Genomic DNA, 133,666 nt, shown 5'->3' with positions numbered 1-133,666 from the left:
ATGGAAAACTGGCTTGTTTGTTAAATAGGAAAAAGCTGAAATACTCAGCATACTCCGATCAGAGATCCCATCCTGTCGGCAATGTAATATGGCGGAAGAACACCAAATTCAATGTGTATGTCTTTGACTAGTTTTGCCTAGTAGCACTATTAAACTCGTTATCCAAAGTAACTGCAGTCATAAAAACACACACCCACACAGCAGATCATTGCTTTATGAATGATTTTTGGCAGCCGTTTAATTAGCAGATTAGTAGACAACTAGTTTTAATTGATTAGTTATTTGAACATCTTTTGGTTAGAAATGGTCCAAACCCACAGAATTATGTTTCCCAAAAGTAAACTTTTTCTTCCACCATCATAGATCAGAGGTCTCGTACTTGTGGTCCCCCTGTCATGATACCTTGTGTATCAATTAATTTCAACGCAGCCCACATGAATTGTGGATTCAATTGTTACTAATTGATTGATTTTTATATTAATTTCTGATACTTTTAGATTTTGTGTGAAAAATGTTAAACATATATTGGAAAACAATGTTTTTATCTGAGCTTTTTTTTTATTTGACCTAACCTCACCCAGAGCCTAGCTCAGACAGCCCGAGTAAAATGAGTTTGAGACCCTTCTAGAAATCACTTTTGTGTGTTGTATCAAAATAAACTAATGAAATAATGTCAACACAAAATCTAAGTAGTCACAATTCAACACTTTTCTTAAAACACTAAGGCGGTATTGTAACAGAGCTAACATTATAAAGGACTCTTCTGACTCTGGCCACCACCTTTTTGACTTGTTGCCCTCTGATAGGCGCTTGAGATTCTTTAAAACAAGGCCACCATCACCCTAAACAAGAACGCAAATCTGTGAAAAAATATATATATTTTCCATTTGCATTGAAAAAAGGGAACTCATAACTTATTTATCAACTTATTTGGGAATTTTCGGTTGCTGCTTAATTGTATTGCTCTACATTTCAATGCACTGTTAAACTATCAAATATGGGCTGGTCTCCAAACACGACTTTATAAATATTTTTGCCTATTTATTCAGATGTATTTATTCGTTTATCTAGAAGCTGAGAACCAATAAAGGGATTTTCTATCATTATCAGAAATCAACATTTGAAGTGCTATTGACGCATATAGTCCAGTGAACCTAATTGAACCCACTCATAGCATAACAAATGAGTTACAATATGATTATATGATTCAGATTCAGATTCAGATTCAGATCTACTTTATTGTCATTCTAGTACACGTGTATACAGAACGAAATGTCGATACATCTGACCCGCCCAGTTTCCTTGAATGTTCAGATATAAGTAAAAGTTGTATTGTATTATGGCCACGTATAGTATTTTACCATAGTGCCGATAGTGCAAGAGGAGTAGCTAACCAGATGTGCAAAATGGGCAGTCAGGTTAACAAGTCAGGTAAACAGTAACATTAACACTGTAACAATAACGCTGTAAGTACAATAGTGCAGAGAGCAAATGTGCAAGGAGTGGCAAGCTATAAAGAACTGCCAGTAGTGCAAAAAGTCAAATTAGCAGCCGTTTAGATTTAGGTTAACTATATGTTAGATTGACCATTTAACAGTCTAATGGCCAGGGGGACTAGACTACTGCGGAACCTGGTGGTCCTGCACCGCACACTGCAGTACCTCTTCCCAGAGGCTAGCAGATTGAACAGACCATGATGGGGGTGAGAGGGGTCCCCGATAATGTTCTTAGCATGGGATAGGCAGCGCTTCTGGCCAATGTCCTGAATGGAGGGAAGTGTAGTCCCGATTATTTTCTCTGCTGTCCTCGTTACCCTCCTCACACTACCCCAGTCGGTAGCGCTGCAGCCTCCACACCACACAGAGATACAGCTGGTCAGGATACTCTCTATGGTGCCCCTGTAGAATGCGATGAGGGAAGGTCGGGGCAGGTGGGCTCTCCTCATCCTCCGCAGGAAGTACAGGCGCTGCTGTGCCCTCTTAACCAGTGATGCAGTGTTCACGGACCAGGTGAGTTTGTTTGTAATGTGCACCCCTAGGAACTTGATACTGCTGACAACCTCCACAGCCTTGTTGTTGATGCAAAGTGGGGCATGGTTGGGCTGGTTTTTCCTAAAGTCGACAATGATCTCTTTAGTTTTGTCAACATTCAGGACCAGGCTGTTGTCCCTGCACCAGCCCACCAACTGCTCCACCTCCTCTCTGTAGGCCAGGTCGTTGTCGTCCCTGATGAGGCCCACCACTGTTGTGTCGTCAGCATACTTCACGATGTGGTTTGTGGCGGACCTAGGGACGCAGTCGTGTGTCATCAAGGTGAACAGCAAGGGGCTCAGGACACAGCCTTGGGGGGAGCCCGTGCTGAGGTAGATGACATCTGAGATGTTCTGACCTATCCGCACTGATTGGGGTCTGTCACTGAGGAAGTCCAGCAGCCAGTTCCGCAGGGGGGTGTTGAAACCCAGGAGTCTCATTTTGTCTACCAGATGTTGTGGGATGATGGTGTTAAATGCTGAACTGAAGTCCAGGAACAGCCTCCGCACATGGGTGTTCTTCTCCTCTAGGTGTGTCAGGCTCAGGTGAAGCGCAGAGGAGATGGCATCCCTGGTGGAGCGGTTTGTCCGGTAGGCAAACTGAAAGGGGTTGAATGAGGAGGGGAGACTGGAGGTGATGTGCTCTTTAACCAGTCTTTCAAAGCACTTCATTATGATAGGAGTCAGTGCAACGGGCCGGTAATCGTTGAATGATAAGATCTGGGGTTTCTTTGGCACTGGGATGATGTTGGCAATTTTGAAGCATGATGGTACTTTGGCTTGGTCTAGCGAGGTGTTGAAAATGTCTGTTAGTACCCAAGCCAGCTGATCGGCGCACTCCCTAAGTATCTGCCCCGAAATGTTGTCCGGGCCTGGAGCCTTCCTTGTGTTGACCCCTCTCAGGGTCTTTCTCACGTCAGTTGAGTCCAGGTGGAGTGCTCTTTCGTCCTGATTTGGAACCGCTTTCGCTGCAGGGGTGCTGTTTTGTGCCTCGAACCTTCCAAAGAATAAAGCAATATTTGTATGGCATTGTCACGAATATTGATTTTTCAACTGGTACTAAAGACAAGTTCCCCTGATATAGAAATCACCATTAAGACAAAAAAAAAATATTATTCAGGAGAGATTTCAGACACATACTCACGATTTCTTTTTATTCTAAACATTCTCGCAGGCAACTTTTGGCTCACGGGCCTTTACTTAGACATAAAGTAAAACTTGGTTAATCCGGATTCAAATGAACTGAGAAAATTATCCAGATTATCCGAGTACCCCAATTAACCCATGTCCGTTTTTCTAAGACCCCCTGACCTCAAAATTATTTTCAGTAGAAAATACATAACTCAACTGGTTTCGATTGAACATGATTTCACCCATTTATTCACACAGATAACATGAGAACTGTTGCTTGTGACAACAGGATTCTGAGGCAAAGAAATTAATGTCTGAGGAAACGGGATCTTTTAGACATATTTTCTCAAAATAGCATGTTGCTGAAAGGACAGCACAACTTCCTAACCTGTCCCACTGAAACTCTCCACTGTGTGGTCTGTAGGTGAATTGTGTAAACCCACTACAGAATATTAATGAAACATACATACTGCGTTTTTCAGAATATCTGACAACGTTTGAGGTTTTGTGTGAAAATACGCCGCAATGTGTTTCTTCGTCATGCCAGTGTGATCGTTACGGATTTGTATGATCTTTAATTTTTCTTCTGATGTCCGGTTCTCTCGACTCCTCTTTTTCACTGACGCAATGATGTGACACTCATCGTAGTCTCCTTAGGTGTCGTTTTGCACGGATAGATCACAACTTGAATCGAAACACAATGAGATAGAGTCAGTCAGTGATAACCGGGCAGACGTCCGTTGAAGACAAAGGCATAGAGAAATGCGATTGATACAAAATGATAGCATCCACTTTCCCGGAAAGTCGGGTCAACCAGCCTCTTCTGGAAAGAAGACGTCAAAGACGGCATGTCAACTTGGAATACGACTCCGGAAAAGACATGGGAAAATGAATAGGAATGGATCGAAATGATTAGGATTTTGATCCGGAGTAGCCAAAAGATTTGCATGTATTTTTTCTAAGAAGTACATTAGAAATCAAACTTTTAATCCAGATTTACCAAAGATCCGGATAAACCGAATCCGGATTAACCGAGTATAACTGTATGTGATTTAGAAAATCAGAGTACCTGAACAGAAATTGTAGTTGTGCCTAGCCCTTTCTCTAATTAATTTTAACAAATCGGCAATGCCATATTACAACACAGATCCTTGTTTTATTTCCATATCGATAAATATCAGACACAAAGTCACTGATTAATCCCCATCTTTGTGACACATTAGAATAAATAAACTCCGAAGAGCCATTATGAGCAGCCGGCATAAACCCATCGAGCAAAGAAGTTCAATAGCCGCAGCTTGTTCCTGGAGCGTCGTCATCCATCCAGGTATCAATATGGAAATAGCACCACTACGGCCCAGACATGAATCAATGGCGCTCCCGCGGGTGCGGTAGGAGGGCGGAGAGGAGGAAGGCAGGGGGGGGCATCCGAAATCATCAATGAGATGGATCGGCCGGCGGTCAAGCTCGGACAGGCCGTATTGATAAGAGCATTTCCACCTGTAGAGGCCGAACAGCATCACAATTCTAAGAGAAGGCACGGCTGAGAACGGCGAGCCGCACAAAGACACGCTTGAGCGCCGCTACGTGCCTCAAATGGTCATGGCGGATCATGCCATTGCACTCCTTCCTCCTCAACGCTTCATTGTGGATTGGAAGAGGGCAGGGGGATTATCCGCGACAGGGAGTGGGCCTTAACAAATAATTGAATTCAAATTGACAGCTAAACATCTTAAAAATATTGAATTGCATCATTCTCTTGGTCGATTGGAGGACGGGGAGGTACTTAAAAGCCTTTTGGGGGATTGAGCATAGTGGATTACATTTTCTCAGACAAAAAACAGATTTAATACGAAAAAAATGCCACAAAATGTTTTAATGCAGTGAACACTTGTTTAGAACAGGAGTTGATGTTACAAAATTAACCCATGATAGGCGCAATTCATGAATTACAACCCTTTTTTTTACAATTATCATACAATCAACCCCTTGACGTTCCTGTAAAAGTCGCCTACAATCCAAGACGTACCCAAAGTAAATTGAATGCTGCTCTTGAACGTTTGGAGAATATGACAGTGTTGGTCTCTTTTGAAAGGTAAAACTTTTAAGTATTGTCCCAAACTGAAATAATCCCTGCAAGTGCCATTAACATTGACAAATCTGAGTTGGAACTAACATAAAAATAAGTTTTTTATTCTCGTCTAAAATGTTTTTGCAATCAAATGCCTCCAGGATCAGGACCCAAATGCGTGACATTACTCACACAAGCCTTTTATTTTACAGTGAATGAGATGTCATGCACATTAGGCAGCAGTCTGGCGTGGAATGATAGGAAGCCAGAGGCAATACCAATTGCCCGGGCAGATATCGGACAGATGGGGACGATACTGGACAGGATTAATATCAAAACAAGATATTGAAAATAAACAGGACAAACTAGACGGGAACAAAACTGGAAACTGATATTGAACAACAGGACAAACAGGATTGATATCAAAACAGGATATTGAAATTAAACAGGACAAACTAGACGGAAACGAAACTGGAAACCGATATTACACAGGACAAAATAAACGGGAATCATACCGGACAGGAAATAACCAACAGTAAACAGGACCGAGTCAAAACCCGCGTCTTGCGGGGCAGAGGTTCGTTGACGGACTGACAAAGGAAGAGTGAGAGCACTGAGCTTAAATAGACCGAAAGCCAATCTGTCAACGAGCCGCCGGTGGCACCAAACGGCCAGGACCAATTGAGCGGCATGGCAACCGTGAAACAGATGAACGTACCATGGGCATTTTAGTTTAAAAACAGGTGAAACCTTACCTGGTACCTTGTTGAATTTGATCACAATTTGAAAACTAAACATTGTATTTTACACATGTTTCTAAGGGTAGGTTTAGGTATTTCCAAAAGTGGCCATTTGTTGGTTTACAACAGTGTATTTTACTTTGGCCAATTTTGTAGACATTATGAACGAGTAGTAAATGTTTGACTTCTCTTTCCAGACGTCAATCAATGATTGAGCACACTTGCGCGGAATGATCACAGGTAAAAATGGATCCCAGGTTCCATTCAGGCATGTTCATTTTCGGTTCTGATTTGACTACACGCTCGGGAAATGGCATACAATTATGTTGGGAATATCATTGGCTAACCAATGTGTAAATAATCATTCAAATCAGTTACTACTGGCTGAAGATATTGTTAACTACAGGAAGCAATCTCCCTTTTATCAAACATCAAACAGATCCGTATAGGCTAATGCGGGCTGTGGACCGTGGACAGAAGCCTGCTATTGGCCGAGAGCGGTGTCAATCAAAAGGTCAGAGCCTAAGGACCATAATGGGAAAAATTCGACGAGTTTGTTTATTTTCAAAAAGGAGATTTGGAGCAAAACTAACAGTTTACTACTGGGAAGGAAGCAGAAATGCTTTTAGGCGGATTTATTTAATCTGTCGGAATTATTGTGTGTTTTGGAGTAAATATTTTACACAGTTGGATTTACTGGGAAGTACTGGATGTGACAAAGCCATTTTTGGTGTACATTCAACTGATTTGATGACTCCCAAGGGACGTAAATGGAGAGTTACGCCAGCTTAAAAGTATTCAAGTATCTTTTTTCATGCTGATCGGGATGCTACTGTGATGAGTACATTTTGAAATGGTATGAAATAGCATATCTTGAATCCCAAGAGTTGGCGTTACGTATTTCAGTAACCGGTGACATCGTACAAACACAGAATTTGTTTATAACAGTTCAGCGACATTTATTTGAACAAATACCTTTTATTTTTGTAGCACAAATATGGCGGCACGCGTTGGTGCAGCAGCTAACAGCTAGATTTATATAACCTATTTACTTTCCCTTTCCCTTTTGCTTGGCCAATAATGCTAACAATCGCCAGGAACTCATTGACCTGGGAGTGATGCTGGATTTCAATTATTTTGATAGTTACTATGACACCCCAGAAGGCCCCGGGATTTCCGTGGGAGGCCTGCCCACTAAATAATTTATTTTTTTAGCTATAATTATAATTTAGGTCAGTCTCTAAGCACTATGTAGTAAATATTTTTGTTCTACCTTCTATCTTGTTTTTTTTTCATCTTTTGTTTATTCTGCACAGCGGATGGGTAATTAGCGCAAAGCCCCATGGTGCGGAGGTTTAGGGTTCATGTCCAGCTACCGCAGCCTCCACCTGTGGAGTTTGCATGTTCTCACTGTGCCTGTGTGGGTTTCTTCCCACATTCCAAAAACATGCATGTCAGGTGAATTGGCTGGTCCAAATTGTCCCTAGGTGTGAATGAGCAAGTAAGTTGTCTGTCTGTGTGCCTGTGACTGACTGGCAACCAGTTCAGGGTGTCCCCTGCCTACTGCCCAAAGATGGCTGGGATGGGCTTCAGCACCCCCTGCGACCCTACTGAGGATAAGCGGTGCAGATAATGGATGGATGGATAATCTATAAAGTCTTTATCACATGTTTACCCTGAAGTCTAATGTTTTCACAACGTTGATATCAATCACAATGAAGACAATTCAATTCAATGTAATAACTACTCACTTCGTGACTGTTTAGCCAATCGCAATGCATAATGAAAATCTGTGAAGCAGCAAGATCGTGAAAGGTGAACCGTGCTATAGCAAGTGGTTAGCATATACGAGTAGAAGTAGTAGAATTGAAAACATTCATCCTCATGTCCAATAATGTGCAGTCATGCTGCAAAAGTGTGACGGAGATACAAATGAAGGTATAAAAAAATCTGTCTTTCGAACCAAATTGACTTTTACATTAGACATGGTTAGATTCAATTTGTGGCCCGAGATTATTAGGGTAAATAAAAGAACCAAAGAAGAATGTACATTGTTTTACTAAAGCTTGAATAGAAATCAACATGTTTTTTGCCCTCAACTTATTTCTCGAGCAAGACTTTTTATTATTTTTAAGGAAGCGTGAGTTGATTTAAATCAAGCTTTTTGTTTCCAGCTATTTGTATTTTTCCATTTCATGAGGTCATTTTATATTTTTTTTCCTAAGTCAGCTCACAAGATAGAAACAAATCACACACTAAACAATGGTAATAGTTATATTATTTGTGAGTACTAATCAATTAAGTCTTGTAAAAATAATATGAAAATCTCTGTATTAGATTTTTTTTCCAACGCTGGCACTTAGTACTTTATTTGGTGTTCCAGATCATGTGACGTTTTCACTTACTGTCATTTTGAGTTACTAGTGAAAAAATAAAATAAAATATGATCAGTGTACTTCAAGTTTAGACAGGGTTTCAAAGACTAGATACGAGAAAAGGTCGAGGGTATTTAGCAACATATACCTGTATATTATTAAAAACAAGGGATCCCGGCATTTTACCTGCAATTAATAGATGCGACAGAAAGTGCTAAGCCACGCCCACCCCAGTAACGGTATGCATGTATCACACGGGGAGCAAATAGAGCGGCTGAAACCACTAGATAGTCGCTATTTCTGATAGCATAGCCATATAATGTTATGGCCAGCATGGTCGCCGTGGCGACCGGTCTGCCCCGCCCCCTGGGCACTAGCTGTAGCAGATCAGCTAATTGCGTGTGTGCTACTTAAGGTTGGGTTGTGGGTATTGGGGGTGTTGGCTCATTACACATTTTCCATTCTGTTATGCCCTGTCCTGTTTAGTTTGAGTCGGAGGAAACCTGTACCTGCCCATTCTGAGTGTAAGAATGTTTTTGTTCTGTTTTGTCCCAGAGGTTTGGACGACTTTTATTTTGTTAAATAAAAGTTATGATTGTCAACGCAATTGAGTTCTCCCTTCCTGCCTCCTGCCTCCGTTCTGGTCCGGTCTCCCTTGTGACATATAATTTCTTCCTCATTATGCAACTTGTCACAACCAGCACAAAGGGTAGACCCAATCGCGTAACGTTTCTCACAAGTTTATTGAGATAACTGGGAAGAGTAGCACCCGCGATCTAGTGCTCGCTAGACGCGGAAAGCAAGCCGCTCACTGAATCGGAACGTGTTCCAAATGCGGAAGTGGATCTTCCAAAGCGGGAGATCGTGGTGTCGAAGACGGGGAAAAAGAGGTCGATAGCCGGGACAAGAGAGCAAAACGTGGCCGGGATCAAAAACAGGTTGTACCGGGACGGGAGGGCAAAATGTGGTTGGGGACAAACGGGGTAATCAGGAACGGACGGATGGAAAACAGGTGCAAAAAGCGCGAACTATGGGAGTCAGAGTCAAAGTGCTTGCCTTGTAGAAATAGAGGTTCGCTGATGGACTGACAACCGGAGAGTGACAGGACTGGGCTTAGAAAGGGACAGTGAACCAATCAGGTAGCCCGCAGCGGCTGGCGCCAAATGAGCAGGCACAGGCATCATGACACAACTTATCTCAAAAGACAGTAGAAAAGGGTCTCAATCATTATATACAGAGTTATAGTCATGGCATCAAGGTGTCCAAAGACGCTAATAACCTTGTACATATAGATGCAAAAGATTGGCCATCTATGAGAAAGTCAAAAGCCCCTTACCAATTACACATAAAAATAGATTCCGATTTTTTGAGCGATAACGGTATATGGAGGATATACCTTAATTACGAAATCCCATTTTCGTTTGTATTTGTTTTTCTCAAATGCTAACAAGGGCGCAGTGACAATACTCAAAGAAAGTCTGAGTAAAGCGGCTGCAGTAACTTACAAACATCCCTTACTGACAAATAACCGACCCTATCGCAGCATGATAAAAACACTTAGTGAAGAACAAATAAATTTGTTTCGGTTACCATCGATCCTATACATGTTGAAATGATCGTGAAGCTACAAGCATGCCATGCTTCTCTGCGATACAAAAGGGGGCCGGGTTGTCGTCTGCCTCGCGTTCTGATTGGCTGAAAACAAGCGCTGTCGGATCTATTAATTTCATACCCAGACCTTGGATACTTATTGATGAACTGACCAAGGATGTACAAGCTTCAATCCTCTAAAAGCTTTGAAGCATATGGCCAGTCTGTTACTAGCTAGGAGAGAAATGTAGTTTTTCTACGAGTAGGTAGTCTGCAATGTCCAGGTATGAAGTTGCAGAAAAAACTTGCAAACTTGTCGTTTTCCATAATATAAAGGTCTATGTTATTTACTTCTGACACCTTGTCATCCAATGTAGTCTTCCAAACCCTCTTTGAACTTGTAAAGTGTACAAATCGATTAGTATTAGTATCTCCTTAAATGTATCACTTGTAATCCAATATGGCGGCCGCTTAAAGAGTCACATGACCCTTGAAAGCCTCTAGTTTGTTTCTAACGTAAAACTTTACTTTTATATCAAAGCCCCAGTGTGTAATATTTGACCACTAGATGGCACTGTATTGTCTAATAGGACCGAAAACTAGTGGTACCGAGCAAAGTGTAGCAGCAAGTTGCAAGACAAAAATGGCTGCAATCTTAGGTAGTTTTTGGACTATGAAAAAGAAACATAAATTTCTCGAACTCTGATTCTTTTTTGGGGGATAAAGAATTAACATTGATATGCTACTTTAGGTATTTTGCCTAATATTTGAAACACTTTTTTTTCTACTGAGCTGCTAGGAGGCACTAAATGTTACACACTGCATCTTTAAATGTGTATGGAATTAATACGACAAAACTTTGGACTATCTTATATTCAAATGTACTTGAACAAAAAAAAAGGAAATAAATGGACTTGGGAGCAAGAGCCAAGGCTAGCTAGCTACTTTTATCAAAATAACAAACGTAATGCGTACGAGTGAATCCCCACATGCTCTTCGCGTCTTCAGTCAAAGTTAAAGGGTAAATTAATATTTTATTATTTCCCTTTATTCTTTGTTTTTCTTTTTCAATTATGTGCCTCTCGTTTTGATTGTTGTGCGGTATTTTAATCTTAACATGTATTTGTTTCATGTTCTATTGCTCTTTTATGATTGACTTAAAAAATAGATCGTACTTTTGCAGGGCTTGGAACGGATTAGCCCATTTACATTCAAAAGGCGTCTTTCAAATGTTTCAGGTTACAAAGCTACTCCCAGACCGAATTTGATTCGTAAGTAGAGGTACCACTGTACTTTATCCCTGAACAAATATCTGTACTCGTAAATAAGCATTAAATGTAGGTATTTTTGTGACATTTTAATTTTAAAGTATTTCTCGCACCACCTTTTGAAGTCAACCGAGATGTTAGTTGAAGGAGCGAGCTTAGAGGCCTGGTTGTCCTCTCATCAGGACGTCTCACTTTTGACAGACTCACTTCCGCATCTTTGAGCCAATCAATGAGCTTCTTTTGCCACCATACCCAAAAAGACAAAGAGGGTCAAGCAGGCAGGTATAAAATAATAGATGGAGCCTCCAACGTCTTAAGGCGGGCGAGAGAGACCCCTAGTGGACAAACTATACAATAACGGGACACTTTATTAGATACACACAATACAGTACTACAAATGAAAGTAATACATCTGAGGGATAAAATACGGAACTTAAAAAGTATGAAATGTTTGATTTAAAGGTTTTGTAAAGTTGTTTACCGAATTTATTTTGAAAACACGTAACATGTAGTTATTTATCACTCTCTTTTCTGATGCATTTACGACAGACCTGACTTCAAGTGCTACCTTGTTAATATTGTTTTGTTTTTTTTAGATATTATTTTTCTTCTTTCTAGTACATGTTTATAATGGAGTGCCATGTATAATCTTTTTGTTAAGAACGTTTATTTTGTTGTTATCACAATTTTAATTACTAATTTAGTGCATATTCAAACGTTTGGCGTTTTTTTTAGTGACTGAAATCATAAATATAGTTATTATAATTTGAGGATAGTTAAATAAATTTGTGGTTAATTTTATACTTCTTGAGCAATCATTTCAAGCTTAGACATTTCTAAATATGTTTAAAAGTTTAAATTTGTTATTAATATCTTTGTTAATGTGTTCTTGCTTTTTTCTTTGAAATATTTTAAGCAAGTTGTTAGATTAATCTTATTCTATGTATGAGTTTATATTTTCTTTCTTATTTTTGCACAGTTGCTTTGGATGACATTGCACTATTTTCTGATGTGCATATGGTTCAGGCGAATCTACAACCACTACCTATTCGATCTTATTATTTTCAGTCTTATTTTTACAATCTAATTATTTTAACATTTTTTTCTGGAGTATTTAATCTTTTTATTAATTATGTACACTATTTTCCTGCCCACTACACACCACAGGAAATAGTGCCCCTACAATCCTAATCGTTAAGGGATCCAACCACCCAACACACTCAAATCAATGACAATAAAGACAATTCTATTCAATTTGACAGACACATTTCTGTTTTACATCTATTTTAGGGCAGAGATCTGAGGTCATGAAATCGAACCTCCTGTGTGGAGTTTGCATGTTCTCCCCGTGCTTGCGTGGGTTTCCTCCAGGCACTCCAGTTTTCTCCCACATTCCAAAAACATGCGTGTGAGGTTAATTGATAAGTCCAAATTGTCCCTAGGTGTGAATGAGCGAGTGAGTTGTCTGACTACGTGTGCCCTGTGACTGGCTGGCAACCAGTTCAGAGTGTCCCCTTCCCACTGCCCGAAGTCGGCTCGGATGTGCTCCAGCACCCACGCGACCCTACTGAGGATAAGTGGTAGAGATAATGGATAGATGGATATCTATTTTAATCACAACCTTAAAAAGTTTAAAATTAAATATTTTCTCAATTATGAGTTAACAACGACCAACTGATTTCAAATAACTTTTATATTATTTTATTCTTACTTTCTTATTTTTACTCTTTATTCTCACATTTTTCATCTGTGTTCTGGCTACTGAACGCATTAGGCTTGAGGGGAGGAGGCGAAGGGGTTAGGGGAGTAGAGTGCATTCTCGCGTGTGCTCGAGGTTTGTTTAGTTCCAGGATGAAAATGGTGAAAGAAACATTGGTTATCCAATGAAATTGCCAACATAATTGTATGCAGTTTTATGGGGTGCATTCAAATCAGAGCCAAAAATAATACATAACGGTACTCGGGAAGCACTTGTACGCGCAATTACCACGCGTTGTCAGGAAGGACCAGAACAGAGCAGGGGACCCCAGAGCGTTCGTTACAAGTCTTTTATTTGGGAAACGTAAGGGTTAGCGGGAGACGCGATGACCGTCGAACGTCAGCAGCAACGCCGTGAAGACAGCTTCGGAACACGTAGCCAATCGTAGCGTGGGACGGAAGCAGGTCGAGTTTATCGGGACTGAAGAGAAGATCGTAGCGTGGAACGGAAGCAGGTCGGATCGGAGGCAGGCAGAATCAGGTAAACAAGTCAAAAATACACAGGAAAATCAAGCGAGTCAAACGGGGTAAAAAGTAATCCTCCGAGAAAGAGTTCTCCGCGTAACGCGTTTAAAAAGGGAGCATTAACCAATCAGGAAGCACATTCCAGCGCGCCACATGATTACCCCAGGTGGCTCCACTTGGGTAATCATGACAACGCGTAAGTGTGCACAATCAGTGATAGAGACTTGGAAAGAGAAAACAAACATTTACAACTCTTTCACAATGTCTAAAACAATGAAAAAAGTTAAATAAATTCCTGCCAAGATTTGAGGGGGGTAAAATGGTCGTTTCCAAATGGCCACTTTTGGAAACGCTTTGACATATCTTTATAAAATTGTTTAAGATTAATGTTTAGTTTTTCACATTGTGATCAAATTTGACCTAGGACCAGGTAAGGTTTCAAGCTATGGTCCCAGCTGTTTTCCAGCTAAGATACCCATGCTAAACCCTTTTGCGAATATGTAATTAAAAGAAATAAAAAAAATAGGCGATATTGCCGCGAGAATAAAAACCTTCTATTTCTGTTTGTTCCAACTCTGATTAGTCAATTTTAGTAGCACCTGCAGTGATTTTTTTCTGTTTGGGACAAAACTTCTGAGTGTTACCTTTTTAGATGCACCAAAACTTTTCATTATCTTTTAACTGTTCAAGAACAGCTTTCAATTTATTTTGGGTCTTGGATTGGGATTTTAGGCGAATTTTACAGGAACATTAAGGGGTTTTAACGACCTGGGTCGTCTGGGCACCACTTTATGTGGTGTGTCTTGGGCATGTACAACCTGGCAGTGCCCAACCCTCTCCAGGCATTTTTTGGGGGGTAGGGGTTTCTTTTGCTCCCCCCACATGAAATTTATTGTACTGGTTTCCATACTTACCCGTGGCAAGAGAAGCCACCTCATCTGACTCAGATACAGCACCTGCATAATTTGGTAGCCATTGTTTTTCCAGCATAAAACGTAATCCCACTCTTAAAGGGATGAGCCAAACCTTGATACGAGATCCTAAATTACTGGTGTAAAACTGTAATGTTCTGAAATTTTGAGTATAACATTGCACAGTTCGCATTGCATTACTTGTTTGAACACAAAGTTTGTGGCTTTGATGTTACAACAGAGCGTAAAATTAGGTTTTAACTATGTACCAAAAGCAATTGAAGACCACACACACACGCCAAAATGTGCATCACAACACGTTAAAGGTTAAAGTTGAAGGTGTGTGTGTGTATGCACGGCGTGGTGCCCTTTTCACGTGCTAGGACGGAGGCCGAGGCGAGAGACGCGGCAAAGGTCACGCACATGGATTTCCTTTGCAGCTACTCCATGAAAAGGGCAGACGGGAGGTGGGAGCGCAGTGTGTTGGGGGGCCGACAAAATGGCAGCCAGGGCTTCACGAGGTCCGCACCGGGGGACCCCCAGGCCTCTGATCCCCCTGAGGGTGAAAAGGGGGGAGGGGTTTTGGCCCTCAACATGAGGCTTTTGAGTGATTTAGGATGCGTTGACGCTGCAATGAATACAACAAAAGTTGAAACAAAGTAAACCGCTGCCATCTTGTGGCAGCTGTTAGTAGTTACATAATGCAGCCGGGCAAGGCAAGCAAAAAAGTGGTAATGTTTTTAGTATTTGATCACTAGATGTCGCAGTATTATGTATCGCAACCAAAAGCAAGTGCTACAAAGCACAAGTAAGTTTACAAACAATGGAGACCATTCTCACATCCCCCCCCCCCGCGCTAATCAGTAACAAAAAACAAAAAAATGTTAGTGAATATTTTATCTCTAGTTCTAAAACTGATTGAAATTTATTCACGTCTTTAAGTTAAAATTGCTTCTTCAAATACAATTTTTACAAGTTCTTGTTTTGTCTATCATATTAAGCACACCCTCTACCGAATCCTTTTTTTAAACCGAACATTTTGTCCCTCCTTTAAAATACTGTTAAACTTTTGCAAGAATTTCCTTTTTAAACATACTAACATTATCAGGGGCTGGGCTTCTGGTTTGTATGCTTCTTATAGTTGTTACTGTAAAATTGATAATTTCCTGAAAGTATATTCAATTTCTGTAAATTGACGTACATTTTTCCACGTTTCGCTTAGGTGTAACACATAAATGTGATCTGATTGAAATATATAAGAATAAATTTAATTCCATATATTCACAATGGGGCAGCACAGCGGCGCAGTGGTTAGTGCGTGTGCGGCACAGTTCTGAGGTCATGAGATCAAACCTCCTTTATACCACATTCCAAAAACATGCATGTCAGGTTAGTTGGCTGGTCCAAATTGTCCCTAGGTGTGAATGAGCGAGCGAATTGTCTGTCTCTGTCTTTTTGAGGAATAAACACTCAGAAAATGAGAGCGCCGTTGCCCCCTATTGTCGTGGTTAGGTAAACACACTTTAATTTTAGTATTGTGAGCCAGTTCTCAAATAAAATAATCTTCCTATTTTCAGAACAATCGATATAGCTTGCTGAAACAAGGTTAACGTTCTACTTAGGTACTTGCACAGGCCCCCAGTCTGCTTAGGATGTGACTTTAACGTTCTCTTACAAATCTACAAACGTTTGGATGGACTTGCGCCCTCTTTGTTTCCAATATGATTTCCCCCTATGTTCTTCCGGTGGGAAAATGGCGGTCTACTTGTGACTCCAAGAGCCAAGAAGTCTGCAGGCTCGAGAGTGTTCTCCATTCGGGCCTCGGTGCTGTGGAATGCCCTGCCTCTGGAGATGAGATCTGCAACCTCAGTGGAAATTTTTAAATATAGACTTAAGACCAACTTCTATCCAATAGCCTATGATTAATGCCCACCTCATACTTTTCTCTTCCTGTCTTTTTCTGATTGCCTTGCTGGTGGTGATACGAGGGAGAAGGACGATTTGAGATGAGTCAGCGGACCAGCGTCTGGACCTGAAGCATGTCAACGCCTGCATCTACCAGCCGGCAGAGATGGGAAGCTGTGGCTTTGCTGTCATTGACTTTCTGGACAAATTTCAAAATATTACCTATGTTTATTGTTGATGTTGACTATTTTTTGTGTATTGTTATCCAATGGAAACTGTATTGCACCCAGGTCATCCTGGAAGGGGGATTACTTGTGAGGCCAATTCTCAATGTTTCTTATTTTCCTCCTGCGGAGGTTTTGAGTTTTTCCTTGCCAGCCTGTTGGACTAAGATCAGGGGATGGTGTCATTGTAATCCTGTGCAGTACTTTCAGACATCCTGTGATTAAGGGCTATACAAGTACATGTGACTTGACTTAACTATTTTGTGTTTTTCCACATTTAAACACCAGACACAAAAGCACCTTTGTACAAGATTTCATTTATTATATGATACAGATCACATAAGGCCTTTTTGTATACACTGTCTCCAACCACACATACAACCAGACTCAGCAAATATGACATGTCATCTTTTTAGTTTACAGTGCGTACTTCATTGTAAGCCCCCCCCTTCCTTGTGACCTCACTCCTGAAAAAAGTCCATATGTATTTCACTGTCTCTTAAATAGAGTGATTAGCCCTCATCTTTCCTAGCTGAAGAATTCATGCATTACAATGGGCGACAAAAGGGGAAAAAAAGCATTTTTATTTACTATTAACACTTTTGTTGTGTGTGTGTGAATTATCATGAAAGGCAACATAGTACCCGGGTAAACTACAGGCAAATAAAGAAACCATTATGTTGATGTTTTTTTTAACCTAAACAGTCATCTGTCAACATTAAATAGTTACTTTTGGGTGCTAGTTTAATATTCCAACTGCTTTGCACCATCACCTTTTCTTAAGTTCATTACTCGCCTCACAATATCACACACACACACTTGCAGATTTTTCTCCTAGACCCTTAATTGAGTTGACCCTCTAGATTGATGTGACTGTCCATGCTTCTTGCCTTCCTATCAACAAGCACTTTAATACACATCCAGTTTGAATTGAGGAAGACCATTGGGTCACATATTAGTGAGGCTGAGTCCCTCTCCCTGCGTGGAAGGGCAGCCAAGACAGTATAAGTTTCGGGACAGTTGAAAAAAGCAGGCTTTTCCCACATCATGCTGTATATTCAAGCTCTCTGGTAATGAATATTCACTTTTGTGATCGATTTCATTTTTTTGTCATATAAAAAGGGGGGTGATGATAAGTTTATTGTTTTTTTTTTTTTAATATGGAGGTTTAAGACGATGCTAGTACGTTATTTTGACGATTGCATCATTGTCGCAAACGGCCAATCATGTTACTGTTCTTTGATCCCACACTCTTTAGTGCGGATGTGCTTTTGAAACCTGGGGTATGATCTATTGTATTTTCCTGACTATAAAGTGCACCTAAAATCCCTGAATCGGCCAGTAATTTAAAAAGGGACCTTAAAACCTATGTAGATGAAATGGAAATGCATACAATATTTGTGTACGATACGACAAAAGGTTGTATGTATACTGTTGTATTTGTGCAACGATTCATCAATCAAAAAGCATCGCTAACCAAAATTGGCACGGGAATCGAACCCAGGCCATGGCAGTAAGTGCGCTGGAATACAAACACAGTCCGATTCATCATCTGAAACACTTAACAGTTCTTCCCCTCGTCGAGCTTTTTTTGAGTTAATGTATATCTTTCAGGACGACTTTCTGATTTCTCCTTTCTCCAACATTTGTTTCAGGTACCCTGAGTAAAGATAGTACAATCACATGTCATTTTTATCCCTGTGGTCTAAGTGTTAGATTTTGGCATTTTTACTGCCGCCACCCAGGTTTGATTCCCATTGCATGCAATGTTTTGCAATTTTGGTCAGCGACATTACTCAACCGATCAATCATTGCGCTAATACATATCGTAAGTGTAAAGTGTGCAAAGGTTATACACGAATAGATATGGTAGCGCTTACTGTAGTTTTAATTCCATTCGCTTATAGTCCGGTTTTCCTTGTATATGAAAAACAGATGTCAAGACTATTTTTCGGGGTTGCCTTATAGTGAGGAAAATATGGTAATAAAAAGAGGGCTCGAAGGCAGGTCTCAAGAAAATACTGTTCTATCTAAAGGCTTCTCTCCCTGTTCTCCTAGCAAATTCAAAATCAATTGATGTCTTCTCTCCTTACTTTGAGTGTCTAGTAAATTGAAACTTATCACACCCCCTCCTTCCTAATATCGTGGATGAGCAAACAGGCTTACCCGACAGGGGCAGTGAGCACGAGGGGAACAGCCTTCCTCACCATCACTTTTGTTTGGATCATGATGCCGTCTGCCAAGAGCAAAGCACTCCTAACGCCAACACACACGCTTACACACATACATCACAAACAGGAGTAAATAGGTAGTGTTGTGTGATAAAAGCTTCCGGGTATTTAAAACGCTAAGAGAATCGAGGTGACTTTGGTGAGCATCTGCCTAACACTAGACAAAGAACGTGGGTGGGATTATGGATCCGACCGGGACAGAGTCTAGCATGTGGTTTCTACAGTAACAGCAGGCCATGGAAGGGAATTTGGGATGCTCTGTTCCGGTCATGCTGAAGGATGAATGGGCTTTCTGTTCCTGTCTCAATTGGTTAGAAAAAAACAAAAACAAAAAACTAGCAAAAACACTGGGTTGGGATAGGACACAGGCTGTAGTGGTAGGGGGCGCCAGTGGGGGCAGCAAAACACAATTTGGAGTGGAAAGTGATGATATAAGCAAGAAAGTTATGATCACAGTTAAATCAAGACTTAGAGGCCAAAATACATTTTTGCAATTGGGAAATCTTGTAATAATAGATTAACAAATTCATAATTGGGGAAAAAAAAGTTTACGTTTTTCTCTTAATTAGAACAGCCACTTGAGGACAGAAATGTGACAGGCAATTCAAAAATTCACATCATTTCTCTTTACTGATGTAGTACAGAAAAACGGTGTGATCATATAAATTTCACTTGAGTTCATTTATGTAATTTTTCAAAACAAATCCACTTTTATGTAAGTTAATGGAACAGCTTTTTTCCTAAAAGGTTGACTTTAATCTTTAGATGTAAAAATATATATTTGGAACAATGTACATTTTTTAGCGCCTCCTACAGGTATTTTTTTTTCTAATTAAAATTTAAAGATTAAATGATATGCTCAAAGTATTTGAACTGTCATATAAACACGCTTTTTTAAAAACACTCAAAAGTCAAAAAATGAACATCTATTTGACATACTATGACCCTAATATTGAGGGAGCTGACATATGTGTCTGCCATCTTGCCTCTGCGGGTACCCCAAAACCTCAAAAGGGCTGGGCAAGAAAACAATAAGTAAAATGGTTCATTTTGGTTAGTTAGAGTCTCTGCAGTTGGTATTCTTCATTTTGCTTTTTAGCACTCGTTATGGTTGTACGACACAATACAGCAACATCTAGTGGTAAAATAATACACACTGTCCCTTTAATGTCGTAAAATTACGTACAAAAAAATGGTCATTAATCTGTATATTATAATTTTTTAATATTACGTATTTTTAGGCGATAACCCTTAACTTATCATTTTAAACTGTTGTATTGTGCAGTCTTTCTTGCGGTGAGTAAATAGATGCCACGTTGTTTGGATGGTGTTTCATCGCTTACTAATAGGAATTGCAATCAATATAGGGAGCAATTGGCTGAAGTTGACAGGTATGAATGTATTTATCTTTCTCAAAATGTGAAAAGTTCCCAATGTGAAATTTGTGTTGGCTGAGAAAACAGAATGAGGTTAAGCAGACTGCCCCAAAAAGGGGGGAGGGGGCGGCAGTGGCGCAACGCCCATGTAGTGGTTGCAATACCCCAATTTCTCCTCCAGATGTCAGTCATCTGCACATTAAAAAAAGAGTGCGAGCGATGTCAGAGCTCCAACATGAAAAATGTGCCTTGAAAGTGCTCCAGAAAGTGCTTTTTGCAAAAGGTCCTTTACTCTGAAAACTGCAACGATGACATACTCACATCCCACAAACACACAGCAGACAAAATAATTGACTGGCAACGGAAAGGGGCGTTAATTTGAGGTGTGGGGAAACTAAAAACCCTTTATTGGAAACTTCATTTTTCAGCTCCCATCCAGTTAAAGCGAATATACAGTAGAATGAATGCCGAAGGCGTGAGAGCAGCTGGGATCTTTTGCCCTAATCTGCCAATCCGGTTGGTTGACTTTTTCTGGTTTGTTTTTTTCTCCCTCCACAGTGCTTGGCAAAGAGCCTAGAGTGAAACAGTCATCGTGTACATATAGGCAAGAATTTTAGATAGCACATGTGCGGTGGGGGGTAATACACGTGTTGCCGCTCCTCCTGTGAGGCATTTTCTGTTAGTAGCTTGTCACTCAGAGGGGGGAAATACAAATTGAAGATAGGTGCAAGATGCATCCATGTTCTACTTTCTGTCCCCGTTTCATCCGAATCTCTTTCCTAGGTTTTCCTTTTAGAGGTTCCCTTGTTCCCTTGGCGGTTCACAGCGTGTGTTGTTCCGTGGGTGGGTGATGGGGATGCAGGGCAGGCGGGAGCAGGGCAGGGAGGGGAAGTTGTGGGGTTGGCGGTGGGGATCGGGGCGGGGATTGGTGGTGATGATGGTGGTGGTGGTGGACGGGCGGACCGTAGTGCGGGATAACGGGCGGGGTGGCCGGAAGCACATAAGGTGTCGGCGGGGACGGTGCCGGTGAGGAGGCGTAACCGGCAGCCATGCAAGAGTAGGCCGAGGTGGCCCCACCGTAGGGGAGCGAGGAGCTGGGCGAGCCCGGCAGCCCGTCGGCCAGCGCTTGGTTGTGGAAAAAGAAGGCGCACTGGTGGATGAAACTCTCGATGATTGTCTGATAAGTGCGGGTGGCTGTTAGAGCGTCCATGGTGGTGAAGTCGGGCCGCATCAGCGTGGGCCAGAAGCAGATGGACAGATTCTCACTGGTCATCAGGTTCAGCTTGCTGTGCTGGCTTACCCTGTGGAGTGCAGGGCACAAGTTAAATCTGTGCTTCCACAACACTTCATCATCAAAAACACAATTGTATGGGGATATTCAATACTGAGGTTGGCTCTTTGTCCTAAGCCCATGTCTGACCTGGGCCAGGTCGTAAATGCCAATGATTACGTTTGGCTTCTCCCTCGAGATTTTTTTTCAACTGTAGGTTTATAAAATTGTATACTAAAATGATGTGTAGATAAAGTACTTAACTCTTGCAATGTAAATTCAAATGACTGCTTACTGTCTATTATCCATCAGTCATTGTTATTCTACAGTATGTCACATAAGTGAGTATACCCCTCACATTTATGCAGAGATTTCATTATGATGTTTAATAAAACATCACTGAAGAAACATCGCTTTGACAGAATGAAAATAAACATGTAGAAAAAAAGTAAAAAATATCCTCTGGTCTGATGAGGCAAAGTATTTGGCTTAGATTGGTGTGAAGAATGTGTGGCCGCAAACAAGTGAGGAGTGCAAACATGTTTGTATCGTGCCAAAAGTCAGGCATGGTGTTGAGAATGTCATGGTTTGGGGCTGCATGAGTGCAACTGGAATTGGGGGATTGCATTTCATTGAGGAAAACATGAACTCAAGCATGTACTGTGAGATACTGGGGCAAGGAATGATCCATTCCCTCCAAAAACTGGGTCACAGGGCAATGTTCCAGCCTGGTAATGACCACAAATAGCTAATCTTAGGACCAAGAGGTTGCAAGTTCGATTTCGAAATTAATTTCAAAGTGTCTATGAGCAAAACACCTTACCCCAAATGCTCCCAATAAGCAGGTAGGTGCCATGTTTGGCTGACTCCACATTTGGGGTGTGAGTGAGTGTGAATGGGCAAGTGTAAAGTACAGTGTAAAGAGCTTTTCGAGGTCTTTGGTGACTTGAAAAACATCATATAAAATTAAATTCATAAATGCAGTACATAAACATTTTGGGGGGATATTGCACAAAACACGTCCTTTTGTTCAACTGTGCCATGAGAATTTTCTTTGCCCCAAATGCGAACACTGTGTTTGTTAACTTTGCCATTATTTAAATATTGTGCTCCGTCACTAAAACCTAGACAATCATCGAAATCATCTTTTTGAAGTTTATCTAGCATTCTAACATAAAATTCTTCTTCTTCATCACTTATCACCTTCTTTCATGGCCTGGAAATGCTGCTGTTCTTAGGCCTGGTATTGATACTTACTTACGGAATCAAAAGTTTCACCCCCCAAAAAGCTTTTTTTTCCTCTTAATTTTGTTCCCAAACATACGATTTAACTAATAACAACCCATCTTTTAAGGCAGATTACTTGTGTTGGCAGGCATGTCATTCTGGCCGACCTAAAATAAAATGCAAGTTTGTGGCTGTGATTTGTTATCCCCAGTTGACGATTGCTGAGAGCATTGTTTCCGATTGTTTCTGTTTTTTGAGCCTAAAATGATCACACGATCCATGGGCGCCATCCGTTAGCCAACGTCGTCTATTGTTATCGCAAATGTATCCCATTAAAGACTTTTCACGATTTAGAAATCGTATGTGGTCCGTGTTTTTCTACATTTGATTGAGACCCAACACATGCAGAATGTTCTTTTTTTAATGATCACATTTAATACTAAAGAAAAAAAATCTAAAATGAAAATCTAAAATATTCACAAATTTGCACATGCGGTGATAGCAACCGTCGAAAAAAATAGAGAACATTAAAGACGCGCCCTTCCTCACCATGGAACAACCCCAGAACAGCTCATTGCAAAACATCTGCCAGTGATTAAAGTGTGATGCGCTAATGCTAATAGCATGGACCATCAAAACATCACAGGCCTGTTCTGGTAAAAACTGCAAATGATGACGCCAGGCGAATTTCCATTCATTCTTCAGTGGGCGGCCAAAGTAACGATGGGGCTTATGGTGAGTCAGCCTTGTTGTCCAACTACACTTCCAGCCAATGAGTATGCATGTGAACCACAAAAAATGTCCATTGACAGTTCAGTCCAGTGATATTAACTCTTTAAGTGCCACTGTTACCATCAGGGGGCACCCTAGGGTTGCATGCCATGTTAGTTACGTATTTATGATAAAAATAGACGGAGCAATGCATTGTCAATCTCTGCTGTAAAAATCAAACCAGTTGCATACTGCATTGACTAACTCCAGCCCCTTAGTTGGCAGTGACACCTCTTTCAGAAAAAAAGGATTTAATCCAAAAGTAGGGGACAAAAGGAGAAGTAGACAAATCGATCAGTAGCTTTGACATTTGGAGATCAAGGTCAACTTCTTTAAATCGTTAGCTTTTTTATATCAGTGAAAATAAGCGCTAACTTGTAAGACTGACATCTTTTCACTCCAAACAACTTTCTTATTCTGAATTCTTCTCTAAAACATCTAAGACAGATGACTGCAAATCCAAATACTATAATCCATCGTATATCTTAACTAAATAAAAATCAAAGCCCTCCACAAAGTATTCATTTTTAACCCTTGGATGCATGAGTCGGATCAAAAATGACCCCGTAGGTTGTTATTCTTTAAAATCTTTGAAAGTAAAAGTTATAATATTGTCATATTAGAAAAAACAGAAGGGATCCTCTTACACAACCAGACCACAGGAGGAATAGATACTGTGGACAAGATGGTTGGGAACTATGTGATACCACTGTGTATGAGTAGAACTTTATTTTACTTTGAAAAGTATTGAACACATTTTATTTTATTATGCATTTTATTTACATGGTGGAAAACCAAAAACAATTTACAGCATTGCTGCAGTGTGTTGCCATGGGGGTAGGAACCTTAGAGCGGTATCTGTTCACTCGAGTGCTTTCCTCTTTATTTTGTTAATGGTTACCTTGTTTAGGTATTTGACTTGTTTTTGGAGCATGTTAGTCATTGATTATTATAAATAAAACCACATAAGTGGATGGATTCAAGAAAATCTGTCCAAACAGCCTCATTCTAACACACATTTTTTTATTTTACAGAAACCTTGTGGGTGAGGCCTAAGCTACTTTAAGTCAATATTATTGTGTGATACCTGGAGTACCGTATTTTCCGCACTATATGGCGCACCATGTTATAAGGCGCACCTTCAATGAATGATATATTTTAAAACTTATGCCATACATAAGACGCACCCCATTATAAGGCGCTATAAGTGCATGCTGGTTTAAGATCAGGTAATTGTGCAATTTTGTAATTGTAATCCTGTGCAGTCCTTCGAGACATTTTTGGGATTAAGGGCTATTTACGGTAAATAAATGTGACGACTTGACTACAGTAGAGAATGTAGTTACTTTATGCAACCTCTAGATGTTGCCACGCTCAAGGGAATGTCAACAAAATATTCAAAAAGGTCAAACTTTATTAACAAACAAGCTTTCCACAACTCCATTCACTCCCAAAATAAATAAACAGCCGTTTTATTATTTTCTCTGAGGTAAAGCATTTTCGTGACACATCTTTGAACAACATCGACATATCATTTTATTTTTTGTCCATTTAGTCAACACGCAAAGAAAAAAACGTCTGATACTGTTATTTTAAATGAAACGTTAGTGCAATCGCAATAAAGTGACACTCGTAATGTGCAAAAACAACGAGTGCAAAGCAATAACATAATAACTGTAAAATGTAAAACGTAAACACACAAAAGAAAAACAAAGATCACTCTATAAGCTCCTCATCGACGAATCCCTCGAATTCTTCTTCTGCTGTGTTCGAATTGACCATATCTCAGTGAATGGGCCATCCAACACGTCCGGTGTTTTTGTGCCAGCGCTGTTGCCTTCATACGTATAGTTATCGTACTGACACTTCTGCTTGCCGCTCTTTGTTGAACAACCCACTGTTCAAGTGTCTCCTCTAACTCTGGCCATCTTGCTTTATTGCCACGGAAACTTTGTTGAGTTTTCCTTACTTGGCGGAGCTTATCTTCATCCTTTCTCCACTTCCGTACCATCGATTCATTTAAGTTTAACTCTCTCGCTGCCGCTCTATTGCCGTGTTGTGCTGCGTGACTGATCGCTTTGAGTTTAAACTCGGCGTTGTACGCGTGTCTCTTAACAGGAGCCATTTTCTTATACAAATGCACGTATGAAAGAGAATCTCGCTCTCTCTCTCTCTCTCTCTCTCGCTCTCTCTCTCTCTCTCTCTCAAACGTGACATTCTGAATAATTCTGCGTTTGTTTAAGGTAAATTGTGCTTTACATCTTCACCAGTCATAACCCTGGATTCAGACAAATACTGTATTTGTTGAATATGAATTAAGCAGTTTAATGGGGTAGCCATTTTGCCACTTAGTAAACAAATACAACACGAGCCCCGGCAACTACCAATCGTTTAATATTTCCCAGTATGCACAGCGCGAAAAATGGAGTCGGCGGCTGTTTCTCGTAGTTGCGAGACCTTGCGAATTTAATATTGAGCCATATATAAGGCGCACTGTGTTATAAGGCGCATGGTCAGCTTTTGAAAAAAAACAAGACTTTTAGGTGCGCCTTATAGTGCGGAAAATACGGTACTTTGGTGCAATATGATTGATAATGCCACTCTTAATGCCTACTCATTATACTGGGGCCAGGCGTAGCATCCCAAATTCTTCACAGGTTTCACCAATGGATGACAACTTTTCCTCAGGGACCTCTCAAAGGAACGTTCGACATGAAAACTCGACTGGAAAAGAACCCAAAACTACCGATCCATGTAACTGAAGAAATAGCAATGTGTGGAGGGACAAAATTTGCTGCAATCTAAACACCAGAGACAAGCACACAGGGCCAGCAGAAGAGAAAAAGGTGCAAAAGGTCCAAAAAACAAAGATCGCAAAGCCACCGATCACTGTTGAAAATGCTGTGTACCTGCATGCAAAGGGATAATAAATCAAGCCAGCACGGGTGAGGTTCATTTCAGGTGAAAAGAACTGAAGCGCAGAATAGAAATTGGTTTTCTTGGCTCCAAAAAAGTCAACCACGGATAAAAGATCGTCGGCAAAACAGTACAGTTCATTTTAAGTGAGTCAGAAGGGCACGCCTCCTGACAAAAATGCAATCTGCCTGTCTCAATTAGGCAGCAATATGGGATTGTGGATATGGTATTGCAGCCGTACAATGGTGGAAACACAGTTACGGGAAAAAAAGCTGCCAGGACTGACCAAAGGGAGCACTGCCAGTTTCCTCTTGCAGCAATATAATAGATTGTACTGCACGAGTGCTGATCACCTTTTGGTTGACAGCATGGCAAAAAAAGACCGCCAGGCCCCGAGAAAAATGCGCTCTGCCAGTCCCCGCTTGCAGCACTATGTAATCAAGCATAATGTATCGTGGGATATTTTTCAAACAGTGATGCACTGAGGCCATGAAGTACAAAAAACGAAGTAGTGAGGTATTGGAATATTTATTTTTTTGTTTTAAGTCCAAACTTGAATTTGGTAATTTGGTAAAATGTTCAAAATTATCTGATACTGGTAGATCTTTTTGAGAAAAAAGGCTTGCACTCAAAAAGTTAAACTAAAAGAATGCATTCCAGCCCAACTCTCCACAGTTTGATTTTGAGCATAAAGCTTACAGTATGTAGCTTGACAGCTGACTGCAGAATATGTCCCAATAACAGCCAATTTTGGATAATAAGTGGCTTATAGTCCGAAAAACGCAAAAATAGGGATGTCTATAACTGTAAAATTGTTTTTAAGATGAATTTTCATATGACAAGTGCATGATTGACAAATCTGGCATGCCAAATTTGCCTCTTGTCCTCAATGCAGCAGAGGCCAATTCAAGCAGGAACTGTGCAATGGAAAGGAGCATAAAACAGTGTAGTCATCACCACTATCAGAAGATGTCTCCGACCTCGTCACTCACCTGTTCAAGTGGCTGATAACATATTTGAAGACCTCATAATTCTCCCGGGGGAAGCGGCGGAGAATGTCCTTCATCGTCTGGAAGCGCTGCTCTCTATCGTTGATCTCTGAAAGGTTGCAGGGAGATGGGAAAAGAAAAAAAAGAGAGACGAGATTAGTGGAGGAAAGTGTCAAAGAGAATAGACAATAAGATGTGACAAACTGAGGGAGCAAGGCAGAGATGATGGCACCACAATGGAGAACTGTGACAGAAGTAATTGGGCTCTGTGCAGGACAGTCATTTCATCCAATAACAGTACATGTTTCACAATGGTTAAAAAGGATTCCAAAGTGTGACACGATGACCACACACAGTGGAGAGAACAAGAATACCACACAGACGACCACCGAGTATGTCGTGAGCATGCACACACATAGGGTGTGTTGAGACTGATGGCATAGAAGAGTGAGTCAGAAAAAGCTGACGTCACCCGTACAGAAGTCCGTCCCGAGAGTGCCGTGTATGCGAGCAAGGTGGACAAAGCCGCAGATGTTCGATTCTGCGATTTACGCGCAGTGAATTGGACTTTTCTGATTCCCAACCTTGAGGTCATACTGGATCAAAACCGCAACACGGCAACACGTGAAAGCAGCTTCCCGCCGCATTGCATCCATCAATGCACAATTACAATTATATATTGAACATGCCAAGCGAGCTAACATGTGTTTCTATTTGATGTTTTGGCTGGTAGTTGATCGACTGCCACATGGGTGGGGAGTCTAAAAAAAAGTTTCACAGTTGATGGATCAAATATTTGGAAGACTAGCAATGAAATTCCGATTTTTCTCATCAGTTTTTAATAATGGCATTAGCGACTCGCATTAGCGACTCGCATCCTGGCCGCTAGCATCAGCGGCGTGAGTTGGGGACACAGGCATTAGCAGTGCTTAGTCAGTACAAATGGGGGCATAAATGCAAACTGACCAGGTTGACCCGAAAGTGCTAATTTGTTGGCAAAATATTGGTTATTATATTAATGGCACCATTCAGAGCATTAGCTGTATTACTGTGTGGTATGGCGCCTCCACCGTGTCCTGCCAAAATACCCTGCAGAGCATCGTGAGAACAGTGGAAAAGGTCATTGGTGTCCCCCTCCCGCCCCTCCTGGACATATACAACTCCCACCACGTCCACAAAGCCACCAAGACCGCAGGAGACCCGATCCAGCTATCTTACAGCCTCTCCAACCTGCTGCCGTCAGGTAAAAGACTGCAGTCTCTCAGAGCAAAAACCAGCTGGCTCAAGGACAACTTCTTCTAACTTGCTTATTTTCTGTAAAAAAATGTATGGATTATTTACAAATCAACTGAAACATTGCAAGCCTTTTATTGTTTTAATATTGCTGATTGTGGCTTATAATATTCAAATTTTCCCAGACATATATATTATACACATATATATTTTCATTGATTTCTTCAACTTTGCATAATGGGACGTTGATTTTTTTTAAGAAGGGCACTACAATTATTATTATTATATTGTAAATCAAAAAAAAAGGATTGTAAAAAACGTTCGCATCTTTGATCTTAAATTTTGTTGAGTAAATAAAAAATACTATTGACATTTCTTAATTGGTAGTTGATTTTTTTGTTCTATTCATATAACTTACCTCTATTTAGGAGGTGTAGGCAAAAAAACAGATGTATTTGCGAACGTATTAGATCATATTAATTAATTTTTGGGGGGTCAGCACAAGTTTTAAAGGAATGTGCTTTTATGTGTTGTGCTTGACATTTGTACTTTTTCAAAATAAAGTACTGAAAGACCAACAGTCACATGCTTTACCTTCATTGTTGGCTATAGCAAGAAAATACTCAAATACTTATTTATAGACTCAATATTAATCAGCATTTCGCAAGATATGTTTTCACAGTTCGGCATGCTCATTTAGGGTGGTTCTAGGGAAGAAGCTGTCTCTTAGACTGTTTGTCTTTGTTTTGATTGACCCGTAGCGCCTACCAGTGCCACCATTATTATAACCTAGGCCAATCTCGAAGCACTACGTTGTAAATATTGTTTGCCTATTTATCCTGAGAGTCTTTTATCTTTTTTCCTCTTTAAAGTCTTTATTACATGTTTACCCTAGAGTGCTGCATCTAATCTCGTTGCATACGATGTTTCACAATGTTAATATCAATGACAATGAAGGACATTTAATTTTTTTTTTTTCGTAAAAATTACTAGCATTAGTATTAACAACAACAGAAAATCTATATTGGTTTGGCCAAAAACAAAAAGAACATCTGGAGTAGTTTCAACTATTCACATTTGTGGGATGTAGACCAGCCACAGACGCCCTGATCTGTGCATTCACATTTTGAACCGAAAAAGCAACAGCTCAACCTACAGTGAATGCATCATAGTAATATACATGTTATTTTTTCATTCAGCAAGAGGGGAAATTCCGTCAAAGCATTGCATTAGTTGGCAATCTTCTCGCAAGGCAAGCTTTCTGCCTGCACTTATTTTCTTTTCCCAAGCGTTCAGTCCCGCTTTTATGCAAGTGCCTGCAGGAGCCTTATCAGGTCCCTGTCACAGCTGAGGGGTCTCGGCGGGGCTGTTAAAAAATGAAAAACACACACGCTCATATTTGAGCGTATGTGTGAGCGGCGCAGAGGCGACGGCGGGTCGCGGCCTTGGGCTAAATATCTGGCACCACGCGAGTCAAAAGCTCTGCCTTAAATCTTCATTCCTGAGTGGAAGCAGGGAAACAAAAAATGAAGAAGAGCAGAGCGACCTCGTTCATCTCAGCCACGACTTCATCAGGGAGAGACAACTCTCCGGCATCCTGTCGTCATCACCCCATTTGCTTCCCCCCACCGCCATGACCCCCAAGTCTAAAATATTCTCGTCTCTATCCTTTTCTGCACAGTTGGTGCTGAGGGGTAAATCCAATTCTCCCCATGAATGGACTTGCCGTGTGAGAGTTGTGCTTGTTAGCTTTAAGAAATGCAAAAGGGATTTCAAGGAAAATCCAATACACTATGGGTTTAAAGCAGCCCTCCTCCTCCTCCCGCTGACTTGAATTTCTCACCCACCGTTTTGTATTACTTCATAAGAGCACCCAAGGACTTACTGAAAGCTTCCACTAACTCGCCCTGCATACTGTAGGGTACCAGAGGTTCGGGAAGCTCGGAGAAGTAGGCCTTCATGGCTCCGGCTACTGTGTTGATGGTGAAGTCTTTCTCTACCAGGTCCAGGTTATGATCTGTTAAACAGAATGTCAGGACGAATGTTATCATCACATTAAGACCCTCCCTCAAAACGAAATAAACACACAGCACATGAAAAAACACTCTTATTGGGAGAAAATCTTGCTTGTTTTAAGTGTATTTTTCTCCTATGTTTAATAGAGGTGTATGGAATATTGAAATTTTTATATCCGCCATCTCCTAGCTTGTATCATAATTGCAGCCTCTGTCAGCTCAATCATGAAGCATCAAGTATGTGCATTTTTAGGCGAGGTGGAATTTTTTATCTTTCTTGGGCTTTGGACTGTACTTGCAAAAAGCCTCTTATTACTTTCAGCATTTCCATGCAACACTAACAGAAACATTAGAAAACCTGTGGGGGCGAGCATTACATAACACTACAGCACTTCCCCACCAAACCCATTTCCCCTATCTAATGTGTTACACCCCAAACAGCTTTGCCAAGAGTGATATAAAAGCAGATAAGCACGGTGGGAAATTAAAGCATAAGTGCTCTTTGAACTTAGTTAGACATTGTTAACACATACTTAAATATTTTTTTTTTTAACTTTCAATTATTTTAAGGGCACCTTGTGTTAAGGGAAAATTTGTTAAGATACTGGAGGTATCACAAATGCAAATTTGTTTTCTCAGAGGTTTTCAAGGAAACAAGTATTTCTATGAAATTTAGCAATGTTCAACTGTTTACTACACACTAGTAAAAGATAGAAACATACTTTTTTCTAATGAAATTGAGGTTTAGAGCTTTTTTTATATGTCCTATACCTATATAGCTAAAGAACTAAATGTTCTGTCGGCCTTCAAGAATAAGTCAAACTAGTAAAAGTTGACCGACACCCACACTTTCCATTTGAGGGAAACATTTGGCATTGGATGAGTTAAATATTATTTCATTTAAATTGTTTTTCTCATTTTAATTTTTTTTCAAAGTCTAAATGTTTTTGCAGGTGTTCTACATATTTAACCCTACGAATTTAGAAAAATGAGTGAATCAAAACATTAGCAACCACACTCAGTTTGATGCAATGCAGTTCAACAGTCCCTGCGAACACACACTGTGAAATGAATCAATTCCAGACAAACCATCAATAAAAATGACTGTCTTGAATTATTCAACAGTGCTTTAAGTTGGATCTTGGACCCCATCTCAATGACTTGTCCCGACACAAACATTCTGATGCTATCTTGCTCCACTATCCATCTTACCCATGATACGCTTCATTAAACAAACCAATCTAGAGATAATGAACTGCCTTAACCCTAAAAGACAAATGCATAGGAATGTATGATTTGCAGATACACACAAGTACATGATGGGTGCAAGTACAAAACTAATGGTAAAGCTATTATTTACACAATATATTCCATTGTTTTAATAATCATTTGGACCCCCCAAAAAAATATCAACATTTTTAGTGGATACTAGGGCTCCAAATCTTCTGGCTAAACAGATAAAATTTAAGAGACCTGAAACAAAACATGACGCAGTGCGTTCTTCTATTATTCTTGTGGGCAATATGAAAATGTTAGATTGAATTTGTTTTTGTTTTTTAAACGATGAATGATTGTTAAATCATTTATAACAGTGGTCAGCAACCACCTGTGGCTGGGGACCAGTACTGGGCCGGGGACCAGTACCAGGCCGCGGACCAGTACCAGGCCGTGAGTTGGTTGAGAAAAGAAAAATGTTGACTATTTTTTTGCGGCTGCAGGAAACATCTAGGAATCAGCTATTTAGCCTATGTGACAAACGACATCAGAGGGCACGTTGCACCCTACGAAGAACTAATGTCAACTGTGCACATACTGAAACTTTAGTCATTAAAGTTTAGTGGTATGGTCAAGTCACAAGATCATCAGGAATGGCCAAGATAGTTCTCCAGGGCACAGTTCAAGAGGGCAGGAGAAGAGGAAGACCAAAAAAGAACTCAGCCGATAACATTAAGGAATGGATTGGTGCCACCTTTGCCGCGACCAAAAACAGGCCAGGAACCGTCAACAGTGGGGAAAGCTGTCCAGAGTTGCATCCTCATTGGCGCCCTAACAAACCATGCTGTTAAGAGGATCCGTGAACCATATAACCATACAGTGGGACCTCAGTTATCGCGGTTAATGGGGACCAAAACCACCCGCGATAAGTGAAAATCCGCAAAGTAGCGGCGCACCTTAAAAAAAAAATAATAAAAAAAAATATATATATATATATATATATATATATATATGTATATATATATATATTTTTTTTTTAGACCCAGTTAATGGGGACCAAAACCACCCGCGAAAAGTGAAACTCTGCGAAGTAATAATAATAATAATAATTTCCTTGTATTGTCATTCTGTGTAACAATGTACACAGAACGAAATGTCGATTGCACCTGACCCGTTGTAGCGAGCCGATGCAGCCGCAGCCAACAGAGGGCGCCGCCGACCACTTTTAGCGACGCCCCTTCAAAAATGCTTAAAAAAAAATATATATTTTTTTTTTTAATTATTTTATTATTATTTTTTTTTTAGACCCGCGAAGCTCTGAACCCGCAAAAATGGAACCACGAAGTAGCGACCCTTCAAAAATGCTTGAAAAATATATATATATATTTTTTTTTTCTAAATTATTTTATTTTATTTATTTATTTATTTTTAGACCCGCGAAGCTCTGAACCCGCAAACATGGAACCACGAAGTAGCGACGCCCCTTCAAAAATGCTTAAAAAAAAAAAATATATATATATATATATATATATATATATATATTTTATTATTATTAGTTTTTAGGCCCGCTAAGCTCTGAATCTGCGAACGTCGAAGCGCGAAGTAGCGAGGTCCCACTGTATATGAAACATACAATTAGTTTTACCCGAAAAATAACTCAAATTTTGGGTGCACATAATACTCAAGGTTTTACAGTAGTCGAAAAATAGCGCTAATTTGATGAAACAGGAATCAAGAAGGGAAAGCAGCAGGGAAAGCGCAAAATCCCAAACATTTCAGTCTAGTGACTAGACAATTAAGGATGTAGATGACTTGGGAAGAGGCATTAGATTTTATATTATTATCACACTTTTTTGATTCATGATACCACATTGTTGAATATGTGGGGCCATGATTAAAATAATTTACTTACAGTGTAAACTATGAACACAATACTGAAACCATGTTTACAATACGTTTGTTTAATGCCCTTCAAAGAACATTTCATGATCAGATACACCAGAGAATTGGTTCCCCACTCGTGCTTTTTTGTGTTTACTTATATCGTTCAGGATAACTCTAACATTTATCTTTGGTACCATGTGTAAAACAGTGTGATGAGATAAAATCAAATCTATTTTTAGAAGTAGAGAAACAGTTGGGTACCACTGATTTATAGGGACAATTTAATTCCGTTTACAGATTTCATGAGTAGCCAGTATTGACTAAGAGCCTCTTTTTACAGACATGGCTGATAGGCGCTGAAATTAGCACTTTCATGTGCATCTTGTAAACTTGTAAAATAAAATTTTAGTTTTTTTCCCACAGAAAAAAAACATTTTGGGCTGGAAAAAAAAAAACCTGAAAACACAGCTAATGCCAACATTGCAGCCGTTAATAGCTAATGCTAGTATCATACCGTATATGTTAGAATCCAGGCCTGATAGTGCAGCTCAGTTGGTATAGGGGCGTGAACTCAAACACTCCAAGCTTACTCAACTTTGCCAATTTGATTATTTCAAAATGAAACACAAAATGAAATGGTTGGTGATTAACAAATGACTAGGTTTCTGCTTAAGACCAGTGGAAAGACCAAATATGAAACATATAAACAATAAGAGCGAAGCTCTCTTCCGCAGCTATATAGGAGCTGTTTGAAAAATGTCCCTGTTACAAAGCTCCTCTTCTATTTATGTTTTATTTACATTTGTAATTGAGAGCTTGATTGTAAAATTGTATCCAGTATTTTCAATCAAAAACACACACACACACCTATAAAAAATAGAACGTATCAGCAATCCCAGCACCCTATATATCTTGTGCTGTTGTTCCCGTGAATCCAATTCCGGAAGACTTTAAGGTTTATAGGATTTATGTCTTATTCCATGTCCAGTTTCCTTTCACAAAAATGCCACTATTCAAAATCAAAACCTGTTCAGAAAACATCATTGGCTTAAAACTTCTGTTTACGATGAAAGGAAAATTGGCAGAAATGTGCTACTGTGCCCTCCCCAAAAACTCCTTATGCTATATAACCGGCCCTGGAGCCCCATTTATAACCTTGAAGCTGCCTGTCATAAACAGAGGATCTCTCCACCTACATTGTTCCACAGATGTAGAACCTAATTAGAGGAAAACATACCTTGGTCAAACTGACGCTGCATGCTCTCCATCTCTGCCTTGTTCCCGCTGACTCTGTAGATGCCTTCTGTGCTCAAACCTGGTGAGAAGAGCAAAAGTCACATGCCGTTGTGGTTTGTATACAGAAGCACTCACGAGGCAAGAGTTTTCTATTGCCCTCATTGTTATGTGACTTGTTGAAAACACCATAAGAGCTTATTAAGCCCATAAAGAAAAGTTGAAGGGCCACTAAGCGGCCGCTGATGACAAGCTGCGGCTGAATGAGAGTAACACATTAACAAGACACAACGGTTTGAAACAGTGCACCACTTATCCACATCCTTAGTTTAATACTAGATATGTTGTAAAACATGAGATAGATGGATGAAAATAAATTACTATTGTGTGAAAACTTCAATCGCCCAGAATTCCCACCAAAAACCTTCCACCTATGCTTATATAGTTTGTTTTTAACCTTTTAACAACGCAAAAGGCACTCTGAAGTGTGACGTCTCAGGGTTAAAAATGTAACGCTTGTTTCGGTAGCCTCTGTTGGACTTTATTACTTAATCACATAAAAATAATCATGAAAGGCTCTAGACTTTAACCTGTTAAGATTTTTTTACTGTACTCTTTCTTTTTTGTGCTGCTTTTACTATTCCCAAGAAGCCAAAGAGTAGAGTGCCATCATTAAAAACCCCTCAATCTGTAAGTGTCAAGATGCTAGGGCCTCAGGGCCGAACAGTACTGCATCTTTTAGAAGTTTCCCTTCTCAAAAACAGCTGAATCAAAGAATCTGGCTCAGGTTTCTGCTAAGCTTGCTTGAAAGGTGTGTTTGAGGAGGGAAACTTTTAAAACATGCAAGACTCTGGTGATTGTGGACTAGAGTATACTATCTAGGGAACCGTGTCAGCTTTAAGTTTGTTAGCCAGTAATAAGTAGGAAAAAAAGCAAGCACCACCTTGAGCGCATTCCATATGGTCTTGAAAAAGCAGCAGTAACACTTTTAACTTCAATGCTACAACAGAAATGCCAACCAATAAAATTGGTCCCCTTTTAAATTGTCTCTATTTGCTGACTGCTTTGATAAATGACCGTGAAATCGGTAAAAGGAGGGATGAAAGCCCGTCTCCGACTGGATTTGCTCCGCTTTTCGGCCCACACTCACAAAGTGGAAGGAACATGGGGGAATTATTCCCTTGCACACAGAGTTCTGCGATTTTTTTGCAAGTAAGGCAGATTTTCGCCATGCACAACCTGCTGGGACCAAATGAGGAGCCAAATTTGTGCTGGTTACAGAAATGTTTTGGAAATGATACAATACAATCAGGGCAATTGGACAAGATCGTTTTATACATTAAAAAAGTATTCCATGTAAACAAATCCATGCCGCCTCAAAGTGAGATAAAAAACTAAATGCAGATCGATCGATTGAAAGAATAGCTTATAAAAACAAAATGCAAATAGCCTTTATATGAGAAAAAGCTATTTTAAAGAAAGATATATTAGTGTAAATGGCCACAAAACAAATCAATTCTATTAAGTTCGATAAACTTTCCTAACATATAAAAAAAAAAAAAATCGTTATCATGCACCAATATAAACAAAGCATTTTATAAAGTGATTTTTGTATCATTGAACCAAATCTGATATTTTCAGAAATAAACAAATATTACAAAACCTTCAATTGACTTGCTTTTATGTTACTGATAAAAATTCAGTGAGAACTTAAAAAATGTCTAAAAAATTCCCACCTTTTAAGGGTTAAGTAGTCTTGGATGGCAGACACATTGATTATATTAATTGTTCTAACTCCTAAGATAAAAAGTGTTCTAGAAGTCAAAATAAAATGGCCTATAAGTTAGCCAATAATCGTATTGACTAAAACTTATACAAGGTTATGAGACAACAAACCTATTGTTTACTGTTATCTTGTGGTTGCTAGCATACAATATTGCTTTGATTTAGATAATAGAACAAAAGAGAATGTATTGTCGTTGTAACAAGTAAAATACACAATGAAAACACAAAGTGTCATACTGATGGTGCAAAAACATTAAACAATGCAATAGCACAGTTAAGATAATAACTTAAGGGTAATAGTACAAAAAAGTGATTTAAAATGGGAAAAAAAAGAAAAAAAGAATCATGCCATGTCATTAATGCAGATTTCAGTCTAAGCATTTTTCAGTGTTGAGTGTGACTTTTGCCCTAGGGCAGGGGTGTCCAAACTTTTCAGAAAGTGGGCAGATTTAGTAAGCTTAAAATGTGTGAGGGCCGACAGACTATCCAGCCTGGCATCTTTTGAATTGTCTTTAATAGATTCACACTCCGAGAAAGGCTTTGCAATCAGCGTACCGACCTCGTAGCTCCCCTTTGTAGCATTTTTTGTTGGCTCGCAGGGTCTCGTGAAAAAAAAAAAAAAAAAACAGCCTCTAGATGCTTTACTTTTTCACAGCGTTCGTTTCCAGTTAGCTTTTTGTAGTCAGCATGTTTCTTTCGATAGTAGCTTTTGATATTATATGCTTTGAAAACAGTCAGTCTTTTGACCAATCAGGCGGACACAGCTGATTTTGGTGAAAAGATACTCCTATTTCCACTTGTCCTGAAAGCAGCATCCCTCACAGTCAACTTTGCTATTTATTTACCTACAGTTGCCATGTCGGAAATTAGGTGGACTAAAATGCAAGGTGGCCAATTAGTTACTGTAATCACCTCGCTAAATGTTGGTTATTTTCTTTTGAACAAATCTATTTTAGACTATGTTCGACATTACTGGCAGGCCGAAATTCATTAACTTTATGACAGAGGCAGATGGCCAGTAAAAAGTTGACAACAAGGCGTAACTGGCCCCCGGGCCAGACTTTGGAAATGCCTGCCTTAAGGTAAAAGTTGTTTTTCAGTCCATTAGTTCTCGACTTGATGGTCCTTAATAGTCTACATAGCTGCTAAATGAATTGCACTTCCGTCCAGTGCCTCAATCGTCTAAATTGTGCATGAATATGAATTGACCTTCAATTTTTCAACATAAATATTTGACAAATAGTTAAAAGTTAACATTTTACACAAAGTTTGAGGGAGTCTTGTCAAATAAGGGCAAATGTGCCTCCAATTCTAGCAGCTACGATAACTACAAGCAAAATTACAGTTGATTCATATCTTTAACAGCTTTTCGATGGAAAGAGATCCACCTGTCATCAGTGAAATTGTCCTTTCAAACTTTAGATAGAGACAAAGAAAGATCGAAAAGAAGCGATTTAGAGAGGAGAGGCACGGGGGGTTAGGCAGCAAGAAGTGCTTTTCAGTCAAAGCATACAGAATCGACCACCTCCATCTCCCAATCAATTATCTACAAAAGCTTTTCAAAGCAGACAAGAAAACAGGACGAGCGGTAGTAGAAGCGAGCCAAGGATGGTGGGTAACGAGGGAATTGGTATACGGGCAAGGACGGGCGCAAAAACAGGAGAGTGATGTATGTGTGGCGAAAGATGTACAATATGAAAAAGTATATCCAGACAGAATGAAGACGAGGTGGGCTGAGAGGTCTTACGAACGGTGAGCATCAAAACAACTAGACTTCAAGGTTTGCTGCATAGAGGACGGTGACCACTGCTTTTCTAGCTCGCACAATCACAAATAACAACTAGGGATACAGGATCAAACAGATTAAAAAAACAAAAACAAAAAAACTACATAACAATCACACACTAATATAATATACTGCTAAAAGATTATCTCATTCTAATTGCAAAACACTCTAACCAGTTTAGGTATGTTTTTAGTTTGAAAATATTTTTAAAATAATTTATTTAATAATAGTGGAAAATTATATTTAAAAGTGGATAAACAACATCATTTGGCAGGTTACACATTAATTTTCTCCCTTCCAAATGTAAGAACTGAAAATTAAAATGAGTAAAACTATCTAGCATATAAGGCAATCTTTCCCATCCTTGTTTTGGTCTTAATTAAAAAACAAAACACAATAAAAGAGTGAAACGGGAACAATTATACGTATTTGAAATATGCTAAGGGATAAGAGTAGATGCAGACTGTGAAAAGACACTCCTGAAACAGTCCAGCACATCGTGGCAAAGTGTAAGGTACTTGCTGGATCAGAATACATAGAGAGGCATTGCCAAGTAGCTGGGATATTATGAACATCTGCTACCAGTATGGCATAGAAATACCAAAATCCCACTGGGCCATACCATAGAAAGTCGCTGAGAACAACAAGTCCAAGATCCAGTGGAACTTCAGCTTCCAGACTGACAAGCAGGTCCTGGCCTACCGACTAGGTCAAGATGTTGTGGACAAAGAGCAGATAAGGGTGGTGATAACAGATGTGGTGATCCCGGCTGACGCCAGGATCAGGAAGAAGAACCTTGAGAAACTGGAGAGGTACCAAGGTTTGAAAGAGTTGCTTGAACATATGTGAAAAGTCAAGGCCAGTGTGGTCCTTATGGTAGTGAGGGCGCTCAGGGGAGTAACCCCTCCAGCTGGAAGAGTGGTTCCAACATATCCCAGAAAAACATCTGAAGCCTCAATCCAGAAGAACACAGTCCTAGGAACAGCTAAGATACTGCGCAGAATCCTATAAACACCCAGGACTCTGGTAGAGGACCTGAGTCTGAGGATAATAACCCTACCAAGGGTGAGAATACTTTTGGATATTGTAAACTATTTTGTATGTTATATTGTGTGTATAAATATACATATCTTAGAAGTCAAATGATTATCGTGCAGGCCGATTATCTGCACCGTTTTTGGGGAATTTGACAGACATCGGTATCTGCATTTTTATCTATTTGACGGGCCAATTTAATATATTTAAAACTTGGTTATTTAGGCTCAGATGCAGGAGAGTCTTGCTATCCTTCTCTCCTGCTTCTTTGTCTCCTCCAATGCTACCAACATCGCACCTTTAGATTAGATAAGCGACCAGGGGCAGAGCCACTGAAGCAGGTACAATAACGTAATAGTGGCAGCTCTGCTAACTCGTCTTGACATGCCTGTGTCTGTGGTAAAAAAGCGTGTTTGCAGTTAACAGATAAAAAGTGTAGGCAACTTGTTTAAGAGAGGCACACTTAGTTGGAGACTAATATATTAGCTCTTATCATAATATTAGTTTGTCATTCAAGCGTGTGTGTTTGTGATCGAACAGGAGTTCCCACACCTTTCAATTGACAAGCCACGTTGAAATTTTGATGCATTTTTTGTTTTAAGTCACATTAGTTTATATTGTAAAAAAATGAAAATAGGGAGCTATTTCAGTTTTTTTACGAGTTGCAGCTAAACCTAATTGTATTTACTGTACAGTTAGTTTTTTTGTTTAAGTAAAAGATTAGTCATGTAAGTAGTGTTCAAATTCTAGTTGTTTTTTTTTACTGTAAAATGTTTCAGGGAGCTACTAAAAGATGCTATTTAACTTTTTATGTAGCTTTATCTGAGTTGCCGCTCAGATCAATTGTATTTCCTGCACTGTTAGTTTTCTGTTTAAGTGAAGAATAAGTCATGTTATTTGTTTTGACATTCAAATGTATTTACTGTAAAAGGTTTCAGGGAGCTATTAAAATTGTACTTTCATTTTCAAACATTTTTTCTTTTTGCTTTATTAATATTTTTTCACTCCAAATTTTTAAGGTTTTTAAAGCAAGTACATGTTGGCTCCAAATATCTGTTATCATAATCCTTTTAATGCAAATAATCGTATCGGACCTGAAAAATCCGTATCGGTATCATAACATACAAGACATAAGTAGCTAGCCAGATTCTCCAGATTCTTCAAAGCATACTGGTACTTCAAATTTGTGACTTTTTTTCTTCTATTTGTGCACAGTTAATAAGCTGTCGACTACTGTGATTGACGTACTGAGCTATGATGGTATTGTTGACCAGTGCCCCTTAATGACAAAAGCAGTATGAAAATCGAATTTGTGGATCAAAAATAAAAGTTGTTTTCTGATATAAGAGCAATAATATTGTCTCAACAAAGCAGCATTCACATGAACAATCATACTAATACACAAACAGGATAACTGGTGTTGCCTCCCGCCACATTGGAATGAAACTTCAGCTGATCTTCCATCAGCTCGAATTCCAAACATTCTATCAATGGCCTCTGCCGCCCGGAGACTGATTTCATCGCTCACTGCGGCGACAGCTGTGTCGGCGGGTGCTCCCCTTTGCATCACAGCAGAGGCTGGCAGGTCCGGGAGATATGCTCGTACACGCTCGTCCATATAACATCAGCACCCATCGGCGAGATCAGAAGAAGTGAAAGCCAGAGTAGATGGTAGATAACAGCAGTGGTATATAAAAGCCACAAAATAACAAATAGAAAATAGCAGTAATATTATTTTGAAGGACAAAGAAACTTGTCTCCAGAGAAGAAAATCATAAACACAATAGGAAATTGTGCTCTGAGAAAAAATCTTCTATTAAGAAAATATGACCAATCTGTTATAATAATTGTCAAAAAAGAACACTTTCTTCTTCAGATTAGATCTGGCTAGGGGCTCAAGTGAGGATTGCCACCAGCCTTTACAAAAACATTTTCCTGAAGGTATTTTTGAAGATAAAGGATGAAAGAAACACAGCAGCCATTTGCTTTACGGAAGGTGTTTTTACACGAAAGACTAGGGATGCGGGTCAACACGGCTAGCTTAGGGTCAGCTTCACAATGCTTGCTGATTATCAGCCGCCGCGGAGGTGACAAACACTGTGTCAGCACGGTATCGTAATTTCCTGCAAGCGCCATTATAGCAGCAGATTGCAGACGCTGATAGCAGATAAGTAAGTCTGACTTACGGTAACCACCAAAAGATCATAATACACTGTTACTTATTTCCCCCTCTGGCACTTACTCATCTGTGCGCAAGTTCCACTATTGGGTAAAAAGCGAGTGCGCTGAATCAACCCTCTGTTAAAGTGTGTGTGAGAAATAAAAAGTTATTTAAAAAAAAAAAAAAAAAAGCATGTGCGCAGGTAAGTAAGTAAAAAGAAGCGACTATGAATTTACCTAAGGTACAAGATGACATTTCATGAACTCCAAAATAATATGTATGTAGGATGATATTGTTGCATTTTCTGAAGGAATAAAAAATGTATACACTATCAAAAATATCGATTTGAATTAAAAAAAGAAAGAAAAAAGAAACATCTACCTCACTGTCACCGTCCCTACTCAATTTCTCCTTTCCTGCTGTTGGGGGTGCTATGCTTACAAATGAGGAAGAGTTAAAAAAAAAAAAAAAGGGAAAAAGGAAAGTATTTCCTAGACCAGACCAGGGCACTCCGGTCCTCCTGGGGTCGATTTTGGAGGTTTCTCATCTTTAACTCTTCTGATACAAATTAACAGCTCCATGACAAGCTGGTAGAAGCTTAGGCTCACATGTATGGGAGCAGAGAAACCTCAAAAACCAGGCAGGACATGCAATCCTCGAGGACCAGAGTGCCCAGGTCTGTCCCTAGACTTTTGCGGTGAATCCTTTCCATTACCACCTGTCTTCTGTGTATTTCTGCTAAGAAGGAACCCTATGTAGGTATTGTACTATGGCGCAACACAAATAATCTGTGGGGCTTGTGGTACAGAGATGATACACGCAAGCTTACATGATAAAAAAAAACTTAATGCGTGTTAGTTGATTTCTCTGGGATATTTCTGTTTTATTTTCTGCCCCCACCGCAAAAATGCTACAGTCCATTCATACGGAATGAAAAATACTTCATTTGTTTTACGAACTTGAAATATAAGAACATCTCATTAAATCAGACATTTTGTCAACTATGTGCAAATTACTCATTAACCGACAATCATCCACTTTGGAAGTAATTTCATTACTGGAATTAGTTTTTTTCTTTTTTTTTTGCCTTGAACACAAAAGGGTACCAGTTATAATTTGTTTTCAAAATGAAAGTAATGTAAATGACTAAATAAATGATTGTTACATGTTTTGATTTATACATTCAATATTCGATTTATTGGCTGAACTAAAAATGTTTAATTCATATCGCTATATTCTAAACAACAAATTAATTTAAAATAATGTTGCAGAAAACTTACCCAAAAGTTTGATTGGGCACAATAAAATGTAAAAATAATTGCGAGGATAAACCTTGTACCTCCAAAAGTAGGGCCCAAGAATAGCATGTTAATTTCAAACGTTGAATTTTCACATTTAAGATTTGGCATGAATTTGGAAACATGACACCGACTCATATTTTAGGGAGACATGGAAATCTAGCAAACTGCTTCAAATCGTCAAAATGTTTTATTCTGATTTACAGTACTACAAAGCATTGTAAGAGGAGGGACAGCATAAATTAGTGAACATTAAATGTTGAGGATTTGGAGAACTTCTCTCAAAGGAAAGCTGTTACTGGACTGTAGAGATGTAGACTGTAGAGAATTTAGTTGTCAGTTATAAAAATGTAGTACACCTTTTTTAATGATAATGGTTATTTTTGTTATTTTGATTATCTTTTTTTATGAAAAATGTCACCTTTATAATTTCAAAATGACTATAGTACGAAACTGTGATTCATTTTGATGCTGCTAAATGTTATTGCACTACATTTTATTGAACTTTATTTTACGATGGACTATTTTTATTGCACTCTTACAATGTAGGCCAGTCTCCGAGCACTAGCATGTAAATATGTTTGCCTATCTATCTTGACATTCTTTAAGTCTTTATTAAGTCTTTACCCTTGAGTGTCTTGTCTAATCTTGTTGCAAACAATGTTCACCCCATTGTTATCAATGACAGTAAATGTAACTCAATTCATTTCAACTGAAAATAATTGGTTATCCCTATTAGATTGTGCGAGTACTCGGTGAGTACATTTTCATTCAAGTTCACTTTAGCAACCCGTAACGTGATTTTTGACTTCTGGGAGCTTGCTCAATAAAAAGAATGCAACAGGAGAAAGAAGAGATGTAAGGATACAAGATGGAGACAGGTGATAAGACTGCAGGGAAAAAGAAATGCGGGTGAAAAAATAGATGAAGGAAATCAAAGATGACAAGTAGAAAGTACTCAAACAGACCGCGGGGGGAGAAGAAGGAGTGAGACAACTACAGAAACAAGGTCAGTGAAGGACAAGGAAGGGAAAGTGAATAAATCAAACACTGGGGGTATCAAGTTGCAAATGAAATAGAAACACCTCAGCCCGGGCGCGTTGGTAAACAAACACTCGAGCTTTTTTCCTACCCGCTCAGACGTTATTGCAAGAGCTCAGTTTCACAAATGAACACGGAAAAGGTGAAGTCTAACATGACGCCTCATTATCCGGAGACCTGCCTTCCGCTTTTCTTCATGTAACAAGCAGGCTGCTGAGATTTTTTTGTAAAGCTCGAGTAATCCACGCGTGCGTGCCTTTTTACAGTAGAGATTAAAGGCGGAATGTGCAGGAATGTCAGTAAGCGACACTAATATTTTTGATGAACTAACGTGCTAAAACGCATGTTGCATTGTTTTGCCTTTTTGACGAAAAAATATCCCAATGAAGGCAGTATTCACCTAGACGTTTACAAACATTTAAACATTTGTGTTTATTTAAAGGAGCTGTATGGAATTTGTAACTTTTTTTTCTCCAAGTTGTCATCTCCTGGCTTGTGCCATCTTTGCAATGTTTAGCTTTGCTAAAAGAAAGATAAAAGATAGAGGCGCGGTGGAAAATAAAGCTAAGGGCTCTTTGAACTTAGGTGGCCATTCTTAACACATATTTAATAGAGAAAATATTTAACTTTTAACGTTTTAGGGACATGCACCCCACCTTTAATAAAGACAAACAATAGGAACGTATAGTGGAAGTCCATTATACATTGTCCTCTGGTCCAAAAACATTTAAATTATTATTTTATGGCATTGATAATGAATTGCGCTGCAAAATCAAGCTGTTTTATCCATCTGAGTGGGGCAGCTATTTTTTTTTTTGCAAATAAATTCTTGCAAATAAGTATAGCATGGGCTTCTTAGCTGGAAAACAGGTGATACAATAGCTTGAAGCCTTATCCCGTACCCAGCCAAATCTGATCACAATCTGAAAAACAAAAACTAAATATTGTATTTTACATATTTTCTAAGAGTAGATTGAGGCGTTTTCAAAAGTGTCAAGTTGGAGACGACCAACACTAAAACCTTTGAATATGTGTATTATAGTTAGGCCAATTTTGCACACATTGTGAAAAAGTTATAAATGTTTAACCTCTCCTTCCACAAGTCAAATCAATGATTGTGCTTACCTGCACTTAATAATGGTGCACAAAAATGAATTGTCTTGCACACGTCTAATTTTGGCTTTATCTTGAATACGCATAAAAATGTATACTTTTATGCTGAAAATTTCTTTGGCTAACCAATGTGTCAATCAACACTTCGGTTACAAGTGGCATAAGATATTCGGATCTACTAGAGGCGATCTCTCTTTTATCAAACAGGCCAGATAGGCTAATGCGGGCTGTGGACTATGAGAAAAAGCCTGCTTTTGGCCGAGGCTGGTGTCAATCAAAAGGTAAGAAGCTAACCACCGTATAGAGAATAATTTTACGAGTCTGTTTACTTTTAAAGGGGAGTTTCGGAGTGAAACGAACAAATGACAAGAAGGAAAGTAAAACGAAGCAGACATGCTTTTAGGCTGTTTTTTAAAAATCTGTAGGCATTATTGTGTGTTTTGTAGTAAATATTTTACACTGTTAAGATTATCTGGATTTTCCTGGATGCAATGAAGCAGTTTTTGCGCACATTCAAAGAACTCGATGACAACCAGCTGACGCAATTGGTGAGTTACGCCGGCTTTATATTTTTTGGGTATCTTGTTTCATACTGATCGTGATTTTTCTGTGATGAGTATATTTTGAATCCTAAGAGTTTAAGCCTTCCAATGATATGGGTTATGACATATTTCAATGACTGGTGACATTGTACAGACGTTTTGTTTATCAGCAGTACAGCGGCCCGTTACCTTAACCCTTACATAACAGTAAGGGGTTAAGTGACCAAAAACTATAAAGAGCACCTTCACATCTATTTGTTTTCCTTACCTGTTGTTTCAATAAAGCGGATACACTTTTCGATGAATACTGGGATGGGCCTCTCCGGAGTTACCGCGGCAACCAACGGCATTCCGAAGTAGTTATTCTCGATAGGTTTGGAGATGGAATGCCTTGGCTTGGCTCGCTGTTTCTGAAAGAAATTGGAGACAAAATCGTTGAAAGGAGTCAGACTTGGGTGGTTTGTCGAGATTGATTGACAAAGATAAAAATCTTCTTGGATTTTCTTTAAACACCTGTTGAAAAAGATAGTGATGTGAGTCCTGCGACAAGGGCCAAATAAAGTGATGAATGAAACAGAAACAGACAAAATTTAAAAAAAATGCTGTAAAACAATTGCGCACAGCGGCACAGTTCTGAGGTCATGAGATCGAACGTTCTTGTGTGGAGTTTGCATGTTCTCCCCGTACTTGCGCGAGTTTCCTCCGGGCACTCCGGTTTCCTCCCACATTCCAAAAACATGCATGTCAGGTTAATTGGCTGGTGAAAATCGTCCCTCGGTGTGAATGAGCGAGCGAGTTATCCGTCTCTGTGTGCCCTGGGTGGCAACCAGTCCAGGGTGTCCCCTGCCCACTGCCCGAAGATAGCTGGGATGGGCACCAGCACCCCCGCGACCCTACTGAGGATAAGCGGTGCAGATGATGGATGGATGAGTGCTTACGTATCATTATAAGTTGTGTGCCGTCTCCCTCCGCAGAAAGCACACCCCATCGGTACGACAACTTATAATAAACTTTAATTTAGTTTTTTTTTTTTTTTACTGAATTGTGTGATTTTTAATTACCACTTTTATTCGTTTTAGTGATCAGGGAGATGTGTGTTATAGCTATTTTGGTTTCAATTAGATCTTTTTTGGAGGTTGGGAACGGGTCAATTAGTTTTAAACTAAATCTAATCAGGAACATTTGCTTGTTACACAAGCAATTTGAGCTACAAGCACGATCCTGGAACAAATTAAGCTAAAGGTACAACTGTATTTTTTTAGTACGAACACGCACATTTTTCACATTCCTACAAAGATGATAAGCGACGATAAGTGATGATTTGCTCAACCGTGTTTTCAGCATGTTCTGCATATTACCAAGATAGGCATCACAACGACAATGCCACAATCTCTGTCTTATTATTCATTGGAAATACGCTCAAACAAAGTTTAATTTCCTTAACACCCAAACACTGCTGTACCGCCAGCAGATCATTGTAGCAAACGTTAATGGTTTCGAGTCGGCATGGTTTAAAGGCCCCCAAGGCCCGCATCTTCAGTAAGCCTGTCAGCCGCCCGAGGCAGTGTCCTGGCAGGCTGGTCGGTGAGCTTGGGGATGCACGGTTGGTTGGGCGCATAGACCGTAGCAGCCTGACAGTGCAGTGGATGTCGGCTCATTAGAGTGATGGAGCGTGAGTGGCCTCTGCTCCAGATACCGGACTGAGGCTTTTCCAACCTGCTTCTACGCACGTAACGGTGAAACAGCAGACACAAAAGCAAGGAACTTTTAATTAAAACTGAGAACCTGATCAGAAGCTGACTTGTGCATTTGAAGCATTGTCAGTTGAAGAGACAATCATAAGTTGTCCTTTGCATGGTCAAATTGTTAACAATTGCCTTGCATCAAGCCTCTATTCAAAGTGACTTAAGTGATGCCTCACTAGCTCTATAATATTTGCAGATGTTAAGCACCCTTGGGCAAATGTGGTGGACATAAAGAAACCACAATGGTTGACTTACTGGTAAGAATCAATTCTGAGAAAGCTTTGAAGCCATCAAGTCAAAGTCAATAAAGCTGCCGCTCTGACATTGGACCTTGAAAGTTTAAAGAGGGAATACATCCTTTGCAGGCTCAAACTATCATGATTATGATTCCCCACTTTAAATGCAGTAGAAATGGTTTAAGTAATGTACCATAATGTGTTTACCAGTGTAGTAATACAGTGTTGAATCTTAAGATGCTCGCTTGAACATTATTGAAAAGTAAATGTTGAGTTGCAAATACCATACAATCGCCAGAATGTTGTGCTCATTTTTTAATTGCAATATAGTATATATTTACTTTGTTTTTCCAGTAAAATAAAAACAGCAGTTCAAATAGTTTTTTTTTTTTTTTTATAATGACAGATGTTTTTATCTTGTATACTGTATCAGAACCTTTGGCCATTTTGTTTCTACTTCGTATTTTTAACACTTTATTTTCCGTAGTGCAGTAGTTAGCACATTTGCCGATCAAGCGAAAGGGCCCTGATTCGAGACCGGGTGGAGACATACTGAATATTGGCCTGGAGAGGGATGGGCACCACTAAGCTGTAATTGCCCAAATCACACCACAGAAATTGGTGCCCGTATAACCCTAGTGATTAAGGGATCCAACCAACCATATAATGGCAATCATTACACAAAAAAATCATTATTAAAATATATTAAAACAACAAAAATGATATTCACAATAGGTAATCTTTCTGCCAATGGGGCAGACATTTATTTTCTACAGTGCATAATCTCATAAACGGAAAAAGGCCACTATAATATACATTTTAAAATATTGATGATGACGTTTGAAAAATTGATTATTTTAGAATACAGAGCACATTCCGTATGAATGGACTGTTTTAAAAGACCATTAGAGGAGTAAAGTGATAATACTTATAATTCTGAAAAAATGGGTCCTCAGAAACTATTCTTTATTTTTGGGGATACGTTAAATAATTTCTCATTACATTCTGAATGGGGAGGCTATCAATAACAGCTGTTGAGTAAAATACTTTAAGCGACACTTAGTTTTACTTAGTATATTCCATTCACAATTACTATGACGGGGAACATGAAGAAGGCAACACTGATTTAAAACAACTTAAATAGGCACAGAAACACACATTATTTGGGGGAAATATTTCAGAATCTGTTGTTATCGTATATAGTATTGGATATTATAATCTGCAGAATGATATATTCTAAAAACAATTGCAGCAGGATTATAAACATGACAACACATTTATCAGCTTTGAAATAAATTACGTGGCTTTCTTGGAAAACAACGTTTGTGCTCTGTGGCACACTAAAAGCAGAACTCAGGCGCCTGCTTTCAAAACCATGTTGATGCTTTACTCCTCTAAAAAAGGGGGGAAAAACAAGCAATCCAAATAAAAAGGAGCTTTGTCAGCTCTATCAGCACTTATTTCTCCCCAGCAATGTTTAATATCCCAGTCGGATTGTATTGTCTATGTTGGACTAATCTCCCACTCTTCTACTTCTTGCATGAGGACACTCGAGTGCAGCGAGGTGACAGAGGAATTCAAAACATTCCACTTGGCGGATGAGGGCAAATGAAAAAAAGCTGCAGGATAGAGCGGGAGGGAAACATTTCCGGCCTCTTGCTGAGCGAGGGAGAGCAACGGGATAGTCACACAGGTTGTGACTGCCTCAGGTAAACGAAAGCGGGAATGTGAAAATGGGACTCGGAAAACTGTTTCAATTATTTGCTGCCGCCCGTCACTACTTGGAGTTGACGGTACCCTCGGGCTCTCTAAGTAGCTCAGATATGTTGACTGCTTAAAAAGTCAAAGCATTCTAGACTTCCCAAGATGAACGCACAACTCGGCTACCCTGAAGGGATCCCAAGCTTTAGCAGACTGTAAATGGAGTTTCTTTTTGGTAAGGGCAGCTGCGCTACACAATGATGGAAAATGATCAATTTGTTACAGCAACTATAGAGTTTAACACAAATATGTGAGGAGTTCTTGGAAAAGTCGCCAATTAGCAAAAGATTTATGATCCAAATCTAAACTCTGCCGGATGGGATTTTTATTTAACCCTCTTCTTATGTTAGCTTTTAACATGCCCGATCTTAGTGGGTCGGTTGAGACCATAACTTAAATATGCTAAAAACAATAATACATCACTATTTTTTCTCATGTCTTGATTACCTTGTTAGGTTTCATCATCCATGAAAAAATGTGTTTCTATTTTTGTGTGGGTCTATGGATTTTTGTTTTTTCTTGTGTGCACCTTAATTTCAATTTTTTTTAAAAAAAATGGTATATCTGACTTTAAGATTATCATACAAATAAATAGCAGGTTTTCTATTACCTGACTATACCGGTGGGTTATTACATCACATTTGCTAGATATTTTTTTTGTAGTTTTTATTTATTTATTACATTTTAATAATCTTAACTATACGCTAAACGTGCAGTCCAGAATTTGAAATTAGTTCATCTCTGCCACCATAATGATCGCATTTATCAAGTACGTGCATTTCATAGACTCGTTCGGAAAACTTATTTTATTCATCTTTTTGTGTATTGTGTTACCGTCTTCACCGTATTTGGAACAGCACTTTTTTTTACCATATTCATGCTACACTAAAAAAAATTGGAAGACAAGCATTATGTCACTTTACAACCCTCTCTTCCATCTCCCCCATTTCTTTCTAGCTCATATGTTGCACGACCCGAAACAGCATCGCTAGAATAGAACTCAGTTGGGCCATTGTTAACACATACTTTCAACTTTTTAAGGACATCTCAAATAACGGACCCCACCTTTAATAATGCGCATGTTCCGCGTTTTGTTTTTTAGAGATGACACTTACAGCTTTACCTGTGTAAATCTGTACATTCCAGATATAAAGTTGTTGGTTTTGGCATCAAAGGCTGCCCAGAATTTGATACATACTCCCCAGGCTTACTTTCATCATTGTTGCACGAAAAAATCATTACAAGCTCTATAATGAATTGAATTTACATATCTTGACAAGTCTTTGTTTATTTTTGAGGAAAATACATTGGAAAATGGCAAAATGAGAATCGCCTAAGCTTACACGAGTGGGAGAGAGGCTACTTATCAGTATGTTGACTGACAGAGTACTTATGGTATCAGTTTTGGTGGTAGTTAGTGTTTTATCATCTTATTTTATAGCTGGGTCAAAATCGACTAACAATTATAAAGTAACAATTTTGAATATAGTGTTTTATAATGTATGGACAACTAATTTTTACTTCATTTTGTTGAAACAGAAATTCCTAAAAGGTCAAGAAGCCTTGATGAAAGAAACAAATATATGTGGTTTTTGTTCGCAATTAAATCCAAAATGGGTCAATGGTGACCCTAACACAGGAGGAGGGTGAAAAAAAACCTGTAGATTTCGTTTAGTGATCACCACGCCCAACTATTTCAAGCCCGGGTCACAAAAGCTCAAAGTTCAAGGGGAACAAAAATCACTCATCTGGGGCCTGTCCTTGCCTATGTAGGTCACAGACTGTGAGCCACCATCATGATAATGTGGCCGGTAAACAATCTAGGAGTACACCCCTCTAGCTGTCCATACTCATAATGAGTTTAATGGGAAAAAAACATCAACAAAAAACACTTCTAAATTGTGGCCATTAGGTGATAAAAGGCAGACGCTAAACACTCCATGAACCTCGCAATGAATGTGTGAAAACCTGTTCCGTCCTGCTATCATGCATGGCAAGTATCACAGAAGCTCAAATAAGCACAAGGCCCTTCTGTACCATGCGGTGCAAGAGAATGAACAGCATACCATGACTGATAAACACTTTAAGGTCAAAAGTGTCACTGCGTGGCTAGGGGAGAGTAAAGAGAAAAGGAGATACCTTGGGAGAAAAAAACATTCCACTAGAAAATCAAGAGTCAAGTGAAAATTGTCAAGAGGAGTCTTGTCGCTCATCACAAAGGCAAAACCCTTCACGCCTCAAGTCAAGGGTGTTGTTGTGTGTAAAGAAAAAACAAAACTCAGACAAAATAAAAAAATTTGAATATCCCTTATTTTCAGCTACAAGGGTAATTTTGTGGCACCTTGAAAATCAAGACATCTAGAATCTTTTTTTAAAAGAAAAATCTCAAGTGTAATTTGGAATACCTTGAAGTACGTAATATGTGAGAATGGGTGCCATAATATCTATATTGATTTTAATTATGCTGATAAAAAGCCAAGTATTTACCAGTACTGACCTGCTTCTCTAGTACCATTCAACTTGCACCATTGTTTTTTTTTAGAACAGATTATCATTATCATTAGCTACTTTGCTTACCATTTTAATTCTTATTATTAGTGAAATTGCAAAGATACTAGTATCTGTGTACTTCTTGCCCTAAAAAATGTCATACGTAAAACGGAGAAGAGCAGGATGTAGCAAAAGCTGTTGAAAGTTATTGTTTTCCACTACCCAGTTTGTGGCCGCCTCTGCCTAAGCAGTTTACCATTCATTTTGAAAAGTGACAGTAATTGCAAACTATGGCTTGCAAAGAGGGCAATCGGTTTTGTTTGGGCGATAACGGAAGTAAAATTATTCCAAAAATATTAAATGTGTTTGAAAAATGAGTGGGTTAGACATAAATGTACTTGTGAATATGTCATTATTCACTGGGTATGTATCCCATCCAACATCAGTTTACTTAAGGGTAGGTTTGTATTTTGCTTTCAAAATTCAGTTTGTTTGGAGTGCTCCCACATAGCGATCAGGGACAATGAAACAATGGCACTTTTAGACTGATCTTCTACAGTTTGTCTTGTTTCCCCTGAGAAAGTCAAACCAAAAGCAGAGATTACACTAATTAGTCTCCAACTTCAGCGATAAGTTATCCACCATATAAGTATGTATTGGTTCTCAGCCAACAAGTAATTATACCCCACTCCAACAGTAAACAAATGCATGCACAAAACATCCTGTATCCATGCACAAAAACATAATATATAACAACGTTATCAAGGGAATAATTACATTGGGTTAGGTGTACTTTTGGATGAGGAAATGAGAAGACTTCGATGAAAACACTATTTACTCTTGAAGACTTACAAGAACAAAGTACTTGTTAAACATTAAATATGCAACACTGTGGACTAATGAACACTTTATGAATCACTCTGCTGACACAGTCCATCATTAAGCCATGAATTAGCATCGATCGAAAATGCATCTTATGGATACAATTTACTTTGATTTAAAATTAATATGAATGTAGTTGTTTTAATTTCGGCGCGCAATGTTGCGCTTCCCGAATCAGACATTCCATGAGATTAATGCACGACAATCCAATAATTTGACAGTCAAATTCAATCCCAAGAAAAGCTTACCTTTGTATTCCTGCGCAAGCTCTTCAGGATGTTCCTCTTCTTAGGATCCTCGCTCTCCTCAATAGAATTGTCCTTTTGGGGCCCTCCGTCCTCTTGGCCGGCCTTGACTGGACCCCCCATTTCATCGTCGCTGCCGATAGAGAAGCTTGTCCTGAAACTGCTGAACTTTCCAAGCCGTTTGGATCGATCACGGTAAAGCTTGGGCTTTATTCCGATGGCGGACAACTTTCTTCTGCGTTCCAATGAGCTGCTATCTGCCTCGCTGTCCGATCCATTTCCCCCTGCGCTCCCATTGGCGTGTCCTTTGCTGGCATTGCGGATGGTGATGATCTTACCTTGCGTGCTATCGTGAGGTACAGAGTAAATGCACTCCTCTTCTCCATGCCGAGGTTTACTCAGAGCATCTATAGGCTCAGCGTAATCTGAGGGATCGTAGCCACCATCACTACCAGGAGCCCAGGTGACAGCTTGAGGCAGCGTCCGTCGGTTGGTGCCAGTTTGCTGTTCCATATACGGACTAAGATTGACTTTGCGGGCTGGTTTTGGTTTAACTTGAGGTGGCAATTTGTTGTTTAGCTTGCTCTCAAAAGTGCTGAGTTCAGAGATGACAGAAAAGGTATCGCTTGAATCAAGGTCTGGTAGCTTAAAGCTTACAAGATGGGAGCCAAGGATTCCATCATCCCTAAGAGCAGAATATGATAGAGATGGGTCAATATCATCTTCTGAGTCCATAAGAATGTTAACTGGACTGGGAGAGCCACAACGGGGGCTAGTGCCTTCGTTGGTACATGCTTCAGCCACATTATCGTACATGTGTGTAGCCTCAATAATGGTGCGCTTCTCCACTATCTCCTTGAGAAATGATTGGAAAAGGTCAATTTTATGAAGTCCGCCTACAACTCCACCATGTCCGCATATTATCGTGTTAAACCTCGCCTCAATTTCATGAGCAAGTTCCTCTCCCTGACTGACTTGTTCCCTGGCAGATTCAGAGTCTGAAAGCTCCATCTGGCTTTCCCCGACTGCCAACAACTGAATTGGAATGATGTCTTGGACCTCACAAAGGAAAGCACATAACGTTTCCAAAGAGGCTTTCCTGCGAGCTGAGTAAACTGCAATGTAGCCGTGGACAAGCTTTGTCTTGCGCAGGGAGAAGGATGAATGAAACGACAGCAAAGAAAGCTCAATAGTCTGCCTCTGGCAACCTATATTTAGATCAAGCAAGATTGAGGTGCCACTGTTGAGGTTGCTGGTGGGGCGACAATGCTGGGGCGACAAGAAAGGGGCAAGGAGCTGATCGAGATCGTATGTATCGCCACACATGAGGCACATGACAATCTTGAGGTCTGATTCTGTAGTTGGCTGGGACTGAGAGTCTCGAAAGGCAGGAAACGAAGAGGATATGGGTGGTGAGGCGCTTCGTTGGCTTCTTCGTGACTCTAACAGGCCTCTCAACATCTGGTTAAGGTGCTTTTCATTGAAATTGCGTCCATAGCCCATGCCTGGAGAGGCTGGATCTAAGTAACGACACTGCTGTTTGGCGGCCACCTGCAGTCCTTGTTGGATGAGAGTCTGAGCCGTTTCCCCTCCAATATCTCCTATGGAACCCACTCCACGCTTGGTGACAAGCAGCAGAAAAAGAGGGAGTTGGGACAAAATGTTCTCTCTGTCCCTTCTACTTATAGTTGACTCTTGGAGTTTTTCTACACTCTCAACGACATATGACAGTGACTCCTTTGAGTTGTACAAACACAGGCAACCGTGAGGTGCAAAGGTTGGTGTGTGGAAGGAATTAACGGGTAGACGTACATTGCCCTCTATGGGACGAAGTGCTAATTCATATATCTTCCCGTCTAACACGTATCTATCGTCACTGGAACACAAAGCCCTGATTTCATTTGCCATCTCTCTGGCAAGCCCATCCTTCCCTAGTATGACCAAATTTATCCTTTCCGCCCTGCCCCCCTCCAGTCTTGAACTATCTGGTGATGCATAGCGGGTGGGGAATCTGGAAGCAAGTATCTGCTCGAGCTTAGAGTCCACACAATGAGGGCTGTTAGGGCAGGTGTCCTTTGTCGGGTGGTAGACAAAGTGTATATGTTTCAATACCAACGCATCCCTCTCGGCCTGCAGCTTCTGCAGTGCTTTGAACCTTTGTTCTTCACCCAGTACTTCCTGAATTGCCCCCATCTTTTCTTTACTTGGTTTTGCATCTACTTCAAGTTCATAAAAAAGCTCAGAGTATTCAAGAAGCAGTTCTTGGAAGTCCTCTTTGGCCCTGTCAATAATCTCCTTTTGGTGTTTGTTGTAGATGTCTAGATATTCCGCTTCATCAAGCCATTGGTAGAAGTCCTCATTCATGATGAAGCTTCGAGCCTCTTCCCAAGGTTTCCCTGGAGTAATAAATGGAGATACGCTCAGCTTTTCCTTGAACTCCCATCTAATTTCAGCCCGTTTGCGGTCGTTTCTTAGCTGCTCTAGATGGGTCTCATAAATAGCCTCAGCTGTGCGAGTCTCAAGGAGGTCCTGGGGGATGCGATCATCCTCCATGTTGTCGATGTGGGGCGTGGTCTCCCAGGGTGTGTCGTCTAATACAACAAACCAATGGGAAAAATCTCTTTTGGTCTCTAGTACTTTCTGAACTCCAGACCAGCTCAAGTGATCTATCTCATCCAACTGTGGTAATAATATAGACAAAGCTTGTGGCAACGTACTTAGGTATGCCCTTCTGCGTTTTTCTATATGATCTTGCTTAAGTCTATGCACATGTTGTTGGAAAAGTTTCTTTGCTTTAGCTGTACCCTCAAGAAAGACATAGTCCCTGTATTCTGGTGCTGTCTGCATCCGGCGGCTGACAGCAGGCCACAATTCATTGTGGCTCTTTACCATTCGGTTGACAAGCCACTCATAACGGTCCTTGGCTGAGGCAATCTGTTGACTTTGCTGTTTCAACGCTTCAAAGTAAGGGATTATTTTGGGCTTCCCTCTACCTTTGTCAATTAGTTGAACAAGTGTCAGAAAGGCTGAGTCAACATTAACATTTGAACGTGCAGATGTTTCGACTACCTGGAGGTTTTTCTTTGTAAGCGCAAAAGTGTGCGAGTCCTTAATATAGCGCTCAACTCCTTCATCGCATTTGGTGAGAACCAGTACTACGGGTTTCTTAGTTTTGGCAAGTTGGTTGTACAGATTTGTAACAAACTTCATCTGATCCTCGAAACTGCGGTTCATACCCCTGCTAACATCCACACAGAGTAAGAACCCATCCACCATGAGCTTGCCCTCGGGCATCTGTTTCTGCTCAAAGTCTTGCTCCAACCCCAACTGGTCCGTGCAAAAATACATCAGCTTCTCTGCGGAGGCCAACTTGGTGGAGGCGGCCCTTTTGATATATGGCTGCAGTGCTGTGCTTCGGTGCGGCTGGAATGTCTGGTCATCAATGAATTCGGTCTGTTCAACGACATTCATACGACACTCTGGCCCCTCTTCCATGGTCCTCCCGGCCTCCCCCCAGAACAGGAAGTGGTCATTATTGACCACGCGACCTCCAAAGTCACTGGTGCTGAGAACAGAGGTGTGGTCCAAGTAGAAGTCATCAGCGCTTGGCCGAACAAACCGGTTGCACAAGCAGGACTTTCCCGCTCCACATTGGCCCTTTTCTTTTTCTGTACCAGACAGCCCGACTACGACCAGGTTGTAGGTGGGTGCCCGGACATCTTGCTTTTTGGCCATCATTATCGCTGGTTGGAGCTCATCCTGTCATGTTTGCCTCAAGCTCTAACAAGAGACAGAGGCTGCCAAGGATACAAGGATCCCACACAAGAAGATTTCACTGTAAGATATCCTGCAAGACAAAGGGGGAGAAAAAGAAAATATACTTGAGTATTACTGATAAAAGTGCATGAAAATGATAAACTGTACTTCTGCAATTAAAAGCCTTTCATCCTAACAACTACAGACTATGTCGATAATCATGTTTAATTTGGCTTTCAATGACAGTTTCCTGGAAAGATTGAGGTCAATAACAAATCTGCTGTAATGCAGTGCATCACTTAACCTAGCTCCGGCTCAGCAAAACAACTCCCTTTAACAGGGAAGCTCTATGAAGAACGAGGGCATGTAAATGTTGTGGCACAATAATTTGTAGCTATTAACCCTTAATAAATAAACTGATTCATATTTGTGGGATCAGAAGGAGTTATCTTGCTCTCTTACAGCGGATAATTATCTGCGTGATGACACATATGCACAGCAGTGAAACCTTGTACATCAAACTTCCGTCAGCTTGGACAAAAACGACACGCATGACAAACAGATGAAAGCAAACGAGTGTTCCATTTGACTAATTGGCCAACTAGGGAAAGCCATCTGCATTTTAAAAGCAGAAGTCTGTCTACCGACTTGTTTCGAAATCAAAAATATGTTTTCCCACTTTTCTCAAGTGGCACACAAATCAGACATAACACATTTAAAATCACAAACTTGCCAAATTGCCACTCAAAAAAGATGCAAAAATGAAATGATTTCTGTTGGCATTTGATAAAGCACACATTTACTTAGTAGCTCAATCGCAATGTAATGCATTATGTCATAGGACACAGTTTCCATAAGAGACTAGAATGCTCTAATTCGTGCAAGGAACAAAAAACTCGACTGCACAAAACAAACACAATGGCCCATATCTGTGTTATAATTCAGGGATTTATCTGCATAATATATACATGAACTCTTATTACTCAGAATGGACTGGCAGTCAAAAAATAAACCAAACAACTGCTATATTAAGTATGTATAGGGAGCATCTGGGTGCACCTTCAGTTGTTAACATTGAACTTCAAAGTTTTCATCGAAAGGAAGTGCACTGCCAAGAAAATAAAATGTTGATAAAAAGTCTGGCGTTTTTTTCTAGATGAATAATACAATTTGCAATAAAAAAACGCAACACCTGGCAAATGGTTTATGATTTGTTTATTTTACTTATTTTTCGTAAAACTATTTAGTAAAATGAGCAAAAGTATATATACCAAGCAGTACATAATTTTGCTCATTTTGCGAAATACTTTTTAGCAAAATTAAAAAACAAACAGGAGAGACAATTTGTTTAATTATAGTTTTTCTTTACATACATTTTGTCTTGTTTCTATTTAAAACAATTATTTCTGCCAAAGGAGTAAAAATGTATACATTAAAGTGTGGTGAAGAAGGGACAGGCTGCATGAGTTTAAAAATGTAAATTATACGACAAAAACAACCAGAGTGGAACCAACTGCATGATCCAATGACATCATAAGGATCAGGATTCCGGTTTATTCTAAAAGATGGCAGCTATTTGTTCAATCTGAGTTCAAAGCTGACAATAAAGCCTTTACAAACAGGCTTTCTATATAACCTATAAGGAAAAAAAACATCCCATCACGATTAAAAAGACAGAATTCCCTAATGTAAGGAAGGAGACAAAGAGGAAATCTTTATTAAAAAGAATGTCTTGTTTTTTAATGTTGATAAGGAGATACACCTAAAATAATAATAAAGGTGTGACATAGAGCAACACACAGTCTCTCAAAGTGATAAAAATTATATCTTAAACAAATAGAGTATATTCATCAAAAAGATCACAGTATATTTGGCAATACATCTCTTTTGTGTTTTTAGTGTTAACTTAGATGAATATGAATGCATAGTCAATGGCAAAGAAGGTCAAAGAACTTTTGAGACCAAGTCTCAAAGAGCAGTAAGTTTTTTGACACACTAGTGAAAACTGCACAGTTAGGAACCAATAAGCACGAGGATTTAGGACGTCCTATTTTAGACCTGCATTAGACAACTGACCTGTATTAGCGAGCGCAAACATGCCCAGCCGGAACTGTGGACACAGAATACTCAGATGACTTCCTGTTCTATTACAGGAGTTCCTACATCTTAAGGCAAGTTAAAGTAAAGACTTTTCAATGCCTTTTGAACCAAAATTTAAGATCAAGTCGACCAAAAAAAATAAAAAAATAAATAAATACATTTTTAAAAAAAAATTAAACAAACAAAACAAAAAAAAACACCAAATGGATTAGAGGCAATTAAAAAATATATATTTTAATTTGTTTATTAAATCACATTTTGGTCCAGATGAAAACGTTTCCTCGGAAAAATGTAGGATCTTCCAAAGTTTTAGACATGGAAAACAATAAATAAAATAAATATATAGGATGTTTACAGTACATCGAAACTAAGACCATAGAACTATTCTGCCAAATTTATGAGCATTTTTATCATCTCATCTCATCTCATTAGCTGCACCGCTTATCCTCAGTAGGGTCGCGGGGTTGCTGGAGCCCATCCCAGCAATCATCGGGCAGTGGGCAGGGGACACCCTGAACTGGTTGCCAGCCAATTGCAGGGCACACAGGGACAGACAACTCAGTCACACCTAGGGACAATTTGGACCGGCCAATTCACCTGAAATGAATGTCTTTGGAATGTGGGATATCATGATGCATAAAAATGTTTTCGTTTCACAAAATCTTTTTAGTTTAAACAAATATAAATCATATTAATTTGTTCACATTTTTAATCTTTCGAAAATTGGATTTAAGACATTTTAATGCCAATTAAGGACTTATTTTTAGAATAATGATTTTACTGCCTTTCAGAATTTTCAAGGAATCGAGGGAAGTCTGTGTAACTTGCCAGGGAAATCATTACTGATAATAAACGTTAGCTGGTCACCACGAAAGTTTTTACATCATTCCGTGACTTTCTGTCATCTGTAGCCTGGCACGACCTTTGTGTCTGTATCAGAATGGATTTTGTAAACACAGTTAAATATTTACCATATTTTCCAGATTATAATGTGTAGCCCAAAAATAAAACCAAATTGGCCAGAAATTTGAACATGCGTCTTATGTATGGATGAAATGGGAAATGCATCCTGGTATGTTACCATATTTGTGCAATTATTGATCAGGTGACATCAATCTTTGACCACAATTGCATTAAACTTGTGGCAACGGGGAACAAACCCGGATAACAACAGCAAGAACTCCAAATCCTAACCACCAGGCCACTAGAAACATAGATGACATATGAAAAGGGATTAGGTCTCTATGTTTAGTCACGGTACCAAATACGATTGTGGGAGAAATGAGAAAACAAAGTAATTAAATACAATTTTTTAAAACATGTTTCATTTTTTCTCAGCTTAAACTAAGCATTGTAATTGAAGTACATTGTTGAATACGTGCGGCCATTTTTTCATTTATATCTTTCTGGGCGAGCACATTACTTCCCAAAATGCTTTTCTCTTCATTCAGTTCATAATCTTGAGCGCTTTGTAAAGACTTTGAGAGTCTGCTATATAATACTGCATTTCAGTAGTTAACAACCTTTTCCATACCAAAAACCCATTTAATGTCTAACAATATTCTACCCGGCCAAATATAAACATCAACAATGGGGTATTGTGACTAAAAATTGTGTGACTCTGAGAGAAAACCAAATGTATTTTTGTGTGTCATCTGTGTCCCTAGTGGTCTAGTGGATATGATTGGGGTTTGATTCTCACTGATGTGATCAGTGATATGTTTCAACTAAAGAATCAATGCACACATACAGTACTAGGCCTTCTTGTTTTTAAACTATGTTCCTTGTAGTCCGGTGCGCCTTCAATATGAAAAAGTTAAATCTCACACAGGACTATTGTTTGGGGGTTGGTTTTATTATCTGGTGGACTTTATAGTGCAGAAATTATGGTACTTTATTTCTCAGGTAGTTTTTATAGAATCCTCTTTACTCACAATTTTAAAAGAGATTTGATAACTTACAGAAAAAGACATTGCTCAAGCTAATGAGCGTTTCATTGTTTCTCCGGCACTTAAATGCTCGTTCGTTCCAACAAAACCATTTAATGTGCATTTAACTTGCACAAGAAATTCAAATGTGATTAAATTTAAAAAAAGAGTCCAAATCCACCACATATTTACGGTGTGTCTGACACTAACAATGTTAGGCATCTTAACACTCCATCCAACAAAACACTGGGACATAATAGTTTAGAAGCAGGAAGACAAATAAATTACTCCTGAGACTTACTGCCATGTCTAAACCAAAGTGACGGAACAATCGAACATAAATGAGGATACAACTGCATAAATCTACCCCTTTCAAAATCATACAGCCCAGTGGCTGAGTAAAAGCAGCATTTCCTTAACAATAGACATAATTCATTTGAAGAGCACTTTCCCCTGTTTGGCTAGACCTAGAAAACTCCAGAGCCGAAACTAAACTAACTTAAGAGCTGTAAAACAAAAACTATTTGCTATGTCGCCCTGAGGCTTGCTGTTCGCTGGCCACACGACAGTATCTTAGGGCCAAATGTTGGTGCCGAGATAGGGATGTTGAACTTAGTTTGCCTCAGGGGCTGGATCCAGACTTTCAGTAAAAGAATGTCAACTCCAAATTTTTAGCTTTGTTTTTCAGTATTATGCTTTATCATTAGCCTACATTGGTAACCTACTCTACATATTATAATCACAGATGAAAATGATTCTTTTCTAAACACATTTATTCACAACCAATGGGGGAATAGATTCTAATGTTTGGCATTGAATGTGTTAACTGGTTATTTTAACAGTTGAGTGAATGCAATGTTACACCTGAACAAATTCACCTTTTAATAGCAACTTTACACTTTCCTATTGCAGGCGGAGAGAGCATTTGGTTTGCATGTATTTAAGGAATCATAACTTTTGTTGGAATTGACCTAGAAAATTGTTCTTTTTTGACATCCCGTGGGGCTGTATGACATGGCTGGGTTAAGGCCGGTGCTTTTTAAATGTGTTGAAAACTGGATAAATGTGGAAGAAATTCAGGAAGGAATGGAAAGAGCTGCTTGGGGGAGGTGATTGAGGGTGGCGAGTTAGCATAGAGAGAAAGGATGGGGGGCATGGAGAAGAATGGTCTGGAGGGGAAGTGGATAGAGGTCAGTGGCCCAGGCCATGTGAGCTGCACACTGGAATCCCCTCAGGAAAGAAGGGGCAGGGCGAAGTGATGTGTGGATGAGTTAAGAGTCAACACTAAAGGGCTGTTTACTGAAGAATAGTTTTAATGGAAGACTGACATAAACTGTTGTTTTTTTTCAAGACAACGGCTGCTTTATTTTGAAGCAAGACTAAGTAGTTGTTTCACACCTACAAATACAGAGCGGGAAAACATACACTGGTTTGCAATGTATCCCATTCCCATCAGAAATTCTCCAGGATTTCAGAATGTCAAAAGCAACTATTCATTATTTTTCGTTGCCCATGATAGAAGTCTGATTACCTTTTTGTTACAAGGATACAAAATGACATGATAACGGATTGACACGTCATTAGCCACATTTTTTTTTTTTTTTTTTTTTTTTTTTTTTTGCAATACCGGTCAATTCCCTTTTAATGATTCAATTAATTCAGAAAACAACCTACAGTAATTATTCATCAAACTTGCTGACAGACTTTTTAGGGACTCAATCAAAAGTAATAATTTTCTTAGGCAGAAGTTTTGTTTGCAATTTTCTTTGTTACTATGATATAAAGATAAAAAATATTTGACAATAGAGATAATCAGTTTTTGGCAGATATTATTTTGCAATAAGCATTTGTCTTGGACCACATAAATTTAAACATAATATTTTTTTTGTTTAAATTAATTGAGTAATCAACAAAATATTAAACAGATGCATCTAAAATCCATCAATTAGATGCACCGCTTATTCTCAGTAGGGTCGCCGGGGTGCTGGAGCCCACCCCAGCCTTCCTAGGGCAGTGGGCAGGGGACACCCTGAACTGGTTGCCAGCCAGTCGCGGGGCACACAGGGACAGACAATTTGCTCGCTCATTAACACTTAGGGACAATTTGGACCGGCCAATTAACCTGACATGCATGTTTTTGGAATGTGGAGGGAAACCGGAGTGCCTGGAGGAAACCCACGCAAGCACGGGTAGAACATGCAAACTCCACACAGGAGGTTCCATCGCATGACCTTAGAACTGTGCTGCACACGAGCTAACCACTGTGCCGCCGTGCTGCCCCATACATCTAATAATAAAACAATATTCTGTTGCATTGCTAATACTTTTGGTAGAATCTTGTCCCACATTTCACTCAAATTAAAGCTGTAGGACAAGCAATTTAAGGATATATTGTGTTTGATGAAGTAGTCTGTAAAATAAGTACCTACAGTTCAGAGACATAAATAATAATGACATAGTATTAGTTGCAGTGGAATAAAAGTAGCACAATGTGTTAAACCATGTATGAGCCTCCACAGGGGAGCTGCAGTCTGCTCATTACAGAGCAAGAGTTAAGAAGGATGAATGGCCAAAGCTCACGCTTGCCAACAATGTGCAAAGAAAAAAAACACAAGAGAAGGAAAAAAATAATTCAAGACCACTATTCCTGGAAACGAATAAATGCAATCTGCTGAAGGGGAACATTGCCTGTCTTAAGCACTGAAGATATCAATTATTTATCCCCCGAATTTCCCGGGGATATTCCTTAAGGTGAATAATTTCCGTAACGACAGAAGTATTTGATTTTTTTCTGCTGATTGCCATATATTTCGCGACGAAAAGTGCTCAACGAAGAACAACACTGCCTTGCCTGCCTTTTGCTGCTACAGTGTTATCCAGTAAGGACAGTTGAAAAGGTCATGAAATAGTCATAAAACAGTGCGACTGTTATGACAACGACGGTGACAGAAAAAGCAACAGTGTGAAAGTCTTCCTTTCTTCTTCCATTTAATGCAAACGTGATTACACCTTTTCATTTCTGCATAACAAAAGTATGCAAGCACTTCCTCACACCTCACCCTTAATGTTGCGTTGCTCATGTTCTGTACAGTATTGTCACCACTACAACGATTCTGGCCATGTTAAACATTTCCCATCCTTATCTATCAGGATCAGCGCATTGGACATCACTTTCCTGCACTCTTCATTCCCATTCATACCACACTCTCAAGGGATGTGTTGTCCATTAGTACGAAATAGGAGGTTGAGTGCAGGAGATAGAAGCTGTGGTTAGGGACACTCCTACTGATATCACTTACTGGTCTTGTGAGCCCACTTTGAAACATTAGCGAACAAGAAGATCAAACACTTTTAATATGTACGCACAATTGTGCCAAAAGACATAATTAAAAGAACAATTAAAAGTAGTAAGAATAAGATCTTACCTATTGGCCAGTATTCCTCAAGTTTTAGTTCTTATTAAATTTTAGTTCTATCTTACTAAACTCATTATAAATGACAAAACCCAACTCGTCAGATTATAGTGAGCAGTCAGCACCCTGTTGTTTACACAGGCCTGACTGGTCCCTCATATGCGCAACAGAGAATGAAGAGTCTAAATTGATCAAAAGTCATTAAGGTCGCCCAGGCGTTTTGTTTTGAAGAGATGATCAGACACCTGAGCTGTAGAGAATCTTAGAAAAATCCTTACAGTAGGCATGACAGAGAAGACGGGTGAGGTGCCTTGGATTTTTCCCAGTCCAAGTAATCCTCCCGAAGTCTTAGAGTTGTGCTTGATATATGTATTCTGTTTCAGCAGACCTGTAACTTCTCTTAAACAGATCAGGTTTTCCTGAACACAATGGTGGGATTTATTTTGCTCTCGTTGCTTGCAAAACCAAAAGGTTGAAAACGGTTTGCTTCGTAGTTAGACTACCCCCCAAAAAGTAAAGAATGTTTAATAGCTAAAGCTTACAACGTAAAAATAGATAAACATTCACTGAAGGTCTGATTTAGAAGGGTTGCAAGTGGGATTACAGACACACCGTGAATTAGATAGAAATTTTTGCTATTTTACAGCCTGTTCTTTTGCATGATGCGATCACGATGATACAAGCTGGAAACGACAGCAAATCCTTTCATGTCTGTCATACGCACAGCACATATGGACATAGAGCACATAAGCCCATGTTATTACCACACCACTTTGAGGACTTAAATCATATTATAAATTGGTTTTCCGGCCTTTTCTACTTAAAGCTTGCTTCCATCTTTTCACTTCCCCCCCTCCTGGCTAAGTGGCAATAGAGCGTCAGACTCTGATGGAGCTCCTGACTAGAGCGGGAGACGGATGGGCACAGGGCGGAAGGATGCAGGATGAGGAGAAAAAAATAGTGTAAACGGGACAAAGACTGAAAATAAACATGCTCAACAAGTGAGGATGCAGGACGCAAGAAAAGGGAGAGGTGACCATGCATTCTTACATCTTAATGTTCTCAGTCAGATAAAAAGAAATCTTGAAATAATGAACAGCCTATTTGGAGAAGTCTAAAGATAAAAGGGCAGAGAAAGGATGCATAACTGTGGTTTAACTTCCTAAGCTGCCGCAGAAGATCTTGCTGACAGTGCCGCTAAATATAAGGAGCAAGTGGACTGTGACAGCTGGAAACTACTGCCTTATAAATCCTCTCAACTATGCTTGTTCATCCAAAAGCAAGGACCGGATGGTGTCTACTTCAATCCGGAGGTAATTGCTCCAACTGCACGTCCAAAAGCGGAAATTTCAGGACTCCGATGCTTTCAATACAATGTGATAAAAAATTAAAGGTTTGATGTCAACTAGATGGCAGTTGCCCTGCGACTGGCTGGCAACCAGTTCAGGGTGTCCTCTGCCCACTGCCTGAAAATAGCTGGGATGGGCTCCAGCACCCCCTGCGACCCTACTGGGGATAAGCAGTGCAGATAATGGATGGATAGCAGTCATTCAAAAGAATGTGGGTTTCATTGGAGTGTTTATTTTACAAATCAACAATATTTCATTAAATAAATGAATTAAAGGCCTACAAGTGAAGGTATATCTAATTGAGTCTTTTTTTCAACATGTTAAACAAAATAAATTTAAAAATGTGTTTGAGTCTAGTACAAACTCAAGGGCTTCAACATTAAAACTAATTTAAATAATTGCACAATCCCAGGTGGAAAATGTCTGCAGGCTAAAATAGAATGTGTTTCATCACATTCTTTACCAAAAATATAGATCTTACGCATCAAATTTTGTCCTTGAATTCTCACCCGAGGGTAGTGCACTCAAACAGCTCTAATTGTAACACACAGTGTACGTGCGTTTGATGGGATTTCTGCATCAAACATAGAGCATGTACACACTCGCTTTGTGGTTTCATATGACAACTTTTTGTAGAAGGAAACTGAGAGGCTTTGCAGGATTGAGACATCAGGTACAAGTGTCACTGATTTACCATAGTATGCAGCTTACAAAAGATGAAGTGTTTTCACATGCACCCACCCGCACTTCTGGGGAAAAGATGGTCCGCACACATGTACACAAAACACCGTACAAGTGCAAAAAGTGCCCGAGGTACAGGAGATGCGGTGTCTTCAACATATCAAACACACCCAATCTGCATTCAGCAAAAAGTTTTTTTTTTAAATTATTCTCTTAAAGAAACTCACTTCCCACTATGAGTAATTCACATGCACTGCTGAGTCTAGGGTCCAATTAAATCAGAAAAATAGAAATGGAGAACAGAGGTCAACCCTGAGGGAAATGAAAGATTGTAAACTCGTTTTTTAAGATTGTGTTTTCCGAAATGTGTTGCTAGACGGCCAGTGAACACCACAATTGCACTGAGCCCGTTTTAAGTCATCCTCTTCCATGGAAAGGCTTGGCTTGCAATAGTTTATCAACCTGAACTCATCCTGGCAAGGAGCACACATCGCAGTAGGGCTCAGGTCTGATGAAGGCTAATAAAACAGCAAGTAACTGCTAGACACTGCAATGCAGAGTATTTGAGTTGGATCAATTTTGCAGACCGCAGTACCTGGTCAAAGCGAAACAGAAGAATTGTAATGCTCAATAAGGCGAGTCTCTCAATTGGTAAACTAAGTGAATGACAGAGTAAGATCTATAAGTACATTTAAAAATGTGTTTTTATACATTAAAAATGCAAAGGTTGACTACACAACCATTCAAAAGGACCCAAAGAGATAAATAAAAACAGGTTATTTTGCTACGTAACTCTTTTTTTTACAGTTTTAATCAAAATACCACGTTTAAATGTGTGTTGCAACATACATGTTGTTGGGAAATCTTTTAAGCTTCCTTCCTCTTTAAATAATCAATAATAAACGTTATGTTCAACGGAGAAAACATGTTGTTTGAAGTAATCTAGAAAAAATAAATTGACTAACTGGTCGGCTGTAGGCTATGGCTTGGTTTGGCTTGAAAAATAACGGAGGACGCACAAGCAGTTGACGAACCACATGAAAGAGTTTTTAAAATAAAATTAAAAAAATAAACTTAAAATTATCATTAGTTGGTTGGCCTTGTTGGAAGTATTGCCAATTGCAAGTTTCACATTAACTTTATTTTTTTTTTTCACAAAGAAAAATTATTTTACCCTGACAAACAAGGTCCGTTTTTTATTTGTTTGTTCATGATCCTTGAAAAAAATATGTTGCCAATATTGGCTGTGTAATATCATGAAAAATGTCATTACAGAAAAAAAGATTGATCGGTCACACAATTTCAACTGAACAGAGTTGAACTCAGTAAGGTTTAAAGCTATGGAACGGTATTTTTCGTATTTGCCACATAATTTACCTCTATATCATGTCTTTTTCTACTCTTTACAGATGTATCTGCAATGAATACAAAAAATCTACAGGGCCAGATAACTTTTTTGTTTATTTGCCGCAATTAGATATTCTTTGAAGAATCGATTTGACGGATCCAATTAGAGCAGTTAGTCAATAGATTTAAAAATAACATCAACTTCTTGAATGCAGGCATTGTAAATAACAAAAGAGTATAATTTCGTTGTTATGTCAGAGTGGCCCAAAACCATGAACAACAATTATTTTCTAATAAGACCCACAATCATTTCGCGGTATGAGTGGTGTGAGACGAGGAACACAAAAATAATGACCGTTATTGGGACAAAATAAAAACAGTGAGAGCCCAACAAAAGCAGTGCATAAACTGATGATTAATTTCAAGCACAAAGTGAGTTGAAAGGGGGTTAGGAAGAAACAAGAGGCTACAATAGATAAAAAAAGGTGGGCAGGTTTTACTAAGTGCTAAGTAATTGTGGTGGACTGATGGTACACAGATAGAGCGACTTCATCATTCACATCCACGGCTTGGTAGCATGTCAAGACATAAACGAGTCCTTTATTTCTTAACAAAACTGGAAAACACAAATTTTGTACCAACAGTATTTTCCACTTCATTATACCGAACAAGTGTTCTTAATTTTGTCAAGTTATATTTGGGTATTCAGCTGAACTGCTAAGTGAATGCATCATTCAAGAACCAATTTTTTTTTATAATCAAGAGCGCAAAGCCTGTTCAAAAGTCTTAACAGATTGTATCTTTATTTTATTTTTGCTAGTATTGAGTAAGATGAGAGGTCATCAACATTTGACACCCTAGCCTTTGCAATTTGTGGAAGGATATCATTACCCTGTCCATGGAACACCAATCTATATTGGAAAAATGTTGCAAAATTGCTGCCTGGCAAAACATTGGTCTGTGCCCAAGTGTGGTTAAGTACAAGGTAAACTAAGTGTTATTGCTGTCATAAAGCTCCAAAGTTTAAGTTCCACTTTCCAGGATAATATTCTTGCAAAAGTTATTATTTTTTACAAATCACTAATGAAAAATCGGAAATCCAAGTACAGATATTTACGCAGTGCAGTGCTGAACCTTAGCATTACCTCATTTTGACTGCGCTGATGTTTACTTTGTATTTCTTTAAAGCAACTAAGCAGAAGATTCTGGTGCTTGAGAGTTTGCAGTCAGTACAGGAAGTACATTTTCCAAATAAGTCCAAATTGGCAGTACTGACCCAATGACACGTTAAAGATCTATGAGAAAGACACAGTATTTTTAAAAATATACGAAAGGCTTGAGCTTACGGTCACATGCATAATAACTGAAATAATATAGAGTAATATCATATTTATTTATGTATAACGAGCACATGTGTGCCCCTAGTATTAGTTTTTTTAGAAATGCGCATAAAATGTTGTTTTACTTTTTTTCATCTTAATCTAAGCATGGTAAATAACAAATGTTGTTGAATATGTGCAGCCATGATTAAAATCATTTATTGACAATATAAACTATGAACACAACGTGTTATTTAAATGTCCTTCAAAGTCCCATTCATGATCAGATACACCAAGGACTTGTTTCTCCCTTCATCCTTTCTTGCATTTATTGATATCTTTCAAGACGAATTTCTGTTCACTCCATTCTCTAACATTTGTCTTTGGTACCGTGAACAAAAAAAATGATAAGATAAAATCAAATGCCTTTTTGAATGCCATTGTTATAACTGGTGGTCTAGTGGTAAGAATTCGGCGCTCTTACCGCCAATACCCGGGTTTAATTCCCTTAGCATCCAATGTCTCTCGATTGTGGTCAGAAGTAGTTGTCTATGATCAATCATTGCATGAATACGGATATTTAGTACTGTAAAACTTTGTGTATAATCTGCACCCGACCTTTGGTTTTTTTAGGTAAGAAAAAAATGCACGTTATACAAGAATAAATATGGTACATAGAAAGCTAGATAAAACGTTTTTGGTTACTTTCTGGACACCCTGCGCCATTGGTGAATATCAGAATAAAAGAACATTTATTTTATTTTTATTTTGGAAAATTCCCCACCACACATATTGTATCCAACAACCATTATGATTGTTTGCTTTAGCCTGATTTGAGTTTCTGGGATTTTTGTATTCCCCAATAGCATTAAGATCTTCTCTAGCTGATAAAAATCAACACGAGCGTCCAATAAATTTCAGTTATTTTTTTTTTCGGATAAGGTCCTAAAAAATCCAAACATACACGTATTCACAAATCTCTGGATAAACTAACATTTAAAAAATAGCAGTGCACCATAATTATTCGTTACCTTTATGGCTAATACCTCTGAGCTTATTTCGGGATTCCTAAACCTTTTTCATAGGCAAATTTGAGCACATTTTAAGGCCTTTTCAAGCTCATTTTTTTGAATTCTCAGGTACCGTTAAAAGAAGAAATCCATTGTGAATAGTGTATTTTGCATATTCACAAATATATCTGCGACTTACATATGCAATTTTTAATCTTGCGTGTGCATTTATCAAGACATGATTTTTAGATCTTGAGTAAATCTCAAGTATATTTGTGGATTTGAAAAATAAATGTCAACATGTGTTGGGTAAAATGACTAATATGTTGTTTACATTTTCAGTTGTCGGAAGTTCTTCCCATTACAATTTACCACTGGGAAACGCTACCTTAATATTTTAGCATGGCTCAAAATAAATGTCCATAATTTAACCTATGCACATTTCATTGTGCTCTTTTTATTTGTAGCATGCACCTGTCCTCATGCGCTCCACCAGTAGGGAGCGATGAAACTTCATAGAACGATGCCAGAAAAACTAATACCAGATGCACTTAATCACGAGTAAAGCACAGCAAAGCGAAGCCACCAGAGATCAGTTTTGTCGTCTCTTATAAGCAGAATTGGCAACTATTTCAAGCATTTACAAACAATTCACCTAAAATCCAAGCTCTTTTCAAACCCTGAAGACACAACATTAAAACTTAAGCATTTTGGGGGATTTCAAGCACCTGTATGAACTCTTATTTTTTATTTATAGTGCTTCCAAAGATGAGTCAATATGTGCAAAGAAGTGGGGAAAATAAACTATAATTGCAAACAAGAGAACCTGCTAAAGTGTCAATTACATTATTTTTTAAATTGGTTTACATTATGAGCAAATGTCAAAAAACTGGTTTTAGCAGAGCAATGAATGAATGAAAAGTCAAAACAAATGGAAATCAAATAATTCTGGAATCATCTGGTCATTAATGGAGTCAGTTTTAAAACCAGTGAGGTCACCTCCATTAACGTTCCCAAAACGCACAACACCACATACCATGTTGAAACCCTTCTAATCCATGCTCCCAAAGGAAAATGGGGCTATCACATGCACAAAGTGTTGCACATCCCTCATGTCCATGAGCACACCAAAATAGGTATGCAGGTCTGTCTTATGATAACCAGGCTAAGGACATAGGCACAATTGTAGCATGTAGAAAAGGGATTATTTTTGTCAGAACTCCATTTGGCACACATTAACGGACGTTGGCTTATAACTTTCTCAAACACTTTTTGGGACTTCATCTGGCAGATAGTAAGAAAGGCAAGAAACATGAGTCAGTAATTAAGACCACTGTACGTGGGAGCTGTGTAGGAATAACCTCGACTGGCAGTCGGACCAAGTCAGCTTGAGTGGGCATATTCGAAAAACCCACACACCGAGGCAGACTGGTATCCAAATGTAAAATAATTCAAAGAAAAAGTAAACGTGCTTGCATTTGCCTTAAATGACCTGCTGCGACAAAACAACTGAGACATAGTTTTGTGTTATTGAGAAAAACAAATCATTTGGACTTAAAAATCTAATTTTGAGATTTCATTTTTAAGGGATTTGTTTTTAATGTGAATATGATAGCGTGTTTAAGTTTTCTTTCTAAATGAATGATTTTATTTTTTTTACCACTAAGCACTATACAATGCACAGAAATAATTTGTTACTGTTTCAATATTGAAACGGGTCTAGAACCGGTTTGGACAAAGACGCTTCTTTCCAGTGGAAAATCCTTCGAGTTTAGTTTTCCTTAAATTACAATCCTTGGGACCACCCTCCCAGTATAAAAGTATTTGTTAGCTATTTACACTGCAGCCGCATGAATCCTACAAGTCAAATCAAGTCACATTCATTTGTATAGCTCTTAATCACAAAAAGTGCTGCACAGGCTACAATTAGTGGTATAAATATTCTGGGATAACAAAACTTGGAAGAGACTGCTCATTTCAGCTCCAGTGTTTAATTTAGTGCAACTAGTGACTTATTCTTAAAGTATCAAGGACATTGTACCTGTTGAGACGTGGTGCAATCTAGCAATCAAATGCAGCATTTCAGCATAGACACCAATGTTGCTTAGTAGCAGTAACAAATTGGAGAACTCCAAATTGTGTCGATGTAAGGTGTAATTTAGTACAGTTATTTATTTTTCAATTTGTTGCGTATAAAGTAATTTAACGGTTAAGAGTCAAAATGAAATGTAATATTTATTTTTTATTTATTTATCGTAAAATGTATGAGGTTTAAGTTTATCGACCTGCCTTATAAAAAATAGGGTAAAAAATATGTTTTGATTAAATTACAATTTAGGTATACGTTTGACTTTTGATTATTGACCATAAATGTAAGTATTTGCTTAGTATGGGTACGGGCTAATTTATTTTTTAATCAAACTGCACTGCAGCAGTACAGTGATACTTATAAGAGCATCATTGGACAAAAATATTGGCAATTTCAAAAAGACTGACTTGAATTGAGTTGCGTTGTTTACTATTCTATAAAATATTTTTGGGGATGAAATGCATTTAATTCATTTAAGTGTAAATTGAGAAATATTGTGAGATTTCAATTTCACTAATTTGGGCGCTTGTGAGCACCCCTGTTCTAGAGTAACCATTGCAGCTATGTTTTCCATCTGTTCACCCCACAGAGGTGTTTTATGGCTTTTTAATTAATGAACAAAACATACATGGCCATTAATCACAAGCTGCGGAAGCAAGGCACTAACAGCGGACTGTGCCTGGCTGCCGTCCCGAGAGCCACTCTTATGTTTGGATTCTCAAGTGAGGCTCTCGCCCGACTTGAAGCAATTCAAGACAGAATCTAAATCAAACTCCTGGCACAATCGCTTGATAACGAAGCCGTTTAATTAAATCATACAAAATAGACAAATGGCACGTTGCGGAACGGCAAGGCCAATCTAAATTCGATTGAGCCCTGACCACACTGGTAAATATTGTCTCGTCCATTACGTCCGCACTGCGCATTAAATCCCATCCAAACGTGTCCCGTTAATTGGCCTGTCAGGAGGTGTGTTTGCCAGGCTCCTCTGCACACTGACTTGCTAACCTCGAGTCAGATTCCCATTTAGATCGTGGCGGACATACGTTGCTGTGACAGCAGGTTTCGCTGTGTTTCTGTTCAACCTCACTGTAATTAGTAGATAAATTTTTGTCAAAATGAGCATGCGAGCTCCAATCGTTTCAAACTGTCGTCAAAAGTTGACAGTCTTCAAAAGTGATACTGTGCAGTGGCGAATTAATTAGCTGTCGAACTTATAGGACTCCCGTCAAAAATTGACTTTGAGATACTGTACCAAAACAAAAGAAAACAAAAAAACTGTTTTGTATAGGGTGCATACCCCCAAAATAGTATTTTGTGATATATATTTCAGGATTCGTACTTGGGGTGGGACAAAAAAGTAATTCAAGTATATATATTGTGATTTATGGCGATTTTTAAAATTGACTTTTCTCCCTCGTTATTGATTTTTGTGACATCAAATTGAATAAGAAAAAAATATTACTGTGGCCATTTGGTAATTATAAGAACCCCTTTTTTCATTGGTTAAAATGTAAAATGTTACAAGCATGTTTGTACAATTAACAATGTTTCTCAAAGGCAGAACAGTTACCAAATGTGGTATCATTTAATACTAACTGCATTTCCAATTTTTCACTGTATTTTCTGGTATATAGGGCGACTTTCAAATTTATGGCCATTTTCGGGTTCTTAGGTGTGTCTTATAATTCGGAAAATACGGTAAATCAGAAAGATAGGCCTAATCCAGACTCAGGATTGTGACCAATTCACTTGCACATAAAATCAAATTCACAAAAAAAGAAACTTAGCCCATGTGCCACGAGGTGTCGGACAGACTCAAATGTGAGACGCAGAGCGGGTGGTCTCACCCTATCAGGGGGGACGTTTATTTAAACAAAAAAAACTTAAGCTCCAGGAAGGGGGTTTGAGACCGGGAAAGATTTGGGAATACCTTTTAGGAAGATGGCTTGGGTGGATGATTGTAAAGACAAGGAGGGAACCCGAGGAGGAAATGGTGGAGCAGGTCTTTGAGACTAGAAAGTGAAAGGTGAAGGCTTATCATTTTGGAGCGTGAGAGTTTCAGGAATCAAAAAGTTTGGGCAAAGGGAATAAGTAGTCCAGGGTATTTATAGCCGAGGTAGCTGATTGTCTAGCTGAAAATGCTGGGGAGAGGAAAAGGAATGGACATTAGAAAATGGGGTAAAAGCTGCCCTATTTTGGGGAAAAGAGGGACTGCAAGCAGGCACCAACCATGACACCATGGCTCCTTTTTAGATATACAACAAGGTCCAAAATTAAGGATAAATACAATAAGAACAAGACATGTGTGCTTTGTTTTTACAAGCAAAACAACAAGCTAGACAAATCCAAAATGTCCTAAATAAAACTTGCAAAATATAAAATAATTACAAAAAAAATAATCATCCACAGGAAGCCATTCTAAAAGCCCTTATTAAATCAGAACCTGTGGTCATACGTTGCAAAAATGCCCCCTGGCAATGATTTTTTTTTTTTGTCTGTGGACTACTGTAGAGTGCCAGATTTCTAAGCTTAATGGCTTTAACGATTCTTGAACTTGTATACAATTATTGTATTCTATTCATTACAAATTTCTCATGCTTTCGTTGACACCAAAGCACATTGGAGCCATCTGGGTATATATGTTCCTTGGCTTTTGCATGAACACCTGCAAATGAGCTTTTTAAATATTTGTTGGGAATGAGGAAACCTTATATTTCACCAGGTGTGCATCAACTAAATGTGATTCTATTGCGTACCTTTCTTTGTGGAAAAAAGGTAATGAGTTTATGGTTTAGTAGAAGACACTCAAAATAAGGAGAGAAGACATCAACGGATTTTGAACATGCAATGAGACACAAACCTCATAAGAAATTCCAACCTATTCTAAAAGCCGTGTCTTAAGCCCTTTCCTTTTATCAAATCTCTTAGGTTACAAAAGTACATCTACTCTTAAGGGTGTGGAAATCAAAGAGCAGCAACGTGAATGGCCGACAATGACACTGCTGTAGACAGTCTTAATAGTCAAAACAACAAACAACAGTGATGTATAAAGTCCAAATAATGGAATGGCATCCTATGCAATCTCCTTTGCAGGTGTCCAAAATTAAAAACAGAATAACATTATCAGAAGGGAATAGTGTGAAATTGAGAATAAAAACTCAATTGCACCATTCTACTACAGTATAGAGAACACTGTTGTTTAATATATAGATGAGAAAGGTTTAATGCCAGGAATAGGCAGCACTGTTTATATTGCACCACAATACCAAACACAAAGTAAATTGTTTGCACCTCTGGCAATCGTACATGTTCTGCTCGTCTTGTACACAATATCCCATTCGGGCGAAAAACAGCAGTTGAGCTATGAGCATTGCAATATCACACGAAAAAATGTCCAGTCGCCGCTTGGATGAATTAATGGGCACACGTCACCCAATCACTAATGCCTGCCGGAAAATGATTTCGCTGCTGCTGTGACAGCATTTCATTTTCCACGACACACATTGTTCACACCCTGAAATGTGTGCAGGAGACACCGCCCACCCGCTAAGTACAAGTGGCGCACAATTAGCTAAATGAAGCGGGCACATGCATCAACTGACACATGAGACAAGTTCACAGGTGCAAAACAGCCATCCTCTTTTATTTCTACTATGACACTTCTTCTCATTGGGTGAACAGGGAGCTAAGCCCTTAGGAATTACCGTATTTTCGTACTATAACGTGCAACCAAAACACCCAAATTGGCCAGAAATTTGAATGTGGTCCTTTGTATCCGGATACCATTTTGTACAGAAAAGAACATAAATGTATACCTGTATATTATTATATTTGTGCAATTATTGATCAATCCATATTCAGCGCTGACTTTCATATAACATAATTAATGATGGTGGCAAAGGGGATCGAACCTGGATAGGGACAATAATAACCCAGAATCAAACTACCAGGTCACTAGGGACATAAACAACATAGGAAAAGGTTTTAGGTCTAATTTCATGATCACACCATTTTAGTCACAGTACAAGGTACAAATGTTAGAGATATGAAAAAAGATATGGTAATAAAAATCAGCATCAAATTTAGTTTAACGTTTTCCTAGCTCAACCCAAGCATTGTAAGTGACAAATGTTGTTTAATCCGTGCAGCCATGAGTTCATGTTTCAGGGTGACCAAATTACTTCCCACAATGCCTCTCCATTCACATTCGAATGTCATAACTTTCTTACTTAGAATTCTCAAGTTAGCTATACAGTACTACATCTTAGTCCACAACCTATTCTTTCGCCCTAATATATGAAAAAAATATCACAGAAAGTTACATTTTTGGGGTTCAACTTCAAATTAAGTGTGCCTTATAGTGCAGAAAATACAGTATATTTTTGGGTGGCATACTAAAAAAGGGTGGGTTGTAGTCGTCCCCGTCACAAAAATAGCCCCATTAATACTTAATGCAGTGCTGAGGATTTTCTACATTTTATTTTTCTTGTACTAGATCCTAAAACGAAGCAAAGGATCCTGCATTACGACAGCTGGACCTGACTGGTGACAACACTCCCATTCATCAGCATATCCCTGGAGAGTCCTCATCCCTGCAGTGACATCAGTCTGCAAGCACACACACTTACGCACACGACACTCTACAAGGGCCCATGTCAGCATCATCGGCGATCGAAGACTGCGACTCGTGGGAGTGTGTGTGTGCACATATATTATTCATTAGCGTGCAATCACATGAACAAAGTGTCTCTGGTCGGAGAGATAAGGCCTTCTTTATTTCTGCCTCCCGCTTTTGTGTGAATGGATGTGTAGACGCGTGTGTTCTCTCGGTCGTCTGGCAAACAGATCATTTGTAAGAAAGAGGAGGAGCGGAAAGACAGCGAGACAGCGAGACGCAAAAGTGCATCTGAGTGATGCGGGGAAAACGGGAAGCGAATTACTTATTGGGCGGTGGTATGACGGAACATACAGGGAAGGGTGATGGTGGCTTGTCTTGTTTTCATACGAAGGCTGAGTCTCGATTTTGTAGGAGACGTTTGCTTGTACAGTGCAAGGAAAACACAGAGTATGCACCTTTCATCACAAACACATGGCAGTCGGTGCTCATGTACCCTCCCATCTATAACAAGACAACACTGTCAACACTAGCAGTCGGCTTGATTCCATTGGCAGTCTGCTTCGACAAAACCAAGTGCACAAGCTGGCACTAGCTAAAGATAACTTTACAGAATCTTGCATGGCATGGGGAAACGCTTTGAAAGGAAAATGCAGTGGTATGAAAACATAACCCACAAAAACAATGTTTGCATGCAGGCAATAGACAGATTGAGATCAGATTCCGGGTTTTTGGTCATCTGTTTACATGACTAGTGACAAGAGTTGTATCCGCATAACCTTAATTAAAAGGGCAAGCACGAGCGTCGTCATTACACAAATATACTGTCCGATGTTTCTGCAATTAAGTTTTCAATTAAATGAAAATAGGTATTCTTTTTATGTCAATATCCCTACGCAATGAAGACGCTCCCTTACTCAAAAATATTCGAGTTACTAACAACGGTACATACGAACATTTTTTTCGGGATGTCGAAAAATATCCGGACATTGCTGTAAGTTAGATTTTTTTATTGTGTGCACCTTTATAAGAGTAGGACAGTGCTGTAGAGCTTCTTTCCGCCGCGTGGCGCTGTGAGAGGTCACCCAGCATCCACCCCGAAAAAGAACTCCGGCTTTTACTTCCTGGTTTGTATGTATACTCACTGCACTGCATCTTTAGCACGCTAAGAACTTTGACATTTTTACGGTTTAATTTTTTGTGCATCCATTTAATATGGTTGGTGTAAAGCTTAAAGAAGAGGCGAGTAGTTTCTTTTGAAATGAAAGTGGAACAAGGTAGCTTGATGCTTGAGAAAACTGTTGGATCGTTTTTTTTCGTCCACTTTTTACCACGGAGGGGGAAGACGCCCAACTCTTTCAAAAGTAAGTTAACTTCATTTATCTTTATGGTCAAGTCAAGTCGTGTTTATTTGTGACACTCTTAATCACAAGGAGTCTATAATGGCTTCCCAGACCACATAATGTCAACACCTAATGTGTAGCCTTGTTTTTCAGTACTATGCTTTATCATTCAGCCTGCTTTGTAACATTATATCGCATTGTAATGCAATAAACATTTATTTTTCAGTTTCAAAACAATAAAGGTTACTTATATAAGCATTAAACGTACTTATATAAACCTTACACATACATTCCATAAAAAATATAGCATTGGGGCAACTTACGAACAAATTCAACTTACGAACGATCGTCCGTAAGTAGGGCAGCGCCTGTACCAAAAATGTTTATGTTTTGTTGCTGAATGCTGATATGTTGCTTGGTGAAAGCATTTGCTTGCACTAAAAATGTGTACATACTTCAGCAAAACGCCACAGTTGTGACAGAAAAGTCCACTTCTTTTTAAAAATGTTAGTGGTCATTTGCTATTTGGGCAGTGAACTTTTGTTCAAATCCTCCTCACCCAGATGGACAATAAATGTAGTGGAAGATGTCTTGCACAGCATCTGAACTTACAAAGAAGCACGCACACACTACACAAAGCAAACAAGCCACGGGATGATGATGGCTCTGTCAGACCAAGAAATCAACAGGTTCACAGGAGGCTTGTTTAACAAGTAAACCAGCGTTAGTATGTAAAAAAAGTTTTGGTGCTTAAAGACCTAGGTTCTATGCGGCACTAAAGGGCAAAAAATAGCTGAATGAGAAATCTAGCATGCAACTAATGCATCATATAACCCCATTACGTTTCCAAGAATAAGTAATCCCTTTACGAGAGAACTAACTTGTCTCATCAGCGAGAAATTAAGGTTGCCACACTTGTCTTGTTCATGTGCTGAACGATCAATCAAAATAGAAGTTTTAGAATTACTTTTTTTAACTAGTTATTTCATCAGTATCTGACAGATATTTTGGTGAAAATGCAGGCTAAACGATCATATTTTTGTAGGTGGCCACATGGTTTAAAGTATATAATGGTCCTATGATTTAGACAGTTTGCCATTTACATCCGTGCCAAATGAAACTGCCATGGGTTGGTTAAAAAGTACTACATTTTTATTTTTAACACCCCACAGGTGATTAAACCTTGTGCAACTATGACAGCAATGAGTCGTTTTTATTTTCGAACATTGTTCTTTCATGCTTGTTACTGAAAAACAGACAACTATCACTCTATAATGCATTCATCTATCCATTTGCTAGTCTTCATTAGAGTCGAGCTGGAGCCTCTCCCGTCTGACTTTGGGCTATTGGCAAGGTATACTACACGCTGATTGCCAGCCAACAGTAGGGCGTACATACAAAACAAACATACACACACTTTCCAATTCACAATCCAACATTGACCACTGGGAATATGAAAATAAAGTTTTTGGATTTTGGGAAAAGTCATGAGAAAAACGTGAGTTGAAAATCAAAATGAAAGCAGAATCACTATGAAATAATCAAACAGAATTAACACCAACTGTGACAGTCTAGTGAGTAACCAAAAAGGATGCAATTCAAAAGGAAGTAAGTTCAGGAAGGAGGGCAAGCACAAGATGCTTTTATGGTCGAAGATATGCCTTCTGTCCAACTCAGCATTTCTAAACAGTTATCTCCACTGTGCACAGGAGGAAAGGTCATGTATTTCTTTTTTTTTTCCTCTCCCCTCTCTTCTTGACATCGCTGTCCTCTCATCACCTCTCCTCTTCTTTCCCATCTTATTTATCTCTGCCCCACCTGCTCTCAAGTCCTTCCCTCATGGCTTTTATCTCACTCTTTCTGCAGATTCCTGCTCTTTCTCTGCCGCTACACCCATGACTTCTCTAGCTTCTTCCTTCCAGCGACACGCCCTCTATGCAACAGACCATTCAGGCACTAAACAAAGCGGCCTACAGCTTTATATGAAAGCTAATCAAGGACGAGCAGAATGTGGGTGTTCATCTTCACTTACCATGGGAAGATTAGTAGCAAGTGCCAAGCCTCCATGGAGGGATGCGAAAGTAAGAAGGAGAGGTAGCAGAAGAGAAACAAAGCTGGGATTTCATTGTACTACGGTAACATAGACAGACGGTCTCAAAAGACTCTTCAGATAAACCTAGTTAAAGAAGCCATGTCTTTACTGTTGATGAAAATGTCTGGTGAATTTATGTATTATTATATTGTACATCTGTTTTTGTGCAAATATTTTGTTGTTTCATTTTTTCAATTAAAGGTGTGGGTTGTTCTGCATCTATGCCTGAAAAAAAGCCTCATGCAAACTTACAGTATATGGGGATTAGCTTGTAAAAATAAGGAATTAAGGTCATAATGTAGTCAAAGTTTAAAAGTCTAGCGCCTGACTTTGAAAATATTTTTAAACAATTGTCACAAGTTTGGATGGTTTAAGTCAATTAATCTTAACCAAGCATCTATTTCTTAGCCGATAGTGACAATGATGTAAACAGTTTCAAATAATCAAAAAGATGAAAAACAGTGTGCAATAGTCAAAATAATGAACTGGCATCCTATGCAATCACCAATGCAGGAGTCTAATATTAAAAAGAGAATGCATTCATCAACAAAATTGTTACTTTTTTTTAAGTAAAATAAAATGCTTAGATTAAGTATTCATTTTTCATATTTTACTATACTTTTTAACATTTATTTTTAAATTCCACCAGAACAATTTAATGAGCATTTTTAAATTTCTATGTTTTAAATTATGTTCCAGTTAAAAAAAAAAAAAAAAATATTTTAAATCTTGAGATTTTTTTTATTGTGGGAATATTTTGTTAATGAAAATGTAATAAAACAAAAACACCCATTTTAAGTGTTTTCATAGAATAAAAAAATGTAAAATAAGAAAAATTATACTTAAAATGCCCCGCGACCCTACTGAGGATAAGCGGTGCAGCTAATGAGATGAGATGAGATACTTAAAATGGGTGCATTTTTTTAATTTAAAGCAGAATGGAAGCAAGAACTGCATTTCTACATGAATGCCACTTTTCCAGGTATATTTTAAACTCCCAAGTAACCCTTGAAGTCCCTTCAAGTGCCCCTGTATGCCCATTTGAGAACCACTGTTCTATATGATTAGAACCTGAATGAGGCTGCATTTTATAAAGGGAAAATCACAGTGCCAGCTGCTCATTTATGAAGAAATAATTGTTGTTGAGCTTCTAGGGTGGGGACAACAATCTAAACGTTTTTGTAATAGAATGCCTACCTTTATATACACAATAAAAGGCGTAGAGAAGGCTGGTAATTCTAAGTAGGGGTTGAAATGACAATCTTGGCTTCTAAAATCAGGTATTATTGTTGTTTTGTGCATCAATGTAGTAGCTTCAAGATTATGGAAATCAGATCATGCAAATCAATCCTATAATAAATATATGTGTATATGAATAGGATAGACCGTAAAATGAATGTAACATCTGCCTGAACGATGACACAAGCAGAAGCTGTGGTCAATCAATAACCACTAGATTGTTATTCACATTCATCTTCAGCACCAAAAAACGCTCATGTAGCGTTTAAATCATAATTCTTCATCCCACAGAGCACCACCCACCCTCCTATTCACTCAACAAACAACAAACCATTGGTTGTCTTGTTTTGAGTTTTATGAGATCCGACTGTGAAGTATGAAGGTATCAAAGTAGGTGACTGAATTTCAACACCAACGGGTAATAGAAATGTCCAATTACCGTCAATGCCAAAACGAAAACAAATCCTGAAATTTTCTACACCGTTCATGCCACAGATGTACAGTATAAAGAATGTGTTTACTGTGTGTATCCCCATGGTGGGAATAAAAATTGGGTCACCAAAAAAAGCTTGCTTTTGAACACTTGGGGAGGATGCAAGGAACTGAGAACAAGGACAGAGGAGAGACTGCAGAAGCAGGACTGCAGCAGAGAGCAAAATGTGCTAATAGGCAGAAAAGTCTCTAATTAACTTGTTGTACAGCTCACCGCTTTCCCAACATTCTGAGTCAGGAATTTGCACGGCTGCAACAGCCGGTGATGAGGCGCCTTGGTTTGACAGAGCCATCATTATACCGTTGCTTGTTTGGTTTGTGTAGTGTGCGCGTGCGACTTTCATAAGTTCAGACACTGAGTAAGACATCTTCCACTACATTTATTGTCCAATTGTGTGAGGAAGATTTGAACAAAAGGTCACTGCCTGAATAGCAAATGACAGCTGAAATTAAGTTATCAAAAAAAGGGAACAATATCATCAGTCTTGAGTCATCAAGGAAAAACTTAATATAGTCATCAAGGAAAAACATAATATAGTCCTTTCTAAAAGGTTAACATTCCACTGAGGATTTGAATGATATTATTAAACAGCAGTTGACAAGGTATGTGCAATATTTTATAGTAAGAATTATCCAATGCATTTCCTGTTCTTGCAATTAACTGTGCATGTTGAAAGGCAAAAGTTCCAAATTGGAGGATATAAAGGAACATTAATCAACATCTTTCACCAAATCTATCTCCAACTACCGTTAGAAGATTTTACAATTTTGATATATTGCATAAATAGGCTGTTGTAAGCTGCCAGTCAGTCAAACCGCCCTTGCACAAATGGCCACCAAAACAAACGCCACAGCTCGTAGCTTTAGTATCTCTCTTTACATTGAAAATAACTTCTTCTTAATTAAATCAGGCTCTGAAGAAAGTCAGGAAAGCGGGAAAAAAAAAAGCTGATCACCAGCGGGTACTGCTTGGATTATTATCAAGTCAAGTCAAGTCATTTTTATTTGTATAGCCCTTAATCACAAAGAGTCTCAAAGGGATGCACAGGTTATTGCACAGACTATAATTTCAGACTATTATTACACCATTCCCTGATCTGAAACCAACATGAGGGTAAGGAAAAACTCAAAAACCTCAACATGAGGAAAATGAAGAAACCTTGAGAAGGGACCGCACATATGGTAATCCCCCTTTCAGGATGACCAGGCTGCAATGGATGTTGCAGTTACAAATAGTGCAGACATATTGTCAACAAAAAATATAGGTTATTCATATGCTATAGACCTGTCCGGAAAATGACTGAGGCGGCATCGGAAGGGAAAGCTAACAACTAGACCAACAACTCTTAAGCCACCACTGCCGAACGTGATTAGTCACCAAGCAACAGATCCATTACCCATTAAACAGACGACATGGAGATACTACTCGTGGAAACCCGCTATATTTGTGACATTTGGATTTTATCATCAAATAAACATTACAGAAGTCGCGGTTACCCAACGCTAGCATGTCGTTAACCAGCCTCTCTTTGTTTTCTTGAATTGAAAAGGGTAGCCCTCCAATTTCGTTGAACTTTTGTATAATGAAAATGAAGACTATTTATTCAACTGCAATTTTATTTGTATTTGTAGATTTATACTTATTTTGCATCAGTCATATACTCTGTCTTTAAGTACATCCTATTGATGCACGTCACTGTTTAAGTTCACCCCAAAAACAAAACAAGCACAGAAATGCACTTTTCTTGTGAAATCGAAAATCGCATCGAAAATTGCAACACGGGTCTGATAAATCGCAGAAAGGTCATTTACCAAAATCATTAAGCCCTAATTAGCAATCCTCCAAATAAATCCTCAGAATTTCAGCTTTACAACAGTATGTATTCACTATTTTTTCACTGTATTTAGGCCAGGTTTCGAAAGAAGTGATTTTAATGCTGAATCAAAATAAAACATGTTCCTGAGGTTGAAATGATACCCAGGTAAATTTCATAAACATAGTATGCTGGTAGTTTAGCACAGATGTTATTCCTATTATTATTTTAAGTTTAAAAATGCAACATTAACATACAATTTCTGGGGTTACATTTTGAGAAGTCAGAAATTTGGGCCAAACCATTTACGAAATATTGATGAATTTGTTTTCTACAAGAAGCAAGAAGCAATCAAAATTAAATCACTTGTATTTTGTCTGTTTTATCAGTTAATCTAGGGAACGAACCACTGAATTATCAAATTATGTATATTAATTTTAGCCCTTTGTGACAAGTAGAAAAAAGTAAATATTTGGTATACCAGACAGCCATGTGTTAAGGGCAATCCCTGTTCTGGAGTCACAAGGAGTCAAAAGTAAAAGTATTCGATGGTGATGAGACAGCATGGCTTCAGTGGTAACACCTGATTAACTTTGGGGATATAATACTAGGTAGCTCCCTGAGCCCCATCCAAGGTAATATCCAGAAAGATGATTTCCGCAGCTTGCTTCTACCAACCGCGGTGAGAGGTTGGCATCACAAACAGCATCTGCTGTCATAACTGTGCCAACTATATCTTGCGAGTTACTTGCTGTGACAAACCTTGATTGACAGGAGCTAAAGCAAAATTAAAAATAAAGCAACAATATGATGCAGTGGGTGAAAAAGAAAGATGGTGGAAGCAAATCATGAAACGCCACTATGTGTCGGAGGGTGGATAGAGTGTGTGTGATGGCAGGATTTGGGATTTGAGTCCTTTAACTTCATTAGTTCCGCCTCAGTCTGGGGCGTGTAGATTATGTCTAATTAAGCAGCTTAACATGGCTTAGAAAGGGCCGCACAGAAAGCACAAGAGCCTTATCTGTCAAAAGCTTCTTCACTTTCCCATTTCTTCCTGTGGCGGGACGACATAAATTTGCTTCGCTTGGCCTTTGACGCAGGGGAGAGATTAGTGGTGGCGACATAAGTGTAAGCGGGATAGCGAGCAGCCTTGTTGATAGCAGGTTTAGTTGCAGAGGCATCAAAAGAGAATACTTGAAGGGTTGAGTTTACCAAACATGAGACAGTACCCCCCTGCAGACCCTAACCTACTGTAGTACACCATTGCTAGACCACATTAAGCATTTAAGCATGCACAAAAACAAACAACTCAGGTTTCTTTAATGAGCAGACTTCTTCAATGTCCGCTAAATGAGACAGCTAGCTGGGTTCCATATACTGGGGAAGGGATTCGGAGTTCCACTGAAGTCCATGCAGAATTGTGAGCCTACTTTCCCAACAGCTAGCAGGGAAAGTGATCATTTTGAGAGTTTGAGTTTTTTAAATCAACTCCAAGGTAAGTCAGCACTTTTTTTTGGATCACACTAAGCCTTCTAAGGGACAAACGTTGTTGAATATATGTGGCCATAATAACAATCATTAATTGACAACGTAAACTATGAACACAATAACAAGATAAAATGTGTGTATGTGTATATATATATATATATATATATGCATACACACACGCACATGTATTTCAACATAGCTCAAAAACCATCACCGAAACTTTAGCGATATATATATTTTTTGATTCTGACAAAACTATGGAAATGTATTTTTTTATGAGAATGTGTCAAAGAATTTGCTACAGTAGAAAATACATGACTTGGAAAGATTACTTTTTACCCCAAATTGTCTTTGTTGTCTTTATTAGAGTGACCCTCTAACCAAGAAAGTATTTATATTACCTAAGGGAGAAGAAACTCCAGAAAACCTGACATTTTACTTACGGATTACACCGTTCGTGAAAATGCCAAGAATTGTGATGAAAAAAAAAAAACAGAGTAACAACGTGGTGAAATATCAAAGTGTTGTGTTTCTGCAGCTCATAGGTTTTCAGCAACATCTGGTTTTCCCCATATCCATCAAGCCACAAAACTGGACAACAATCTCACAAACATGTTCTAACATCTGGCTTTTGCCTTGAGGGAGAATGGACTCGATGAGGATCACGGCTTGCTATTCAACCGACGAAAGGTATCTCTGCGGACTGTGTATTTTGAAACATTATTCAAGTATGCATTTACTTACAGCAAACAACACAACATGTTGAATGTCTATGTATATGTGTAAACGTACCTTGACTAGATATCCGTGAAATGCCACTTGCACAGCACAAGCTTTAACAGCTTCAAAAGAATGTGGACATGTGTGTAGACATGTGTGTGTACGTGTGTGTGTACGTAGATGTGTGTGGTCCTTGCCCGCCTCTTCTAAACATGCTAATTATTGCACAGTTGGAGGACTGGCGTGCAACTTTTAATGGCCAATGAGGAAGCTGTGTTGGTATGACATCGTTGGGTGCCGTATGTCAGCACAGACCTATAAAGCCGTAATATTGGCAGTTCTACGCATGAGATCAAAGCATGTTTTGCTACGTTCTATACTGGTCAAACGTCAGAAAAGAGATGGCTCAGTTCAAAATAAAAGTTTTTTTGTTTCCACTTTAGTACAGCTTAAAACATTCATGGGCTCAGCTAAAAATATCCAGAGCAGGGACGGGGAAACTTTTGGAGTGGAGGGCTGTATAAGATTCACAAATTTGGCCACTTACCCTGGTCTGAAGATCGATCCAGTTTTCCTCATTAGCATTTTTAAAAAACTATACATGCAAACATGTAGATGTTGTATTTCTTTTTAACAGACAAGTGCTGTCAAATTGCTTTCGAAATTCTCAGAATTACAGCAAAATAATATATTAGATCACCGTTTTGAGCATTTGATATGATATTTTGTTTTGTAGTATTTCTGTAGTGTTAGTGTAGTAGAATTTTCGTAGTATCTCTGATGCAGTATTTTTGCAAGGTTTCTCTGGTACTTTTATAGAATTACTGTAGTTGTATTTTTACAGAATATCTGTAGTGTTTCTTTTTTTCTTCTCACAATCAAAGCAAAATAGTAAAATATGTCCCTGTTTTCAAGCACTAAATTTGATATTTAATATTATAATCATTAGTTGTAATTTTGAATTACTTCTGTAGTAGACACACAAATAGGCAGCATGGCAGCGCAGTGGTTGGCGCGTGTGCGGCACAGTTCTGAGGTCATGAGATTGAACCTTCCTGTGTGAAGTTTGCATGTTCTCCCCGTGCTTGTGTTAGTTTCCTCTGGGCACTCCGGTTTCCTCCCACACCCCAAAATCATGCATGTCAGGTTAATTGGCCTGTCTGAATTGTCCCCAAGTATGAATGAGCAAGTGAGTTGTCTGTCTCTGTGTGCCCTGCATCTGGCTGGCAACCAGTTCAGGGTCTCTCATGCCCACTGCCGAGGATTACTGGGATGGGCTTCATTACCCCCGCGACCCTACTGAGGATAAGCGATGCAGATAATCGATGGATAGACACACAAATAGAAAATTGGGACAAAGCTGGCAGCAAAATATATATATTTTGTCTTAGAACTATTACGTTTTATCTCTCTCTCTCTCTCTATTTTATATATATATATATATATATATATATATATGTATATATATATATATATATTTTTTTTTTTTTATATATATATATATATACAGGGTTGGGTAGGGTTACTTTAACTTGATTACTTTCAATTACTTTTGGATTACTCCAATACCAAATATGCTAATAAAAGACAAAATAAACTAAATATGAATACAATTACTAAATTTTGTGCAGGCTTGGGGAGTAACGGAATACATGGAACGGCAAAAATGATGTTGGCAAGCTGTTTGGATTTATTTTCATTTTGTTTTTGTCGCATTTTATGTTAGTTTTGCCGGAGATCACGTGTTGTGAGTCATAATTTTATTCATATTCAGTTTCTTTTGTCTTTTATTAGCATATTTGGTATTGGAGTAATCCAAAAGTAATTGAAAGTAATCAAGTTAAAGTAACCCTGCCCAACCCTGTATATATATATATATATATATATATACTGTATATATCTCGTCATGATGTCTTCACCATCTCCATTCGGCAGGCCGGATACAAAGCCTGACGGGCAACATGTGGTCCACACGCTGGACTTTGCCCACCCTTGCTTTAGAGTCATGATTTTTAGCCTTGACAATTAATTCAAATGCAACAGTTATTTCTAATTTGACTTTTTATCATTGTCAAAAATTCTATAATCCAAGATAAAATATTCCACAGTGTTTGTTTCTGTGTAAGGACCTGTATCTTGCTTGTGCCAATGTAACCATTGAGTATTTGAGTTAGTGAAAAATGAGTGAATTCAGTATTAAAACATGCTTAAACGAATGACATGATAGTCAGAGAGTGGTAATTGCCAAAAATAATTTTAAAAAAAGAAAATGAAAAATGCTGAATTCCTGAAAATTCTTAATTTTCAAAGTGAAATACAATATAATAACAATCCTTAAACCATGTTTTTACGTAGGGGCGATAATGCTACTCATTTGGTGTCATTTGAACGCATAGCACATTTTGTCTTGGGACATAATTAAGTGGTCACACCGGTCAATAGCAGTAACTTGAGTAGATTATTTATCATTTTGATCAAAACATTCAAATAGAACCTCAAGATAAAATGCTAATCAAACTGCAATACCAAGATTTTTTTTTTTTTTTTATTATGATTTTTTTTTCGGGGGGATTCAGCAGTTTCAAGTGTGTGAAGTCCTTATCCCACATAGCTTTCAAAGCTAGCAAATGTTGATTTCTGTGGAGTTTGTTCAAGGTTGATATGTTTGCTCAACAAGAAATGTTTTAATGTTTATCAAACCTTAAGGATTTTCTGAACAAATTAAAAAATAAAGAGGAAAACAAAAACAGCCTGATATGCGTGCTGAGCTATAACGTTGCTACAGATTTCTTGATTTCCAAAGTTATGTAAGACATTCTGAGTTATTGACTGCAAGGGCATATTTTTCTTGGAAAGATTTGACTGTGTTTAACTTTGGAGTTTCCATCTTGTTAGCAAACGGCAACACACCAGGGCGTCTGAGAAACTGTTCACTCGCAATCTGTTAGGTGGCAAACGGCCTTCGATTCCAAATGCGCCCAACGTTTATTTTCTAACAAGTCTTCCTCCACTCAGCCAGGCCGTCAATGGGAGGGCAAGTGGAGGTGTTTAAACGATGAAAGCCGAACAACAAACGGAAAGGAAAGAGCAAAGCGCCTACAGAGAGGTAGAGATAAAGTCAAAGCATGATGGACGAAGCCAAAAAAAAGATTTGGAAAGAAGGCTGGAGTGGAGAGAGAAAGAGACGCTATCTGATAGAAGGGATTTGCTCTACCCTGGAACAGTAATTTACTAAAGCCATTCTGCACAGGCCCATCAGTGGCGATCTGCTGGCAGATTAGACGACAAAACCTCATCCCTCATTTTCTGTCCGGCCAATCAGCAGCTGAGAACGGGTTGAGAGGAAGCGGATGAAAGGATGACAGAGAAGTAGAGAAGCGGGTGGCGGATTGCCTTCTGTTCAACGGAGGGAAAGCACATATGGAGGGTGGATTATATTGGTTCATATGGTATATGCTCTCCAGACACTTCATAGACAAATCTGATGAAGCAATAATACGAAACGTTCAAAGCTGTCAGCTTTGAATAAATAACTTTCATTAACGAGAACGAGAAATATTATATATGATGGCAGATTTTCATTTTTAGATTTATTTTCAGTAAAATGACAATAGCACTTCAAATCAGCGAGTTTTCTGCCAAAAGTTTGATGGACAATGTAATACCCTGCCGCTAACAATCAATCTGAAAAGAAACAAGTTGAGATGAAATCAAGTGACACAGTGCCAATCTATCCCACACTTACCCAAGTAAACTGTAGTGTCTGACCTGAAATGCTCTAAAATAATTTGGAGAAGATATCAGCTGCAAAGAACACTCATGTTTTAAAAGTCAATGGGCTTGGAATGCATCTGGGCATTGATGAAGCGTACATTTAAAAAGCCAAAGATAGTGTACTTAAAAATATGAAGTTTAAATATAAAGTTATATTTTTTTAATGAAATAATATATCACTGAATCCACTGCTCAGCTGTATCTTGCATAACATCACCAGAAATCTGAGGTCTATACATGGGGGTTGGGAGTCGAGTAAAAGAATGTCAAGGAACTGAAAAACCTCCTGCGTAACGTACTGATATTGTACTCCTTTATGATGTGGTATGTGCTTGGGAAAAATGCTCCATAGTACCACATAACCTGCAATAAATTTACGGGTACCATTTGCGTAACTGCCATGTCAGCAGTACTGTAGATGTGTTGAGAATCAACAAAACAACACGTTGGCAAAAATAACGTGTGCTCTGGAAAAATCTGCTATGGAAGATGAACGCTTGGGGCTGAGTTGTAAGCCTCTCCAAAAGAGCTGTGTGAAAAATTTGGGAATCTCAATTAAATGCAGTTTTCCTTATAATGAATTTCTAAGAAAACATAACCTTGTTGGCGGGCATTACAGGGAAACATCAGAGTTATGTTTTTAAAACCCAACACTGGGTGTTGCGCTCAGGTACACTGTAAACACACACATAAGATTGGAATGCTTTGTGAGAATCCACATCCCATGTCTTTAGCTTTAGCATTGGCATTCAAAAAAAAGTAAAACAACAGTGAGCTGTTCCTTCCCGCGGGGACTTTGCCATCTCCACTCGATGTGCTCACTTTGGAGCTGGTGCCCAACCTCAAAGCACCAATGGGGGGGCTTGGCATCCCAAGGGAAGAGGGCTGACATCATCCATCCATGTCTCCTGTCAACTATGAACCCTGGAGAAAACGGGCGGGGGCGGGAAAGCGTCCGGGACTATTAAACTGCACATGAATGCTCTGGGTGTTTCAATATTTCCCAGAATCGGATCTGTTTTGGCCAAACACTAAGTGGGGAACACTACAGATATATTTACATAGTGTCTCCGTAATACCACAGGGAATTAAGTCTGACGGTAAGCACGCTCATAAGCACAAGTTGCGGTTCAGGGGCATGTTGAGCCAGTCACTGCTGATGTATTCAGTTTAGGATCAACCAAACAGCAAGAAAACAAAAATTATTTTGCAATAGCATCACTATGAGGCAATCCACTCTCTCTGTTTATGTCCCACTTTAGCTCAAAAGACTGATAGATTTTTTTTTGCGTAGTAGATGTACTGTAGTATGGACACTCAGTTCAAGTTTCAAGACTTTTTGCACATAAATAAAACGTCAACAGTCTTATAATTGAAATTCCCTGTGCAGTTCTTAAACAGACTAGACTAGGAACTTATACACTTTTCCTGAGGTACTAACTACAAGGAGACATTCTGAAAGAAGCATATTAAGGCAATAAGGTCAACAATGGAATAATAATATGATTTGTATACATAGATATATAAGTGATAGACCACCGATGGGACATATTTCAGGTAAGAAATCTACGTACAGTTTGTGTGGTATTTTTCTGGACTTTCCTTATCCGTGGCCTGATAGTAGGGAATCAATGCCGTTGCATCTTGCCACTACAATTTCAAAGTCAGTGGTTACCCCAGTGATTTATAAGCGTGATCGTCCACCAGGCTTCTTTCGGACTCCCACCAAGAAATCGTTGAATAGTAATAGAAACCAAATCGACAACCTCCCTCCCCCAACCACATGTACATTTCAGGAATAAAAAAACAGAGAATGTTGTACGATTTGGTGCAGGTTGTTCATTATCTGATGTCCCTCAGTTTCTAATGACAAATATTTGCAAAGGTACAAGTATGTTTCTTGCATGTCCTTTCCTGACAACAAGGTGTAACAAGATTTCTAGCGAAAACACTGACAGTGTCTATTATTTGTGATCCAATATTGTTGAAGTCAGAGGTTAGCTGCCACCAGCAGGGATGCTGCTTTAGATGGACAGAGGACCAAAGCTGTAATGCTTGTACCAAAATGATAAATTATCGTGCTTTCCAGCTCAAATACGTTAATCTAGCTGTTAACATCTGTATTTGCAGTGCACATCAATTTGAGGATTACAGGGAGATTTAAGGAACGAGCCGTTAAAATATAGGAATAGTCATTGGCAAAACGTAATAGGCAGTTAGACATTTGTGCACATTATCATTTGAGTATAGCATTTATTTGTTTTCACTCATAGATTGGCAGCAAACGCAATAAACAAAACCCCATGCCTTTGTTCATCTCCTCGCACTTCTGCTGAATGAGTAATCACGAGTCATAGAATATGAGTTTGATTAAATGAAGACTTATTGTGTGAAACAAACAGGCAATGAGTGTGAATGTGACTCATTACTGTGGAAATCTTTCTTCGGATGTAGCCAATTACAAAAGCTATATCGGCTTTTATTATCAATTTAAACCACATTCAAAAAGCTACAATAATGGCCTTAGAATGGTATATGTGACTGAATTAATTGGAAATTTGAGGTGAAATTTTATCAAGGTTTACTTGAAAAAAAGAAAATAACATCGAAAACATAAAAAAAATATTTTCCAATATGCAAAAAAAAGATAATAGGCAGAAGTCAAAGTTCTATACATTATAATTAAGATTATTTTGCTAACAGTACATGGTCCAAAAAGCACTGACAGAAACAACAGCATTACCTGAAAATACTTTTCTACCTGAACACATATTTACCAAATTGAATCAAACTAGTTGGTTTTTACTTAACCCCTCACAAAAACCACTAACAGGCACAAACAGATGTCAGTCACATGAATTTAAGCTATAACAGGCCCAGCTCGTCCTGACCTGACAAACTGCATTCTTAATGACCTTTTCCCTCATTTGACAAAAAAGACTGCATTCTCCCTTCTCCGACAACTGTGACTAACACAAGATGCGTTTTGGAGAGGTCGTCTTGTCAAAAACAACTCTTGTTTACATTCTTAACTCGTGTTACTTTTATCTCTGCAACTTATGACATACATGCAAGTCAGCATTGCAACTAAAGAAGGTTGCGGTAGCAGCGGCAATTGAATCTCGAGACTGTATGCACTCAGGGACAATTTCTATAAGAAAAACAAACAAAGCTCATAAAACATGCCGTTTTTGTTGTATGTTTGATTTAATGTCTTAGTGTTGTGTGTTCTGTATATTCACTTATAGGCATTGAGTGACTTGAAGAAATGCACACATTTAAAATAGCAAGAATGAAACAAAATTTTAAAAACACAACAACCTCATAGCAGGAAATGAACCCTGATATAAGAACTATGGACTGGTGCATCATGGGAAATATAAGCTCTGAGAGGAAGAGGGGTTAGATGTTCCAAAAATTAATGGATGGGTGGAATAAAATCTTCAGAACTGGTCACGAAAAAAATTGTACTTATATACCATACCTACATTGTAACTTTTAAGACATAAAAATGATGTTTAGGCAAAAAATAAAAAATAAACACCTGTTCAATCAAGGGGGTAAAAATGGTTATAGTATCTGTAAACAATAATCCCTCTTGTTTCATGGGGGAAACGTTTCAAGAATGACCCGCGAAACATGAGATCTGTAAAATGGAAACCAGAGTGCCATCTATTGAAGATCGTATTTCTGAATGAAGATTTTCTAGTTTGAAACGTTATTCCTAGTAGCATTAAAGAATGCCGTGTTTAGGTTGAAAGTGTTTTTTGGGCAACGTTATTACATAAAAATAATAAAAGGAAAAAACAAAGTGGTGGGCATTTATAACTTTATTCTATCCGTAACCATATGAATACTTGTTTAACATTTTTTATTCATTGATGTATTTGTAAAAATGAAGATTTTAAATACAAAAATGAACATGATTTTTTTTCTGAATTTTTATAGTTTTCATAGAAAATGTGTATTGTATAATCTGGCACAAAGTGATGTAAAAAACTACTGAATATTCTTAGTATTTGGTAGCTCTGAGTAATCTAAATTTTTAATAATTATACGATGAAATACTAAAGTAATTTGAAATCAAACAAAAAACCTTTTTACAGGCCCAAGCATTTGTTTAACAAAAAAAAAGTATTGTGTAATGTGCATGTAGACATTTCATTACTATTACCAATACCTACTCTCTTGGGGATTATTTAGTCAATCTGACTACAGAAAACAATGCAATACGAAAATCTGTGAAGCAGCAAACAATCAACAGTGTTATAGCGAGGGATTACTATATATACCAGTGGTGGCACCTGACCTAGAAATATCCAAATCATGGGATGTAATTATATTTTATCCATTAATACCTAATAAATAATTCCGAATCGTCTGTTAGCTTCCTCCTAATGCTTTTACCCTGGTTGTGATCATTTCAGAAGTGTGTTTTCATATGTAAGCGTTTAACAGATCACATTTCAACCATTACTTGTTGCAAGGCATTCACAAGATGATCTGCATGCACAGAATGACAGCTTGCTAAAGTCCATCACTGAAGGAAATACAAGGCCCGCCACTGCAGCATTCATATCAAAACATTGTTTTTCTTGTATATTTTGATTTCAAGACTCAACACTGGGAGCGCTTATGTGTCATTTGTTCAACAACAAAAAGACCCCGAAAATATAGGTCACAGCCAGGCCAAGGTAGGGACTGGCGGTCTGTCGGAAACTGCAGTCTGTTTTTCTTTTGTGCAGATGGACCCACAAGCACCACAAAGATGGCTGCCAACACCAAGAGTGGGCTAGAGACAGAGAGAGTGCAGGGTGTGCGCTACCATCCAAATATGTAAACAATGCTTGGGTGCAAGCATTTTCAGCAATTCCCTTCATATTTATGTTCGACCCTGCAGTTCTTTATGGTCGTCTTTTTCCCCCCCAACTATGAAAGAACAGCACGGGCGTCATTAGCTAAGTGGTGGCTGGGTGACAGGCAGTGGCGCTACGATCGATAAAGGCCAGTTCAACCATCCGCATCCTGAGAGGTGCTTACTCATCAGGCTCCGGGGCTCACGGAGGCCATTGCATAGAGCCACAGATTTGGACCGGGTCGAATAAGGGATGTAGAGGTGTCAAGGCATTGCAGTTTGTGATATCAAAAAGCTATGTGCTACCACTTTATCTTCCCACCTTGAAGAGGATATTATGGCCACCGTCACATGACCACTTAGGGGCCAGAAACAATCTTGGCAGTTATATTTGGGAGGTTGGAGGGGTGTACAATCAAGTCCTTTCTGTACAGTTTCTACTCAGGTGTCTCTTTTCAGTACCAACCATTTTCTAAAAAGAAAATCTAGCAGTTCAAGACAATGTTGAGATTTTTGACTGATCTTTAGGGTACACAGTATAATTTTATATTACGGCTATGTTACAGAAGCACAAGGACTAAGAAATTAAAGAATAAACCAGTGGTTCTTAAACCAAGTTTAATCTAACCCAAGGGGTTTTGTGAGTCAGTCTGAGGGGGTTTAGCAGAGCCTCTTTTGCGGAGGTTAAACTCTTAATATACCTGTAAAATTAGCCTAATATGCCAACCCGAGTCATATCCAAAGTAAATCGAATGCATTTCTTGAACTGTTTGGAGGATTTGGATGGTTTTGGTCCTTTTTGACAGGTAACACTCTGAGGTTTGAAACAATCACTGCAAGAGTGACTAACATTGAATAATCTAAGTTGGAACACACAGAAATAGAAAGTTTTTATTCTAAGCTGATTTTTTTTTTTTTTTTGCAAACACATGCCTGCAAGAGGGTTGCATGGGCATCTTAGTTAGAAAACAGCTGGTACAATAGCATGAAGCCTTGCCTGGTCACAGGTCAATATTGTTACAACCTGAAAAACTAAACCCGGAGCTATCCGGCTTCAGCGCCGCTATACAGAGACACGAAAGTCTACGGGAATCGGAGAGGAGACGGACTCGCTAACACGAGGTGGTGTATCCCCGGACACAAAGAAAAAGATTTCCATCTGCCGCAGGGATGTCGAACTTTTGGACTGGCGTGTAACGTCATCCACTCCGCTACAAGCACCCCTAGGGCATCATGTTAATCTGTTAATATACAACAGGGTAGACTGCTAGAAGTGTGAATTTCCCTACGGGGATGAATAAAGTATCTATCTATCTATCTAAACATTGTATTTTACACTTTTATGGGGGGAGACGACCAGTTTACAGCCCTAAAACCTTTGCAACAGTGTGTTTTACCTTGGCCAAATTAGAGACTTTGTGATATATGTTTTAGTGTTTGACTTCTCTTTCCAGAATCCATTCACAGATTGTGCATGCTTTTGGCATTATCGAGTGTTTTAAAGTAAATATTTTACACTGTTACAGTCACTGCATGGTCCTGGATGTAACAAATCCATGTGTGCGAGTAATACTATAATTAGCTGACTACAAGAACATGTTATTGGTGGGCTATGCCAGCTTTATAATTTTCGGGTATCTTGTTTAAGACTGATCGTGATGTTTTTGTTATGAGCACATTTAGAAGTAGAGGGATGGACACCAATAAGCTGTACTTGCTCAAGACGTACGACAGGAAACCCTAGTGGTTAAGGGATCTCTTGAATCCCAAGAGTTTAGGCTTTCCAATTATATGTGGCGTAATGCATTTCAGTGACTGGTGACATTGTGAAAACATTACTTTGTTTGTCAACAGTCTGACGGTGGGACGTCGGAACGTTAAGGGGTTAAGACACACTGACTTATCAGGCCATACACAAAGACAGGCCACACTTGGCCATCACTGTGTGCAGATGATCACATGGCATTGCTTGGTCAACCAGTTCTGCACGGAATAAAGTAATCCAACGTGTGAACGTCATAGTAGGAGGTTGTGTAATTACTTTCTTCATATTCTAATCCACACTAACCATTCAAGCAAAAATAAGAAAGTGATCAGACATTCAATGTGGATTATCATGCATCACGGAACAGGATGGGAGTCAGCGTCCCATCTGCATGATTTGCAATTCCAAGTCGAGCAACTGAAGAGACAAAACTAAAGGAATAATTGTATGTAATTTGTTTGAGTCCTTGCACTATGTTGGTTTTGTTCTGCACGGCTCATTACACTCACCAGTACAAAAATGATGTCCTGATTCTGAAAAAACACCCAACATACTTTATTTTACACTAAAGTAGGGTTCGTTGAATGCGCATACAGTATGTAACTGGTTGGGTGCGGTAAATCAAACTCGGTTAAGAACCACAGGACTAAACCCTCATCTTTCTACTCCATCCATTTTTTTAAAGTAATCCGAGTAGGAAAAAAAGTTGATCTCCGAAAAAACCCACATTTTGGAGCAAAATTAATTTCATTATCGTTTAAGTAATTACCATTGGTGCTAACTTTTTGAACTAGTCGATTTACCTCAGGGAAAAGTCCTTTTTATCAAGAGTTCTGCTTGTTTTTGGTGGATCTTTTATAACTTCAAGGTTCAAGATACTGCCTGTTCTTCTACCACTATTTTTTTCAATACCTTCCAACTAAAGGCCGGAGTTGGTCGGTTACAAACAAACCGGCTTGATTTTCACAGAAGAGAAATCCTAAGCATTATTCTGCCTATTCAATCACAAAAGGTATTGACTGCACATGGACAACGATTACATCACTTGGGCACACACTCATGACTATGCGCCATTAATGTCACTGAGAAAACTAAAATAGAGTATTTATTTATTTAATTTTAAAATACATGCGTTCAGCAAAAATGAAAACATTTCAACAACTCAAATTATCTGACATTTGGATGTATCAAGACAGTCTTGGCTTTAATTGGCGAAATATATCTGAGAAAAGGAATAGCACATAAACGAATTGGTTTCAAAAAATATGTTAATATATACCACAGCCATATCCCCCTAGTGCAGGGGTCGGGAACCTATGGCTCGCGAGCCAGATATGGCTCTTTCTATGAGTACCTATGGCTCAGAGACAATTTTAATTGCATGCAAATTTTCTCCATTTCGTTCAAAACTTGAGCCATTAATCCTGTACTGACACACGCAAAGCCAAACCAAAGCTGATTCTAAATATATTACAATTCAGAATATATAGGGCACGTTTTCACTACGATTTACAGCCAAGGTGCCACACAAAATAAAACTCGTTTTACACGCTAAAGAATCCTTTATATAAAGAATCCTTTATATAAAAGCTCACTATATAATCTGCTTCCAGTGTTCGGATACTTTTTGATGAATCCACGGAACAAATTGTAAATACGCGAAAACACCGGGAGAGAACTTAGTTATTTGATTGGGTGAGTGGGAGGGATGGGTGGAGCTATGCAAAAAGTGCAAGCACTCCCTCCCATCTCTCGCCCTACTCCGTCTGCGCCAAAAGTAAGCACATCAGGCTCCCTGTTCTCAGAATGTTGTGACCTTTTTACTAAATAAATGCTTGCATCTGGTTTTGAAACCAATATGTTGGAAAAAAGGGTCAAAATGAGTTTAACCGATCTTGAGTAATTGCAAGAAAGAGACAAGTTTAAGGTGGTATGTTTGTTGATTTTGGGACACGGGCTCTGGCATTATTTTCTTTTCATAATTTTTTATCAAATCATCAAAAATAAATGTGCTGAAGACTAAGCTTTTGTCTGGGGCGCGGGTTTAGCAATTTAGTAAATTTGTCTCTCATTATATGGTGTGGCTCTTTCCCAAAATAAAATTAACATATTTTGCTTTTATGGCTCTTTGAGTCAAAAAGGTTCCCGACCCCTGCCCTAGTGGGAGGTGGCTAGAGTCATTTCTGACTCTTTTTGGGAGATTGATTCAGAGGAGGGGATTCCCAGCCCCCTCGCTCACCCCAACTCAGGTGTTGAAAGTCATTAAGTGACCAAACCCCCCAATTCTAACCCCTAATGCTGAACGCCAAGCAGGGAGGCAACGGGTACCAATGTTTAAGTTTTAGGTATGACTCGGCCGAGGCTTGAACCACAACCTCCCATACCCCCAAGGCCATTGAGCTGGTTTAAAAACATACCTCATTGATTCAGCAGTTGTGCCATATTGAACTCAATCAAGCCTACAGTAATTTTATTGAATGGCATATTTTACCAAATTAATCATTTACCATGCCACATATTAAAAATAGTATCCATTTGTCATTAGTGGAATATACTACACTAAAAATAATGATTTTAATGTTCTCAAATGGGAGGGAAACTGGCATGCTAGCGTTGCAGTGACTTTTTTCTTTCGACCAAAATGTGTTGTGCTCCTAACAGAAAACAAAATTGGAGTGTCACCAGTGGCCACAAATACTACGATAATAATATTAATACGTTTCAGAGTAAAGATGTAAAATGTGCTAAACAACTTTACAGCTTAGTGAAAACTTGCCTATTGTGTCTATTAAGTTACAGACCTTTCCCATCACATTATCATTAACCACAAATAAAAAACACCAATGATTAAAACTTAAAATGCTGACTTTAAAATAAAGTTCAAAAAAGTAATGACAGCAAAAATGGACATCGAGAGTCTTGTTTTAAGTCTGTGTGCAAAACACGTGTGTTTGCAGAGTACATGCCGTAAGCCAACGCTGTGGTCAAAACCCCCCAAAGTGGCATCGGAGTCAAACATTGGGTGACAAGGCGGCACCATTCCTGTGTCCTTAAGCACAGCAGACGATTACATTGCATTGTGCCCTCAAAAGAGCTAAATTAAATAGCTAATGTTAAATGAGGGAAACAGCACGGTGGCGCAGTGGTTAGCGCTTGTGCGGCACAGTTCATGTCACGGGAACCTGTCGTGGGTTCAAATCTAGCTCCCGGACTTACTGTGCGGAGTTTGTATGTTCTCCCCCGTGGCCGGTCCAAATTGTCCCTAGGTGTGAATGAGCGAATGAGTTGTCTGTCCCTGTGTGCCCTGCAATTGGTTGGCAACCAGTTCAGGGTGTCCCCTGCCCACTGCCTGGAGAAGGCTGGGATGGGCTCCAGCCCCCCCGCGACCCTAATGAGGATAAGCGGTACGGCTAATGAGATGAGATGAGAAATGTGGGAAACAAAAGGAAAGAAGAGAAGAAAAAAGTGAAAACACTGGGTCAATCGAGGTATTTTTCAGGCCAGTGGGAACAGCTATTAGCAGCCCATTTTCTCTTTTCTTGTAAAATGTTTGCCAGTCTGTGACTAAGGTGGGCAGCTTTAATTACCTCGGGAGAATTAAAAGAGCATAACTGAATGACCAAGGAAGGTAAAACTTAATACGTTTCAACAGAATTTATCTCGATTTATGTAGTGTAACCAAAAACATAACTTTACAATCTAGTACTGAACCACACAAGTATGTGGATAATGCCAGATAACTTAGATGTTATAAGAGAGGTGTAGAAATTGACCTAACGGTATTTTTTGTCTTCCACAGATGCCCAACAACAGTGATTTCATTTCTTTTTTGCCTAGAATAAGTGTGAGTCATACCTTGGACCTTGGATGCAGCATTGACTGTGAACTCTTCTGAATGTAAAAAAAAAAGGCCAATGTTGGAAATTAGAGAAGAACCAATACTAGTATTGATTGATGTCTGATGAGTTTAGATTGTTTTTAATATTGAACACCAGCAAAGGAGATTGCATAGGATGCCAGTTCATTATTTTGACTGTTATATCTCACTGATGTTCGTTGTTTCTACTGTTATGCACTGTTAAATTGCCACTATCGGCCAATCATGTTGCTGTTTTTGATTTCCAGACCCTTTAGGGTGATCTGCTTTTGTAACCTAAGAGATTTAATGAAAACAAAGAGCTTCGGGGAGGACTTTTAGAACATGTTGGAATTTATTGGCTGTTCTTATTTCATGTTATAAATTTATTGATTTCCTTTTTTGAGTATCTACAAAACTAAACTTCATATCCATCCTGTGTATCTGTACTAAGTTGTAAAAAGACTAATGTAGTGAAAGCCAATACCACCTTATCAGCCTGGCATATAGAATTATATTCAGAATATTATGACCATTCAATTTGGGCTTAGTGTAAAACTAACCCCAAAACAAAAAATTATAGGTGTATAACTGAAAAAGGTTAATTGTTTCAGTATAAATTTAATACAATATATATTCTAAATAATGTTTTGTCACTAGCAAATATCACTCACTACAAAACAAGAGCTCTTATCTTAATGTGGCTTAGCCACTGTGGTCTTCCTGGATATCTGGGGAATGGGGATCAGAGGGACTAAGTGCATCTCCACCGAACATATTATTGTTATTAATCTTAGATTATGATTTAAGTGTATTTTACGACTAAAACCATCAAACAGAGATCTTAGAGGCCACAAGATGCTTAAAGTATTCCAGAATTGAAAAATAAAACATTGGGCTGAAACATACTGATTCAATCTTTAAAAATAGCACAAAATGGATTTACAAGAAACAGTACAAACATAAGAAATGTCTCTTATATAAACAACAACCTTGACTACAAGTGGACCACAGTTCATGATTTAAGGTCACTCTCTGGAGAATACTGGACTTAAAACATTAAACCACTCAATCAAAAACAATTTGGGACTATAATTCCCATTATGCGGGGGTCTCCGTGACCCATTAAAGCAGAGAAAGTCCAACCTAGTAAACTCTAGGCATTGCCCTCATTTCGCGGGCAGCAGTTAAATCATAACATCTTATCTACAGACATGCCGAGTCAAGGAATTCAGCTGCGGCCAATAGCCAAGCAGCAAGGTTACTTATGGTTCTCATTGATTGGTTGATCCCTTAGTACAAAGCTGAAAAGGCACATACCAGGGAACAGAACCCTAAAGCAGAAACTAACAGCCATTTGGTAGCGCTCTCTTTTTTTTTGCTAAAACAGACTTGCCAATTGGGTTGAACACAGTATGCACGTAAAAGCCTGAAGGTGCAATCTACGCAAGCCCCTCAGGGCCAATTGCTTAGCTCCAGGGGAACAGTTTGTACTTTACCGAGGCCAAAAAAGAATCAAGGGTAAAAAAGCAGTCAAAACCAGTGCCACCCAAGTGACAAGGCATTATAGCCTGGAAAGTCAGAATCATTCAACATGTCCTCTGTTTACAACTACCAGGAGCAATTATGCAAATTTCAAAAGGCATTTTCCAGCAAGTGGTACAGGTAAGATCAGTTTATCAAGATTCAGTTAGTAAGTTTACGTGCCGGTAAAGTTATAGTTAGACTTTTTGTTTGAAATACTATTGGAATAATTCATTAACCTGAGCGACCAGACCAAACATTTTAATAAAGAAAGGGATACACAGGACACTTTCTCAGGTTATAAAAATTCCGAATAATGCCAAGTTTAGGTTTCTCAGCATGTTAAAAGTTTTACGAAAACATTTTCAGTCGGGTTTTAAACGGTTTATGACCTGCTTGCAAATTTAGTCACGGAGTTTTAATCAGATCACGGGAAGGCAATCATTGTGTAAGATTTTGGCAATCTAAGAATTTTTTTCATCATTAACTTAAACAAATTGATGTAAGGAGGGACTACACTACAGGGTACTGAAAACATTTTTAATGGAACTGGTTTGATTCTCTGTCATTAACTGACAAACTGCGCAGCATGTCCCCGCCCTCTGCAAAATACTGATAAGTTATTAATTTAAATAGAATAAAATTAATTTTGAACTTGTTAGACAGGACTGGAAATAAGATAAACGTCAACATGTAAAAAACATGCAAAGCTTCTACAGGTTGCACACATTTCGCTTTAACCTTTTTTTAATCTAATCATTCCCTTTATCAATCAATGCAGCCCTAATATAAATCAAATGATAACTAAAAAAAGAAAATCCATATTGAACTTGGAAGGAATAAGACTGGATCTTACCTGGATTTCTCACATTGAATTAAGGAACAAAATAGTGATTCTATATCAAATATTCTGCTCAAATATATGCAAGGCCACAATTTAAAAATGGTGTCACAACGGTTCTCGCTTAGAAGACCAATTTAATCGTGTTCACTTCTTGCAAAGCACTCATAACACCATTAATCATACTTAAAAGCCTTTCTTCTTACAAGCAAAGCCACTAAATATGCAATATGAATTAGAAAACAATACAGTTATTGGCTGTGCAAAGTACAGGGCATTTGCAATTTTTGTCAACAGTCAATTCAAAGTTCCACAGTGAGCTATTCATTATAAAGCCCTTGAGTGTGGACAATATTTAACAGTCATTTCCGTTCCCAGGAATAGACGCAGCACACAAGTGGAACTGCTGACTTGAGGTCAGTTGGTGGCATATATTTCAGTGCTTCTGTTAAAGCAACTCTAAAGCAAAATAGGAGGCAAAAGGCAAAGATCTTTATATCCAAATAGTAATACGCAAGGATGCTGAAACACGGAGGATGGAACAGACCCTAATTTCAATTTAGGCAGGCGGACTTTCTAATGGAATATCAGATGCAATCATCCCAGAATGCACCTCTTTTTGCCTAATAATCGGTCACTGAAACAAAGCCTCCATTGAGTGAAGAGTGACTGTAATCGGGACCACCAAACTGCAAAGCTTTCCAGCTATAATTAGCTCCCTTCTCCATCAAACACGGTCTTACGCTGACTTACAAGCAAGCTTCTGCGGTAAAACAAGTGCAAGAGGGGGGGCATTCCGGAGAGAAAAGCACAATTTTTGATGAGCCGTCATTGCTGTATGAAGTTAGGTGGCATTGAGTAAAGTGTAGGTGGTTGTTCAAACCTCACAGGATTTGACGCCTTTGATGCTAGGCCCTTAGCTTGGCCTTGTTTTTGGACTGTGGCTTTGATGCTATGTCAGTCCTTAGCTTGGCCTTTGCCATGACCTTTGATTTTTGCAATCCGGAGATGGAATAAGAGCTTGCTCTGTCCACTCCACGCATCGGCCCGGTATTGCAGTACCTCCGGGAACGGTGCATTCGCAATGATCGCAACAAGGCTATAGGGCTAGGACCTTAGCTTAGCCTTTTGGCTGAGAGTAAGTGTCCTGGCTCCTAGGCTTTGTAGCGTATAATGAACTGACCGATAACGGATAATGGATAATGAATAACGAAGATAGATCAATAACCCTTAAAAACCCCAAACCCCCTGACAGGTAAGCTCCTGGGGAGAAATGTGCAAATGCGCAGGTGACAGGATTGGGGGAAAAAAAGCGTGGGTTGACACGGGAATATGTTAGAGGGTGCATTTGCCAAGAGTGGTACTCAAATCTAAAACAACCTTGTACATTTTAAAAGTAACCAGTAGGGGTGGGCGGATCGATCCAAAATATCAATATTATTGATACAAAGCGAGGACTTCAATCTGATCAATACTATTGTCTTGGGACGGATACTTCACTCCTCCACCAATTTCCTCAAAGCGCTGTTTCTTTATGTAGCTAGAGAGAGAAGGGCTGCGCTAACCCAGCACCACTGGCCATGGGTTTTAATCCGGCCCACGAGACATAGCCTAAAGGAGCACAAGAGAAAGGCGAGCTGCAGTTTTAAATATGTCCACTTGATCACTCTTTCTATTTCTGTCCGTCCAAGGTTTTCTCTTTTTACTTCTCTCTTTTTGTCCTTCATCATCTTTCTTTTTCTTTAATCTACTACTGAAATGAAATGATCTGCATTTATATAGCGCTTTTCAAGTCAATGACTTCCCAAAGCACTTTACAATGTGCTCCACATTTCCCAATAGCGGCCTTGCAGCCATGTAAGGCGCTAACATGCTTATTGGGGGTATTAGGGGTTCAGTGTCTTACCCAAGGACACATCGACATGTAACACGGAGGAGCCGGGATTCGAACTGGGATCCCTTGATCCCAAGACGAGCGCTCTACCTCCTGAGCTACTGCCTCCCCAACTCTGGCCCCCGTGAGGTTTTTTTGTGTAGCATGAGACCCCTAGCTAAAATGAGTTTGAAACCCCTGCTCTAAGCCTATGCCTGAGTGTGCGACTGTCAGGCACACTTTTAGCACCTCTCCCTAACTGGTCTGCTGCTGCATCCTGAATTTATGCACCCACCCTTACCAGGAGCTAAAAATGACAGAGGCAAATAGGGAGTGCTGTGTGGTGTGGACTTTTTTCTGACGACAAAAAACAACAATGCCACGTATAATTTGTGTGGTAATGTGGGCTGCTACAGGGGCAACACCACAAATTGACATACACACACGCACAAAGGCCAAGGAACTGCAACCAAAAACATGTAAACAAATTAACTGTTCTTGAACAAAAAAAAACTGTCAATCTTTTGTCGCTATGGCAACAGAGACAATGAGAGACAATTGATACATTTTGGGCATTACTGACTTTATTTTCAGATTATTGTGCAATGGAAGGTACTTAAACTGTCTTGTTGACATTGTAATGCAGTAATTGTATTTCTGTTCCATTGTTGCCTTTTTGGTATGACTCTTAGCTTTAGTTCTGAAGTAGTTGTGATAGAAATACTTCCATTTATGATTTTGTACTTTTAAAGTTTACAATATAGTAAATGAGTGAAAATGGAAACATTTTACTGCCTAAAATCATTGTTCAGTGTATTTTGAAATTGTGACCCAACTCAATGGGGTAAGGGTTCAATTATTTAATGATCATGACATTTTGAAAAAGTATCTGTATCAGATACTACCTTCTATTGACTTGGATTGGATCTATACCAAAATTTCCATTTATTAACCATCCCTGGTAAACAGTCCTAGATAAGTCCATGTGATTTAAAACTGCTTTACATGTTCATTTCTCAGAATGTAGATAAAGTCAAGGAGTGCACCCCCCTCCAATTTTTCTGCTTGCCAAACTCCCAACTGTCCAGATAACAACGTTCTTAATCTCACTTGCTGTGTTCTAATCTGAGTATGCAACCTCAAGTCTGGCCCAAAGCCCAACGAGCAGAACCAGCCTCCTTTTAATCCTGGCGACACAATTCCAACCCCAGAAAATCGACACAACCCGGTGACAGACGGCACAAGGGGTGAGTGGGTACGCTGGTAGCGAGTACGCCACTTGGAGGTGTCACTGGTCTGCTGCAATAAGCCCAGAAAGGCAAGGAGAAGCGGGGCCGGCAGATGCTCACACATTTTACCTGGGACCAAAATAGATGAGGCTTTCCACTCTAAGAAATGGTTCAAAAATGACCCAAATTTGGGGGAAATGGATAGATAAACTACTTGGAATAATTCAATCTAAATGTTTTTTGTTTTGTCCAAAAGAACCTTATCTTTTGGGAAGTTTTTAGACAACTCAATTTTGTGAATGAGATGGACCCAGATTATTTTGGGTTCCTTTGATAAACGGACCCAATATTTTCAACCAATTTAGCGCTTTTGTTTTACAAACCCACTTTGAAGCTTTTAAACTTATTTTGGAGGTTTTTTTTTTTTTAAATAAACCTTTTGAGGTTGCTTTGTACAATATGAACACATTTTGTGGGATTGCTTGAGCAAACTGATCCATTTATTAAAACTATAGATTTTTTTTTTGCAATAAACAACCATATTTGGGGTTTAGTTTTAAAAAAAACAAACACCCGTTTTGGGAAGTTGTCTGTGCAAAACAACCCAGGAAACTGACCCAAGTTATGACGCTCAAGGACATCACAATTGTGTCAGATGGCTGTGGACCCTATTTGAGCAACTTCTTCTAGGACAGACTATTTACTTGACTTGATCTAATGCAGTTTTAGTCAAATAGAATATGTACAATTAAAAATATCAAGTAATAGCTACTGAACCCAATATAGCTCAACTTAATATCACAGTATTCTGTCTTTACAGAAGGGCTAGACTCTGACCTATTTACCCACAAACGCAGCTAAGTCTACAGTATGTATAAATCAGTTAATGTATAAGTTTCTCTCTGCTGATTGTCACAAAAAAGTGTGTGACTAACTTATGTGCTGTATAATAAAAAAAACAAGTAGACAATAAAACCTATAAGGACAAAGGGTTGATATTTGGAAATTGTTTTAAGCTTTCTGTGAAGAACATTAACTATAAACTGTTTACATTAACTTATTTTCAAACGGGTGTTTTCACTAAAACTGAAAGAAATTGTTTTACTTATCATATTGGCTGAGCTTAATAATGCTGTATAATTGAGCATTGTTATGGGAAACCTCAAAATGAATTTGATTATTTTCTAGACAGCAAACGAGCTGAATCAATATTCAGTTTAGCCTCAAATGCTTCTAGACGCAATCAATTAAACATCAAGATATGGATTCCTAAACAATTTCAATTTTCTATTACCCCGTGCATGTTAGGCTCGCAACTGAGTTGCGCCTGTCCTATAATGACTTGAACTGTGTAAAGCCAGGTAAAACACAAGGTCATAAACCCTCGCAGTTCCTCATCCATTAATCAAGCGCGCTTCAGTATTCTGTTTATCACCCACATCACACGGCTGGCATGCTTTAATTCGAGACAGTCAATGGAATTCATAAATAATTATAACTCTCACTCTTGCATTATAAGTCATCAAGGTGAATTAGTATTTTACACAATTTGCAAAAGGCCAAATAAATCTACCAGAAATGTCTTGATTGATATTGTTAGGCAGCTCATCTATTTGAGGGGTGGTGTTACTATATCCAAGCGGCATTTTGCAATTAAAAGCAGCATTGGGTATGCATATGGTTCAGTGAATTATTATTATTATTAAAGATCATTCCTGCATTAAATTAAATTGTCCTCCATTTGGTCTGAGCGATTATTGGAACACTCTTTCTTCTACTACAATGGTTATCAGAACTACCAGGGTAGGTAATGATTTATTTACTTAAAAGTATTGTTTTTTTATTAACTAGTCACAGAACACGTAGTGCAAATATATTGTTAAATATTGCACACGCAGGGGGACACAAGAAATTTAGTCTTAAAGTTGACCCATTTGGCTCTGTGGAGCTGTGATGTTAATAAAGGAGCACAACACAAAATGGCAAATCCAATTAACACAATATGTGAGGCGACCTCCAAAACAGACAGATTTTAGTGAACTGCGATTGTATAGCACTCATTTCTGCTTGGAGGTAAGCGATTGTAGATTTTTTTTTTTTTTTGTCACGTGTGTCACTGATGGTATTATTTTGTCCGAATAGCTCCCGGTTAGCTTCAAGGCTGCTGAGGGCTTTCCTATGTTGTGTGCTCCAGATTGCCACTCACTGTGTGTTATTTGACCAACTATCCTAGCATTAGTAACAGTTATTCCCTGCTCCTTGGTTTGTTGATTCCTGCTGGCTTCGCGTTTATCACCGTAGCAGTTGCAGCTTTTCGTTCCCAGTAAGGCTGGCTGCTTACCGCATGTTATTGATGGGATAGCCTGGTGTAAACGCCGGGTTTGCTGTGTTCCTTGGTTTGTCTATTTCTGCCTGGTTTAGCATTTACAGTGGGACCTCGCTACTTCGCGATTCGTGGATTCAGAGCTTCGCGGGCCCAGAAAATAATAATAATAAAATAAAATCTTTTTTTAAAAAAATATATTTATTTTTTTTAAGCATTTTTGAAGGGGCGTCGCTACTTCGTAGTTCCACGTTCGCGGGTTCAGAGCTTCGTAGGTCTAAAAAAAAAATAATAATGGAATAAAATTAAAAAAAAAAAAAAAAAAAAAACCCCAAACAAAAAAAATTTTATTTAAGCATTTTTGAAGGGGCGTCGCTACTTCGCAGATTTTCACTTTTCGCGGGTGGTTTTGGTCCCCATTAACCGGGACTAAAAAAATAATAATAATTTAAAAAAAAAATATATATATATATATATATATTTATTTTTGTTAATATATATATATATATATATATATATATATATATATATCTATAAAATGTATTTTTTTTTTTTTTTTTGAAGGTGCGCCGCTACTTCGCGGATTTTCACTTATCGCGGGTGGTTTTGGTCCCCATTAACCGCGATAACCGAGGTCCCACTGAATCGCTGTAATCATTGCCACATTTTGTTGTTGGTACCTGGTTAGTCTGCAAGCTCACTGCATGTTTTTTGATCAGCCAGCCTGGCGGTTTTTCGGCAAGGCTGCAGCAGACTTTCATTGATCGGTCCTGGTTAGCCCCACTTGAGCTTTCTAATTGTTATTTTTGCCAGTAAGCCCATTTGGCCGCTGCCCCTTTTTTTGTACCAGTACTGGATTCACCTGCGACAACGCCGGGCATTCCCCACAAGAAATACCAACTCTTTGCTCAAAACACTCCTCACCTCTTTGACTAATTTACACATAAAACAATATTGCGAATAGCTTGCTAGAGTGCTAGTGTTCTTACAATGACATCACAGCTCAGGATGACATGGACAAGACATGCTGTCTTTAAAATGCATTTTCATTGAAAATTAATTGGAACACGGAGAACCCTCGCTACTTTGCGCCTTGTTTATCGCTGGTTAACTGCTTGGTAAATTTTGAACTGAATTGTCTTTATTATCATTGATAAACATATTCTGCATTGTGTTCTTAGCAGACAGAAAATGTTATCACCTTGGCAGGTAAGGGAAGGCTTTGTGAGTTGTGTGGGTGTGACCGTCTGTGTGTTTCACTGTGATAGGCTGGTGTAAGCTTTCAGTCAAAGAGCAGAGTGGGCACACTAATCAATAGGTCCATCCAAAATGAACAGCGACAACTAGCTTTTAAAGGCTCGTTATATTGGAAAGAAACTCAGCAATTATATCTGACTCTGAAGATAGAGATAGAGATAGAGATAGATAGAGATAGAGAGAGAGAGAGAGAGAGATACTTTATTCATCCCCGCAGGGAAATTTACAAAAGAGCAAAAAAAAATATATATGGTGATCAACAGCGGGTGCTCTGTGGATTGTCAGGTTCGGGAAGTGACTCAGAAAGTGTCGAGTAAGAAGAAAATACCAAGAATGCAGGTCTGGCCGACTGCTACAGCTAAGCTACAAACTAACAAACTTCACACCCACCCCTACCTGTATCTCACCAACACTTTATCCATTACCCATGAAACTGATGCCACGGAGTTTCAACTTGTGAGGAAACCACTACATTCGGGATGGTTGTATTTTTTAATCATGGATAACCGGCTCAACTCGATACCTGATGCTAGCATGCAGCTACCCAGCTGCTCTCTAAAACCACTTGCACTAAAAGATGACTTCAAAGTTCAGTGTACTTTCGTGTAATGACAATAAAGACAATTCATTCAACTGCAATTCAGTATTCTGGGTTTTTATTTGTAGAGCTATATTTTTTATTTCGTTACAGTCGTATATTCCAGTCGCTAAGGACGCCATCTCGAGGCAAGTTTGACCACCAGGGGCTTTTTCTAAGGTGCAAAGCTACTTTGCAGATTTTGACTTTTCGCAGGAAGTTGTCATCCCCAATAACTGCAATATCTGAGGGATTACTGTGTACCAATGAAATAAAGATTTTATGCAAAAAGCATGTACAATTTCCTCACATTTTGCATGTTAAAGAATTTGGGATTACCTTTAAGGGCAAACAACAGCAGCGTTGTCGTCCGCTAATTAAGTTCCTGCTGGTAGTTCGATTTTGCAACGACACAGCATCAGACCCCAGCCTTTTGCTTCAAACCATTTGACATCGATTTTACACCGGTGTGGCAGTAAAAGAGACGTCTCCTGAAATGAAGTGGCCAGATGTCCAGCGGGGACACGGCGGCACACAAAAGGGAGTGGCTGGTGGAGAGGGCAACGACCACTTTGCAGTAAGCATAGCACACGCCTTGACTGTCTCCGGTATATGGAAATAGATTAACAGCTATGTTAATTGGTAACATGAGTTTACCTGCATAAATCTTCAGGATATTATCATAAAACATGCGAGCCGCATAGCTTTTAGTGTGAAATGAAATTAATGTATACATGAGGGAAGAATTATCTAGAATATCATAGGTTCAACCAGGCTATACTTGCCCAAGACACAGCAGAGGAAATGGTACCCCTACGACCCTAGTGGTTAAGGGATCCAACCAACCATCATTAGGTTGGGTTCTTTGTGGTTTTTTACTATTTGAAAACATAACCTTGCTATAAGAGACAGTTTTCCCCAGGGCCATCACCACCCTAAACAAGCACACAGGACAGTGAAAGATATATAGCTTTCCTATGTATAGGACAATGAGTATTTCTAATTGATTTATCCAATCTTTTTTGAGAAATATGTTGCTGCTAATGTCATTGCACTATTATTCATTGCATTATTGCTACAATGCACTTACAACTTAAACCAGTCTCCAAGCACTACTATGTGAACATAAATACCTAATTATCCTAACTTCTTTTTTGTTATCTTATTTTTTTTCTTTAGTACACATACAATCTGGAGTGCCATTAAGTAAACAGTTTTACTTTCTTGTTATCAACAATAATAAAGACAACGCTAATTCTAATTCAGTTCCTGTTCTAATTAACTCTGTGATTGATTTCGGATCTATAAACCACAGGAAAGAGTTAAACAATCCTTGATAATTTGTTAATAATGTAGTGTCTCTCTTGATTGTTTAATATTGAGCAGTTTTTTTCTACCTCCCATTTTGGGTACTTCAGAATTTATATAAAGGAATAGCGTGTATTAAATAGCACCTCCTAGCGGAAAAAAATGTGTTTTATTTAAAAAAAAACAAAAAACAATATTGACATATTGCTGTGAGAAAGTATTTGCCTGCTTTCGGATTTGTTTTTTTTTGCATGTTTATCACCAACAGAGGTTTCAGCTCGTCTAACCAATTTTAATATCACACAGAAACAACCCAAGGAAAAACAAAATGCAGTTTGGAAATGTTGATTCAATTTATCAAGGCACATAAAAAAATCAAAACCTATATGGCCCTATGTAAAAGAGTAATTGCCCCCTGAACTTCATAGCGATTTGGGCCACCTTTGGCAGTAATAACACAAATCAAACGTTTACGATAATTGGTAATGATTCCTTTACAATGCTATGGAGGAATTTTGGCCCACTCTTCTTTGCAAAGTTGTTTCAAATTTGCAATTTTGGTGAGTTTTCAAGTGTGAACTACCCGTTTAAGGTCACACAACTGCATCTCAATTGATTTTAAATCCAGACTTTGACTTGGCCACTCCAGAACCTTCATTTTGTTTTTTTTTGTCTTTTAGCCATTCAGAAGTGGGCTTGGTGGTGTGTTTCAAATTGTTATGTTGTTGCATGATCCAAGAGCACTTCAGTTTGAGGGCACGCACATTCTCCTTCAGGATCTTCTGGTCAACACCAGAATTCATTATTCCATCCTGGTCGTGAGGCAGCAAAGCAGCCCCAGACCATCAAATTACTATTACCATGCTTTACTATTGGTATCATTCCCTTTTTTAAATGCTGAGCCATTTTTAAAGCAGATGTTACAGGCTGTGCACCTTTCAAAAAATTTAATTTTTGACTCATCAGTCCACAGAATGTTTCTCCATAAGTCTTACGGATCATCAAGATGCTTTTTGGCAAATGGCAGACGATTCTGTGTTCTTTAGTGACAGCTGTGGTTTTCCCCCTGGAACTCTCCAGTGGGTGACATTTTTTGGCCAATGTCTTTCTTATAGTCGAGTCATGAACACTGACCTTAACTGTGGCCAGCGGGGCCTGCAGTTTCTTGGATGTTTTTCGAGGTTCGTTTGTAACCTCCTGAATAAGCCGTTGTCGCACTCTTGGAGTAATCTTAGTTGGACGACTATTACTGGGAAGGTTTGCAACTGTTCCCGGTTTTCTCCATTCGTTGATAATGGCTCTGACAGTTGTTTGCTGGAGCCCTACAACCTTCAAAATGGCTTAGTGACCTTATCTGGACTAATAGATTCTAATCACTTTTTTTTTTTTAATTTCTTCTGGAATTTCATTGGATCGTGGCATGTCAATTGTGTTCTTGAGATTTTGTAGCCTATTTTACATTATCTAACAGATTAAAATGAAGTGATTTCTTGATTCAACACAGATAGGTAGATATGTTATTATTTTTTGTGCCTTGATAAATGGAATCAACCTTTCAAGATTCCGTATTTCCTTGTGTTGTCTCCATGTGGCAGATACTTTTTCATGGCACTCTAAATAATGGTTCATTCATTTTTGCTTATTTCACACACGTTATTATTTGCACAACACAACAACATCTGGTGGTCAAATAATAAATTCTCCCTTTAAATTGATGTTCCTTTTTTCATACTAAATGATTAGTCTTCAATACTGTTAACACATAAACATAGTAAATAAAAGTCCACTTTAGTTTACCATTCCAAGTCCCTGATTGTAAAATGGCCACTATAAGGCAGAATATATTAGTATCAGCTACCAAAGCTGTTATTGGGATCGATATTAGCAGTACTTGACCATTACGGTTTTTAATGTTTAATTGGTTGACGTGCATGCAAATTAAACTCCTTCCTCTACTGATGTCCCCCAAAAGTGGTATTGTGAATAATATCAATACTTGTATCAGTACTTTGCCCATTCTGGTTCTTAACATTTAGTTGGATGTCGTTCATACGTGATGACCTTTCAATGCGTGTACTAAAAATCTTGTATCGGATTGCTATCAATACTCGTATCAGTCATCGGTCATTATTTGTTTTTGATGTTCAGTTGGATGACGTCCGCGTGTTCAGAGCTCCTTGCTCTGCCGATACCACCCAAAACTGGTAATGGGATGGATATCGATATTGGTATCAATTAAGGGCGTAGGTTTGGTTTTGGCATTGGTGGGGTCGTAGCGCATTTTATAAGCGATCACATCTGTGATTCTTCAACATTGGTGAGGACATGTCCCCTCCGTCCAAAACTACGCCCTTGGTATCCCTACTAACCCAGTACTATCTTAAATGTTTGACTGGATGATGTCTTTGCGTACTGAGCTCCTTCCTCTCAATAAACGTCCCATGAATCAGCTATAAACGATCACACAAGATTCGATCCATTAAAATGAATTATGATCAGCCTTTCCGTAATTGTGTTGGTGACGACTCCCGCATATATTCGCAAACTGCAGTCAAACAAGTGGCACAAAAGATGATATTCAAACATATTAAGCACAACACTCTCCAGAAATGGGAAGATTTAAAAGGAAGTGGTATACTCACCATAACATTCCTTTCTCTCCAGATTCCGTCTACTCCTTTCTCTCTAAGCAGTTTTTTAAGAGACAAAAAACACTCCACGAAAACACTTTTAAGTGTCCATTTCTTGACACTTTTTAGGCTCGCGTGTCAAGTTTTCACATTAGCGTGGCAGAGGGGCTAACCAGCAACTGAATGCTAGTTAAGAAGCAAAGAAAATGCCGCACAATGTCGTCTTCTACACGCCTATAAACAACGAAAAAAGGTGGGAAGGGGTTAAAACGCAACCTTTCGGAAGTCTGCTCTTTTTTTTTCTTCGCCGCTGCGTTGTTTGGAGCAATTATTATTTCCTTTGTGTCAAAATAAAAGATTCGCCAGGAGAGGGGAAAGGGGCGAGCTCTCTTCCATGATCCCCGCGAAACAACAAAAAAAAAAGGAATGAAGATTAAAAGAAAGGAAAGAAAAGCTTGAGTTCCCGTCTCCTTAGCGGATGTTGAGGAGCTGCTGGCAGGCTAAAAAATGTGTGACGTTGTGTGGGTAAAGTCCGCTTCTTTTTGTCAGTTTCCCAATAATGGCGGCGGCCGTTCTCCTGACTCCTGGCAGCATCTCCCCTCCTCTTTCGCGGCCAACACGGGGAGACAGTCTCGCCCAGTGGTTCGTGCGCACTATTACATGGACGCGCATTTTCACTCTAACTCTCTCCTGTTTCGGGGGTATTGCAATTCACGCACATTTACCATTTAAAATTGTATACATATTCTACTAATTTTTAGATTGAGACATGTTCACTGCTAAATACTATTTGCTTATTTGAGTTAGTAAAAGACTTACAATATCATGTCCTTCAAAAAAAGCATAATACATGTATTTACTCTGTATTTACAGATCTGACATCGGTATCGTCACACACCACTGGCTGTCAATGCTGAACTCAAAACATCGGCGACCACATGATGAAGGTGCTGTATCTTCATGTGGGGAAGCAAAGCCCTTCCATAAAAATGAAAAAACGGCCTGTAGAGGGATGGGAACCGCCAGGCTGTACTTGTCCAAGACACCACACAGAGTGGTGCCCCTATGGCCCTGGAGGGTAAAGGAACCATTTCCGTGAATGTGTTTGCGATGTCCGTCAAAGTATAAACTTAAATATTTTTAATAAGTATGTGTTAACAAGGGCAGCGGAGGTGCAGTGGTTAGCGTGTGTGCGGTGCAGTTCTACGGTCTTGGGAACCTCCTGTGTGTGTTCAAATCCAGCTACCGGACTTCCTGTGCGGAGCTTGTATGTTCTCCCTGTGCTTGCATGGGTTTCCTCCGGACACTCCGGTTTCCTCCCACATTCCTAAGACATGCATTTCAGGTGTATTGGCCGGTCCAAATTGTCCCTAGGTGTGAATGAGCGAGCAAGTTGTCAGTCCCTGTGTGCCCTGCAATTGGCTGGCAACCAGTTCAGAGTGTCCCCTGCCCACTGCCCGATGATTGCTGGGATGGGCTCCAGCACCCCCGCAACCCTCCTGAGGATAAGCGGTGCAGCTGATGAGATGAGATGAGATGTGTTAACAATGGTCAACTGAGTTCAAAGAGTATTTATATATTTTTTTCAACAGGGCCTACTTGCTTTTATCATGCTTTTACCCACCGTATTCCGGCCACGGAGCGCATGACACTGGAGGAAAGGGGAAAAAAAATGAAAATATCATAGAAAAAAGAAAATGTAGAAGGAAAAAATATGAAAAACATAAAAGAAAGAAGGAATGAAAAATGGTAATGGGACATAAAAAGAAAATGCAAAATGGGAAAGACAGAAAAAACGAGTAAGAAAATACAAAAAAAGGAGGAAGTTAAGGGAGAAAAAACTAAGGAACGACCGGATAAAATATAAAATAAAATAAAAAAGGTTCCTAAAATATGTCTTAATGAATGACAGTTATTATTACTCGGATTAATATTAGTTTGAAATTAAAAAGGGCTGACGTTTAGTTGACGAAAACAACAACAATATTGACGGTAAAAATGTAACATAATGACAATAACAAAGCAAGAAAAAGAGCAAAAAAAAGCACTACACAATTTACTTGATTTTGAAAAATGTAACATTAGTGTTGGGTGTAATATTGACTAAATATAACATGGTGGCAAAAGCCATACTTATATTAGTGGCATATTATGCATATTCAAACCAAATTAAAAATATATAGCTACCGGTAAATAAATGTAGGGCTAATGAGTCGAAGGATAAAACAGTAAATGAATCATCATTTAAATAATTATTAAGCCAATATTTATTTATTCCCTGTAACCTTTTGGTGACCAATCTCAGATATACTTAAAATCCAACAGTGTGTTTTCCACTATGAATCCACATTTCATGAAATATAAACAGAGGGTTAGCGTTCAAAGTGCACTAACCTTTGCTTGAATAAACACACAAACTCATGTCCAATCACATCGGACACCGTGTCGGTCTCAAGCAATATTTGCACTGCCCAAGTCACACCGAACAAGATTAACCCAGGTCAAAGTTCTAGTTAAAATAATCAGCTTCTGCTTTTTATCCATTTTGTTTTTCTTCTTGCTTTGGCCTAAACAAGCATAAACTTTCAGTTTGCATTAGATAGAGATTACAAACAGGAAGCTCTAAATACATTAGATTTCCCCATGTCACAGTTTTTTTTTTCTTATCCATTTGACCGCATCCCTTGCTCTGGACTTGCAGCTGAAATAGTTTTTGGTCTCATGGGCCAAAGCATTCCTCTGCTCAATCGTTGAGCAATCCCCGACAGTCCCAGTTCCTCCACCCTGTCTAATTCCAATAAATGCTAAGTAGGAAACTGCAAATTTCTTGGCCAATTGAACTGGCTGCCTAACCAGACAAGGGATAGATTCTTATGCCATGATTTTGCAAGCCAAAGCAGGGTTCACAGTTTTTCTTGTGAGGGCCACAAAACCTTTCCCTTCTTTGATCAGAGGCCGGGGTCAGTTTGTAAAAGAAAATGTATGACGGTTGCGGGAGTGCCTAAATGGAAAACTCTTCTAGATTCTTCACCGAACAGAAGTCAGTAAGATAACCTATAAAACTATTTAGAAAGTAAATAATAACCAAATAATACCGTGGGTTCTTCACAGAAAAAAAGTAGGTGGAATATAAACTGCGTTGTACTGTAAACAATCTTAACAGGTCCAAGTTCAGCTTATTTGTCAGAGCTCCGGACCACCACTAGTATAAAGTTCAGCTTACTTGTCAGAGCTCCGGACCACCACCACTACTATAGATGACTTGAAAAAAATGCAGGAGATTTTATCTCATTTCCACACTATTACATTATTCCAAACAATTTATAGTACGGGCGGCAGTAGCTCAGGAGGTAGAGCGATCGTTTTAGGATTAAGGGATCCCAGTTCGAATCCCGGCTTGTCCGTGTTACATGTCGAAGTGTCCTTGGGTAAGACACAGAACCCTAAATACCCCCAATAAGCAGGTTAGCGCCTTACATGGCTGCACAGATCACGACTTCTATTGGGAAATGTGAAGCACAATGTAAAGCGCTTTGGGAAGTCATTGACTTGAAAAGCGCTATATAAATGCAGATCATTTCATTTCACGGGTACCAAAAATGAATGCCAACTTCGTTGTGCGTTTCTCATGTTACAATGACACTAATTCTATCCCCCATTAACATAACAGGTGAAATACACAACAAAGTTACATTTACAGGTTTGAGGCGTCGTTGCTGTCATGCACTTGCTGGACAAATTTCAACATATTACCTTTGGTTTTCTTTTATTAGAATAGAATAGAATAGAATAGAATATACCTTTATTGTCATTGTTACAAGATGGGTTAACATATTGTGACAACGAAATTGGGCATGACACTCCAGTTTTACACATTCACAGTGAGGTATGAGCCAAGAAGATAAAGGAACAGAGAAGATAAGGTTATAAAACAAGGGGGATAAGGCTATAGTTATAATTTACATGGTATTTACTCAAGAAATGTCGGCATGTGGGATATTACATACAGTGTTATCGTGATACCGTTGGTATCGTAAGGGTTGTGCAATATTGCATTTGGTGCAAAAGTCATCATAGTGCAAAAAAATAGTCAGCATATGCATTGGTGCAAACATAGTCATCTTAGTGCAGAAAAAAGAAATGGTCAGACATTGTGCAAGGTGAGCAGTAAACATGTTCACTGTTTGGTGTACTTTTACCCAACGCTGGATCGATTGCAAACTGGTCATCCTGGAAGGGGGATTAACACTTGTGAGGCCCTTCCAAGGTTTCCTTTTTTCCTCGTGCTGGGGTTTTGAGTTTTTCCTTGCCTGCATGTTGGTTAAAGATCAGGGGATCGTGTAGTTGTAACTTTAAGACATTTTGTGATTAAGGGCTAAACAAATAAACGCGACTTGACTTGACATGTGAAATAAACAACAAAATTAAAATTTGTCTCGGGTGCCGTGTAATTATGAGATAAAACCCAATGGCTTTTCAAATGTCATCTATATCTGTAAGAGTACAGCGCTCTCACTGCTGCAACGGGGATCAAATCCTATTACTACCAAAAAACGTGCACGCAGAATTTGAGTTCTTTTTTAGGTAAAATAAAATCAGGACTCCGCAATCCTACTGAGGATAAGTGGTACAGATAATGGATGGATGGATAAAATCTGGATCAAAATGTTCTCTGGTATTGTTCAGGGGCCGTATCAAACTGAACATGATTATAAAAGGACACTGTGTATCATCTGGCACCTCCTAGAAGTAAAAACACTTCATTCGTTTAAAAAAAAAAAAAGCTGGTTGGGCAACACGCAGCCCCAAGGTGCAGAGGTTCAGGGTTCAAGTCCAGCTACTGCAGCCTCCCCGTGTGGAGTTTGCATGTTCTCCCCGTGTCTGTGTGGGTTTCCTTGCACATTCTAAAAAACATGAATTTCAGGTTAATTGGCCGGTTCAAATTGTCCCTAGGTGTGAATGAGTAAGTAAATTGTCTGTCTCTGTGTGCCCTGTGACCTGCTGGCAACCACTTCAGGGTGTCCCCTGCCCACTGCCTGAAGATAGCTGAGATGGGCTCCAGCACCCCTGCGACCCTACTGAGGATAAACAGTGCAGATAATGGATGGGTGTAATATTGGTACTGTCATATAAACATGCATGTTCTTAAATACTCATGGGTCGAGATAATTGTAGCTATTTTACACAACATGAGTCTCACCTTGACAGAGCTGACACAGTGGTCAGACATCTTGCTACTAAAAGTACCCTAGAAAACAAAAACCTTGGTTACTTCGTGTCTCCGTAGTTTGTATTCACCTATGTGGTTTGTGACACTCGTTTTTCGGTTGCATTACAAATTACAGTGACATCTAGCGACCAAATATTACACAGTGTCTCTTTAAGTAAACAAAAGGAGCAGATGGGTTGTGTTAAGTTTTGCCTCAAATAAGTCTTATATTTTTCATTCTTAAACTTAATTATGGGAGAGATTTCGTTTAAAACGGGTGATCACTTTAAGTTTAGTAATATCCTTCTTAATTGCAGTTGAAGATAATTCCAGAATCCTGTTTTTTTTCTTTATCTTAGGTCTCATACCTGTCAACCTCAGAGTATTGCTCCCCGTATTAATTATTGCAATTCCCTTTAATAAGCCAAAATGAACCTTGCAAACTAAAGGCGGGACCTGTTTACTCACAGCAAGACAGTAGAATAAAAACTAAGATAATTTGTGGAAACAATTTTTTTAACCAGATAAACAACCAAAACAATTATTTATGCATGTTTCTTAGTTTCCCCCAACTTGCAGTCAATTTAGTGTTGTTTTATTATACATAGCAGCATATATTTCTTCCCACACAAAAATTGATATACAGCATACACAATTTGAAATGGTAATAAAACATATAAAATATTGGAAACGTATAAGTTGACAGTTATGAGCTCTCATGAAAACATATTGCCTAAATAAATACAATGTAAGGTTTTTTTAAATGGTAATCATGTAAGGCTAAATGTTGATGAAAGTAAACTACAATTATTCGAAGCGCACTGCACCACTCAATATAAAGTATACTGAACTGCTATTTTGCCTGTCTGTTTAGAGTTTGTGGTGGGGTGCAATTTTAATTTATCTTTGTAAGGAAAATCGTTGGAAACCCTGTAAAAACTGATATCATAGATAGATAGATAGATAGATAGATACTTTATTCATCCCCGAAGGGAAATTCACAAGCGTGTTGGAATTATATTCAGGTTTTTCTGTGTGTTTGTATGAAGACAACTTCAACAACAACATCAATTTGAATAGAATGGAAAATATAACGACCTGACTTGTTTATTCTCTGGTTTATTTCATTGCTTTATTATGAAAGGAAATGATCTGCATTTATATAGCGCTTTTCAAGGCAATGACTTCCCAAAGCGCTTTACAATCTGCTTCACATTTCCCAAAAGCAGCCTTGCAGCCATGTAAGGCGCTAACCTGCTTATTGGGGGCATTAGGGTTTAAATAGCAATAATGTTGGAATATTATTATTGTTGTTGTTGGGATGGGCTCCAGCACCCCCGCGACCCTACTGAGGATAAGCGGTGTAGCTAATGAGATGAGATGAGATCTCTATCACATCGCATATTGCAATTATTAACGCGGCTTTCAAGGATTTATTTGTAACTGTCATGTGATCTACGCACGAGGAAGTCTTTGTAAGGAATGTTGCCATTGGTAGTTTAAAATCCCACTCAACCTACGCTTTAAATGTTTATGAAAACTACTTCCCCCAGCATGCAACGCCGTTAATGTTTCCTGTCAGCTCTTCTTAGCTTGAAAAAGATAGCTGGCGAGCGGACGGAAAAGTACTTATGTATTGGAGTAAACGGGCTGCATAGTATTTCAAGAACGTGCCCCTCAGGAGTCTATAAGGTCCTACATTAGGCGATAAAATGGTAACTATGGCATGTACTCACATAATAGGTTTCAATACTTTTGTCGCCCGACATCGCTAGCATGCTAATATAGCCGTAGCATCGGCTACTTGGCTTAAACACACTACTATTTAAACGACAGATCCACCATAACCATAGAATCAAATAAAACATTCCAGTTAAAGTCATGCGAGTACTACGGATCAATTCATTTTTCATTATGTGCTGTTTTGCTATCACGAAATTTACGAATGAATGAAATCGGCCTAAGTGTGTCCACGTCAAAACAGCATAGTTATGTCTTTGCAAGATTCACATCGGCTCATCATGATATAATGTTGTCTTTTTTTTCAGATTCGTTTTATTCTGATCCAGAATCGAGCCGGCAAGACACGGCTTGCCAAATGGTACATGCAGTTTGATGACGATGAGAAGCAGAAATTGATCGAGGAGGTGCATGCAGTGGTGACAGTCAGAGATGCCAAGCACACCAACTTTGTGGAGGTGAGTTATTAAATAATCATGTTAAGATCTGTTAGCTCACCAAAAACTTAAATACAATTCTATCCGCCTGTGGTTAAAATGTAGTAAAGGTTTCTTCAATGTTGCCTGGCAGTTGAGCGATTTTATTACATACTGGACTGCCTCAGAAAATTAGAATATTGTGATAAAGTTCTTTATTTTCTGTAATGCAATTAAAGAAACAAATGTCATACATTCTGGATTCATTACACATCAACTGAACTATTTCAAGCCTTTTATTATTTGAATATTGCTGATTTTGGCTTACAGCTGAAAAAAAACTCAAATCCTATCTCAAAATATTACAATACTTCCTCAGACCAAGTAAAAAAATAATTTTATAACAGCAAAACTAAATCAAACATTTGAAAATGTCCATTGATGCACTCAGTACTTGGTTGGGAATCCTTTTGCACGGATTACTGCATCAATCCGGCGTGGCATGGAGGCAATCAGCCTGTGGCATTGCTGAGGTGTTATTGATGCCCAGGATGCTTCGATAGCGGCCTTCAGCTCATTTGCATTTGTAGGTCAGGTGTCTTTCATCTTAACTATACCCCACAAATTCTCGATGGGGTTCAGGTCAGGGGAATTAGCAGGCCAATCAAGGACAGTGATGCCATGGTCAGTGCACCAGTTACTGGTGGTTTTGGCACTGTGGGCAGGTGCCAGATCATGCTGGAAAATAAAATCCTCATCTCCATAGAGCTTTTCAGCAGATGGAAGCATGTAGTGCTCTAAAATCTCTTGGTACACAGTTGCATTTACTCTGGACTTGATAAAACACAGTGGACCAACACCAGCAGCTGACATGGCTCCCCAAACCATTGCTGACTGTGGGAACTTCACACTGGATTTCAAGCAACTTGGATTTTGCTCCTCTCCAGCCTTTCTCCAGACTCTGGCGCCTTGACTTCCAAATGAAATGCAAAACTTGCTTTCGTCTGAAAAGAGGACTTTGGACCACTCTGCAACTGTCCAGTGCTTCTTCTCCATAGCCCAAGTCAGACGCTTCTTCCGTTGTCTTAAGTTCAGAAGTGGCTTGACCATGGGAATACGGCTATTGTAGCCCATTTCCCGGACACGTCTGTGAACTGTGGCTTTTGATACCTGGACTCCAGCTTCAGCCCACTGTCTTTGAAGCTCCCCCAAATTCTGGAAGCGGCTCTTCTTCACAATTTTGTTAAGGCTGCGGTCATCTCTCTTGGTTGTGCAGCGTTTCCGGCCACATTTTCCCCTTCCAACAGACTTTTTGTGGATATGCTTTGAAACTGCACTCTGTGAACAGCCTGCTCTTTGAGAAATTTCTTTTTGCGTCTTACCCTCCTGATGGAGGGTATCAACGATGGTCCTCTGGACAGCAGTCAGATCAGCAGTGATTTAGTTTACTGAACCAAGCTGAGTGTTTTTAAGGCTCAGGAAACCCTCGCAAGGTGTTTCGAGTTAATTAGATGATTCAGGTGATTAGTTGAATAGCCTACTTGTTTTTCATGATATTCTAATATTTTGAGATAGGATTTTTGAGTTTTCTTAAGCTGTAAGCCAAATTCAGCAATATTCAAATAATATAAAGCTTGAAATAGTTCAGTTGATGTGTAATGAATCCAGAATGTATGACATTTTTGTTTTTTTAATTGCATTACAGAAAATAAAAAACTTTATCACAATATTCTAATTTTCTGAGACAGTCCAGTATATCATTTGCAATTTTTGACACATGTTCTTGTTTTAAAAACGCTAATATTACCTTTAGTTGGACACATTGTGTTTCTTGTTGAAAGCAGCAAGCTGTGATGAAAACTGTCACTGCATCATATTGGAATGCTTGCTTATGCAGCTGTTTGGTGTCAAATCAGCCTGCCTGTGGAGGCAATTGCTACATTTGCACCAGTTAACGTATTCTAGCTCAATCCGAATCTTCCTTGAAAACATGAAAAAAGATCATTCAAAATAAATTCCAAACCTGTATTAAAATGATATATGAGGAATACCTTATACAAAAACATGCTGAACACATCTTTTTTTTTTCATTGAACCTTAACATATTCCTCAATACATTTTATATCTACTGTATTGATAGTTCCTATGACACAGTCTACCTCCAGGCAGCCAGAGTAAGGTGGGCATACCGTGTGGGTGTAAGTTTACCTCATTATCATTTTAAATTGACATTCGAAATGTGGCAATCAAAGTGTGGTTTTGGCTGTCATTAAAAAACTGGGCTGAGTTGTAACAACAAATGTACAAAAAAAGGCACATACACGCTTGAGAAAAGTTAGTGTAGACCCGTGACAACATCCAACCACGTGTGGTGGACCCATCCAATATGGCCAACTGTTTATATTCGAAGATGCGCGTGACATCACCTGAAAACTATCAATAGGCTTCGTAAACGATTTCTCTCCTGAAATCCATCAAGGCTGAAAAATAAACAAACGCTCGCCTTTTCCACAGTTTCGGAATTTCAAAATCATCTACCGACGCTATGCTGGACTCTACTTCTGCATCTGTGTTGACGTGACTGACAATAACCTTGCATATCTAGAGGGAATCCACAACTTTGTTGAGGTAAGAAGCACATGCACACAGCTAAATGTTATATACAGTTGTGCTATTCAGTAAGTCAGCTATGATGATTTAGTTCTTATGCTCTGATAGTGTTCCGGAATGTCTGTTAATGATTAGCCTTGCCATTTTTTCATGGCTGAGGCAGGTTTGTTTTTTTTGGGTGGGAATCATAATGTTTATTATTCTATTATGTGGGCATGTCTGTCCCTTGGGAAGCTTCACAATACTGAAACATAATCCTACTATACAAGTACCAATCTACAAAATGTACCCCCTTGCTTATTGTACTTCTCAAAATGATTTGACTGAACTCAAAATGTATGTACCCTTTCTAGGTTCTCAACGAGTATTTTCACAACGTATGTGAACTGGATCTCGTCTTTAACTTTTACAAGGTAAGCATCTTGACAAGAACGATTGACAAACGGTAATGAGCATTTTTCTTCCTGTGGGCAATTAACACCTACAATAATTGTTCCCTAGGAGGTCAGTGCAAGCGCTTAGCAACAAACAACTCCCCATCTGCTGTTGCTGCTCAAGCTAATTACGTTTTTGAATTAAGTTTACGCCCACGGGTTAATTAACACTTGCCATGTTATTTTTATTTCTGTAACTGAATGATAATCTAGTTTAGAATTTGGACCATGAGGTTTTTTTTTCCCCCGATTAAATGTACTCCATCTACCAGCTGTAGGTAAAAATGTGTGATCGTTCATAGCATTATTTATTTCTATTTTTTAAAAGCTTGCCAGTGTGTTTCTGAACATCACTTAAGGATTCTCATTCAGATGTGTTTATCGTTTTTGCCAAAATACTTTGGAAACCCCATTAAAAGGTCCTTGTCTTTGAATGTTTTTAATTCTTTGAAATTTATAGCGACATTGTGTTTTGTTAACTACTCCCCGTGGTTGCGAAAACTTCATTCATTTAAAAAACAATATTGATTCCAACTATTAAAAAAAAAATACATGAATTATCATACATACGTGATTTTTATTCCTGTAGGTAGAGAAATTTGTATTTACCGTATTTGTTGTTGCATGTCACAATTTATTTTTAACCTAAAAATTACTTAATGTTTGGGTGTGCGTTATGCAAGAGGTTTTACCGATTGATCGGTCGAAAAATATCACTGACCACAGTTGCAAAACATTGGATGCAATGGGCATTAGTGTGATGACGAGATCAAAAATAATTTTAGCCATGGTACCAAAGACGAATGTTAATTTAGTTCTACAGTTCACATGTTACAATAACAACAAATTTGTCACTCACGATGTTTAGAACAGTATATAATTTTTTTTTCATTGTAATATGCAAACTGCACAACTAAATTAACATTCGTCTCTAGCACCATGACTAAAAATAGTGTGATGTGATCAAATTGACTGCCTTTTCATATGTCATCTTTACCATGGCACTAGAGTGGTTATAATTATGAGCTCTCACAGCTTCGACCTGAGTGCAATTCCCGAAAAGTTGAAAAGAAAAAGTGAAACAAAATTTTATACCCATTTTTAATCACAAATTAGGGGTTGAAATGACAAGAGGCTCACCTGGAAGAGGCTGGCATGATTGTCTGCCATCTTGCTGCTATGGCTACCCCAAAAACCTTATGAAAGGCTGGCAATGTTCGTAGGGGTGCTTGAAATCCTTAAATGATTGAATTTTAATGTTGTTTTCAAAGATGAGAAAGTGCTTGAAATTTGTGTGAAGTGCTTGCAAATGGTTGAGACTGCTTATAATTTAACATTTATTCCTTTGTGGTTAACAGCTGTTGGCATTAATTTGTATGGCATTGTCCCATGAAGGGCCATCACGCCAAAAAGAAGAGGTGCATGCTATACCTAAACAGGGCACTATGAAATGTGTAAAATTAGTCCAAGTATTATGTATTGTTTATGGACATTTATTATGGGCCATGCAAAACAAAGGTAGAATTTCCCAGTGGTAAATTGTAATAGGAACAACTTTTTGGACTGAAAATATAAGCAACATGTTACCGTCATGTTCAGATTTACTAATATATTCGCGATTTACTCAAGATCTTAAAATCATATGCCTTCGGAAAATGCACATCAAGGTAAAAATGGCGTTTGTAAATGGCAGATATATTTGTGAATCAGTGAAATACTCTTTTCACACCGGAGATATTGGAAAAAAATGTCTTTGAAAGTCCTTAAAGTGATATAATATGGCCGTGAAGAGTGTTAAAACCCTGTTGAAGTCTCTATTTTGTATCCTTCCTTGTGCTTTGTAACACTCGTTATGGTTGCACTACATAACACAGCAACATCTAGTGGTTAAATATTAGTCCTTTGAAATGAAAAAGTTCCCAAAAATATTGCGTGCCGCCACTCAGAAATCATAAACAATTGTCACTGTCTAAATACTCAACGTCTTTCTTTTTTTGTTGGGTCATTGGGTGGTTTCTTTAAAAATATGACGGCTTGACAACTTGTCATTTGGTAAGGCAACATTCCAGGAAGTTTTTAAATGAACGGGGAAGGAGATAATGTCATGTCTACTCGCGGTTTGTGGTACTTACTGACTTATTTCTGTCAGACACTTTGTGGCTACTCTTACTTCAAGCCGGAAAACAGTCCGCACGCTTTAAAGTGATGTGTCTCCTTCCAGGTGTACACCGTAGTGGACGAAATGTTTCTCGCCGGTGAAATCAGGGAGACCAGCCAGACCAAGGTTCTCAAACAGCTCCTCATGCTTCAGTCGCTCGAATAGACAAAACCCACGTTCCTCTCCACCCTCCTGTGGATAAATGAGTGGGAGGAGTTTTCTGGACCATGAAATTGTTAGTGATGTTTTTGCTGCCTCGTGCTCCTCATAGCCCTCAATATGAAATTTCAATCAGAAGTGAAGTGAGTTGTCTCTTCCAGTCACTTGACCATAGTGTGTTCACACCCAGGTCCCTCAATTAACCTTCATCTCGGAGCACTACTGTCATGAACAAGCACCATCCTAATGAGTGCTTTTAGCACTTAAGTGATTTTTAAAACCTGCCACTGATGTCATATCCTACTCGTAATGGGCATTTTACATGTGGCTCACCATTACGTTTAATTAGGAGGCCCTCTTAAAGGGCAGGTGATGACAACCTGGCGTGTCAACAAAGACTGCTCATTGCAATGGCATTACAAATATGGTAGCCTACTGCTTGACATGATGATAGTGCTTGTCACTTGTTTTATAAAGCAGTACTGTGGCGTGTGTGTAGTATGGTTTTGCATATGTATAATTGTATCCTATGAACTAAAATGAAGCATTCATTCCAGAGATTCTAAATGTCTGTTTCAAACAGTATTTTGTAGTCATTAGATGAATTATATTAACATTGGCTTCATAAATCAAAGCCTGCAAAAACATTTCTCACGGCTTAACTATGACCATAATCGAAAGTGCTTGTTACTTTTGTATTTTTGTTTTGTTTATATATGTACTGCTTCCATTTCAGTTTTTAAGTTGCATTATTCTCTCCTTGTCCAAATACATGTTCCAGTATGTGTAAATAAAAAGATGTATGAGAACAATTTTAGCTTGTAATCTTAATTGGTCATACACTTAAAGATGTATTAATCCTAAGGCAGTGTGCAACGTCTCACTCCCTTGGACATAAATCTGCATTACAACAGTTGTAAATTTAACGTGTTGCTGGAGGCCGTTTTTGTAATAATTGCTCTATTAGTTCTGGCTACAGAAACAGAATGTTTAGTTAGATATTTGAAAAAGGTAGACTGAGGGAACAAGCTCTAGCATTTTTTTTATGATGCGTCAATTCTGGTTATTGGTGGGCGAATATGGAATTGGCAGATAAACCCAAATATAAAATAAGTGCTGTTAAATTCTCAGGAAAAACAAGGTAGCGTTTCAAAATCAGTTCCCCAAAAATTGTTAAGGTCAGCAACCACCGGGCTGCACAGAAATAAAATAAAAGCCCTATTTTTTGCTTATACCGTTATTTATTTGTGTTTGCACACTTTTTTCACCCCATTAAAAATGCAATGTCTGGATGGTAATTATACCGAAGTCTTACCGTAAACCTTGGACATGTTGACATACCCAGAGTTAGAACAAAACCACAAATACTGTAGTTGTAAAAGATCAATTGCAACATTAGATAATGTTTGCATGTACTCTTGATAGTCAGATTTTTCTTTTATAGGTTTTTTTGCTATTTTTAGGTTGTACATTTTATAATTTAAAAACTGTTGGTTGTTTTTTTTCCAACCCTGGCTATTAACTGTATAGAACACATACGCCAAGGTTAAAGATCGGGTTTGTGGGCTTCTTAAAAAGTTTACACTTAAATATTTTCTCTTAAGTATGTTTTAACAATGACCAACTGAGTTCAAAGAGCCTCTGTTTTTTTCCACTTCACTTCTATGCTTTCATCTTACTTCTCCCCTCAGTGTTATGCCCACAAAAGCGCATTACGCTGGAGGAAAGAAGGCAGGGAGATAGGGAAGAGTGATTTCACACGTGTGGTCTTGGTTTTATTTTATCCAATAAAGAATATCGTGAAAGTAAGAAAAGGACTGTTTCAAATACTGTCCAAATGCCAACCCAATCGCAAAAAGATGGAAAAGGCAGACTTTATTAGAGTGCATTAGAGACTTTCACATACTGTACTTCCACGCAAAAGAAAGGAGCTGCAAGGATGATTTCAGCCAGAAGTTGGGATCAGCAAGTAGAATGTTTTGCGGACAACCACTTTTAAGGCCCACAAAAAAATTGATGACCCCTGAGGTGATCTTAATTATGAGACTCAGCCTACAATGATTGGCAAACTATTTCATGCAGTGCGTGCATGCCACTGCCTATCCAAAACACTGTATTTTCTTAGGTTGCATAAGTTACATCCATCCATCCATTATCAGCACCGCTTATCCTCAGTAGGGTCGTGGGGGTGCTGGAGCCCATCCCAGCCATCTTTGGGCAGTAGGCAGGGGACATCCTGAAGTGGTTGCCAGCCAGTCGCAGGTAATAGTTACATGTTAAAGTAAAATAATTTGCAAATATATCTCAATGTTTGTTATAGGAAAATATTAATCTCATCATCTTGGAATATATTTGGTTATCAGTAGGTTCAATTACGTTCACAAGACTTTGACATCCTTGCTGCAGAATCATTTACTTAACATGATCAATTGGTGAAATTCCCTTTTGGTAATTTTCTAAAATCCGGCCTCAAATTATTGTTACCCCTGCAGTGAAACACGGTGACTTAATGCCACCTAGCAGCAAACAATCAGCAATACAATGTCCACAAATTGAATCACGAGGATCACCAACGACAGACAGCCTGCCTGGCCAAGATCAATAAATCAGTCGATAGATCCACTCTAGCTACATAAAACCACGCAGGGTGTAACTGAACCGGGCCAAGAGCATGAATCAAAACGATTGGACCCATTAACTTTTCATCATGTGGGCCCAGTGACATTATAACCTTGGTCCTTGCTGCTTAAGACAAACTGCTTCGCTGCCTAAATTGATGTGAAACCATTGTAAGACATCAGGACGTCCCATAGCACTCATTGAGATTTATTCGTGTCATTCTAACAGGTAAGCCGCCTCTCTGATCAGACATCAAATAACAAAGTGTCGCGGTTTTAGTGGGAAAAAGACAAACAGATTTACTGGGGGATTGCATAATCAATACAACCAATAAGCAACACTTACTCTCCTTAGACAATCCTTATTTACATCATACATGAACAGTCCCATTCAAAATAATGTGGCGTCTGTTACCAAGCAACAACCGAGTGGATGTCGATGCAGACTGGACCATTTTAGAAAATACCATCTCGCTTGTTTGACAAAAAAACAAAGAAATAGGAGGGCCTGTGTCTTGACAAATGCGTCACACCCGGTTGTTCCTCGGTAAGAAGGTTGACATCTACACGGAAAATGTCCATTACAGTTTCAAGTCAAATCAAAACGTACAATTCTGTAGTCACAGCATATAAACAAGATATTAAAAATAAAAGTGCACTTGCAGGTGGAAAGGGTAATTAAAGCCAAAATTAAACAGCTCTAGAGTAACAATTTAAAGAAAATGTATTTTTTTTAATTGGGTTTGGGTGCATTGAATACTACTGTCATAAAAAATAAACTGACAATGGACTTGTGTAATTTTACTTCGCCACCCACATTTCTTATCTTTTAGACATAATTATGCTTGTCTTTTTTGCAAATGCATTTCTGTCAATGTCAATTTTTGCGCATTAAAAAGTTGTACAAGTCCTTTAACTCCAGAAATAAAGTTGGGGTTGACAACACGTGGCACTTTGAGGAATTATTTTTATACTTCCATTAACAGGGAAATGGGATTATACTCAACTCAATTCTCCAAAAGACATTGAACTAAATTAAAAACTAAAAGCAAAGATTTCCGTGGGTTCATTGCCACTTTAACTGCTAATGTTTTGGTTTGAAACAAACCCACCACTTTGTCTTCAAGCTAAGGAGTATTATGCTAACAATGATTTAGTAGCATTCCTGGGAGGCATTATAATCCTCCAAGGAATGGATATTGGAATAAACAGTGCAGTAAGTGGATATACAATGCAATGATACCAACAGAAGTGTAAATTGCAACCCTTGTTGTCGTACTTTTTTCATCGCATTACATGATAAAGTCTGATATGTATAAGTCAGAGCTCGGGAGGGGGATTGGAGAATGAATATTGAGTGTAAATTTCCCTATTTCAAATGTGAGACAAAAATCTTTATCTTTGATCTCTATATTTGCATTTATATTAGGTTGAATGAGAAAAGACAATAATTTTCAAGGCAACATTGAATAAACTTGTTTTTTTTCTACAGCAGCCAATCCAATCTGATATCAGGTGAACGTTGGTCTGAAACCAGACAGGGCACATTTAGACAGATAACCAATGCCACTCACCTTCCAGCATTATTTCTTCAGACATTATGACTTGAGTTTCACAATCATTGCTTTTCATCCAATGAAAACCAAGTACTCAGTCATATAGAAAAAGAAAATAAGAGAAAAGGTGAAAAATGTTTTTGTATATTGTACATTCATAGATGAAGAAACCAATTTGCAAGACCCAAATATGCTTAGTTTTCAAGGGAACTCTGACCTTGTGTGCCGTTTTTTTCCCTAAGCCTTGCGGCCTCAGCAGCTGTACAAAGCTAGCTGTTGTGTTGAGGTTAAGAAAACTCCCTGACGGGCTCTTACAACATATGGGTGAACTCAGAGCTGCTCGTATGAATGGCAAGAGAAAAGCGGGGGGAAAAAACAAAACCATGTACCAGCGCTTTGAGGGAACTGTGGTATATGCGGTTTGCTGTGACGTCCGTAGACTGCCTATGTACAGGGAGTGTGTTCTTGGGAGGTCTGTTTGAAGGGTTTTAACTTTGTGCTTTTAGCCCAGGAGTTAGATATTTTTGGATTCAATATACTATTAGTCTACTTTAATATAAATTGGGAATATAAGGCGAATAACCTCTCTGAATAAAAGTGCAATTTTAGTTGTGGAAAAGATTAAACTGTGATGGCTTAATCAATCATTCCTGCTTCGATACAGTAACTCCGATACCCCAAAAATTCAACAAACAAATGCAAAAGGAGAGCTTCCAGCAACACACCTAGCACATTTTCTTATATGCTAAAAATGTGCAATTTTCAGCAATGAGTTTAACTAAAATAATAAAAATGAAGCACAGGAATTAAAAAAAAGAAAGATATGAACAGAACAGCCCATTCAAACAGCCCTCAACTTGTCTAAGTCTGGTAAGGATTCAAGACCATCTAAGGGTGTCCTCTTCATGAAAACGCCTTACCAGAGGCCAAGGAGTTGCAGTGGTCTCCGTGAGCGCTCATCCAGGTGCTCCGAGGTGTGTCTGAGACACCCCAAAACACCTGGAGCTGAAACAAACAGAATAGAACTAGACTTAAAACCCATTAGATGGCTCTCAAGCCGGTTTGATAAGGAGTCCCTAAACCTGTAAGGGACGTTCTGTGGACTGGATGTGGGCGAAAGGGAGAACACAATCCTAGCAACTACACTGTTGCTTGTTTTGCGCAATGCTGCCACGTGGCTGCCGGAGTTGCCTCAGTGAGGCATCTCCATATTGGATGCCTGAGCCCATCCTCTCTGGATCCAACTCCCCTAGGTCAAAAACAATAAATTGGGAAATTATTTTGATTATGAAACAAATTTAACAGCGGCGTAAACAACGTTGGAATTACCCGATTCGATTTTGTTAAGGATGGTGCGAGCGCACTTGAGGAAACCCTCTTCCACATTTTCTCCTGTAAGAGCGCTGGTCTCCAGAAACATCAGCTCTGTGAAAAACAAAGCCCAGTGAAGACAACAGAAGCAGAAAAAGAGTGTTTGACTTACCGTTCTCTTGAGCGAAGCGCGACGCCTCCAGGAAGGTGACCTCACGTTCGGCCTCCAGATCTTTCTTGTTGCCGCAAAGGATGATGATGATGTTAGGGCTCGCCAGCGTGCGGGCATCGGTCAGCCAGTTAGTCAAGGCGTTGTAGGTTTCTCGGCTGGAGGAGGGCACAATGGGCCACATAGTCTATAGCACAAATAGGGAACTATGGTCCTTGAGAGCCACAGTCCTGTCTGTGCTCCAATATCAAAACTGCTGTAGATCTTTGGCAAGCACCTTGGAGTTCAGATTATGACCCTGTTCATCAAATCAGCAGTGTAAAAGACTTGCTAAACAAGCCTGAGTGGATCTCAAGGACCCTTGGGTCTGTAGTTTTTACTGTGACCCAGGGGAGACTTAAGGACTGTAGGTGTAGTTTACAGGGATCAAATAAGAGACATGAATAAAACTAACAAAAACAGTACTTGTAGGGCGGGGGTACTATTATAAGCTAATGTTTGTTAATATTGTAATCCCTTGCTATTTCGCGCCCCGTTCTCAGTGACCTCTCTGCATTACGGGTTGAAAAATGTTAATTTAAAAAAAATTGCCTGCAAGTTGCCTTCGCACTTATAGAAAGCTGGTAGCTGCCAGCAAAAGACACATGCATTAGTTAAAGACAGAAGACAGGACTAAAATGCCAAAATTCACAGAGTCCACGTCTCTGATTGGTTGGCCTGCAGACACACTTATGAATAGAAAATGACATAATAATGAGGTCTGGTCCCCATTAAACATGATGGATTACAATAATGTTCATTTGGTTCTTCTTAAGGTACAAACTAATACAGTAAAGTAATATTTAGAAAAAAATATCCCTTATTACACCTGCATACATACTAGAACTATTAAATTAACAATTCTTTCCCCATTATTAAACAGACAAATATTTTACCTGGTAATATCATAGACAAGAAGTGCTCCAGCTGCTCCGCGATAGTAGCTGCGCGTCACAGATCTATGAAGCCAAACACCAAAATTCAATTCATTCTCATACATTTCAACATGCGTGTAATCAATTATGAGTATCAAATTGGAAACTAAGAATTTACCGGAAGCGTTCCTGGCCGGCAGTGTCCCATATCTGCAGTTTGACCGTCTTCCCAGCAACATTAACCACTCTGGAACCAAACTCGACACCAATCGTGTGGTTTGAGTCCTGCTTGACTGCTCAGTTGAAAAAGTATACATTTACTACAGTTCATATCATGTTTAATTGTTAAATCTGAAGTCAATAAACAGCTAATGTTAGCACATTAAAAAAAAAACAACAACTTACATTTGTTTTCAATGAACTGATGAAGGAGGCAGGATTTTCCTGTCCCCGCGCTGCCAATCACTAAGAACTTGAAGAGAAAGTCTGAAAGCAGACATGTGAGGTCAATGCCAAGCAAATGTCAGGGGAAAACCCGAACCGGCTGTACTTGGCCCTTGGAAAATCCTTTTAATCTCATCAAGCTCCCACTCTCACAGCTCATGGCAGGCCTTAATTTAACTTCTTAATCACTGAGTGCACACAACAACAGTTTGTGGGCGCTTGCGGCATTGGAAAGCCAAGCAGCAGAACTTAGTACATGTTGAACACGGCTTTGGGTGACTGCGCCAAAGCTGCAACCAGCTGTTTGTACAGATGTTGTTACAGAGAAGGACAAGCTGGATGGCTTTGGTGATGACACCAAGTTGCAAGCA

At 38.9% G+C, this 133,666-nt stretch overlaps 3 protein-coding genes and 1 pseudogene across 5 annotated transcripts in view; 2 read left to right on the top strand and 2 right to left on the bottom strand.

Annotated features, from left to right (window-relative positions):
* Window positions 1-16,764: 16,764 nt before the first annotated feature.
* arhgap35a (Rho GTPase activating protein 35a) lies at window positions 16,765-114,163 on the bottom strand. The gene is made up of 7 exons (XM_088345014.1): window positions 113,570-114,163; window positions 52,951-56,794; window positions 45,857-45,998; window positions 34,832-34,909; window positions 30,366-30,497; window positions 27,251-27,356; window positions 16,765-21,375 (listed from the first exon to the last, which is right to left on the bottom strand). The coding sequence occupies exons 2-7, from the start codon at window positions 56,683-56,685 to the stop codon at window positions 20,895-20,897; spliced, it is 4,674 nt and encodes a 1,557-aa protein (XP_088201140.1). The 5' UTR covers window positions 56,686-56,794; window positions 113,570-114,163; the 3' UTR covers window positions 16,765-20,894.
* On the top strand, window positions 103,325-103,444 carry LOC148358006 (U2 spliceosomal RNA; annotated as a pseudogene).
* A 6,149-nt stretch (window positions 114,164-120,312) lies between the features above and the next one.
* On the top strand, window positions 120,313-127,095 carry ap2s1 (adaptor related protein complex 2 subunit sigma 1). Of its 2 annotated transcripts, none has more exons than XM_088346543.1 (5): window positions 120,313-120,481; window positions 120,815-120,964; window positions 123,437-123,550; window positions 123,886-123,945; window positions 124,034-124,400. In XM_088346543.1, exons 1-5 carry the CDS (start codon window positions 120,479-120,481, stop codon window positions 124,052-124,054), a joined length of 348 nt encoding a protein of 115 aa, XP_088202669.1. In that variant the 5' UTR covers window positions 120,313-120,478; the 3' UTR covers window positions 124,055-124,400. The 2 variants fall into 2 exon arrangements, with proteins under 2 accessions (XP_088202669.1, XP_088202668.1); XM_088346542.1 differs by lacking the exon at window positions 124,034-124,400 and adding an exon at window positions 126,188-127,095 and having other exon boundaries at window positions 120,314-120,481.
* A 1,998-nt stretch (window positions 127,096-129,093) lies between these two features.
* The window catches only part of rab4b (RAB4B, member RAS oncogene family), a 10,109-nt gene continuing 5,536 nt past the window's right edge, over window positions 129,094-133,666 (bottom strand). Inside the window, exons 2-8 of one of the 2 annotated variants that reach the window (XR_015851612.1) lie at window positions 133,257-133,337; window positions 133,030-133,144; window positions 132,873-132,935; window positions 131,941-132,095; window positions 131,787-131,882; window positions 131,540-131,706; window positions 129,094-131,462 (exon numbers count right to left, since the gene is read on the bottom strand). Coding sequence is in view for 1 of the 2 variants with exons in the window: in XM_088346541.1 (XP_088202667.1) it covers window positions 131,591-131,706; window positions 131,787-131,882; window positions 131,941-132,095; window positions 132,873-132,935; window positions 133,030-133,144; window positions 133,257-133,337 (626 nt within the window). In the remaining variant the exon portion in view is untranslated. Of the gene's footprint in view, window positions 131,707-131,786; window positions 131,883-131,940; window positions 132,096-132,872; window positions 132,936-133,029; window positions 133,145-133,256; window positions 133,338-133,666 lie in introns of both variants that reach the window. The other variant, XM_088346541.1, reaches the window with a different exon arrangement.

This window comes from Urocampus carinirostris, chromosome 10 (genome assembly GCF_059441175.1).
Source record: "Urocampus carinirostris isolate Australia breed hairy pipefish chromosome 10, RoL_Ucar_1.0, whole genome shotgun sequence".
Lineage (NCBI taxonomy): Eukaryota > Metazoa > Chordata > Actinopteri > Syngnathiformes > Syngnathidae > Urocampus > Urocampus carinirostris.
Note: the sequence above shows the minus strand (reverse complement) of the source record. Positions and strands in the feature narration are given on the sequence as shown.

What these genes read in the sequence shown, in the direction of transcription:
- arhgap35a (XM_088345014.1), bottom strand. Translation starts at nt 56,685, where the DNA reads ATGATGGCCAAAAAGCAAGATGTCCGGGCACCCACCTACAACCTGGTC. An exon ending in CGAGTTAGTGGAAGCTTTCA is followed by an intron (nt 27,357 to 30,365) that starts GTAAGTCCTTGG and finishes GCAACCTTTCAG; the next exon opens with AGATCAACGATAGAGAGCAG. An exon ending in GTTATCAGCCACTTGAACAG is followed by an intron (nt 21,376 to 27,250) that starts GTGAGTGACGAG and finishes TGCACTCCACAG; the next exon opens with GGTAAGCCAGCACAGCAAGC.
- ap2s1 (XM_088346542.1), top strand. An exon ending in AGCACACCAACTTTGTGGAG is followed by an intron (nt 120,965 to 123,436) that starts GTGAGTTATTAA and finishes CCTTTTCCACAG; the next exon opens with TTTCGGAATTTCAAAATCAT. An exon ending in TCGTCTTTAACTTTTACAAG is followed by an intron (nt 123,946 to 126,187) that starts GTAAGCATCTTG and finishes GTCTCCTTCCAG; the next exon opens with GTGTACACCGTAGTGGACGA.